This window comes from Aulonocara stuartgranti (assembly GCF_965226115.1).
Source record: "Aulonocara stuartgranti genome assembly, chromosome: 16".
NCBI lineage: Eukaryota > Metazoa > Chordata > Actinopteri > Cichliformes > Cichlidae > Aulonocara > Aulonocara stuartgranti.
The window spans coordinates 18,500,642-18,623,447 of NC_138952.1; the positions used below are offsets into that span (position 1 = coordinate 18,500,642).

The following is a 122,806-nucleotide window of genomic DNA, read 5'->3' on the forward strand; positions in this document are numbered from 1 at the left end:
TTGTTATTTCAGAACATTTAAAGATAAATACAAATGTTTTAGGCTGAGCTGCACAAAGAAAACATAAAACCAGCTCTAACTAACTAGTGACTATGCTAGCTTGCAGAATAGTGTCTGCAAACAGATTTGGTGCAGAGATGTAGGGAGTGTAGAAGTGATTCAATGTGACATGTGCATGCAACCCTGCAGCTGTAGGAGAGTCAGCCTCTTGTGCATAGTAGCTCACCAGATGTGAGTCTGTCACTTCAAATGTCGCCGCATTCAGCGGCACTATCCTCGTGGTAAATGCTTATAAACAGAAAGATTTCACTGTGGTGCCAGTTGTGACTTTAGCCCCACCAGCCCTATGTGACATAAGCAGAATAAATGAACAAGGTGAGGGTTTAGGCTACTATGATAACTGTAATCAAGCTAACTTGTGGTTACAAAATCATGTGCAACATCTGAGACAGGAAGTGAGAGGACTAAGTATAGAGTGAATGCCAGTTTGCATGTTTTTAAAGAGGGAGACAGAAGTTTTGCAGCACCAATAGTGGGATGTAAGCAGAGGAAGTGAGTGTTTTTGTTCAAGGGGCAAAAAAACACAACAAAAAGCAGCTCCTGGACAAGTTGTAGTCCAGATGTCTGCAGATGTGTGGCCCGTCATGGACCAGCTACTTGATAACACATAAAAAAGCAGAGTAAGTCCCCTGAGCTCCACATACCAACTTCTACGTCTTACACAGTAAATTAAGCTTCTGTAACTTACATTGTAGCTTTTTTAACTGGTGAGATTCGCATTTCTCTGAAATGGTTCAAAGTATGCTTCTGGAAACCTGCAAGGCACCTGTTATTTTGTGTCTGTGGTGACATTTGATACTGGCCAAGCAATCGCACTTTAGGTGGCAAAGAAAGATCACCATCGAAGACAGAAACGTCTTACCATACCCAAACTGTTAAATCTCCTTCGCATCCCACGTTGGGCAATTTATAGCTGTGTTAAAGTAGCTCAATTGTGAATTTGTCTGAGTTTCAAAGGTGTGTGACAGGATGTGGTTAAAGAGCTGCAGCACCAAACTGAAGAAGCAAAACTCCACAGTTGAGTTAACTGAGCTGATGGGCTTAAAGCATAAATACACTAATATAGTGTTGGAATAAAACATAAGCTTCAACTGACCTGATTCCTCTTTGCTGAACTTTGTAATTATTGTTTGTAAAACAGGTCAGTAGCTATAAAGTATTATAATTTTTAAAAATGTGCTTGTTTGCAACTTCGACATGGGCTGTGAACACTTCTGTTCTCTGTTCACACGAGGTTTAAGACAGAGGCATGTGCAGTGACTTAAAGCCATTTAAAGTGATGCCATCAGGATGTTTACTGTGTGCACTTCTATTTTATACTCTCTACCATGTCACAAACTGCCCCAAATGTCAGACAGTCATAAAACTATTATGTCCAGGTCAGTGGATCATACCAGGAAGTACAATGATCTGTGAAAAGTAAAGTCAAAGTTGATAACTCATTAGCAAAAGCTCAAATGTTTGGAAATTCAGACAGCATCTCTGAGGAATGTGCATAGTGTTCCTATAGCGGATGCACAGTAAAGTGGCTAAATGCCTGGATCGATATATTGATTTTTCAAAAAGCCTCACAGCTGTTTTAACATTTGTGACCATGTCATATACACACACAAACTCTCAGGAAGTTTAATGTATAAAGTACATATAAAGTACAGCTATGTAGAAGTTATAACAGCTTGTTGAGAAACAAGGCATCTGAGGCCATGGCATTCAGATTTGGTCTAGTTTAATCTCCCCTTAATTAATATGGATAAGCTCTGGTTGTGTGTGTGTGTGTGTGTGTGTGTGTGTGTGTGTGTGTGTGTGTGTGTGTGTGTGTGTGTGTGTGTGTGTGTGTGTGTTTTTGAGTGTACAGCTCAAAGTGGGTCTGAGGAAGCTGTCAAGACAAAGCAGGGTTTAAGTTTTTGCGCTGTAATTTCCGACCTCTGCTATTTATGACAATGTCTCTCTTCCTTTTTTCTCTGTTTCTAGTGGGCTGTTTCCACGTCACGCTGTGCACCCCTGCAGAGGAATCTGCATTTACATAGAGTAACATACAAGCCTCACCTCTTTCTGCACATATATCGAGCACTATTAAAACATTTACCACTTAAATGCTTAAACGGCTAAAAAAAAAAAAGGGAATGAATGAAGTCTGCATCAAATGAATGTGTGTAACAATTATATTATATACAAGCCCCCAAAACTATAATTATAAGTGTGCTTAAAAAAAAGAAAAGATCCATGACTGGATTTTTATTATCCCTGTCTTTTCTGCATACGTACAGCAACAGCTTTAGAGCTCATTCTAACCAGAAACAGGAAATGAAATCTGGTTGTTTTCATTTTCATAGACTTTTGCTGATAGCAACAAAAGTCTGTAATAACAGCACAGCCATTTTTAAGGTATTATCAGTGGCCCTACCATAGTGCAGGAACATTACAGCTTTTGTACAAAGACATAGCAGGAGGTAAAAGTGATACTGCAGCATGTCCTATCATGTTAGGCATGCAGTTTACATAATCACTACACCAAGGTGAGGCTGTTGTCTTCTTAGGGTACATAGTTGTGTAATTATATCCAGCACAAACCTCCACAGTTAAAAGGAATAAAGGAGAGCTTTAAACTCTGACCTTTAGGGTCAAATGATTTAACAGTAAATTAACTTCTTACTAGCTTCAAAGAATAATGCAAAAAATGGATATAGTACAAATCCGTATTATCTTGACAAGAGGTAACTATCATATTAACATGTGCCTTTGACTCCATATGTCTCATATTACAAAGAGAAAACAGCAAGTATGACCTAGTTTTGTCAATGGAGTAATGTTTAGGGATTTTTGCTTAGAAAAATCTGTTGTCAGGGGTATCACAAAAATAAATAAATAAACACAGCAAATGCATGAGTTATTTTAAAGTATCGAATTATTATTTTAGAAGGTTAGAAAAGGCAGTTTAAAACAGTGTTAAAATATAGTTACATGGCAGGAAGTGCAAGAGGAAAGTTCCCCATTAAGTAACCACAGATTTTGAAGAACAACTCAAAAGAACATAATGCAGCTTCTGCAGGCACAGTACAGGTACATACAGTTTTCATTCTAATGTTGTATGTGGAGTCGGCATCTGCCAAGGAGTGAGAAACACTGAGAAATGAATTTCCTACATGTCTGGCAATATGCAAAGCACCTCCATCAGGTCTGCAAAAGACTGTGGCAGACTTACTATTCCACTGCAATGTTCTGAACAGGCAAGCCCATTAATAAATTATGGTAAGTCGCACACACTGACCCTCTTGAGACATCTGGTGCTACCCATCAAGCCAGCCTGAGAGCATGGCACAGCTGCGTCTGCTCCTGCATTATCGCTAAAAGGAGAACAGGAGGTGTCCAGCTGAGGTCAATACTTGCATTTACCTCATCCTGCTAATCAAATTGAGGTGCATGAGTGAAAGTGTCTCCCAGACAGCTTGAATTCCCTAGGGTCTGTCTGTCTAGTTGTACTGGGTTCAAACTCCCTTAACATCAGTTCATTGTTTATTCTATATGCAGCCATCATTTTAGGGGGAACACCTGCACCTAAGATCTTCTGTCTGCAAGTAAAAGGAGATTTCTGTCAGGTCGCAAAACAAACAGTGCCATTAAATTACAGCTGCAGCAACAAAATATCAGAGGTGGAAGTTTCTTTGACTAAATGTTTGAGTTTCTTAAGCTACTAGTTGGAATGTGACCATCAGCAATACCTCCTAGATTTGTTGTATTAGGTTTCTACTCATGCAAGGTGATACTTTATGCACAAGCTCAGTATTAAGTTTCAAATTTATCACACTAGCCCTGCGAATAATAGGTTCTCTAATCAGAACTCTACACAGCCTGTCAAAATGATTTCTCAAGATCGCTTCGCTTACTGCAGGGGGAAGTAACAGTTCCCTTCCTGAACCGTGGCAGAACTTCACAAGTTATCAGATTTGATGAGTTTTAGAGAGACCACACTATAAAGTAAGCAGCTAATTAAGCTATTTTAAAAGGAAGCAAATGTTTGTTTTTAAACATGACTCATATATAGACTCTGGCCAAAATCTGGACAACAGCGCTCAAAGATGTATTACCTCAAACTACATTAGCGCTGTGGCAGCGGCCCATTTCTACAGCAGTTAGTATTGTCTGCAGTGCATTCATTGCTCATGGCATCTTCCACTCAAGGCAGGATGTGGTTGTGTACACACATCACTTTCAAAATAACTCTTCAACAGCCTTGTCTCTCCTTTTATAGTAAAGGCCGTGCTTATTGCACCATAGCCCACAGTGAGGGACTCACTGGATGAAATGTGCGTGCCCACATAGAAGCAGCTGATTTTCTCTAAAAGTGGCATGTATCTTACAGGCAGAGGGTCAAACAGGGGTTTGTTATGCCCTGTACTAACAGCACTAAAAACTTCTAATGAGAGGGGAGTGCTGGCCTGAGAGGTTTTTAGGAAGTTGGGAGGTGCACTTCCTGAAAATCACCGATGCTGAAACAAGGTTCTGCATTGCATGAAGCAAGATTACAGAACCACTTTTAAAACACTAAGAGACAAACACATAAACAAAGACAATATGTAAAAATAATTCAGGTCTTTATTTTCTGTGCATGATCTAACACATGCGTTTGAAATGATCAAATTAATGATATGCTGCAGAGATGGTCCTGTTATTAGTAAGAGGGAAAGATGAAACTCCTGATCAACCGATAACTGTCCCTTTTTTTTTAAACTGCCTTAACTTTGTATAATGCATCTTACTTCATTCCAAATCATATACAAACAGAGACTTTAGGTAATGGTTAAAAAACAAAGGAACACAGATAACGCATTTTAACTTTCTGATTACAACAGCAGACATAGGAACTTGTCATCTTTTTTCAGTTCCTGCTTCTTTATATTAGTAACTGGCTCCACCTTCTGGTAAAACCTGTGTACCTGAAGAAAGGTTTCAATTTTATATCCTATAAATAATATTGTCTATACTTGTAATTTTTTTAAAAAAGGAAAAAAAAATAGCCAGTGTTTGCAGGCCTTATAGTAGTTTAGTATAATTTCAATAGCATAAATGCGCTGTTATTATGTAACAGCGTGGTGTGTTTTATTTACCAAACACAAATGAAGCATTTTATGTGTTTTTGTTTTTTCTCTCTCTCCTGTGTTTTTCATGATAAATATATTCACATCCAGCTTTTCAGAGAAGTGTTTAAAATTTCAGCCCCTAAACTTCCACTAGATTAATTTGGTGTCTTGGGCTAAACTTCAGAGTTTTTGCCAAGACAGGTGAGGGCGCTGTTGTCACGGAAATGCCCGCTTTATCAAATTAAACACAGAGTCAACAGAACAGCACCAAAGAAATAGCGCTAATGTCCTGTATAGCACGCATGGCCTACATGCCTGACATGTGAGTCACATTTAGAGTCACATTTCACACTACAAATGAAAGGCAGTGTGTGTGTGAGAGTGTGTGTTATTGGACAAGGTCTAATCATTAACTACTGTATCCACTGGAGCAAACTGCCAGGTCTTCTACTCTAAGCAGTCAGTTCCAGATTGTAACTGATCATCCATCAAGCTTATTCATCATACTTGGACTGAACTTTGTGGAATTGATCACAATCAGGGGACGCCATCAGTGTGCCAAATTTCAAGCCTTTTTTTTCCCCCTATACAGCAATAAAGAAGAAGACTGTTGAAGAAGAAGAAGAAGAAGAAGAAGAATGATAAATGATGAGGAATGATGAAGAATATGTATGAAAAACTGTACTGGTTCCTATCCAGCATTGCTACTTGGCCTCTTGTTAATCTTGCGTATCCTCTACTCTGTAATGGATTGTTGTTTACATAGATATGTCTATGTTAAACAGCCACGCTTACCATGAATGTTTATTATTTTCATAATAAATCTATGCAACAACTGGAGAGTCCAGACTGAATTTATTTTACCCTTCTCTCTATGCAAGCTAAACGAGCTATAACATCTATTTAGCAAGCTGAAACGTTTCTCCCTCCTGACATGAGTACCAAATGTCTGGAAAAATAATCACAGGCTTCTATTGTTCGACCACAGTATTTAACTGCACACTTCCTTCTCATCTGAAAGCTATTTCCATTGCAATTTTCAAATCATGTTAAACCTCTTTCCCCGATGTGACTCTGAGCAAAAATCTAAAGTGTAAATAAAGCAGATTTTGGATTTACAAGAAAAACAAACCCCCTCAAATGAATTTCAACAACAAATGTAAACTAAAGCCTGAAGCTCCAAAAGGAACAAGACCTTTTCATTTCCAAGCAAGCAGACGAGCAGGACCAGATGTTAGAGCGTACCCTGAGAGTGTGCAAACTCATTAAACACTTTTATGGCTGAACTTGAAATAAACGTGTGTGAGAGAGCAAAGCTTTATGTGCTACCTGAGAGCAAGACACCAAAGGGTACAGAGCTGCTAAGCACAAGCCTGTGCATGTCTGAGTTTGACAGTTATTTGATACAGTTGATTATTAAATAAAACAGAATCATAAAAAGCAGCTAATGCACGTAAAATTCATCAAGGAAAAGAAAAATAAAGTTCATTTGATTTTCTTTTCTTTTTTTTCATTTGAGCTTCTGCAGGGTTTGAGTAAAGAAAGGATTACCCCTTAACATTTTCCCCACCCCCCTTACAAACCCACTCCTACCTCCAGAAGTCACCACCTCATCCGTCTCAGTCCAGTGTCATTTCACAGTGACAGCCAACCTCTGGAATTTCAGTGCAGAAGAAAGAGAAGCAAATCATGGGGCACAGAGTATAGCAACAGCATTGAAAAGAGTATGACAGAGATATTTTTTCCCTAGAGGAGATTTTGACTTTGCACTCTGGAAATACATGAAATCTGGTGTGTCTTGTGAAAAACTGAGACTTGTTTCTGTCTAGGCAATTTAATGAGCGTAATCCCCCTGGGAGGAATAGTCAGAACGCAGAGCAACCAAAGTCAGCCCCGTGGGAAACAAGGCGTTACGGCTGCTCACTGTGACAGACATGCAGCCACTTACTTTGGTCGGTGCTCTTTTTCTCCTGCTCCACATCTCTGCTGGTAGCACAGACGCCTATAGGTAAGTCAATCAAGTCGAGCAACAGGCCGTGTGATGTTGTATGGTGTGCTTCTACTCTGAAAAATCTGCAGCAGGTAAAAACTTTGCTAAGTCAAGATTCAAAAATAAGTTAAAGTATGATGTCAGACAGATGTTTACGTACCAAAGAATTCCAATCACATTTCAGGAAGGCTGAATGCCAAAAATAACACAGCAATGTTAATTATAGTATCGGATAATATACAATTCAACCTGCTTCCTCTTAAAAAAGGTGGAATCTCTAACAACTGGAATATTAGTTTCTCCACACACTGTTATTTTAAGTGGGGCTTAAGGAATAACACAAATCCCTCTATTTTGCAGTGTAGAATATACATAAACCTTTAACAGTCGAAACTGTTATTTTGAAAATATGTACACACAACCTTGCCCCTGCTAACAGAAGACTAAGAGAGTGCAACTTCTAAATATGGCACAGCAACTGTTAATAACTGAAGAGCACCTGTCTCTCTTAGGAGACCGTCTCCTGTGGGCTATTCTGGTTGATTTCTATAAAGACACGGATTCCTCTTGTCCTGCCTGGGATTTAAGCGTTTGGCTGTCAGCCTAAAAGCAAAGCTAACGATGCTGAAAGGTGCAGTCAGATTTGAATGCAAGATTCTGCTATTTTTGGAATCACTTGCTCAACTAAGTTATGGTAGAAATGTTAATCGAATTTACAAGTTAAAATGTACACATGCAATGTAATCTATATGTACCACAGGTTATTTTGAGCACACCGCTGACTCTTTAACCACAAGTCAGAATAACCTTCCAGTTGATATGCATCAGCCTCCAGAAACAAGACAAAGATCAAAGCCGATTTTTAAAAGGAGGAAATATAGTGTGAGGGTGCCAGTGTCTGATTAGTATGTTTTTCTCCATCTGTAGCCTACATCCTGTCAGCTGGCTGTTGCACCATGGGGAGCCCAGCTTCTAGTGCTAAGCAAGCCTTGTGAGGAGACACTTTATTTAGGTTGCTTGTTGTTTGGACCATAATTAAAAGTGGATGCCAGAATGCCTGCAATTGAGACATCTCAGTTAGTGTGTGTGGGCCTAATTAAACATGATTCTATAATAACCTAAATTCATAATCAGTGGGGGTTTTATTTTTCATTTTATTTTTTTGCTTCCTGACATGAGATTTTGTTTAAAGGCTTAATTTGCTTTATATATATATATATATATATATACACACATATACATATACATATATATATATATATATACACACATATACATATACATATATACATATATATACACATATATACATATATATACACACATATACATATATACATATATATACATATATACATATATATACACATATATATATATATATATATATATATATATATATATATATATATATATATATATATATATATATATATATATATATATGTGTGTATATGTGTATGTATATGTGTATATATATGTATATGTGTATATATACACACACATGTATACACACACACACAGTGGGGCAAAAAAGTATTTAGTCACCACCAGAGGTACACTTCAACTGTGAGAGACAGAATGTGAAAAATAAATCCATGAATCCACATGGTAGGATTTGTAAAGAATTTATTCGTAAATCAGGGTGGAAAATAAGTATTTGGTCAATAACAAAAATACAACTCAATACTTTGTAACATAACCTTTGTTGGCAATAACAGAGGTCAAACGTTTACTATAGGTCTTTACCAGGTTTGCACACACAGTAGCTGGTATTTTGGCCCATTCCTCCATGCAGATCTTCTCGAGAGCAGTGATGTTTTGGGGCTGTCGCCGAGCAACACGGACTTTCAACTCCCGCCACAGATTTTCTATGGGGTTGAGGTCTGGAGACTGGCTAGGCCACTCCAGGACTTTCAAATGCTTCTTACGGAGCCACTCCTTTGTTGCCCGGGCGGTGTGTTTTGGATCATTGTCATGTTGGAAGACCCAACTTTCATCTTCAAAGTTCTCACTGATGGAAGGAGGTTTTGGCTCAAAATCTCACGATACATGGCCCCATTCATTCTGTCCTTAACACGGATCAGTCGTCCTGTCCCCTTGGCAGAAAAACAGCCCCATAGCATGATGTTTCCACCCCCATGCTTCACAGTAGGTATGGTGTTCTCGGGATGCAACTCAGTATTCTTCGTCCTCCAAACACGACGAGTTGAGTTTATACCAAAAAGTTCTACTTTGGTTTCATCTGACCACATGACATTCTCCCAATCCTCTGCTGTATCATCCATGTGCTCTCTGGCAAACTTCAGACGGGCCTGGACATGCACTGGCTTCAGCAGCGGAACACGTCTGGCACTGCGGGATTTGATTCCCTGCCGTTGTAGTGTGTTACTGATGGTGACCTTTGTTACTTTGGTCCCAGCTCTCTGCAGGTCATTCACCAGGTCCCCCCGTGTGGTTCTGGGATCTTTGCTCACCGTTCTCATGATCATTTTGACCCCACGGGATGAGATCTTGCGTGGAGCCCCAGATCGAGGGAGATTATCAGTGGTCTTGTATGTCTTCCATTTTCTGATGATTGCTCCCACAGTTGATTTTTTCACACCATGCTGCTTGCCTATTGTAGATTCACTCTTCCCAGTCTGGTGCAGGTCTACAATACTTTTCCTGGTGTCCTTCGAAAGCTCTTTGGTCTTGGCCATGGCGGAGTTTGGAGTCTGACTGTTTGAGGCTGTGGACAGGTGTCTTTTATACAGATGATGAGTTCAAACAGGTGCCATTCATACAGGTAACGAGTGGGGGACAGAAAAGCGTCTTACAGAAGACGTTACAGGTCTGTGAGAGCCAGAGGTTTTCCTTGTTTGAGGTGACCAAATACTTATTTTCCACCCTGATTTACGAATAAATTCTTTACAAATCCTACCATGTGAATTCATGGATTTTTTTTTCACATTCTGTCTCTCACAGTTGAAGTGTACCTCTGGTGCAAATTACTGACCTCTGTCATCATTTTAAGTGGGGGAACTTGCACAATCGGTGGCTGACTAAATACTTTTTTGCCCCACTGTATATATCTTACCTTTGACTTCTCTTTTTCCTCTGCAAAGGCACTACAGGCAAGTCCTTACTGGAAACCAACCAGGTGTGTGTCGCTATGGTAGGAGACTGGAGTGTTGCTATGGCTGGAGGAAAAACAGTAAAGGGCAGTGTGAGGGTAAGAACAGTATGCATTCAAAGGCCAGTTTATAATCAGTAAGATAAAAATCATTAAGGCACTTAAAAAGCAAGCAGGCTGAGACATTTAAACTAACACGAAAAGCTTTCTCAATAAACAAATATTTAGAGAGAACAAGCTTTACTGCCAAAAAACTGTATCCTGACTATTGTTAGTCTTTTCATGGGGGATATTTTTCTAACCCCCAAAAATGTGGAGGAAATTACATTCTAGATTTAAAAACCTTGCCTGTACAATAGAAATTTGTGGTTTTGACTGCAATCCATCATTTTCCACCACTGATATTTCTGGTGGTATTTTCTTCATCTTAAATGTTTTACCAGCCCAGTGTGAGCACGGGTGCAAGCACGGAGAGTGCGTTGGCCCCAACAAATGCAAGTGTTTTCCAGGATACTCCGGAAAGACATGTAATCAAGGTGGGTATTTGAGGTCATTAAATAATGTCTGGAAAGCAAACCGGGTACACAGACTAATTTATGGAAGGATTCACTTTTCCAGAAAGAAAATGTTTATCTGCTCGATTGATTGCTTTACAAAAAGTAAAGATCTTTCTTATTCTTAGACCTGAATGAGTGCGGCCTGAAACCTCGTCCATGTGAGCATCGCTGCATGAACACCTATGGGAGTTACAAATGCTACTGTCTCAACGGATACACCTTAATGGCCGACGGATCCTGTGCCAGTGAGTCCCAATGTGGATACATACACTGAGTGGAAATGCAGAGAACAGCTGCATATCAGGATGCATATCTGATAATTTGTGTTATTTTGTGTTTGGACATGTAGATTCTAGGACCTGTGCACTTGCTCACTGTCAGTATGGCTGTGAGGAAGTACAAGGAGAGATTCAATGCCTCTGCCCATCTGCAGGGCTGCAACTGGGGCAGGATGGAAGAACTTGTGTAGGTGAGCGGTAACAGATCATACGTGCAGAAAAATGAATGTTTTAAGAAGTTAGTCTTATACAAACAATGTGTTATATGAGGCAACAGCCTTTATATGAAATAAGAAACACAGAGACTCTTTCTATGTCACACAGATTGAAGGTAACTGCATACTGGACACACTGTGTGAGGATTATATTACATGGTTTTGGCATGTTTTGCTTGTAAATCAACTGAATGCAATTTAGTTATATATCTTCCAACAAAACTGCTTGAGCTGTGGCTGCACCAGTCTGTCATGATCACACAGGGGAGGTCATATACAAGTTCAGCGGCATTAAATTTCACGACTGCCACGAATGCAACACATTCAGAAACAGATTTACAACAAAAACATACTTTCTATTCCAAAAGCAGCCAAATTCTATTTTTACCACATGTACTGTACAAAAAATGAATTCTGATGAGACACATTTATCCTGATTGTATTCAATGTGACATTCCATATACTTTATAGACCCCAACTGGCTTTAGGTCCACACTTTCAGTTGCTAACCACAAATATAGTAGAAACATTTTAAGCCGTAGCAGTAAAAGACAATCATTTGTCAAATGTAAGCAAAAGCAGAATAGAATTGCAAATAATTTGCAGAATGTCTATGCCCTATATTTGATTAAACATAGGGTATAAAAAATCTAATGTAAAACATTTTGCTTTTAGTTCAATTTTGCACACTTGCCTGAATTTTGGGGAATGAGGTTTTACATTAATTACTATTACAATTTAAAATAAAACCCTTCTTGTGCATATGTCCTGTTATGTTGAGCTGTTAATAATTATATGCTTATTCACCACAGACTGCTGCTTAGCTGCTTGCTGAGCTCCTAATCAAACACAATTCAGCAATGCTACAAGGCTTTGAGAGTTCCTATTTACGATTATCAAAATGATAAAGCCCCAAAAACAGTAACTAAATCTATAGAAATAACTGGTAACACACCCCTGGCAAAGCAAATAGCGAAGAGGGAGTGTTATTGACCAGAAGGTACTGGATATGACTGCATGTGAAAAGGTTTTCGAAGGACTCTATGCAGCTTTGAAAAACTAAGTATGCCCCATTATTAAGTGGCTTTTTTCGTATGATTTTAGCAATCTCTCACATCATTGTGGAGAAATTTGCTACTCTTCTTTGCAATGTTGCTTCTGTTTTTGCACTGATCTCTTAAGATCACTCAAAATTTCATGTAGATTGACTTTAAATGGGCCATTGCAACACGTTGATTCTTTTCTGTTTCAGACGTTTTGTTGTAGATTTGCTGCTGTGCTAAGGATCACTGTCCCGTTGCATGACCCAGTTTTAGCTAATCTTTAGCTGTCGGCAGATGCCCTCACCTTTGACTCTAGAATACTTTGGTATACAGTGGAGTTCATGGTCAACTCAATGATTGCCTTTTGCCCAGGGCAAATGATTGCAAAAAATCCCAAGTCATCACCCCTCCACCATTGTGCTTAGCAGTTGGTATGGAGTCTTTGAGCTTGTATGCTATGGTTAGGTTTCATGAAAAATAGCACTATGCATTATAACCAAATATGTTCACTTTTGTCTGATCTGTCCAAATAAGATTATTCCAGATGTCTTGTGGTTTGTTTTAAACCTAAACTGTGCTGCCATGTTCTTTTTAGAGAGAAGGTGTTTTTTCTTGGCAGCCATCCCAAACAAGCCATATCTATTTAGTCTTTTTCTCATTTTAATGTTATGAACTTTAACATTTAACATGCTCAGTGAGACCTGTAGCTCTTGGGTGTTTTGCAGTTTCTCCTACATTGAACCATCTGATCTTGGGGTAAATTTGCTTGAACATCCACTCTTAAGAAAACAGGGGCATTCTGTTAACACACACACCTGAATGGTCCAGACCAGCAAACTGCTAAACCATCTGCTTTTATATCAGTGGTCACATTTAGTGATGAACAATTAATTAAGTGCATTTGATTAACAGCCTTTGGCTGCTAGTTACCCTCTTGATTTTTATGGAATCGGTAAGGGTGTACTTAGTTTTTTCACAAGACTACAGAACTCTTGATAATTATAAAAAACATGGGCTCTTTATTTTTTCTCCTGCTTTGTTTCTCTTTAGATATTGATGAGTGTGTAACTGGGAAGAACCTCTGCCCATACAACAGACAATGTGTGAACACCTTTGGCAGCTACTACTGCAAGTGTCAGGAAGGCTACGATCTGAAATATGTCAACGGCAAATATGACTGTGTAGGTAAGGTATACATGATCATTAAGGGGAGTCATCTCCTCACTTCAATTCCTAAAGGTACAAATAGGCTTCTTCCAATTCCAGACCTTGATGAGTGTGCAGCCGGCACCCACAAGTGCAGCCACCACGCTGTCTGTGTGAACACTCAAGGATCCTACAGGTGCAGGTGCAAGTCTGGCTTCAGAGGCAATGGCTTTGAATGCTCTGGTGAGATCCGAGATTCGCTGCGGAGAATTACGAATAAAATAATTTTAGCAAAGCCTTTCATTTCTACTGAGATTTGTCAAATTAAGGCATTCACGCTTGATTTAAAAAACAGACGAGGGTAATCAGTCAGGTAGGTCAGGAGAAGTTTTACAGCCACATATTTCATTTGGACTCTTTAAACATCTGCAAACAGCAGTCCTGCCAAGGCTAGTTTCCTGCCTTCAGACTCCCCTCCTCTTCACAGATGTTAACACCAGAGAGGCACAGATTGAAAACACACCTGTGTAAATACGACACTGCATTGTAGCTAGCCAACTGAAAAAGGAGAAATAAAGATAGTGCTGTACTCTTTGAACCAGACCCAGATAATAACAGGTGAAATCTCATGCAGCCAAATAACAAAAAAGAGGTCAGGGCTTTCTGCGTAAATGAAAATGCCTTTATTTTCTGTAGTTAAGCCGTTTTATCAGAGTTCGTGGGATGGAGAAAAAGGCAGTGCAGATGATTCCCTGAATGGTGAGATTGTATAGAATCCAAGACTCTGTTTCTGCTATTCACTCCCTGCCCTGCAACCCCATTCACTCATCCCTTCCTCTTGTCTATATATAAGAGCACCTCCCCCACCTCTCTCCCCTGCTCATGGCTGAAAATGTATGTCCATAGCACCCGCAGTCTGAGACCTTAAATCCTCAGCATGGCCTTATACAGTAAATTGCTTGAGCATTTAAGAAACTAATTTAAGCTGTGCCCGCTTATGTCTTATCTGCATGCAGTAGGAGGATCTGTTGTCTTAGCATGTTAGTTTGTTACAGCTCTGCTCCTGTGGAAAGCATATTATCAATGGCCTGGTAAGTCACTGCAGGGAAATAATAAATAAGAACTGCATCTGCAAAATACATGACAAACAAGAAAGACATCTGAAGTCAAATACTATGTTTGTCAGTCATGATTGCAGAGCCATATGTCTATTCTGATTCCTCTTCCTGCCTGCAGCCATCCCAGACTCCCAGGTGAAGCCTAGGATTCTGGGAGGTAAACTGACTGACGAGGACATCAAAAATGTAATCCTCGAACCAGTCGCAACGCCACCTCCCAACATCCCCCTGCAACCTTTTGACTATGACGGGGAGGTCTATGTTGGCACTACGACTAAAGGAACGCAAGAGGAGGGATTTCCTGAGGAAGAAGAGGAAGAGGTGGAAGAGGAAGACAACCAGCTCAATCCAAGAGGAGACGTTTTCAGTAAGGGGCATATTGTTTGGCAGCGCTATGATAAATGAGTTCCACTATTCTGGGTGGTCTGCAAAGTAAGTAGTAACCATAAACAGACTAAACAAACTCAGTGTGATTCAAAAGAGACTGTCCCCTCATGTTTACATGACATCTGAATGTAATTATGGATTTTCAGCTGAAATAACTGTCTGAAAGGGCAGCTCTGGATTAAGGCCTTGACCAAAGAAGAAAAGGGGGTGTTGCTTCAGATCTGCTGTTAACCTCAAACCCAGAGTTATCCCAGTCTCACTGACTTATCTATAAAGGATCAAAGGCACTATGATGATTATACTGGTATAAATAAAATAAATTGTCAACCTAATTTTTTTTCTCAAAATCCTTGAATTCTTACTTACTCTGCTATATTAAACTATTGGTCACAACAGACTGAATGTAAATTCCCAATAATAACCCAACACTGTAAAATCAAGACTTACCAGCTTACATTTAAAACCTTCAAATCCCCATGAATGAGGTTGTCTTTCACTGATAATCTTGAATTTTATGGAAAGATCAGAGCCTGTGTAAGAACTCAGAAAGCAAGAGGAGACAGGCCCTAAGACATCCATCACCTCCAGGGAGGAATGTTAGTCTGCTGGCATGTGAGAGCCCAAGGATACAACTCATCCTGGGCCTGCTTCCCCATCCCTCAGGTGGAGGGGGAGGCGGGATGGGAATTTACAAAGCCCCTAAACCTTTTATTATGTTTTCCCCAAAACAGCTGTTGTGCAAACAGACTTGGCTCCTTGTAGGAAGGTCTGTCATCAGCACTCTAGACTTCTCTAAAACAGGCCTACTCTGACTGAGCAGCTTCAATAATCCCAGCTGTCACTCATCAGACTGTCTGTGGCTGCATTTCATGGGGGTGATTTTCTGCTAGAGCTTTAAATTGCTTGGAGGGGATATATGCTAAAGTTGTAGCTCCATTTTATGGTATGAGTGACAGCAGGGCAGGTCTTTACCTGTTGGTTAAAAACCCCTTTCTACCTGTCATCTTGAAAAATCTCTTTGCTGTATTATTTATGCATTAAGTTCTTTCCATTGCATATTTTTTAAGAGTAGTATCAGAGTTGTGTCAGTTTTTGCACTCATTATCTTAGTCTAGTTCGAGTCTAATACAAAATCCATCAGGAAATCACGCCATCAGCTAAAGTTGAAAGGTATAATCTAAATGAATTTAGGATTTAGAGCAAAACTTTTGAACCAATGAATACCAGTTTAACTTAGGCATGCCTAATAGCTGAAAGCTTAAATGTGTATATTAAGATGAATTCACTCCATTTTTTTTTTAAATTTAATCTCTAAACACAGTATCAGAGGACTTTGAGTCAGTGTTCGGACCAGCCACAGAAGTCGAAGAGATCCACATAGCGCCAGCTCAAGAAGGTAATCAAAAAGTGTGTTCATGTTTCATTGTTCCCAGGAAGTTGATTTTGTTCATCACATTGCGTTTTCATTGAGAGAAAAGTTTTGTCAATAATTCAAGTGACTTCTTTATTCTCAAGACCAAAGTCGTCCAGATGAACAGAATTAATTTTCTGGGATTTCCTTACCTGGATGATTTAGCATATATTAAGACGTGTTATTGTTGTATAATCGCTACTCAGCTAATTTAAAAATGTGTTCCTAACATTTACTTTCTAGAGTATTTCATGGATTGCAACTTTGACAAAGGGGCGTGCGAATGGATCCAAGACAAGTCTGATGACATGGACTGGAGTGTAGCATACCATGACAATGGTAACGACCTGATGAATGTTACTTTTTCAAAGGAGAGGTATTCATTTTTGTGCATTCAGATACTGTAACTTACATCAGCTACAAACCTTCTCAGGTGGTGAGTACTACATGGCTTTGAGCGGGCTTGTAGGGGAGCAAGAGGATGTGGCCAGGTTGAAACTGCTTCTTGGTGACCGGTCCCAGTATGGCAGCCTCTGCCTTACCTTTGACTACCGTGTGGTTGGCCCTGATGTGGGCACGCTCAGGGTACTGCTGGACAACAATGTTTACCCAGTATGGGAGCAGAGTCAGAGCAGGGAGCAGGGCTGGCAGACTGAGTTTCTCACAGTAACCTGGAAGGAGAAGGCCCCAGAGTCTGTAAGTCATTTACACACATTTTAGAACATTATATTTAAAATCTTCTTCAATACTTGTGGCTAGCTATGATGGGATCTTGGCCTAAAAAGTAAATTCCTTTGATGTTCTGAAAAGGCAGCCATCACATTACTAATTTACTACTCAGATCAACAACCTTAATGTACAACTGTATGTCGGTTTGTGTTTCAGGTTATCTTTGAAGTTCAGCGCGGGAAAGGTCTTGGAGGTGAGATTGGGCTGGACACTGTTGTGCTGACATCAGGAACGTGTCAAGAGGATCCAGTCTTTTAAGAACATATGCCTTGACATTTATCCATGTTATGGTGTGTTTCTTGTGGATTTTTTCCCATTATTCCCTCAGTGCAGACACACAGTCTACAGGGAACAATACATAAACTAAGTGCAGAGAAATTCATGTCATCACAAAGCTGCTACATAGAAGCACCCTGCTATAGTTTTTTTGTGATTTTCAAAATCATCTTTTATGGTACAGATAACTCAGATCTCAGGAAAAGGTGAAAATGCTAACTTTGTTAGTCTGGTCCAACAGTATTGTGCTTAAACCTTTGTTATGTTTGCAACAATGCATTTCTGAAGTTAATAGTTAAAAAGTTAATAGTCCACAATATGTAATGTGAATTGTTAGGTTAATTATATCTGCAATTTTAATTGATCAACGTTTTTGAAGGCTGTTTAGTTTAAACAATTAAAAAAAAACTATCAGTGCATACAATTGTGTAAGATTTGCTGTATTATTATACCATGTTATTACATTAAATGTTTTTTTCTAACTTCCTATCATTTATTTTTTTCCATGTACAGATTCCATAATGATGATTATTTTACAGTACCAAATGTTCAAAAGGTTTTGAGCTGCAACTAATTTCTTTACAGTTTGCTTCAGGCTCTGGCTACTTTTTTAAAACAAATTTTAAGTCCAGACCTTGTACCTAACCATTTTTAATCAGTTACAAAAACACATCATCTACTCCCATATATTTAGTTACATCTATGAAACGGACAACGCTAACACGGATTAACGAGCATACAATATAATTTTAACAAAGTTATTCCCAAAGAACTATTATCACAAAATCCGGCATAACCCAGCAGGGCATAACCCAGCAGGGTGTCCTTAAAAAAATGCACATTTTCCTAGTAAAATATAAAGAAACGAGAGCCCCAAACTCCTATTATCTACTGCAGGTTTCTACAAACTGGGTAAAAGTATTGTGTGGTAACAGATGACAGCTACATGTGGCCCTCTGTTGGTGTAGCTTAACTACTGCAAAGATGTTGCGGTTAACTACCGTAAAATAAAGCGATGTTACGGCTTACTAATCTCACTCAAATAAAGCAAAAACACGAATGACTTTAAAGTCTGTGATATTTTGAACATTAAGAGTCATGTGTACGCTGTGATAAAATATTAATGTACATGTTGTATAAGTAGTGGTGGCCTGAGAGCGTATCTCGGCGCTCGTTGGTTGTTTCGTCCTGACCAGATCACATGACCCGACGTTACCAGCTTGTTAGCAGCTAGCTACGTTAGCGCCAGACTTTACCAGGAAACGGAGAGCCCTGACGTTACCTCCAGACACGCCAAGGGAAGGAGCTGCCAAACAGATGTATTAAGATCATTTAAGTTATCTGGTGGCTTATTATTTTTATTCAACAGCTGCCTGGATCTAACTGTGAGGTACGTGACTTACACTCTTATCTGCATGAAAACCAGGCTAGCTGATCTGGTACCCTACATTAACCTAACTCCAGCTGTTATCTTGTTTTCCTTCTTCACGATAGCCAGCTCAGCTAACTGGCTAACTGGCCGGTAGTACCAACTTGGTGACTCTGTTATGTTACAGCACGTTAAAAATATGTTTCGTATTGTGTACCATGTAACTACAAGCTAAACTTTAATACCTTGTTTGCATCTTAATGTAACGTTATCGCATGTTTGGTGGCAGATAATACGTTATTGCAGTGTACCTGCTGTCCCGGGCCAACAGAAAAACTGAGCTCTTATCTCTGTATTACAGCTAGCTGAACGCTACCTGAATGGCCTGACTCTTCAACATTAAAGAAATGAGCATGTGACCAGGGACTGGGATTTAACAGCACATGATCCAGACCAGTGGATGAGCTCAAAATCAACCTAGGGTGAGAACAATATGTTTTCAATACCACACTTCTTCTTGCTGCAACTTTTTTTTTGTGTGTAATGGTGTACAAATACTAACAGTATCCATCACACACTCTTTCTACTAGGTAAACTATTTCAAAAGTGGTGGATTTGGGAGTAAATAGCCATGACAACAAAGACATCCTTGTTGAAAGTCATTCTGCTCGGTGACGGTGGTGTAGGAAAGAGTTCCATCATGAATCGCTACGTGACCAACAAGTTTGATGCACACCTTTTCCACACCATCGGGGTTGAGTTCCTCAACAAGGACCTGGAGGTAGATGGCCACCAGGTTACCCTCCAGATCTGGGACACAGCTGGCCAGGAGCGCTTCCGCAGCCTGAGGACTCCTTTCTATCGTGGCTCTGATTGCTGTCTGCTCACCTTCAGTGTTGATGATAACCAGAGTTTTCTGAACTTGGGCAACTGGAAGAAGGAGTTCATCTACTATGCGGATGTCAAGGAGCCAGAGAAGTTCCCGTTCGTAGTACTGGGCAACAAAGTGGATGTGACGGAGAGGCAGGTGTCTACCGAGGAGGCGCAGCAGTGGTGCAAGGAGAATGGTGACTACCCCTATTATGAGACCAGTGCCAAGGATGCCATCAATGTAGCAGTGGCCTTTGAGGAGGCAGTGCGTAGAGTGTTGGCAGTGGATGAAAGAACGGACCACCTCATCCCTACAGACACAGTCAAGCTTCACAGAAAGCCTCGCTCCACTGCCACTTGCTGTTCGTAACACCCAGGAGTTATCACCAACATGAATTCACTATTAGGCCCATTAAATGAGGATGTAGGTGTACAGTTCTGTAGTAACATCTTATTTAAACAAATTACGCTACTGTTATACTGTTGATGGTTTGATAATGCAAAGTGTTGGATTTGTTTGGGGGAGAAAAACAATGAAAAAACACTAAATTAATGCTAGTGGCATTACAAATACAATTAAAAGCACTTGACTCAACACTGCCAAAGGCCATTAAGTCAGGCTTACGGGAAAAAAAACAAAACATTTTGTGTTGACCCAAGACAACTTATAGTTATAAATTAGAGTATTTTTCAAAAGGTTAAATGATTCCATTTTTTTTTATTTGTTTAGATATGTGCAACCTGGAGAGTGCAATTACTGTAGGGCCTCTACACTCCACTCCCTAATATTGAAATGCAGAATGGTGACATGATAGTAATGAAATAACTGCAGAATTGAAATAACATATATCTACCAATAAACTTATTTCTGAAAATTATGAGGTAGCTAAGGAAATTCTTTGTATGACTAACAAATGGAAGCTTGTTATTAATGCACATTTAGGTCTTGTTTGTGCACATTCTGCATTGTGGATAGATTATGGCTGTGTGTTGAAAGCAATGAGGGATGAATTAATTCCCTGAAATATTAAAACAGATTTAACATGCATGGCATTTGGAATATTTCTGTTTCTGGAAACTTTTGTATTTTGTAAGCTCTTTTTATCATTGGAAAAAAACATGAATCTAACTATAAGCAGAATAAATAATGGAGTAGTGACATTTTTTTTCATTGATGGGATTATTTAGCTAATGAATGCACTTATTTTTTAAATATATTTTCAAGTTGAAAGTCTCCCCATAGTTATTTAAAACTGTGAACCATATGTTTAAGTGTCTTTTTTTTTTTCTTTCAAAGTTGTACTACTGGCATGCCAAGTGATGAATAAACCCCCTGAAAATTGCCTGTTATGCATGTTTTGTAGACTGGAATCTAGCTGATAAATCAGTTTAATATTTCCTGTGAACGTATTGGACTATGCTCTGCAGTAACTTACAGATATTTTCTTTCTGGATATTTTTGCAGTGCACATGAAATTTGAAGCCATAATGTTACACAAAGCAGCCACATCCACTCTATTAAAAAAACAAAACAAACACGCACAATGCAAAACACTGTTTATACAAATCCACTTTTGTTCTGAACACATTGAAGATTTTTAAAGAAGAACAGAAACAACTGTATTAACTATATACAACATAAAGACACTATTGAAATTTTTGTGTGAAGTGATTAACTCAGGAGATGCTTCTTCCCAAGGAACTGGACTTTCCTCTCAAAAGCAGTTGAGCGGATGGGCGCGTTGATTTCATAGAATGGATTCATTGCAAACTGAAAGACAGAGCAGGATAAGATTAAATGCTAAAAGCAAAATATACCAAATGTCACATCATGCTAAGATACTCTTATCACCTGGATAACGACTTACCTTGATGTATAAATCATAGACGTCGTTAAAAAAGTTTTTGATTCCATCTTCTTGTCGCATGTCGTGCAGCATGATGAATCTTATATGTGTTGCAAATAGTTAAAGAAAAGGAAGACATGCCCATACACTGAATCTGCCTGGAAACAATGATAACAAACTCATTAAGTCCCAAAATAATCACACTGGTGGCCCTGATTTCCATATTTATATTACATGTTAGATCATAGCTTTAAATCCCAATGATTTAAATGAATTAACATGTTTTTTAAGATGTAGATTAATAGAAGATTCAAAACTTGTGCTTGATTTTGGTTATTCAACTTGCTGTTTCGATTACAAATACTGTGTATAAACTACACCACTGAAATGAGATTATTTAACAAACTTACCCCTTTCATAAGTGTACAGCCCTTTGTTTTCAGCTGGGAGTTGTCTGAAGGTGCTATATAAATAAATTGCTTGCTCGCTTGCTATCAGTCTAAAAACAGTAATATCTTAATTAATGCTGAGCAAAGAAAAAATGTGTTTTCATCGGGCAACTGACACAGCATCAGGAAATAATTATCACATGAAACAGAACAAAAGGATATGTCCTGCAGTGACAAATGCAGAAACAAACCACTCGTTGAATTTGTCCACAGTTTTCAAGTACATATTGTTGGACAGCCACATATTTTCATCCACCAAATCCAGGGCTGCATGTGCAATGAACTGGTTTAGGTGACGATGATCATCCTGTAAGTATGATGTAAGTAAATGTAAGTAAGAACAGTTGTTTCATGATTTAATTAAGAGGGGGGCAATTATTTTTTTCCACATAGGGCCAGGTGGGTTTGATTAACTTTCTTTTTTCCCTTTAATAAACAAATTAATCGTTTAAAACTGCATTTTGAATTTACTCAGATTAGCTTTGTCTAACATTGAAACCTGTTTGATTATTTGAAATGTGTAAGTGTGTCAAATACACAAATAGAGACAAATACTGCGCTGTAGCTCAGTAATTGAGTGATTAAATTAAGCGAGGTTACCTTTGATTCGGGCTTCCCAGCTGGCAGGAACTCCATCTCAAACACAGGATTGTCATGATGACCAACCATGACAAAGTAAAAGCTTCCAGACATCGTCTTCTCCTCTCAGCAAAGATAAACTGATCTGAAATTAATCCCTCCACAACGAAATAAGCAAACTTATAAGTAGAAAATAATGACAGCGTAACCTAAAATGACTGTAAACCCTCTGGATAGCAAGTTAGCACTAACCGCGGAGCTCCACGGATGCTTAAAGAAACTACATGACTATTGTAAGACCAAGATAAGCATTATATGAATAGAAACAATAGAAAGGTATGTCATATATCTGTTTTTAAAGGAATAAAACCGGTGTTTGTTTACCTGTTAGTTGCGTTTCCTGGATCGCAAGAACAGCAGTCGCAAAATGATGACATAATAAAGTAGCGAAACTTTTTTGTACTAAATCTTTTAAATGATAATTATTTTCTAACGCACTTTTAGAAACAATGCTATATGAAACACTGAATGCATATAATTAAATTATAATAAATACATTTTTGGTTTTTCGACGTGACGTCATAATTATGCGCATGCACGGAACCAAGCTTTTCCGTTGACGGTGGATTTAAATGTTTCAAGAACAAGAAAAGAGACGCGAAGGTTTGTGGTCGTCAGGCAGGTGAGTATTCTTCTTCTTAAGATACACATGGTGCACATGTTGCGAAGATAGAGGAATACAATTTTGATAACAACCAATAATACTTGGGAAAGTTTTTGAAAGCGAAGGTTTTTATTCTCACACTCGTCGTCCAATTGTCTGCTTCTGTTTGTTTTATGTCAGGTCTCGCAAAGATCCCAGCTATGTCCTCCTCTAAGGAAGATGCGTTATCCCCTGACGAGCTGAGGAAAAGACTCTATCAGACTTTTAAAAGTAAAGGAGTTCTTGATACACTCAAGGTAAGCAATGTTAATAACGGTGCTGTTATTATTATACATTGCTGTGAAAAAGTATTTGCCTTTCTCGATTTCTTTCACATCACCATGGAGGACTTATAGTGCACTCTTATTTGCACAATTGTTAAATTCATCCACATTGAAAGGTTTTTAAGCATTTATGGACTGTTTACGGTTATGTCAAAGCAATTAGAATTTAACATTCATCTGGCATTATTTTGAGGCATCCAGAGGTGGACTTCCTGGCAGGTTTCTCATCATCGTCCTGCTGCATAACCCAGGTGTGCTTGAACTTCAGGGCATAAACTGATGGCCAGACATTTTCCTTCAGGACTTTCTAGATCATAGACCATTACACTACCACCACCATGTCTGTTGGTATGATGTTCTTTTTATGAAATGCTGTGTTAGTTTTTAGCCAGATGTAATGGGACTCAAACCTTCCAAAAAGTGAAACTTTCGTCTCATTATTCCGCTTTCTCCAAAAGTCTTGAGGATCATCAATACGTTTTTTTGGCAAATGTGAGCTGAGCCTTTTGCTCAGTGGTTTTCTCCTTGGAACTCAGTGACATCTTGAATGAGTTGTCATTTTGCTTTTAGAGTAATTCTGGTAGGCTGGGCATTCTTCAGAAAGGTCACCACTTTTTATAGCTCTAACAATTGGATAGTGAGACTGGCTTTAGTAGTGGTGATGTAACTCTTTCCACACTGATAGCGTGTTGCATGATGTGCTGCTTTTTGGGATCTTTTAGCTTACTTCACTTTGTGAGACAGCTTCTGTTTGAGTGATTACTTGATTCAACAGGTCTGCCAGTAATCAGCCAGGGTGTGGATAGTGAAATTGAGCTCGACTTTACAAAAAAAGGTGTTAAATTACAGTTAATCAAAGGGGCCAAATACTTTTTCACAGCACTGTAGCAATGTTCAGTGTTTGGTCTTCATCCTTCTCTTTGACTATTCGGATCTTATTTAGGCACAGCTGCGAAATCAGCTCATCCAGGAGTTAAAGTACCCAGCTTTGGCAGGCCAAGAACCAGTTCCCAGGCCAGCACATGTGAAACATGAACCCATTTTAGTTTCAGCCTGTAACAGCATAGTGGCAGATCATCTCCAGAACTCTGGGTATGAGTACACACTTTCTGTGTTCTATCCTGAAAGCGGATTATCTAAAGACAAGGTGTGTATGACTTTTTATGTACATGTAGCTTGAGGTGTCAAGAAGATGGAGATGAAGGTCTCTGATCTACTTTTACAGGTTTTTACAAAAGAAGACCTTCTTCAGCTTCTTAAAATACGCCCTGAATCAAACCTTTACAAGTCATTGGTATTTATAATTATTTTGAACCTCGAACATCTTTTTGATATAAGTATTAAGACATAGTGTAATTACTAATAAAAGCGCCATTATTATTTTCTTACAGTCTTCAAATAAAGAAAACCATGATAGGGGTATGTACAGTGTCCTGTTCCTTCTACTTCTAATAAAACTGCTTTTGTTCGAGAGTCTCTCCAGTGATTTATTATGTCTTTATTTACCAGGGTTCCTGATCAGCCTTCTAACACAGCTAACAGATCATTATACTCGGAACCTGTGCCACGATGCCGACACTCAGACAAGTTATGGAGAGTCTCTTGGTATGAACTGATGTCTGACGGTGACTGGCCTTTTTATATTCATGCCCTCCAACAAAGAGTTTTAATGTGTTCTCCCTGTCTTTCCATTCACAGTAGAGAAGATGAAAACAATAGATCGGGAATACGAGGGTTTGGGGTACAATGAGGACAAAGTGTTTCCATTACAGTCAAAACTGTCTGCGTATAGAAAAGACATTGAAGTGCAGATGGAAACAGAAATGAACTTAAAGGTACACACTCGTAACAAACATGGTTTATTTGGTCACATAGTTTTCCTCCAGGTTGGGTCGCCTCAATGTTGTCTTTTTTTCTTCATCTTCTTTTGTAGATAGAACATTTTAAAGAAGTTGAAATTGCCAAGGTGAGGATGGAAGAAAAATCCAAATTTCATAAAGAATTTGAAAGGCTGAAGCAGGAGCTGGAGAGGACTTATGAAATGAAGACAAAGGCCCTGATGGAGCGAGAGAAAAATGCTATTGATCGGTTGCAAAAACAGCAAGAGGTAAATGGCTGCTACAATGAGGTGCTCTTTTTCTCATATAAACCTTGAACATGTAATGTAAGATTTCAAAGGTCTGACACCCAGATGAATATTTTACTAATAATATCACCTTAAAGTTCTGGTGTCAGTTTGAGGATTCTGGCCTTCTTACCTAACTTTCTTTTACTGGCTATCACTTGATCTTTTTAAATTGTTCTCAGTCCTCAAACCTTGCTGCTCATTTCCTGAGCTGTATGTATGATTTGGCATCAGGCTTCTATATCCCACTGCAATTTGATTATGGGTGGTTCTGAGCATTACAGTTTACATTCAAATTATTTCTCCTTAAATTTAAGATAGACTAATTATCTCTTATTTCCACTTCGCTTCTCTATAGATTGAAGAAAAGAACTTATACATTGAGAGACAGTCAGCGCTGAAGGAAATTGAAACACTACGTAGCAGAGAAAATGAGCTGAGGATGAGAAGAGAAGCCTTCGAAAAGTAAGAATTTTTTATGACTATTTATCTGAGTGAAATGATGCTGCACTCTTCCATTGTGGTCACAGGTTCATAGTTATTGCTGTTGTCTTTTTATGGTAATAGGACTTGTCAAATCCATGAGGAGAAGATCAAGACAGCTGAAGAGCTGCTGAGGAGGAGAGAACTGGCTGTGAAAACCATGGAGGACACGTATGACCAGAAGCTGAAGAATGAACTTTCCAGGTACTTGCTGTCAGTACTGTGTGTATACTATACAGTATACATTATCATCATTATCTGTGACATAAAAATCAATACAGTAATCCTGTTGGTGAATTTCAAATATTTTCCTGCTAAATAAAGCAGTAAATATATCTCAATGACACTGAGTTAATTAATGTACCAACCTTTATTTAACTTAAGTGATTTTCTTTTTATCAAAAGAATAGAGCTATCAGCAGCAACAGCAATTAATAGAGTAACATACACAAGAGGACTTTACCATGTATTTGACAGAGGACAACATTGCTTTTGCAAATCTGTAGTTGATCACTAGGTCGAGTATTTGCTTTGTGTAATGTAGAAAGAACAACAAGTCACATTGTCTTGTACTGTTTAGTTTTAGTCCTGCTTTTAAATGTCTCATCTTGTCTTTAAATCAGGTATCAGCTTGAACTAAAGGAGGACTACATCAAGAGAACAGAAAAGCTCACAGAAAGTGAGAACAGAAACAAAGGCAAGTATGTCAGTCAGTGAAGGATTTATGACCAATTTTCTGTTGCCTGTGCTTTGTCTGCTTTCACATCTTTGTATTTTTCAGTGGAAACTGTCCGTATCCAAAAGGAGTCAGCTGCAATTAATGCCAAATTGGAGGACCACAGTAAAACGTGCTCGGAGCTGAAGCGGCTGCAGGTAAAGACCCAAATCCATCCATCCTTGTTAATTTCACCCTTTTCAGTGGACGTGAGGCAAAATGATAAATAATTATATTAGCATTCAGTTTAATTCTGTGATAAATGCATGCCATCCAGTGCGATTCGGTTCCCATGCTTTTAATATCCCTCGCGGGATTGTTTTTCCAGATCGAGTTAGACACAGCACAGCAGCAGATTTCTCTGCTGACTCAACAGAAGGAGCTGTTAAGGGAAAGAATGGAGAGCATGAGTGACTACCCCCGCTTAACAAAAGAGAAAGCAGAGCTGCAGGGGCAGCTGCAGCTGCTAAAGAAACAGCTGGAGGAGGCCCAAGAGGAGAAACGGCTTCTTCATGCAGGTAGAGAGTGGTGGTTGCTCTCGAGTGTCTACCAGGAGAGTGTCCCTATTCAGTTAAAAACATGAAAAACACAATCAGGCATACTCTGTTTATAATAATGCACATCTGATTATCTTATAGCCTGGGACTATATAACCAGATTTATTGTGTCTAAAATGCAATCCTAGTTTTGGTAAGTCTGAATATTTGCAGTCTTTGCCATAAGCGAGGTTCTTGAAGTTCCTGTGTTGCATTCAGAGTGCATGAGTATAGGCTCATTGTGAACTGTGTAAGGTGCAGTGTACTGTGAAGCATTTTTGGTAGTCTTATCCCACTGCCTCTGGCTGAGCTGAGTCTTCTTGAATGTGTCTCGCCTGCCAAAGTAGGGCCTCTGTGTCTTGTTTGTAGCTTTGCAGACAGCCAATGAGGAAAGGGGGATGAGTGAATGGGAGCAGAGACAGAGGTCCTTTTACCCATGGCAAAGAAAATCTTACCTCTCTCTGAGGCTTACAGTATTCATCTTGTCTAAAGATGGGGCAAAGGAGCAGTGGGCCTCTCTCCTCAATGCTAACAAAAGGCAGTGACATGATAATGGGCCCCATGTGCTGTAATGTCATGCTGGTCAAGAACTGCTCCATACAAAACCAGATGCTTTTTCATCTGACAGTTTTCCCACTGAAGACAAATGCATTGGGGGAAATGAGCTGTACTTTTATGTTATGTTTTAAGTCGTATATATCCTGTCTCAGATTTGGGCAAACCATCCAAAGAGCAACTATCCTTGCAGTTGGAGCTTCAGAGGCTACAGAGTGCTCGCAGATTGGATGCGGAAGAATTTGACAACCAGAAACAGGTGCTGCAGGCACAGCTCCAGAGTGAGGTCAGCTACATCACAGCTCCTTGCTGTGGGAAACAATTTTTCTTCACCTTGAAGAATTTGTGTTCGCAGTATGCCCTCAAATCTCTGGTTATCAAAAAATATACATGTCGTTCACTTTTGTGTCCATTTTTTTCTGCAGATGGAGCAATGTGCCCAGTTCAAAGCTCAGCTGATAGAGTGTAAAGAGAAATCCCAGTGGATGGCTAACCATGTTGAGGACATTAAAATGCAGCTTCACCAAACTCAGCAAGGTACACTTTGATGTGGCATCCCTGTTAATGTGGCTAATCACATCAGATGATCTTGCTTTAAGTACAGTTGACTTTATTTTTGCTTTTCATAAGCAGGCTTGCTTTCTTTTCTAGCTCATACAGTTCTGTACACAGTTACACATTGCACATATTGATTCATCCTTTTATTTGTATTTTTGATGGTCTTTATAGAAAACTGAGTAAAAGCAAGAAAGAAATCAACACTCTAGTCTTAACTGCCTATTTCTGGTGTAGCCCCATGTAATTATTTCTAATTAGCTTTGGGGGGGTTTTCTGATTTTTCATGGTGGATTGTATTCTGTAGTAGTACTCAACATTCATCGTGTTTGCCTTTCCCCTTTCTCTTCCTTTTGTGCGACTCATGTGATCCCGGCAGCTCTTGAAAATGAAGTGCTGCGTAATCCCAAACCATCTCTTGTTGATCGCTCTGTACTAGAGCTCGGCGCTGACAAGCTGGTTCCTCCTGACATCTATGTGGACAGAACTCTGCTGAGGGCCAGGGTGGGTTATGATGTTTGTGAAATAGATGGCAATCTGGGAGGAAGCAAATCGCCTTGGAGTGATGTACCAGATTCTGATTTGGAGTTGGTAGCTGAAGCTAAGACTCGGATCAAGGAGCTGCAGAGGGAGGCTGAGACTTTAGAGGAAGCTTACAGGAACTACCAGCAGAGGGCAGTGCGCTCCACCATCTCACACATGCTTCCCCCAAGACCTCTTTCCCCACAACAACCACATCCTTCTCATTTCCCTGACTCTCCTCTTAGAAAACACGACCCTCTCCGTTCACACAGTCACTTAGTCCACAAACCAAAGATCTCACACAGACCACTGTCTCCTCAGTCTATCCAATCCCCCTCCAATGGCACCAGAAAGACTTTACCATCTGCACAATCAAGAGTTACCTTCTCAGAAGATCATAACCAGCCACAGGCCACATGTTTTGTTGACCACAGTCTCTATTCGCTGACCGAGCCTTTGTTCCTAAAAAATGGAAACGCTCCAGATGAAAGCTTGGCTCTATCCAAGCACCCATCCCCTACAACACAATCTTCCTTCAAGAATAATCTTCAAAGAGAGCTTACAGAAGGTAATATGTCAAAAAACTGAATAATGATTTATGTTCTCAGTGCTTATATGCTGCACACATGCATGTAAACTGTATATTTTCTATGGAAATTATTTGAAAATTCAGGTCAGTCTGTCCAGATCTCTACACATCAGTCTCTGAGCACGTTTCTACCTCAGATGTGTTTTTTAATATTAAGTCCTTCCTTCTGTTAGGGCCAGTCGTGTCTGCAGTCCTGCTTCCACAGCTGTCGTCTGACAGGCAGCTCTCTCCTGCCCTCCACAATGAGGTGGTGACCTCAGAGGACTTGTCCTCCGAGCTCAGTCCACCTCGCAGTCCTCAGCTCAGGAGCACAGCACGCGACCATTCCAGGTATCATCTGGCATCACTTTCAAGGACAGTGCAGTGTTTCGCATACATTTTATGATGAGACAGTGAATACCAATGCCTATGTTGCCACTGTGTCCTTCAGTCCACCAAAGCTACAGCAAGTCTTCTCCAGCTCAGAGTCTTCCCCACAGCCTGAGAAGATAAGCCTTGAAGATCTCACTGGAGGATTATCAGGTACTCAGTGTTGTTCATTGTTGTTAGTTGATTTTTGTTTAGTATTTTCCCCTTATTGTTTAAAGCATAATCAAATAGAATGTGGTCATGTATTTCTGAAGCCAATGTTTGCAGTGTACGTGACTCATACAACCGACTTTGAGCTTCAGCAGTCTGGTCGCGTCATTGCTGTTGAGGAAGAGGTTCTGGGCCATAAATTGTGATCAAAGGGGAACTTTTAAACTGTTAGAACATAAAGTTCTTTTATAGTAGTGCTTCATGCTGTTTGACTAGCTACAAGACATTCAGTGGAGATGACAAGTTCCCTGGGGATCTATTGTAGAAGTATAGCTCTCCTCTTATACTGGAAAATCTTCACTGTATCCCAGGATAAACACTCATAGTTTATGTGCTGTTTATTTTAATTCCATGACTGCTGTGCATGATGCGAGTGCTGAAAAGTGTGCTGTGTGATTAATTTCTGTTTGCTCCATCTGTCACTAGAATATATTTCTAGAAAATGATTAACTATATGTTGATAGTGTTTAATCACTAATGTAACAAAATGTGTAATGTATCCAGTATGGAGGCCTAGAATTTTTGGATGGCTGTTTTTTAATGAGTGTGTGACTGGCCTTTCAGTGGCCCTGCACAATGGTGAAGATGAAGGACCGCTGATTATGTATTCTGTGCTGGTCCTCTGGCCCTGTTGCATTATGGTGGGGCATAAAAGATCTCTTTGTGCATGTCTCCCTCCAGAGCCCGGCCACATTCCAGAGCTTCTCCTGGACACTGCTGTCCCTCTCTCCGAGGAGGCCCCTGCTGGCCCCCACCCACAAGACCTCCCAAAAGACCTAATAGACTCACAGGGCCAAACGGGTGAGTCTTAGTTCTCTCATCAACGATTCATAATCTTTCTTGACTTCCAATGACAATACAAGCCTTTTTTTTACTGTACATCATAAGTCAAACTGTAAAAATCAGTTGGCTCATTTTGCCGCCAATTTTCAGTAAACTGCTCTTTAAACCCAAAGGATGACTCATGTTATTTCTAGAACTCCCACAAAGTTTGGTTGAATCTGAAAAGGAAGAAGATGAAGAACAAAGGTGGGAAAGAGAGCGGAAAGAAAGGGAAGAAAAAAGACAAAGGGAGCAGGAAGAAGCCAGAGAGAGAGAGCTGCAAGAACTTGAGCGACTAGAGAAAGAGATGGTAATGATTATCTTAGACCCACTTCCTGCAGAAATCCTTTTTATAAGCTAAACTATCTAAACTTCTCATAAAGGCGACCTTAAATGAATGTTTAATGTGATAACATCCCATTCTAATCAGCTTTTGCAAGAGGTGGAAAATCCAAAACAGGAAGAAGAAGAAGAAACCGGGGTTAAGAAAGGAGTAGATGAAGAAATCAGTGGAGAGAAATATAATGAGTCTAAAAGTGAAAATCCACTGGACAAATACATGAAGATGGTCTTGGAAGCAAGAGGGAAGCAACATGCACAGGTAAGTTGCATCCATGTTTGTCTGAGGCTTCTGTACAAATGAAACAGGAGACTCGATGCAGACTGGAGTTCTTTGGGATTGTTTTTTTCTACAGAGCTCTCGAAGAGAAGAGGCAGAATATGCAAGCCCAGAGGCCAAGAGTTTGACTGAGGATAAAGAAGACAGGTAAATTAAAACCGTTGACTTGGCTAGACAAACTATTTCCGCTTTCTAATTCAAAAGCTGTGCAGGACTTACATAAGCCTCTTTCAATAACATTTAATTGCTTTTGTGGTTTATCATGGTCGTACTTTATACTTGAGGGTTTTTTTTTTTTTTTGTTCTGGATTCATGTTGTTAATTTTAAACTGTTTTACTTTTTTTTTTTTTTTTTTTAACTCTGTCCCTCGAGGCTTTCACTAATAAACTCAATTTTGTCTCAGCATTGCAGCATATTCACACAAGGATGAAGATGATGATTTTTGGTGAGCTGACCATCAGTTTGTGGCATCATAATCTGAAGTGTATAAAAACAGATATTTCAAGAATTTGCTTATCAGTCCTACATGTTTTCTTTTTTGTATGAAATTCAAATAAATGCATTTTTTAAATCTGTATACCAATCAATTCTATCATGCAAAGAACAAAAGCACCACAATTGGAAGAACGTTTTTAAAAAAAACATTTTTATTTATTTTCATAAAAACAGTCAACAGGCCGGTGAAGTTGTTTCATAAAGGGGTTTCCAGTCAGACAGGATGGTTTTTGTTTGTTTTCTTTTAACTGATTACTGTCCTCCTGGTGATTGATAGATAGCCTTGTATTTACTTTTTTGGTTCATTTAACAGGAAACACAACATACAAAGACAAGATGTGGCGTACATTACCTTCATGTACATCTGTCATCTATCCGCTCGACCACACCTATTGCCAGTCCTACATAAAGCACTGTAGGGTCTGTACCACTGTATCAAACAGATACTGTTTAACACTGGCATTCATACTTTGGCTGAATTTACCATTTATAATTTTATACAACTGTTTAAAGGACTGTTGTTGTGGCTAATTGTTGCTTGACAGTTGGAAAGTTAAGTATCAGTTAATCATGAGGAAGCCCTTGACATACATAGAAAATACAGGCATACTATCAGGCAACAAAACAATAAAGTATACTTCTCAAGTGATTAAAAGAACCTAAAAAAAAGATCTATAACTAATGTGCTACATAGCTTTATATTCTGTTAGAAAAACAGGAAATGGGCAAACACTGCCAACTACTGAAGTCAGTGTACATAACTGTACATCACAGGTCACCACAGAAGTGGTCGTCTTTATACAACAAAGTAACATCTCGAATTATCCCTGTAACTCAGCTAATAAAGATTACAAGTTGTTATTTTAACATTGTGAAAATTGCACATTAATATACAATTATAGAAAATTGTGAAAAAAGGTAAGAAATGAAAAAATTTGACCTGTAATAAATTTAACTGAACTTCTTCAGTTCTGTTTTCAAATTGTAACAAACACATGTGACATAGTTATGCTTATCAATAGGATTTCCGTTAAATCAAGTCATTTTTGATCATATTGTGCATGTTGCAGATAATCACTGCTATATTATTAGCCATCACAACTCTTCATTGGCAATTACTGATGTTTTTGTTTTTTCCCTCCTATGTGCCTAAATGAATACGTACAGGTCAGAGTAAGTTTTTCTTGTAGCATTATCCAAAGTCTATAGTACTGTGAATCAGTTGAACTGTTGTGCATGTGTGGGGGTGTAGCTACACAAACCTATCTACTATATCTTTGAGACATCTTTTTACAACTGGAATTGGTTTATTTTACACCTTGCAATGGGAATTGTTTGTCCATAGGCTCTAGTGCTCACCTGAGGTAGAGGTAATGTAGGCTATGACTTAAGTAGCTGTACAGGAAAAATCCATAACTAATGAACAACATTCAGACAATCACCAACTGAGATGGAAATGCAAGTAAATTCATAATCATCAAGGATTATAGATTTATAGTGCATGTATTACCAACTATTTTAAAGAAGAATCTGGTTTACTTTCCCTAAAAAGGTCAGTATGGTGTGATGCACAACTCTGGATGTAAGGCTGTTCATTTGTATAATACATCTGCAAAACAACAAAAACCAAAATGTTTCATCTTCCTTAGCTGAAAACTAAAGAAGGATCGAGCAAGACTGTGAAACACTGGTGTGCTGTGTAGGAATAGTGCAATGTCACAAGCTTCACCAGCAAAAAATACAACAAAGGTTATAAAAACACACGAACATCAGAACTCAGATCACTCTTCCCTACAGAAAATGAAAAATAAAAATTAGCATGAATGAAACTTCACAGAGCAGTTGTGAAACAATTAGTGCAGAAAGCAACACTGATGCATTAGTCTGTTAGGAGCCTGGTTAGTACTGCACAGTGTCAGTTGGCATGTTATTTTAGCTGAGAGTCGCCTTGGTCCAGAGGGCCCACAGTGGTTGGCCACAGTGTCTGTTATTGTAAGTATGTGTGCTTATGTATGTGTGCGTGTGGATTGTAAGCTTGAAATATCCTTATGTGTAGGAATTGAGGCATTCCTTTGAGCGTGAGGTGATGTCCTGCAGCTCCCGCTCTTCCTTCATTTTGATGTCTTGGTAGGCATGCATATGACTGGCATCCTTAAGGTAGGCCCAGTTTGCTGAGAGAATCATGAGGAAGTGGATCTGGAAGAGAAGGGTGAGGTGGATGGCCGGTGAGCATGTCAAAGATGCAAAGCAAGCTACAGGAGTCAGAGCTACAGTACGTACATTACGGACATACACGAACGTAAAGTTATGCTTTTTTTTTTAACAAAAAAAGGACACTGTGGAAAAAGAAATGTTACGGGTATTGTAACAGTGCTGTTACAATCATTACTAATACTCGACGTTATTACCTCGCTACACACAATACTACAGAAATGACACTTAAAAGATGAGGTGATGAGTGGAGGAAGATAGCGAGAGGCTGTACATGCAAAATGAGCAGAGCTGTAAAAGCTTAGGTTAGTGCAAAGCACAAGATTCTGAAATTTGCAAATCTGAGCTGTAGGATATATAATAAATAGACCAGGTGGGGATTCTTTTTGTAAACAAAGATTGTTTATTTTATAAAGAAAGTAAAAGCTACAGTCTTTGAAAAACTTAGGAGAAATTTAAATATATGAAATATGGAGTATAAGTAACTATAAACAGATCAAAGTATCTGAAAACTGTAAGCATGCAGGCTCAGTGTTAAGATAAAAACAAATGGCTCTTTAATGGCACTTTGAGAAAGAATAAAGGAAAATGTATGAAACAAAACGCCAACTTCGTAGCTGGGGTAATATCAGGATCAGCTCTCATAGAAAAAAAAATACTGTACTCTAAAATAGGATCATTTCTCTTTTTATAAAATACATGGAATTAATCCGAGTAATAGGGCCTCATGCAGATCTATATGCACGGTACTGGCCTAACCCTTTATTTCTGCTACTTTCCATATGTGCAGTTACTTTGAATTCTACAATACACAGCTGGTTGTGGTAATACTCATCAGCATAACACATTGAATAAAACATTTTAGTTCAGTTTAGAATCTAACTCATGACCCAAAAAATTAATAATACTGAAGGTTTTCCGTGTTTCACACATCGGTTCTGAAAGATTTTAAGGCTAAGCAAATAAACCAAAGAAATACAAGGACAAGGCACTTTTGCCGCCATCACAGCTCATTTTACAGATTGTTTGTACTAAAATCCATCCACACCAAAATGCTAATCTGTCAATCAAAAAATATTAAGCCTGAGAACACCTTCAATATTCGTCATCAGATGCCCACGTGTTGTACGTCTATATGAGCCACGTGCAGTCTAGTGTATTTATCAGATCTCAGAATGGCAGCTTTTTTAAAACCTGCACACTTGTTTTACAAGTGTCTCAGGAGTTGAAGCTCGCCAGCTAATGGAAGGTGAATAACTGCATTCTTAATGCTGCGTGTGTGTCTTTTTTTTTTTAATCTAACTTACTCATGTGGTTTGTGCAGGCCAAAACCACCTTCACAAATTACAAATATAAATAACACTATTGTGGATTTCTAGCTGCGCACATTTCTATTTAAAAAAAAAAAAAAAAAAAAATTCTGCTGGTGACATATTTCAATAAGTAAGTATAAAGGAAAGCAGAACAAACCAGTCAACTAAACACCATCATCCCACTCTGAAGACAACTCTCATCAGGTGTCCTCAGACGAGCATTATCCCTGGATACCAAATGCTAAGAGAAGTATACAGTCAGCTATTTACATGTCTTGTGATTACTAATGGAGAGATGTTGATTTTTTTCTATTCTCAGATTTTGTTGTTTTTTTTTTTAGTTCAACTGTTGTCAGTGGCAACGGTGTCTACTCAGCACAGCCTTGAATGGTGCACTGTGTTCCTAAAACGGTTTAAAACTTAGTGCAGCAGTCTTCTCGACTCTTAAACTTCAAAACAGCAAAGTTATAAGTAGTAGCCATCATGTAGATCAGCTGGTGGAAGAGAACAGAAAAGGTGGTAAGAGTACATGCCAGTGACCTCCTCGTCACTAATATTGTGACAAGTTAGTAAAGTGGCCAGTAAGTTTGCAGCAGTAAAATGTTAAAGATCATGAAGTATAATTTTATAGAATTCTAACAGTTTTTTTTAAAGTGTCATTTCTAAAAAAGAATCCTAATCATGGCACAAAAAAGCAACTGTTCAAAATAGGGTCATGTCCATCTAAGCTGAGGGTAAACAGCAAAATGAAGTTGGAGCTTTGGAAAAGACTATGTTATCATCATTGGTTTGGCTACATTAACCATATGGGAATGAGAAGAAAAGCACTGGACACATGACCTGCTAATACAAACCATGTGAAGATGGACTAAAACGTGAGGATGGAGAGACCAAACGGAAGCTTACCAGAGCGATGACAGTGGCTCCTGCCCCGGCGCACGCTACGATGTACAGGTGATAAGACAGGTAGAACTGAAAAAAGACAGGCAGCGTTAACAGTGTTTAGTCTTCAATAAACAGAATCCTATGTCACCCTGCTCTGTGTGCCACTTCCGGGATGAGTGATGTTTGCACAAGCACGCCTTACCTCATTGGTGTTGCAGATGTCACCTAGCGTTGATCCACAGGCCTTGCCTGGTGTGGCATTCCACGGGATAATTCCTGTTGTCATAAAATTAAAAAGCACCTTTACACCTGCAACCAATAGTAGCCTTGTCTCATGCAAATCATGATCAAACCTAAGAAACACAACGCCGAGCTGCAGTACTACTAAGCTGATAACAATTCAGTGTTTCAGAGACATGCTCAACTTTAAACATGAGGATTTCCTCACCATCATAAGAACTGCAAAGACAGCAGTCATTAGGCTCAACTTGTGCACTTAACGTTATAATGGAAACATATTATAACCCTGGGGGTAACCTACCTAAAATTATATATAAATTATATAGTTATCATGTGCCATTTGAGAGTATGTATAAGTAGGCTATATTATTTTATGCATTTATTTGTCTATTAGTCTGAACTTTGTAGACTAAAACAAAAATAATAAATTTGGCTCATTTTTTATCAGTACTGTCCTCTTACCTTTTTCTTGTAAATAACTGCATAAATGAACCTTGTAGGACCTTTTAAATGATAATGAGGCCCCACACAGACCTGATTTTCTTATAAGGAGTAACAGTGGTGTGTATAATACGGTATTGGTCTGTATATTAACAGGAAGCTATTCACTGAGTATCTCAATGAAGAAAAACAGTACTGTTCTCTCACCATACTGACGGGCATCCACGCAGATGGAATCAATGTTTGTGAAGTTGGCCATTGGAGACTTCATGGCAGCACAGGTAGACCACATGTTGTAGAAGAGGAAGACGGGCACAGCAGAGAAGCCAAACACACCAAGCCATGCCACACCCAGGATGTATGTGAGGAACACAAACTAAAGACACAGGAATGTCACAGTGTCATTAAACCTTTTTTAAAGTGTGCTCTATTTAAAAAAAAAAAAAAAAAAAAAAAAGTGTGGTATTTACATACCATTCCACTGATGCATCGTCCACAGATGGTGGTCTTGAACTCGCTGTGCAGTTCCTTGACTGCGCTAGTTGTATAGAAACCCTCAGCAAGCAGAATGATCCCATAGAGGAAGAAAAATGAAGCAATGCCGTAGATGATATACTGCATCAGCTGTATTCTGTTAAAGGAAATATTACATATGAGTTTATTTGTGCCAATAAAGCTGGGATAAGTTTCAAAACGTTGGCCAAAACCGGCCTTTAAAAAAAAAGAAAAAAAAGAAAAGAAGCTAAAAATAGTTCCATACAATGCATATGCATGTATTCTATACAGAGAAGGTTCATCTTTATTGTTGTGACAGACAGTTTCTCAGTGTGGACAGACAATAAGCCCAAATGTGGAGACAACAGGTGATGCGTGTCTCTGCAAATCATCTACCAAGAGACAGACTGAGGACGTCTTAAATTAAACAGTGCACTCTAAATCCACCCAAACACAAAACATATGTGCAGTCCTGTTTTATGTTATTCGTCTTTTATTGTCAGGACTAATGGACTGCATTGTAAAAAAAAAGGGTCCATATTAGGACTGCTCTCATGGATAAGGTAAATGTGGGAGACAACGTCATCTAAAAATAGCCTACATAAAGTCAACCTCATTAAAAACGCTATCCATCTTATGGTTTGGACTTGTGTTTACTGCAATGCTTATGCAGAGACACTTTTACCAGTGAGCATGACGTACAATACATCTGATATTAAAGGGGAAATAATATTAAAAGAGAAAAAAAAAATCAGACTAACTGCCAAGTAAGTAATCCATCTGTCAGACTCTGGCAAACATTTGATGCAGCTATTTAGAGCACACAGAGTATGAGGCCACTTACATGTCAGTGAGCATGGCATTATCGCTGGTGACCTTGGAGAAGTGGTTTTCCAGGATGGTCACAGTGCCAGTGAGGGCCACATGGCCACATCCACAGAATAGGGCGACACCAGAGAAGCAGAGGATCGTAGCCACCAGAGATGCATAGGGCACGCCGCCTAAACATTTGATGCAGCACTCAAAGCAACCTGTGCAAAAAAAAAAAAAAAAAAAAAAAGAAAGAAAGAAAAGCGGGTGTTATTCAGCATCATGTTTTATTCCAAATCATTTCACTTTGAAAGGCAATGAAATGAATTAATGTCAGCATCAGACCCCACTTCCATAAAAGGGAGCGTGTTTCGCTTGTGGAATACGAATCAAAGAAAAATTAATTATGAGATGATTCGTTACATTAATCATCCATTCATCCATGAAGCCTATCCCAGGGCACATTACCCAAGAGGCAGCGCATACTCTGAACTTATTACTGGTCTGCCACAATCATTTTGTAATCAATTACAATTTAAATTTTCTAAATAACGATGTTTCATCGTCATTGCTACAAAAGGAAATGGTTCAGGCAGTCCCAGCACATCTGTTCAAAACAACTTTCAAAACATGTTCTTGTGGTTAATGCACTTCCTTCAAAAACAACTGCAATGCAAAGCACATGAGGAAAAGGAACAGTTTGCTCGGTGCCACTGAGGGGTTGTTTTTTTTTTAAAATCTGCACTGCTGTAACGTTTCAGTTGACAATTCATCACTTCACTCACAGGCCACTAATGGCTATCCAGCAGGTCAGGGCGATGCATGTGTATCAAGCTTTAAAGGAAATCAATGGCAGCTAAACATGAGGGAAATGAAGTGACCTAGATGAGTCTGTTTGATCCTATGTGCTCTTGTGCCTTGTGAAACGGAGCCCAGTCATCACAACACACTGTCTGTGGAAAAACGCAAACAAGCCGCAGCCTTTTTACAATCAGATCCACATGTGTATGACAGGATGTTGTACAGCCACAGGACATCCAGGTCACTGTCTGTTCATGTTTTGAATCCCACACCTGGGCCTATGCCTGATTTCCCATCTTTATTTAATACATTTAACGCTGTTAGAAAGAATGTTTTTACAGTACCGATCACTCATTGGGCATCAAGCAGCAGCAACTAACCAGATTAGTGACTTGCTGATGAAACCAGTAAAATATTTAGCAGCTAACCAGTCAAATTTTTCTGGACATCAAACCAGATGTAGAAGGAATTTTAGATTTATATGTCAGGTAACCACAGACACATGTCCATGTTGCTATGTGTCCAGTGTTAATAACAATAAGCAAACTGCACTGTCACAAAGTCCCCAAAACAACAATTCTGTATAAACTGTATTAACACTGTCTACATTTAGATGATTAATTATCTTCACAACAATGTCCATTAAAGAAATCAGGGCAACCATGTACCACACACAATATGGTGACACTATACCCAGTTTCCCCGAAGCATGTGTTGCATATATTGATACTGATACGTTCTAGGCAACATATGGTCTAAGACTGATGTATTTTTTGGAAGTTAATTATCCGCCAGTCCAATGCTACTGGTCAACTGATGTATTGGTATTATTTAAGCACTGTTTGCAGATCTATTTTTTTTTTTCAATATTAACATTTCAATCAAATTCATCAATTATACTGGCTAATCAGAAGGAAAAAACAAAAACAAATATGCCCTCTGCCCTACAATCATCAGATTTCAGTATTTCCATAGGGAGATAGATATGAACAGGATAATGGCATGATGGTAAAATGAATATTGTGCCCAGGCAGACAAATCTATCCACTGCTGCGAACACAACACCAGCTCTACAACGATCTACAAAAAACAAGCTAGCATAAAGCTATAACCTCACACCCAGAATGATGTTAAAGCTTAGCACATGGTGACCCCAGCCAAAAAACACAGTCTACTCGTACTCATTTCTGCAGTAGAATTGCAATTGTCACATTTTTCTGCAAAGTGTTCTTTGGGCTGGTTTTCACCAGTTAGCTTTCGTATTTAAGCTAATACTTATAAACGATAAGAAAGCTCTTATATGTGCATTCATTAGAATAGGGATTTATGCCAGTCTGTGAGTATCTGTTAACTGTAAACATCCAACAACAGAAAGGCAGCAGTAGATGAGGTGGCAGAATAGGTCAGCTGCCAGTGGGAAGGTCACTGGAGCAATCCCTGGCTTCTCCAGTCCATATGTCAAGATTCTGAACCCCGAGTTTCCCCCGATGCATCCATTGGCGTGTGTGAGAATATCAGAGAGAAAAGTAAGAAACGCTTTGAGTGCTCAACTTGAGTAAATAGGTGCTATATAGGAACCAGTCCATTTCCTTTTTTATCTTTTTCTTGAGGTAAGAGACCAAATGTCTATTGGGACACTGAAAGCTGATTTGTGTCCATGTGCTTTGCCTTCCTTGACAAAAGAAATTTACAGATATATGGCTGCTAGGTCAATACTTTTGCAGTCAGACTGTTTGTGTAGTACAGGGCGATTAAAAACATTTCTATCCCACAGTGAATGAATAGGAGTTGCCATGGCAGCATGTTAACCACAACTCAATGAGCATACCCCACAGCAGAGTCGCTAGCTTCCCCCATAGCCCACATTTCTGTAATGAAAATGTCAGGCAGGGAGAGTGGGTTGCTGGGAGTCAGATCACAAAGCTCGACAGGATATTGAGCCCAGCTGCAAAGTAAATACAGTCCACTTAAATAAAGAAGGAGAGGGTACTGTCAGGTAGCTCTGACACACTGGGAAATGTTGGCTAAAAATCAACTTCCCGAGCCCCAATCAAGACTACGTAAGTCTCTATTCACAACTATGCACCACCCTATTCTTTTGTAATGTTTACAGTTCTGTGGCATGCAGGTGTTTCCAAGTGCAAAACCAACTAAATACTAGAAACAAATTGACAAAAGTAGTAGTAAATGCCATATTGTGAACCTTTTTCTCCCCATATTAGATCAAGATCTGGCAACATACCACCAGATGCCATGGTATAATAGTTTTATTAATTGCCTTACTAGATCTGAAAATGAGAAGAAAGTCCAAACACATAAGGAAATCTGAAATTATAAAATGCAAAAAATCATATAGGCATATCATGGCAATCTTCAGTCAAATTAATATATGCAAAAGGTTCATATTAACCTGACATGGCCAAGGCAGGAATCTGCTTATCCAACTAAGTGCAATTAAAGAGAGAAAATCTACATTATACAGTCTGTTTAATCACTGTCCTTAAGCAGCTATCCAACAGAACTGACAATGTTGATATGTTTAAGCTATCACTTAAGTTATGCTTAATATGCGATCGTGGCTCAAGAGTTGGGAGTTCGCCTTGTAATCAGAAAGCTGCCAGTTCAAGCCCCGGCTTGGACAGTCTCGGTCGTTGTGTCCTTGGGCAAGACACTTCACCCGTTGCCTACTGGTGGTGGTCAGAGGGCCCGGTGGCGCCAGTGTCCGGCAGCCTCGCCTCTGTCAGTGCGCCCCAGGGTGGCTGTGGTTACAATCTAGCTTGCCATCACCAGTTTGTGAATGGGTGTGTGACTGGATGTGTAAAGCGCTTTGGGGTCCTTAGGGACTAGTAAAGCACTATATAAATACAGGCCATTTACCATTTACCATTTAATAACACAATGAATCATGGGTGGTATTTACACAGCTAAACTACTTAGGTTGTCATTTATGTTCTGTCTGACTGTTATAGTGCTCTATTTCTCTATTCACAAAGGCTTCTGTCAAAGCTTTACTTATTAGACAGAATCCTGAGATAGTCATTCCAGGTCAAACTGTATAACAGCCTGTTAGCATTGTTGACGCAGTAGCACAGCATCAGTTCAATAATGTATATACACTCACCGGCCACTTTGTTAGGTATACCAATGCACATTGATCCAAACATCTAATCAGTCAATCACAAGGCAGCACCATGTGGCCATAGATGACCTGCCGAACTTCAAACTGAGCATCAGAATAGGGGAAAAAAGGTGATTTAAACGGCTTTGAATGTCACGTGGTTAGTGACTGGTCTGAGTATTTCCCAAACTGCTGGGTTTTCCCAAAACCATCTCTAGTGTTTACAGAGAATTGTTTGGGGGGAAAAAAATCCCATGAGCAGCAGTTCTCTTGGCAAAAGTGTCCTTTAATGTCAGAGGTCAGAGGGGAATGGTAAGACTGCTTTGAGCTGATAAGGTAATAGTAACTTAAATAAACACTCTTTAAAACCAAGATATGCAAAAGAGCATCTCTAAATGCACAACAGGAAAGCATGGCTCTATCCTGCCTTTTGTCAAAGGTTCAGGCTGGTTTTAGTGGTGAAATATTGTTGGTGATATTTCTTTTATCTGAAAAATGCAAGCCAATGGCATGCAAGCAAGCATCCCTGTTCGTCATCACTGGAGATTTATGTAATCACTTGTTATTATACACCTAATTCATCCTGCAGAGTGGGTAAAAATGTGCTATGGAAATGTGAATTCATATTGTTTTATTTTGAGATAACTATGTGGAACTGCTGTGGAAAATAAAATATCTCGGTTAAAGGCTTGAAACTGAGTCTGCTTAAAGGACATTTATGCTGCTAAATATATAGTAAAATGCATTTTAAAATGTAACCACTTAATCTATTAAGAAGGCATTTCATGGTGGTTAATGTTAACAGCATTTCTAAAATATCTCTAAGGAAACAATGATACTGGAAAATCTATTATGAGCTTTCTCAAGAAGTAACAACCATTAAGTCGGGCAAAGTAAACAAGAGTCTCACTATTTTTAGATGTTAAACAAGTACTTGTTTTCCTTTTGTTTACTTTCACTAGTTAGTAACCAAGATTATGATGGAGATGCGTGTTGTGGTGTTCAAAGGTTTTGGTCAACTGTACAAACAATAGTTCTTGGCTGGGAGCAAGAAGCAGTACTTCTTCATAGCTACAACTCCTGTTTAATGTTATTGGACAGTTTAGAGGATCATTGCATCTAACTCCATGAAAGAAGTCCAAAGGCCAACAAACGAATCACACAAAACTTTACAGAGTTCTGTAATCTGTGTATCTTATTGTAAAATAGATTGTTATCTGAGAGTACAGTGCGGGATTACATTGAATACAGGATGTTACAGGATGTTGCAAATCCCTGTGTTAGCTAAAGTCCTCCTCCTCCACAGGGGGATAACAGTAGGAGCTGGTGACTCTCTAAACAACAAGCTTGTAATGAAGGGATCCCACTGGCTCTGGGTGGATGACTTTAAATGAAAATCACATTGGACCCTTTTCCTCTGATGACTTTCACATGCTCCTGCTCCCTGACTAATACTCCTAGTTAGGCATCCAACCACTTCCTCTCACTCTATTGTCCATCTCTTTGCGACAGCAGTAGTAGTCTGGCCTTACAACAGAAGCTATATTTGACACATTTGTATCACAAGGATACAGGGAGAAAAAGATGTTTGTGTGATTTTTCTTTTAAAGTGTCTGTGTGGGTGACATTGTGTGAGAGAAATAGAAAAAAAAACATGAAAAGAAAGAAAAAAGAAAGCGAGAGTCCAAGAAGGCTGGATACAAAGAGCCAGTGTGTGCAGCCCCAGACTGTCCATCACACTGGACTCTCAGGGGCCATTCAGAATAGCACTAAACCACGGCCTTGCTCTTCCGGCCCACAGGCTGCAGGCCCAGGACAAGCTCACCACTGAGCTCCATCCTGTGTGCCCCTCCAGCACTGTACACAGCGTAGTCACAATGGGCCACAGCAGCCGCTTCACACTCCAGGAGGATCCTGTTTGTCAAAGCATCTCAGATTGTCAGCGTGTGAATGAGATAGCGTTTTAAGACCAACATGAGTTGCAAAGCAAGCTGGAATCTGAAGTTCTAACACACCGAGACGAAGACAGACAGAGACATACGGCTAATGAGAGTAAAGTGTGGAACTGCTTCTGGGTCCAAGACCTCCAGGGGTCCAAAAGCACCACAATTTACTAGGTGTCAGTTTTGTTATTTTGTCTTTTTGCTTGGGCATTTTTTACTTCATTTTTTGAGCATTTCATTCCTTTGTTTGATAGCCAGCAGTAGCTCGAGACAATAAATGAGAAGAGAAAGAAAACTTGGGTGTCTCACTGGACTGGCAGATTCACAGATTACCCTTCAGGTTGATTCTTTATTTTTTTTATATTTTTTTCTTATTTCATATGTTTGTTTTTGTTTTTCTGGAGTTGGATAACAAATAATTTGATCACTTGTAAATTTTGTTAAGGGATTATAAAGGGCAAAATCTAGTTTCATCAAATTACCACATACCAGTAGGCATACAGGGAGTAATATCATTACCAGTCTTTCCTTTATTTATCTGTCCAATGAAGTTACCACACACTGCCCACTGAGATCTGAGTCATCACTAACCCCTTCAGCTAACCTTGCTGCATCACTGCCACCCTCAATCCCTCAGCCACAGTCATCAAGCCAACATAATCATAATCAAAATCTTTAGCTGGGATGCTTGGTAAATGTGGAATAATGCCTATTTTCTGCTTTAGCTGAACAGAGAAATGTGCACCACATGTGAGCGGTGTTTTGGAAGACTTTTCTTTTTTTTTGGTACATACCAGACACAAACACAGTTGCACCTATCCAAACAAAGAATAACACACAGCACAAGCATAAACAAGCACTGCATAATCATATGCACATAGAAAAGTATGCATATGATATACAAGCAAAACCCCCACAGAGATATAAACATACTTGGATACACACAATTTATAGTGAACAGTTTGCAAACCCTCAATTTCTTCCCAGTTCCCCAAACAACAAGCTGGCTTCCAGCTCCATTAAAAACACCATCCAGTTTCAATTAAAAAAAAGAAGAAAAAAAATCTAGGCTCATTGCTAACAGATGTGTTTGTTTACAGCTAATGCTAAGTATTGTTGTTTGTTGCTCCATTGGGGCAAACTGCCAAAACACCACTTATGAAAAAGAGTCTTATTTTTCCACACTCTCTGCTGAGTGGAGCGATAGTTAAAATTGCTCTAATGGCTATAATGGTAATTCTCAAGAGATGAGGGAGCATGGAAATTCGTTAGAGGTGGTCTCACTGTGCCGATTTCAGAAGAGAAACCTAAAGACTGATTGCAATTCCCCTGACTGCACATGCTAGGGGAGACTTACAAACATATAGGATGTGTTCATTAACGCTAACAGGCAGTGCTGACTGTAAAGGCTCATCATTTTTTATGTACATGTGGGGAGAAGGGAAATAAGGAATTCTGGGAAGCTCTGTCATCTAACTATAATGTCATTTGTAGTGTCATCAGTTTGAGTCTCTTTTTCTTCATTCTTTAACTGGGTTAAAATAGCTAAGCTATGCATCAACCAAAAATACTTTAAAAAAAATGCAAAGGCTAGTTCTTGTTTCTAAAAAAACATGATAATTTGAATCTGCTTGCAAAGCTACTGACCTCATCACATTGTCAGCAACCTGAGACATATGACTGTATTTTTTTTTTTTTTTAAATTGCTTGTCTTATTTCACAAAGCGCGACAGAAAATTCAAGGAGTCCTGTTGATTCCTACAAGAAGGTGATGAGCAAGTTAATGACCCGCTCTCTCTCCCCCTTTAGTGTACAAACTACTCAAGGCTATTGATGTAACACTGCTAATGTCAGGTTCATTTATCTTTGTCCTCGCCCCTCATCCGCCTCATTAATCATCAGTCCTCCCCGAAAACACAACTCAAACGCACCCTGTGACGCTAGCGCGATGATGACCTGCGGCAACACATTGTCCCTCCTGCTGCAGGAGTGGAGTCTGCTGAAAGCAGCCCACAGATTTAAACTAATTAGATCACACAACATGCACAGGCAATTTTGCAAATGAACTGAAAACTTTGGTTCAAACAAAACAGTGAAGCATGGATGTTGGTCTAAAATTTTAAAATCCCCCAAAGAGCAAAAGCTGAAACGAAACCAAGCATGCTGGAGAAGGTTAAAGCCCCAGCAAACACAGCAATGAAAAGAACTGAACTGGCTCTTTGTAAGTGCTCATTGGTACCTCTTTTGTCCTGCCTCTGGTCTTGGTTTTCGTCTGATTGAGTTTCCATGGTTGTTTTTCTTCTACCCAGCAAAAATGTTTTTTTTTTCTTCTTCTTCTTCTTTTTTCAGCAGATTCTCTCTTCCTTTCTCCCCCTGACAGTCTCGTTTCTCGTTCTCTTTCCTTCCTGCATGGCTCTGCCTTCTGTATCTCCGTCTCTCACTTGCCTTGCTGCTATGTTCCATCGTTTAATTGTGTCCTGCCTTGTTAAGGCAACTCTCCACAGTAAATCACAGCTTTTGTTTGAGATCTTGTCAGGTAAGCACTTTCTTGAGCTTACTACATGCCTTCCTTGACCAAAACTTTTATATATTCTCTTTGAATAAATCAACAGTTTCTTAACCGACAGTTAAATTAAAGTTTCCTCATAATGACACAGAAATCTTTGCCCATGCCATGAACACACTCCTCATTCTCCTCCTCTTGGGCATCTCTGTCTCAGAAAGAAAAGCAATGGGAGGAAATCTGGTGACAACAAGAAAGTGGAAGTCACTACTTTAGCTGTGGGTGAAAACTATAGCTTAGGCTGAAAGCATATATGCACACAGTCATCTTTGTCTATCTCCCATGTGACCAGAGTCCAAGAGAGGGCGAGAGTGCATGCTGTGTGGTTGTGTTGTGGTCAAGGGTAAACCCTTCATCTTCTGATTTGCACCATATGCCCTCTTTCCTGCAGCATACATTAGCAACCTCTGACCGGTCTCTTCCCTACATCTGGTGGTTTCTAAATCATAAAGAGGACACATGAAAGGAAGGCACGTCTACATTTCCTACACGGGGACGCAGAGCATCCTCTGGGCTGATAGAGACAACAGAGGAAACAGCATGTGAAAACTGAAGAAACAGAAAATCACAAAGAAAAAAAAAAAGACCTGTAAAAACTTAAAGAGGGAGAAATTAAAGCCAAGACGACGACACCATGAGAAACAACTCATGAAAATAACAGGGCCAGGCCAAAATGAATGATGAGAGATGACCAGAGGAGACAGTGAGGAAGATATTGGCTGTGTTTGTTTGGCAACAGCAGGCCGAGAAGCCCCAGGGGCATGCTAATGAGAGAAAGGCCTTTCAGCTGAGGAAGGGGGGGCTGGTGGAGTAGAGTTGGAGTGGGGTCTTCTCACGGATACCAGACCTCAGAGATGAGGGGGAACAACAGGGGAGGGGAGCCTCGGGGGTCAGGGAAGTGAACTTAGCAGGGATCCCACAACAACAAATGCTGCACTAATCTTCAAGCGTTTTTACCATCAGCCCCATTAAAGCAAGAAGAACCAACATGTTCCTTATGTTTGAAGTGTTTGATCTCTGCATATGTGCGTTAACAGCTGATTCAGTGGATTCCACACTTGTGATTCACATTAGGTATAACAGGAGCTCAAGTAAAGCATCCAGTGAGCCTGATTATGTGCAGGACTAAATGTACTGGAGTGGTCGACACTGGATGCTTCATGTTACTGAGAAAAAATTAAAAAGTCAAGATCAATCCAGTGATCCATCTGCAAACCTTTAAGAGTGTTTGGACAACAACATGTTTATATCATTTGTGTGAAAGGAAATTTAAAACATGTGATCAGAACAGGTCAAAATGTGCTTTAGGACTTATTTTAATAAATTCTCGATTTTAGTACCAAAAACATGTGCCTTTCATTAAAAACTCTGACTGTGAATAAACTTTTGTTTTGGCATAAAGATCATAGTTATCACAGCAAATGCATCCATTACTTGGGTGAAAAAGTGCTATCGGGCAAAAAGTAGTATAAATAGTATTTACTGACACATGTCTTTTGTAATGTTTGTTTGTTTTTTGTTTCTTTTATCTAAAGCAGGACGAAAAAAATGAAGCAAAGTGCTAAAAACTCCAGCAGAAATGAACATATCTAAATTCCATCTTTTTGAAAACTGTACTCACTCATTTAAATTTAATTATAGCTTAAAGTTATGTACTATTGGGGACATGGCCTCTTCAATAGGAGGATACCAAAACAGACAGTACGTGTGAAATCTAAGGAAGCATGCTAACCAAGCTTAGCTGATAACTTATCAAATTTGGTCACTTGTGGCTCCGAAATGGAGCCTAGATGTTAAAATAGAGGCTTGAAATACAAAGATGGTGTGCAAAGGTCTTGAGGTTCACCTCATACTTTTACATTTTGCTTCCAAGGAGCCAGACGTTGTCGTAATTTTTAAAGTGGTCTTGAGCCATAGTTCTTCAGGCCTTCTGAAGGCTTTTCTTTGGACATTGTCTGCACTTTTTTCACTCATTTTCAGTCCACTCCTTGTACCTGAGCATTTTCAGAATGTTGACAGAGAACAGAATAAATGACAACCAACATCCAAAGAAGACATTTGAATGTCCTTAAAGAAGCTGGGAGAACTGGGCGATGACCAGTGTTAAGGTGCCATAAGGTCATTTAGTTTGTCCACCAGATACCGGTACTGGAATTATGACATTACAAAGTGAGTGAGATACGATTAGTATTACTTAAATACTGCAGTTATCATCAGAAACGATATAGTGTCAATCCTTTGAATGTTGACTGGTGGTGCTTTTACAGCAATTAAATTTAATAAAAAAAAATGTCATACAAAGTAGAACTCAGTATATGAGCTGAACCAAATGAATAAAGCCCAGAAGAAAGGCTGCACTCAGCTTTACCTAAAATACTAGCAGGCTGTGAGAATAATCATGTGAAAGCCTGAGTGCTGCAAGCTCAGATTCAGTGTGGACACAGCGCCACGCCCCTACTTGAGGACACAATCTGAATGATGATGAAGCTCATACAAATGTGGGAGGCTTCATTGTGGGTCAACCTTTCATGGTGTGAGACTCGGATCGTGAATGCTCGCCAGTGTTCAGTCACCCATGAAGACCTGCACCCCTGCTTGGCTCACACTATGGAAGGAGTTCTCATGGAACCAGGTCTGTGCCCAGGCTCAAGCACTACTTACACCCATCAAAGGCCTGAGAAAGCAGGCTCACCACACGAGAACAGAGGAAGACAGTTTAAACCAAATGGGCATGTGGCATCAACTATGTCAGAAATAACTAACTGTGAAGGTTAACATCTGTTGTAAAGGTGAAGAAAAGCAAAACCAAATGGCGAGCTGGTATTTTGTGGTGCTCATGGAAAAAACTTCAACAATCAACATCTTTAAGCTTGAGATTCTTGTGAACTTTGTTTTGGTCATTTGTTGTAGTCAGTGAGTTTCTCTTTTCTAGTGGCATTAGTGACCTAGTTTTAACCGCAGTCCCTCTTCGTATCTCAATCTGGTTTGTATGTGTGCCTTTATGTATGGCATGAATCCAGGTTATTGATTGGTACAGAAGCATGGCACAGCAAACCCATTATGCAGATCCATTCATTTGTTTACTGACCCATTTTCATCTGCTCTGGGAGTCTACAGAGAAACAAAAGCCATACAAATTCTCTGACATTTACTGAACAATCAAACATATGATTTATTTGAAAATCCAAAGTTTTGTATCTAAAAGTACATCTGCTCCTGCCATATTATGATTACATGAGACAATTCAATCTATATAAGGCTCTGAGTTGTTTTACTACTACTACTTCTACAAAAAAAAAAAAAAAAAAAAACCTCAGTGGAAAAAATGATTTTAACCAAAACTCATTATAGAAAGACATGCTCTCCACAAAACAGGGAAACCACAGTGTTTTTTTTTTTTACTTCCTCTTGGCTTTTTTGAACAAATGAAAATCAATTTTTTCCCCCCTAATAAATTCAGTGTTTGAGCGGGTTCAAATTTGAAAGTTATCAAATTCTTTAATGGTGCAATTCTTAAATAACATCTTGGTCTTGGATGTTTTCTGTCATTCCAAATGTCTGTAGTAATTAGTAAGATCCAAAGACAACTTGTGTCTAGGGCTTTGTATCAATTAATCCTTTGATAATAATCCAAATCCTGGGGTTTTTAAATGTCAGAAATGGCACCAATCCATAGGTTCCTTTAAACACAATGACTGATAAACAAAGATACTCTGCAATCTCATTTAAACAGCGTTTAAGATGATATTCTTACCAGATGTTGTTGAAGTTGAGCCTTAATTTGTTGACCTTATGAACACAAGACTTCGTTTCTGTAACCAACCATTACCCAACCTCAAAAATAAGGTCTTAAAACCAATCCCTGCATTCATTGGTGGTTTAAAAATACCATCCCATGGATCAATGCATTGTTCCTCACGCAGGAATTCCACCACAAGAATACAGCTGTTCATATTTTGTGCAGCACGGTAGCAAAAACTCAACCATGCCATTCAATTTATAACACTGTCAGAGACATACTTAATATCTTGGTATAAATGCCATCGTACAGATTCCAGATTTATTTTTTTCTCTCTGTATTTATTGCAAGCAAACAATGTCCATTGGTCTTTGACTCAGCACTTCTCTAATTGCATGTTTGTGTTACTATCGTGTCAGGGCTGGATATGGAGCAGCACTCACTCAGAGAAGCCTGGCAGCCATGTTTTTCCTCTAAAAGTGACTACACAACCCTGACTCTCTGGCACCTCCGTAGCCTATGTGGTTTTGGCCTAAGTGTTGGAGGTAGAGTAAAAGACACAGATTCTTTGTATTATCCAGGCTTTCTAGCGTACAGTACTTTGGCTACCGTTATCTTGGCAGTATCAAATCCTTAAGAATTTTATAATTTCAGTCTGGAGTCAAAACAGTAAATCAGTGCCAGGAACCTTAAACCAATGATAAAATGATACAGAAACACATACACATCATATTTTAACGATATGTGCTGGCATTACTGTTTGTTCTTCTTTCAGCGTGCACTAAAACTTTTAATGATATCTGTGGTCTGGAAGAGGCTTTGCTATCTTTGTGTTCTGCCTCAATCAAGTTATGAACCCAGTCAACCAACAAGAGGTATGTCCAGTCTCAACTCCAACCTCCATTATCTAGTTTCCTAGACGGATATTCCAGGGAGTAATGAGAACACCAAGAGTTCCCCAGAACATTTTTATATGACAAAAAAGTTTTAAAAAGCTGTTGAGGTTTTCCATGTTTTCAAATGATACAATAACAACACCATTAAGCAATTTGCTTTGACACTAAAGTAACATTTTGTTTAGTGCATGCCTCTCATTACCTGACTCCTCGGGAGGAGGTGAAACAAGCTGTTGTGATTTAAGAAATAATCATTTTAATAGTTAAATTCAACTCAATGTAATCTCAATGACATAAATTGATGTTAGCATTAGCATTAGCATTATAACATGGTTGAAGGGTGTTTTTCCCAGTCTGTCTTTACTTCTTTTTTTAAATGTCAATTTATTGGCTACTCTAAATGCCGGTATTAACAGATTAGCAAATAAGTAAATCTGTCAGGCTCTAATTCGAAGTGCTTTATATACGCAAAAATCTGAACTATTCAGAAACTAAAAATTACAAGAGGAAATTACCATAGAAATCAAGACAAAATAAAACAAATAGAAAAAGTTAGTTGAGGACCAAGAGCAGTTGGTAGTAGTAGTTCAAGATGCCCCAGTAAAAAATAAAATAATGATTCTAATCACAATATTTGATCTACTTTTCAAACTAATTTTGATTTCTGCCAAACCTTAAGTAAAAATGTCTACATGTTTAGTTGTTAGCTACTCCTAATCAAGTCTTCCAGGCAATCTTTTGCTGCCATTTGCTGAAAATGGCAGTATGCTAGGGCAGAAAACCACAACCAAAATCACTGAGCTCATCACTTAGGCTTGAGCAGCAGCTTCTTTAAGATTCTCCTTATAGACTAAATGCAGTTATGGCTCCAAAGGTGTATACTACTAATCTTATCGAACCAAGCTAGTTGAAAGGTCCATTAAACTGCGCTAAGATTAAAAATAAATCCCACAGGACTTCTCTTAGGGGTGTTAATCCTTTAAATACAATGCCTATCACTGTAAGCATGTTTATATTTAGCCTAGAATAAAAACTACTAAGATGCTTTCTTTGTTACTTAAGTGACTAGACAGCAGTTAAGTTTAATTATAAGGAAATTAATATGGTAGTGAAATTCTGGAACAATTCTGCTGATGACTGATGATACTGATGATACTTCTTCTGTTTGTTTATTTTGTATTTGCTGTCATCTGCATGTGTCTTTGTACCAGGAAATAATGAAATCCCCGTTATAAAAAACCCCCAAAACGTTTCATTTCTGACCATTTAGTCAGTACACAAAACATGCAAGACATAAATATTAGCCAGACATTGGCAAATATCATTTTATTTGTAATATGTAATATAATATAATTACAAGTAGTATAATTGAATTATATGAATTACATTAAAATAAATGAAATTATTTTTCCTGAAAATGAACAAGCAGCTACAGTTATTTTAGTTATTGACGATCAGATGCATGACTAAACTGACAAAGGCATATCTTTTGAGATTAATGGAAAATGCTGATGCACACAAAATTTAGAGTATTACTTCAAAGGATATTTGTCAGGAAAATCAAGCCCATCTTGTAAGGATGTCTAGAAGCAGCAATAGATTTTCCCTTTTGATGTTTCACGGTCCATATGTCCCTCTTAAACTGGTGAGGACCTGACAACACAAACGTTCTCACACTTCAGCTGCTGTGATGCAAATAGCACCGTGGCTGGAGACTTTCGTATTCCTACTTGTTGCATAGAGCATACGCATATGAACACACGCACATGGACACAATAGAGACATAAAGAAACACGAAGACAGCAGACGAGACTCTACAGCTATTTCTGGGGTTGCCTCCTGTGCACAGTTCCTACCCTCCTCCGTGTCTCCCCCGGCGGCTGGGACCTCTTGCTTTGCATCACTCCCACCAATCCTATTGTCCTCCGCCTCATGCTGCCAACCTCCAACCCCTGACCCAAGACTTTACCCTTTTCAAACTCTCTTGCTTCGCCCCCTCCAACCCTTATTAGATGGAACCTTCTTCTTTCAGCTCATTCAGACCCCTTCATGTCAGGATTCACTGTGAGCACTATGACAACAGAGAAGCCAGAACACATACTACTTTAATACCATTGTTACATGAGGCTCCTCCACTGTCTCAAAGTCCCACATCCTAGGCTGAATCCTGGAAGGATGTGAAAGTTGGTTGCAACCTGAATCTGATACTTCCAGCCCCGCAGAGATGCGTTCTTCCTTATGTGGGCTAAGTGCTTAACAATATGCAGTAAGTACAGAGTATCACAGGAAAGGAAGAGAAGTTAATCTCTCTAGTAACTGTATACACTCCATTCTTGCTGACCTCTGTGAGCAAGGGTCAGTCCATTACTTTATTGCTTTAAGCACTAATTAGCAGTTTTCCACCAGCATCCTGCAACATCCTGTTGATCCAACTGGACATTACAATGCGTCTCAGCATATTATCTATGGCACCATTTGTGACGCTATCTTATTATCTGTGAGTAAACACTAACCATTTCCAATGTTTTATCCCATGATTATGTTTTGCTCTATGCAAACCAATAATGCATAATGCTTTGGTAATTGATCATTAAACATATTGCGCTTTTCATTTCTATAACTTTGCATTATTTTAGAGATTAATAACTGTCTAAAGTGCTTTTCTTGTACTTTTTTGGCACCTTGTTTTTGGAGATATGAGAGCTCTCAGTGCAGCAGGAAACCAGACGAGTTACTCACATGTTATTGAACACATTCAAGTCAAATTACAACAATAAAAGCAGAAATATTGGCTATGAAAATGCAACACATATAAATGTGATCCATGTGACTAGGGGGTCTAGTTCCAAATATGAGGCATGTTAAGCATACACCAAGTATTTCATAAACTTTTCACACATAAACACATGAGATCTCATAGGTTCAGTTGCTTAAAGTTTACTCTGTACATTAAATAGGATTTTTTTCCAACATTATTTCCACTTTCTGCTGCTCTATGGTTACACTACTGTTTTCCCATACGGTAGAGGCCAAAAGCTAAGATGACTTATGAGACCTCTCAGTGGTGTAGCTATAATATTCATACAGCGAACTGATCTCTCCTCTGGTCTGCGTGTGGTTATAAGGTCAAGCTGTTTTTCAGACAGAAACATCTGGGATTTCCTCTACCCCAAAGCTGCTGTTCTCTATTGTTTTTCCACATATAGTAAAGCTACGACTGGCTTCTTGAAAAACAATGAAATGTGCACATGGTAAAAGACTCAAGTTGTGTAGTTCAAGTTAAATTAATGTCAAATCTAAACTTCAGTAATTTAGTCAAATTGAAATCCATCTTTTCAAACCTTCAATCAGTCTGAGTGTGAAAAGAAAAAGCCTTCCCCGACATTCTCCCCGAGCTACTGGGTTTCCTGCAGCTGTCGCTTCATAAAAGATCAGCCATAGCTGATTTTCATTTGCTTGGCAGAAGTGCCTCTTCCCATCTATCATGCCTTTCTCTGGAGGATAATAAGCAGACAATGCAAACTCTCACTTGGAAATCTTTCACTTGGTCAGGAAAATGATTCCTGGCAGTAAAGAATGACTCCTCTTATCACATGTGGCACCCAATCAAAACAACATTAGCAAAGAGGAGTCATGTGCATCTCCTGCATCTTACATGAAAGCAACAAGCTTTGATAATCAGCTTGAACAAGATTTTCTTCTGCAACAGCAGCACGATGGAAAAATCTTAATACCGGTATATTAAATATGACTTTACACATAATTCTAAAAGGCCAATAAAAAGTCATAAAGGATTGCATGAGTGTTCATTTAAATTCCTGCTTAATTCATCCCAAGCGCAGCACTTGGCTGCATCCCAGTGGTCCCAGGCTGTCTGGCAAGGCTCTTCATATGGTGAGCATTTCTCATTGGTGTGCTGGGGTACCCCAGATGCTTTTGTCTTACGGTTGTTTAGCAGCTGCGTAAAAGCACTGAGGACAAAGGCCTATCTGTGGAGGGTTGAATACACTCAGTGGGCACACAGCCAACAGCTCAACCCTATAGGCTCCCACAGTTGAAAAGCGGACTAATATATTCAACTCTCACTCCTGACAGATGATCTTACGGTGAAATTAGCTGGAGGCACCTTTATTTCTTTTCAATTCATCTAAGTAGTTTTACATTTAAACCGTGGCCCACAAAAGCCTATTCCCAATTGCTTTCCAAGTTTAAGAGAAGTAAAAACACTGAAAAATGTAACCAATGTCATACCTCTTCACTAAGTTCCACAAAATTTGGTTTGCTAGTTTTGGCACAATCTAGGCAAGCAAATAGCACTAAAACCATACATTGGCTTTTCCCCCAAGTGATAACCTCTGTAGGTTGAAAATCAAACCTAACGCAGTTCCTCTAATGACCACAACACTGGCTCAAAAAGTCAACAAATGCAGACTTCAAATGTTAAAATGGCCAAAGTTACAGCATTTAAAAGCAGTCAATAACTTGAGTTTTTCATGAGTTAATTTCTAGTATTTTATTAGTTGTTATTTAGGATTAAAATTATCAGGTATGTGTGCCTGTGCATGGCATCCATATGGTTTATGGAAACAGCTCACCAACCAAGCTCACTAGCTAAATGATAACTTCACCCACTCCTTCAAATATGGTAACTTCTGGCTCCAAGACAGCAACTGTGAGGGTTTTAATTACAGAATCACTAACTAATGGGTGTTTTATAGTGATCGCTCCTTGGAGAGAACATAGAAAAGGAACTTGCACTTAAGTGTCCTTAACTGGTACACTTTCTAACACTTGCTAACTCAAATCTTTTATACACTCAAGATATAGATCTATCTATATATATAGATATATATATCTATATATATCTATATATATAGATCTGAAGTTCAGTCCCCCACTGCCACCTTTCAGTTAATTGTACTGGTTTGGACAAATGGAATGGAAATAGTATTCCAAAGCTACAGCAGGCTAAGACACTTGTGATCAACCAAACATGTCTACATAGTCCAAATATCTTATTAAACAAGATAAATTTGTTTAAACCACAAACTCAGTGAGCCTGGAAAAATCCAACATCTCTCAAAGGTGGAGTGCTCAAAGTAGCTATGGCACCTGAAAGCAAACTGTTTCTAGCCGTTCCAAATTTCCACGAGCAATGTTTGGGTGAGAAGTCACACTTTAGAGACAAGACAAGAAGTATGGGTTTCACATGCTGTTTGGAAAATGTTCATGCCTGAAACATTAGTTAAGACAAAAAAATAGCCCTCTGTCAAAACAACTCAAGACAACCGTGTTTTGCACGCACGAGCCCTCCGTTTTGTATGTTTGGCATCTCCATATTTAACTGCCAATACAGCTTCTAAAGCACAGACTGAATTTGTCCTTTGAGTTCATGTCCTGCTCTAAAATTTCATTTTAGTGATCAACCCATGGCTCCAAACACCGAGCTCATTGGTCACCGTTCAGAGCTAGCGTAGATATCTAGGCTTAGTCATACTATTCTGTGTAAAGTAATCAGTCACCATTCCACCTCACTTGCATTACAATCAATTCACTTTTTTACCCATAACTCGCATTGATAATTGATTATTCTGGGAAAGCATTGTTGACTATTTCAATTCCCTGCTCATGTGACACATAGAAAGTGTATCAAACCACATGCAATGAGTGTTTTTGTTTTTAATGTGCTGTGGAAAATGTGGCCATCTAGAGCAGTATGGTGTGGTTTACTGTAGATAGCAGAAAATGCTGCACTGGGGCCAAATGCCTACTGGATCAATGAGTAAATGTTCATCAGCTGCAGCGTCTCTTTGCTTTCCCCGAGCCATTATCTCCCAAAGGCCTTCTGGAACAGTCATCTGACTCTGAACAAAACACTGATACAGATTGCTACTCCACTGGCAAATATCTCCTCTACACTCTGCATACATGCACTAATGCCAGCATAATGCATTTCCAGTTTAACTTTGTTAATCATGGGTGTCTTTCTGAAGTCTAGCAGAATAGATAAAGGCCAGATTGTATCCTTGGCATATTTTGTTTCCAACACTGTTGCTTGTGCATATCTTAAAAGCTGTTTCCCCCCCTGCACATAGAGAGTATTTTCAATGCCATAGAGTTTTTAAAGCATATGGCAGAATGACACACACATACACTTGCCTTCCCCTTCTGTTTTACTGTGAATAGGCTTTTAGTAAAAAGTGGCGAGGGACATGCTTGAACAAGGATCCCCACTCATGAACGTCTATTCTTAACATCTAGTGTCACAATAGTCAATGGCTCTCTTTGTAGTCGAAGGACTTATTAGCGCAACAAATTAACATGAGTGCCTGGGCTAACCTGGCTGTCAGGAAGCAAACTAAAAGCAACTAAAAAGGGACATAAATGGGTTGAAGATGAGAAGAACTGGAGATATCAGAGGGCACAAATTAAACCAGGAAAAGGGGACAACAGATGGAGTCTTGGTTGCACTAAAAAGGCATCTTTTGTGAGCTTCATGGGCCTCAACCGCTGTACAATTACCAAAGATGCTCAGTCACATGCGTCGCCAAATGGAAAGCAGCCCAGAAATCATGTAACTATGACAGCAACTGCCTCATTATGCAGGGTATTCACAGTAATTAAAGATTGAAAGCTGAAGACAAAGGGATATTTAATTTCTGATGGTGATATAAAATGTGGGATTAGTTGTAATGTTTGAGCAACAAACTTTATATAGACTGAGCTGCACTTCAGACAGTGAAAATCTATGGGAATTAACAGCAGAATGCTTTGGCTTACACAAGCAAACACAAAACAGCAAAGTTCAAATTTGCTCTTAGCACTCTTTGAACATCTTTGCGGTGACTCATTCTCACAGTCCTCTGGGGGTTTTTTTTTTGGGGGGGGGGGGGGGGGGGTGTTTTCTGTGCATATCTTGGGAATAGAAGGATGTGTATATGACCACCACCACGACCGTGACTCAACTAAAATTAGGGGCAAAATAGAAATCTAACTTTCTGTTATTGCTCAACCATCAGTTGACAAGTTTCTGGTTCAGAAAGTGCAAAAAAACATCTCTGCTGGCACGGGATTAGTAGTTTAAGGGTCTTTTCCCTCCTCAGACTCCGGACGCAAGGTCACAGCGCACACAGTTCACCACATGGGTTTGTGACAGTATGTGTGACACTGCTGATGTGTAATTAGACACTTTCCAAACAGCATCCTAGGTCTGATGTAGACAGAGCACACACAAGTCACACCCAGCTCCCGTGTTTTTGGGTCATCAAAACACAGGATCGATTCTGTTTAAGCCTGGAAACTTCCTGAAAGCGTTAAATGTTCATGTGAGTCAGTGCAAACTGAGCCATGAAAGTACAGCAAAGAATTTAACTAAAGACACATTTAAAACTGTCTGCTATGATTATCTCTTCTTTTCTTGAATTTCTCAATAACAATGACGTAACATTTGGATCTGTTTAGCGACCAGCCTTGATGAACTTTTCCACAAGGCCTCCACAGTGAAAACAGGACACGGAGACTAGAAGCTTCACAAGTTTCCACAAGAAGGAAAAAAAAAAAAAGTTGCTTTCTTTTTTTTTTTTTTGCTATCAGGATCAGGCTCCAAGAAGAACAGACACTGTGTTATGTTAATCAAATAAACTGCAAACGCGAAAATGTTTTTCCAAACATGTCTTAAATCCGACCAGTAAATTTAGTGAAAAATAAAAATAATCTTTGCTTGACATACTTGTTCACAATAGCTCAAGGCCTACAATCTGCATTAAAGAAAGTTTACCGGACATTTATGCATGACATGCTTTTCTTGCTAAAAACAAGTGCGTGTTCATCACATGCGTGATAGACGTCTGTCATCTTCATGCCAGCACTCTTCTTTTAGATGTTTGGCTCAATGATAAATAATCAGCAGAGCCAACACTACAGTTTCTTCCTGTTTAGTTATCAAGGGAGCTAATAGCAGCCAACTACTGCTCGCTGGGGTAATAGTCACAGAACTAACACCAAGAACTTATCAAGTTATTTGCGGAAAATGTCTTCCTGTCTTCCTCTGAATAGAGCTGGAGGAAAGCCAAGTCATCCTCCCACAGTCTTCACACAACCCAGTTCACTGTTAAAATCATTCGGGGGCAAGGACAGAGGAGGATCTCTCTGAAAAACTTGTCAGGTGGAGTTCACCAGAAAAACCAAATTAGACATTTAGTTACACAACCACTCTATGACCGCTACACTCCGTAGTCTTACACACATTCGGTTCATGATATCTATTCGAGGCTTTTTACATGTGATCCTTTTTGTGTTTGCAATTCTTCTTGACACGAAACAAAGCAAATCACTGAGAGGAGCACAAAGCACTTCTCTGATTCAACCAAAGGGGACTTTTTACAGCATCTAACAAGTCTCCAAATCAATCTCCTCATGCGCACAACAGGCTGTCGTGTATTTTCTGAAAGGGCCACAGAGCATATTTGAATATAAAATGAGAGCTTTAGCTAGTGGACAATGCATAAAGGTTGATTGCCATGCAGAGTAATGTCCTCTGTGAGACACTGAATAAGGGTCTGTGGGGAATTAGTTCACAGGGCATCCGCTAGGCAACTTGCAATTCAGTGAACTTCTCTCTCTACATTAAGAGCCACTGAAGTCGCACAAAGGAGCAGCTCCAAATTAGGAGCACAAAGGCGCTTCTGTGATAGCTTCATAGCGAATTAATGAGCACTGATACACATTCTCACACAGTGTCCTTCCCTGGCCTCAGCTGCACTGTGACAAACAACACATGGTATTAAATGTTACACAGACCCAATCCAGCAGCTCAAAATGGCATTAATGGCCACAATTATTTAGCTGTTTAATATCCAGCGCAGTGCAAGCTGAGAACATTTCATAACTAACATTTAATTGTTTTGGATGTGTTGCCAATTTATCACAGTTTTAACGTTATTAAACATCCATGGCATGAGCCCCTCATTCCTCCCTGGAGCCCCGCACCCCCAGGTTGCGAGCACAGATGGCAAACACTTGGTACCGTCTCAGCTCAGCCCTTCAGATAGCAATTACAAGCTCTGGCACAACACAACAGCCGATCATGGAGCGTCTGACAAATGCAATATGCTGCTTCGAGTACATTTTAATCAAGCTTTGCCAGTAAAACACGCTGAGCTGTTTGGATGGGAGACGGGACAACAATGACAACCTTTCACCTCAATCAGCGCAACGTGATCAATCACCGCTGACCAATGTGATAATCGAGGACTGATAATGAAGGGCGTGGCCAAGTGAAAACTTTTAATCAAACGTTTTCCCCAAACAGTTCAGCCTCTGTGGCCCTTTTTTAAAAAAAAAGTTAAAAGAGAAACAGTGAAGGCAGAAAACTGAACTGGACTTAACACCTCCGCAGACTCGCTCAGAGTTGACTGCAGGAATCCTGACAGTCCTAATCTGTCTAATCGCTTTCCACAAGTTGCTTCAGCAGGCTGCTCTAATGCCGATTCTCATGCAACCGGGTCAGGTAAACAACGTCCTTCTGTGGCACTAGTAGCAATAGTAAAATTTCACTTATGCGTACTTTTAAACAATCCGTGCACCTCGAAAGTTAGAGCCAAGTGTGATCTATGCTGTCATCACAAAAACAAAAACAAAAAAAAAAACAACAGGCGTTCATTACATCCGTCGCGAACATCTGTTGGTAAAACTTACCCATTTTTCCAAGTTTTCCTTGGTTGTCTGAAGTTTCGCTATCAGCTGAAAGTTGAGCCCCAGCTACACTGATGTTGCGTCCTGGGATGCACACACTGACCGCCTGGCTGCTCCAAAACTCAAGGCTGTCCCTCTGGAGACAGCCCGGCTTACGTCACCACAGAGGGGATTACTGATGGGAGGACGGAGTTCACTCAGCCTGCCCCCTCCCTCATCTCTCCCCAGTGCAGAGCATTAAAAAAAAGTTAGCTCTTTACTCTCGGTGAGCAATTTTATCTTGACGTATTTGTGCGCATAAAGCCCCATATTGCGCATAGTGGATGGGTTATCGCCAACGCTGTCGATTAACTGATTAAATAAATAATTCAATCATGATAACAACCTACTCTTGAGCCCCAAAATACAGAATAACGAGCTATTAGGACGCATGAGTCAAAATGAGAGGCCAGAGGTCACCAGAGGGGAGTGATTTCCTCTCCCGTACCCTGTTACATGGCTAATCGCTTGCTTTACAGACAAGGGTACTTGTAAGGTTCTTGAAGTATACCCCTACGAAATCTAGAGAACCCATGGTCTCTTTAAAGCTAATGGGTAGTTATTTATATCTTTATTTGGGGGAGAAGATAAAAAAAGAATTATGATTAGCTCACTGACGTAAATCAAATTGTTCTAAATGAATGTTTTGTGCATCTTTCAAGCCAGCCCTGTGACACAAAAGCATTTCCGACTTACCCCAACACCTCTACTAAAAGACAAGAAACACCCTAATTTAGTTCATCTATGGCCAAATGCATATAAAGCCTGCATGAAGAATTAAACATTGTATTTGTTTTGCAACTACGCTTGGTTGCGTGAGACTTCTGATTTTAAAGACACAGGGTCGGCTCAACATCAGTTCTGTGGATGGAGATAAACGGTGGCCTCTCAAAAAGACAGGGCCTTTAAAAGAAACAAAACCATCACCATCACTCCAGCAGACTGGCATCCGGTTTCCAAGGAGGTCTGAGCAGCCCCTAATCCAATCCAGTCTTTTCATTGGTGGCCAAGTGGGCAATTCTCAATGGTTTGTTTCATGGTAAACAGGGCATCTTCCCATCAAGGAAAACAGAAAAGGAGCCGAAAGGCAAATATTTAACTGGTCAGCTTCACATCTACAAGGAAAATATCATCCTTCTTTTCTCACTTAATATAATTTATATTCAATTCACCATCCACTTTCTTTTTCTAAAGTGCACATTTACTGAAAAGCTCCACTAACCTTTAAATTTTTTTCTTTATGCGTGCACAGTTATGGTGAGTAGTTCTTCAGCTCTACACAAAACATTTTTGGCTGATATGACATGAGTTTATTGTCATTAATCTGCATCATCATAAACGACTAAAGTGCCCCGATCACTTTGTGTGTGTATGGGTGGTGTGTTTGTGTGTTTATCTGTGTGTACATGGGCTGCACGTCAGTGAATAGGTGATCTGCATGGGAAACTTCCAGCACTGTGCTGGCTGTTACAGCAGGCACAGCAGCTGGCAGACAGTATGCCGGCAACTGTTATTAGGGCTGACTGTATAAAAACAAAGCACACACACACAATGCCCTTTTATTTGACATTACAGCCATGCCACTAACAAAGTGATCCACACACCATATAAAATTTGACTTTGTAGGTGGATGATGTAATCTTCAGAAACCCTTACTGTTTATTGGGTTGTTTAACATCTCCTATTTCTGAGGGGGTTGTTTCGTGAATACTAACTTGGGCTAAGCACATTTTAATTTGAAGTTACATTCTGAAAATACTTTGAAAGGTAATTTGGACATGAAGTAGGTTTTTCTGTTCAGCACCAATGACCTGGATGTGTGACAATAATACCTCAGATATATGTTACAGACAAAACACTAAGGTTTTTCTAACCAGCAAGGCAATGTAAGGAATTACAGCCCAAAACCCAAACATTTCTTAAATCTTGAAGCAATTTTCTCTGCTCTAATTTATGTTTTGTTCCTAATTAAGGATAAGCACAGTGAAACAGGGCTGATAGCAGTCAGCAGAGGCAAATTGAGGTAATCCTCGAGCGTCTAATTGCAAATAAAGAAAAGCTGCTGAAGCGCTGTACCAAACACAACAGCCACCATGGTTACAAACCGCAGATAAAATGGCAGACACTGTGAATGAGCTCAAAATGAGAGGCGGTTTAAAGTGCTCCGAGAGTGAAGCTGGCATCAGATCGCCGGTTACATGACTTGGTTGAACAATCTGGGTCTGCAAGGCGTTCCTTAATGTGTTGAATAGCACAACTTGAATGGCAAAACTCCCTGCTCAAATTTTCAAAGGATTACAAAGTTTCCCCTCTGTGGAGAAAGACAGTCTGGTAATGAATGTTTGGTTAAGACAGTTTAATTGATTACGTCAGTTTTTCCAAATTCTTTTCTGAAGTTATTCAGCTGGTGAGTAAGCTTTAAACATTCAATTCCAGCATACACTAAAAAAAAAAAGGCTCAATAACATTAGTGCACAAAAACTTGTTCCAGCTGCAGAGTTTTGTGGACTAATCTGCAGTATATGGACACACCTGAGTCTTTTCCCAGAATAGTCACGCTTCAGCGAGCAGATGACATTTAAGCATTTTGAAAGTTACACAGGATCTGTTTTTCAGCATGTTCACTTTAAAATGGTTTGAATGTCTGCACCATTAAAGTGCAAAGTATCAACTCCAATTTGGATTGGTTTATGTCAGTGCTGAAAGAACCGTGTGTGAGACATAATCTATTTAACACACTAAACGTTTTACTGTTAGTTCATGTATAAAAGACGGAGAAGGGTTTGCATGTCACATGCTGAAGACTAAACTGAACACAGAGACCGACAGCATTGTTGTCCAGTTACTCTTTGAAATTTGGGCGCTGTGTGTCATACACAGTCCTTTCAGTGCTGACACAGACTGAAGCGAAGACTTGGCTCTTGACACAAAGTGTCTTTGAGCCTTAAAATAAAGACTGTTTCAGCTGTTGATAATGTTGACTGAACTCTCTCTCTCTTGTGTACTCTATGTAGCTGTGCACTTGGAGTTCATGTTTTGGAATAAACGGAAAGATTTGTTACTCTGGTGAGAAATCCAAAGATTCTCCTTCCAGCTGTGTGAATGATGTTAAAGCTCTGTTTGCTTTAGAAAGTAGATACTCACAAACTCTAGTGCTGTTCCTCAGACTTTAACCTGGAACTGTAGTGAACAACATATGAGGTTTTAGTGTGGAGTCAACATCTGGTTTAGTATTTGGAAAGCAGTGGAAAATAATGTTCCATTGCCATCTGAGGGAAAATACGGAGGAAGAATGTTGTTTACCTCTACTCGCAAAATGCTTTCAAGAGAATCTAATCTATTCAGCTTGCCTATAAAACTAAATCCCACTTGCAAGTTGGAAGCATGCGCACTTAGAGAGAAAGCATGGTTCCAGCAAATATGCCCATGCGGGCCCACAGTGGGGACAATCCCGTTTGTTTGTTTTGCTTTTTAAGTGTCCCAGTGGGTAAAACTACTGTGGGGCCTGCATGGCCTAACCCACAGGTGGAGCAGTGAGGTACTCATGTAGGCTAACCCATGTGGGACCCATAAGAATTTTGCTCTTTTGGGTCGTCATGAGTGTTTTCATTATAGGCTTGCCCACAGAAAAGCCATATAAGGGGGCTAAAAGGCAACACTTCTGTGGGCCTTGTATGGGTGATGAGCCTGGGTTTTCCCTGTCCACACAGCCCCACAGTTCAGCCACACCTACCTACTGTGGGCTCACATAGGCATGTTTGCTGGCAAATTATTTAAAACAAGGAAACATGATACAGAGACACGTGACTTATGTGTTTTAGTATACGTACAAAAATTTGAGGGTGATAGAGGTTAACTGATTCAACAAACAAATCTCTTGGGTTGTCAGGAAGAGTATGTGTTATAAAAATCCGTCAAATCAAGTAGGGCAGCCTACGCCTCGAGGTTGCTGATGGACATCCAATATAAAAAATCTGTCATATGAAATATGCTGAGCTACCTGCTGTAGTGAACCCTTGAGAATAAGAGGGCAACCAGAAGTAGCTTTAATAGGGCCCACAGTGATCCCACGTGTGCCCCAAGGGGTGAATGTTTGATGGATTTTTATCCAGTGTTTTTATTTTAAACCACAGTCCCACGTGACCAGACACTTTCTGATTATATCTTGATCAAGTTTAACAAAATAAAGGTCTTGTCTTGGGAGTGTTTTCTAAGCATATCAGTCTCTGCAGGAGGCTCTGCAAACACAATGCATCACCAGTGCTTATGAGCCAAAATAGACAATGGCGGTGACCGACCCCAGCAGGCTGACGGGAGTGAAGAACATGTAAGCAGCAGTGAGCTCATGTAATTTATCGCTCCCGAGGCCCCAAGCCTGAGGGTAGCCACAAAAACAGCTGGGAGTAGAGCAGGAAGTTAAACCCAGGCTAGTTTCGCTCTAAGCCCGTGTGTGGAAGGAGAGAATTAAGAAACAGGCAGGACAAACTGTGTTGCATCTGCTGTCCTTGATTTGTGGTGGTGTTAGAGGGTGAGAGGAGTGGCTAGATTTAGTAGACAGCTTTAACTCAGGGAATGGAAAAACCAAAGCAATACACACACCCTCGTGGCTCTGCCTCCAGAGATAATTGGGTCACTGTGGCTCAACAGCATTCCTCATAAATTAACTACCAGCTGTATTTTCTGATGTTCAAAGCTTTTTTTAAAAAAAAGATTGCTGCACATATGAAATAGAGATAGCACAATTATGCCAGGTAAGAAGCGCAGACAAGCATAAAATATGAGACCTATTGATTCTGACATGCAAACAGGACCTTAATACTGATGGAAACTGTCGCTGAATTTCTCCACCGCTCACATCCTTTCTTGGCAGTAATGGCCATGGACAGGAGCAATATCACAGCATATTTTTGTGAGCTTTAGACCACATGTTACATGCTATTTGAAGCTCTTTAAAAAAGAAGATTTGTATAGGTAAACCTTTGGATTTCTTGGTAGCTGGGTTGATGGCGACATAGACGACAGCTTAACCCAAGTCTATACAATGCTGCCATCTAGTGCGTTATTTTATGGTGACTCAGAGACACAAAGTACAGAAGAAGAAGCCAAAACATAATGTAGAATTTCTCCTAAATCTTGACATGTCCATTCTCCTTGTTGTGATAAAAATCCTCATTTGTATAAACTCAGCAGTTTATGGGCTGCCCCTTTTATTTATTTATTATAACTGCTTCAAAAAAGGCATGAACCACAGAGAAGACATCCGATTTCTTAAGTTTCACATTAAAGTCTGTTGTTTACAAAAATGTCACACTTGACAACAAATCTGTCCCCTGTCTGCTGACTCATTTACTGTGAAAGTCTCTCACAGTGAGCTTGAGTTTCGGGGTCCCGGTTCTGTGCGTGCTTGTCACTGTCCCACTGATTTCCTGCAGAGAGGAAAGTGCTTTTATTTCTGTTGCACGATCAAAACTGTCTGGTGAATTTTATGCTGCAGCTTCACACCGGGATAAGTAAATAAATAGTCTGGTTCACCGTTTAACTGTGTCATTGCTCAGTGTCTGATGTTGTTGGAGTGCATGTTTTATACACCGAAGTCAAGGCAGCTTGACAAGTAGGAGATTATCTAGATAACAACGTGGCTTTAGATGTCACTTATTAAGAAAATAATAAAGCACAGACAAATAAGAGTTAGCAAGAGTTAAACCTCATTAATTTCAGTGTTTAACTCCAACAGTGTTCCTCATTAGTTTGATTGTATAATAGAAGCAGACAGCTGCCTTTAGAAATCACACATATACAGCCCTACTGGCCATTTATCATTCGTTTATTAGGCATTTTCAATTAACACATTACATTAATAAGATTTCTTTTTCCCATCACAAATATTGAAAGTGAAATTTCTCCAGAGGACTCCTGTTATGTTACTTGACAGATTAAGTTGAGTGCTCGAGTTTACCTGAGGGAAATTATCAACTCATTGGATAACAGGCGCCTTATGCTACTTGAATTGTATCACCTCCAAGCAGCCGCTCTCCTGTTGTCTCCCCTGAGTCTGGAATGAAAGCATGTACTTTTGTGCGGGCAAGAGTGCGTGCTTCACATCTCTGTCCTGCTCTTGAACTCTTCCAAAATAGATTAAAAATAATAATAGCAATAATAATACAAATCCATGGAATAAGAAGCTGAAACTGGATTGTGAAATGCCAGCATTTAGTTTTACGTAAAATATTAATTTATATGTAAAGAAAATACCCAAAAAATACACAGGAAAATAACAGGTGATAGACTATTCAAAAGAAAGTTATATCCAACCAAATGTGTAAAATGCAATCAATAAATAAAGGAAGAAAAAAAATGGGTATTGGATGTGATCATTTTTCTCACACTTGGATGATTCAAACAGTGTCATCTGCTACATTTGATCAAAGCCCATCTGCTGCCAAATTGTTTCAACTTCTTTCTTTTTAAATAATTGATTGCTTTTGTGATTACGTTTACATCTTTTATGATCACTGCAGATTATATATATACAATTTTCCTCCTTCCTCATTCGAATAAACGGCCCGTGGTGTATCTTTGAAACTATTGCTGTTCCCAAAGGCAATCATGCCAGAACTCAATTGCAGCGTCTTTCGAGATTTATATTAAAATAATGCCTCATAACACCCTGCTGTATTCAACAAACACAATGCCACTCCTAATTAGAGATAAATAGGTCTACATTTTCTCATATGTTATTCATCTGCAGGTTTGGTGACCTTCAAATGGCAATGTGTCACTCTGGTTTTGTATTTACCTCAACAAACGAGACACGATTCTCAGAAAAGCCATCAGTGCTGTGATTACTTCTTTGCCAAACGGATTTTCATCTGAAAGGTCTCCGTGACGTTACCGCAGCGTTTATTCTTTGGTTTGGTTGGGGAAATCAATCAATAATCTATTACATTAGAAAATACTTCTTCTCCTTTATTATTACAGTAAATCAATATGCCAGTGTTTGCATGAATTTGATTTGCATACTCTGTAAATTTGCCACAGTATGTTGTTTATGTTGGTGTTTCTGGGGGTTTTGTATTCTTTCCAGCAGCTCATCTTTACCATGGGAACTTCAGGTTTCATATGATGGACACAATAACACAGAAGATTGTGTGTATTATATATCTGACTTATTAGTAAGGAGCTGAAGCTTTTGAATGTAGCTCTCTGGCATGCTTGAGCATTTTGACCCAAATTCCTTTGATTTAAATATGGTAATTTGTTATAGGAAGTGTAAAGAGTAAATTATCTAATCTTACTTATCACGCCTAATGCATGCATTTATTTTGCTGCCTAAAGGGCTTTTTTTCAGGATGTTTGTGCTCCTGAATCATTAACTATTATATAACTACTCTAGAGAGGGAACATAGCGAGCCTCTGCTCAGTGACAGAGGCCAGTAGAGTGTCATTACTTTCCCTGGAGGCCCTGTTTCATTAGAAAACAGACCCATCAGACTGCCAGCGGGGAGCGAGTTCATCACTGAGCCTCTCCCACATTGATCCACACTCAATACGGCCACAGAATGAGAAATGTACGCTTCTAAGATGTGTCAAACCTTTTTAGACAATTTTTAGGAAAAAGGTGTCATGCTTTATCTGTGCTTTAACTTATTTTATGTCACTGATGAACATTCAGAACAGTTTGTCATTGTTTCGGCTCACCTCTACACCTGTACACCTTAATCGGCATGCTGTTGATGAAGCTGTGGCATTCTCCGAGCTTTGTAGGAGAAAAACAAAAAAGATGTTTTGGGGTCAGTGCTCGTGTATTTTCTGTGCAACACTTTTAGGACAACAGCCACAGAGGGAAGATGTGCTGCTGTCAGGCAAAGCGGCTCTCATGACACCATCACTCGCACTGTTATCAGGAGGTTCTCTCCAAATGTCCTCTTAACAGCTGAGACTCAGGTTATTACCTTAGAAGACATAGCACAGAATGTAACTGTAAGCTCTTCATATAAAATATTCTGTGTGTACAATATTAAATATATGGAGAAGAGTACTGGTCAAGTAAAACAAATCATTTAATAAACACTATTTTAATATTTCTATAGATTTATGCATGAATTATTTAAAAAAATATCTATCATTAATTTCTTGTGTGTTTATTTTACTTTGTCAAATAACCCAAAGTATTTATTTATTTATCACATTTTACCCCTACTCACTTCATTAAATGTAATTATTTTTATATTTTATTTTAATGTTCATAGATTTTTATTCTAGTATGCAAATGAGGAGGCTCTCATGAGGTCAACTTTTTAAATTTTATAACATGAATTGAAATGGACTGCCTCCAGTCCAGAGATTGTTAACAAAGTAATCACTCAGATAAAATAAATGACATGTGAATAAATAAATGTGCACATGAAGACATAAATATCAATGTCATAAGTGTCTGATAAAAACAAAAATGCCTAAACATGTTATTTAGAATAATGTTTTAGGTTTTTAATGGCATATTTATGTATTCACTACAAGATATTAGCTATTTTTGATGGGCAGTTTTGATCCTCCATAGAGCTTCTCCTGAAATGTAAAATACTCTTTATTGTTTCATTAAAGTTATATATTTATACATTATTAAAAAGGGCTGGAAAGTTTTCTCCTGGGAAAAAAAAGAACAATAATCAAATACTGATCAACTCAGTACAAGATGTCTTCAAGATAAAGAGAAAACTATCATTTTGCAAAGTGAAGGTCAAACATTGTAGGGTGACAGTAAACAATAGGTATGTTTAATTCTGTGGCGCATCCTCCCACAAAGTGGGCAATATAATCAAATTATTCCTGCTAACATTTGCACGATCATTGTACTCAGTACTCACTTAAAACAATTCATAATGTGATTTCTGGGCAGGTTACTATTTTAAAAACACGCCTGACCTTTCCGTCTTCTCCTCCATCTGGTAAAGACAATTGACTGATGCCAAATTAAACTGTGCTTCATTGTCTCTCCCCAGCTTAATGAGTGCAGCTACAGCAGATCAATATATCATTTGTAAAGTAAAATCTAATTGGAAATTGTTTCCCATTTGCTCCGAGACACAGAAACCAGACCCGCTGGCTGGATTTTGGTGAGACGAGGCAGGCAGAGCCAGAGGGTGCTTTTGGCAAAACCAGATAAGAATAATTTGTTATCTTCCTCATAACGACAAATCAAACAGATTCCTCTGCTTATGTGGTTCCCTCTTCCCCAGTATACGGGCTACTGTTTAATTGTGTTTGCCAGCTGAAACCCTCTCAGCTTTTGAGGTTTCATTCGTCATCAGAGAAATACAGCTGCTCCAATCCGCTTATCAATGTGTGTCTCACTGATGTTTCCATGGAAACTGTGTTTACTGCCTCACAGTGTGCTAAAAATGGTTCCAAAGTGATAACGGTGCCAGAGTAGTGAAAGCGGTGTAAAGACGTTATGAACAATGACAGTCATAGACGTTGTGGCATTATAAATGTATACGTGTAAGCCATTGTTTATTGTTTAAACACGATCAGGGAAAAAACCTCTTCTATCGTGTTCTGAATTTCAAAAATGTCTCATCTGCCAATTTTAATCCTACTGATTATTTCAAGATTTGATAAAATGGGAAAATGCAAAAATATCCTTTTTCCTTTCTTCCTCTTCATCACTGTCTCCCTTTTCCTCTTCACAAATCTCACTGGCAGCTCTGTGGAGGTGCTAAATATCTCAGCCAATAAGTACAATTTAGACATAGAAATTACAAGTTGAAATTGAGTTTGACCTTGTGGCAGTCCAAACCGAGTGTGAAGTCCAAATAGGGGAATTACAGAGCCTAACTAATGTCATTATTTTCCCTTTCTTCTAATAATAATATGGATTTTTTTCTCTGGCACGTTACCAAAAACCTGATCTTTTGTGAGCCAGATTATGTTTTGGTTTCTGCAGCTGTGGCTCTCATTTCATCCTTATGATTATTCTCCACAAGTGACTGACATGACTACAATTTTCCAAGCTTTGCCTTTTCAAAATGTAGTGCAATTTAAATATATATATATATATATATATATATATATATATATATAAAGAAAATCCAACAAACAACTTTTATCCTCGTAATTATTTGAATCTAATTTTCTCTAAAACATCACTGTAGCGGTTTCCCCCACATGCACGCACAAACACTGTGAATGCTGTAAGATTGCTTTTGAAGAAGACAATAGTCATGTGTTGTAGATAGAAGAGACAGTTGGAGCACTGTTCCCATGGCAATGGGTTTAGAGGAAATAACTTTGCATTCATCAAGTTTAAAGTATTTTTTTTCCTTTTTTCTGAAAAACTGAAGAGAAGCCGACTTTCTGCAAAGCTTTATGATTTCATTTTTTTTTTCTTAAAATTTGTCTTTTCCCTTTTATATTTCTTCTGATTCCATCAAACTTCTGCTTGCTAAGATCCATTTTCACTTTTCACTCTTTTTTAACCATGAACAGAACAGATAACATTTAATTTGTTATTTAGAGCAGGATCTGGAAGAATGTAACTCTGGGGTTATGTTTCACATGTGATTAATGGTTGGGAATGAATTAAAGTGTAGGTAAAGATGGCACTGATAAATTTCAGACCATATTATGAATCTTCTCTCACCGGCTTATGTAACACTTCCAGATCAGGCCCATCACTTAAACTAGTATCATCTTTTATTCCATTAGAAATAAACGTCATAGATTGTGACACTTAAAGTACATTCTCTTAATAATTTCTAACTAATGACTTGATTACAAAGTGAATATCTTCCACTTAACCATTTCAGGACCTGGAGTGTATCCTGGCGGTAATCGGGCAGAGGCTTACATTCATGCCAATTTAGAATCACCAGTTAACCTAGCGTGCATGTCTTTGGACAGATGGAGGAAGTTAGAGTATCCAGAGAGCAATCGCCAGGACAAAATGCAAACTCCACACAGAAATGCTCCAGCCAGGATTCAAACCCAGGCTCTTCTTGCTGTGAAACAACAGTGCTAACCACTGCACCACGTTGCGTTTAAATTACTTATAAACTGTAGAGCAGTTTTAAATAAAAGAAGGTGCACCATATAAAGCTTTTATTGAGTGTGATTTATTAGAAGGCATTCACAAAGCATCAAGAATAGATGAGTTCAATTTGGAATAATAAAGCATACCTGTCCTATCATTTCATTTAGTAACAACAGAAATACATTTGCAGTGACAGCTTCATGTGGGACTTAATGCTCTTTATAGATTACTATTAACACAGTAATAGGATAGGCTGTGTAATGCTTTATATGCCAGATATGACGGTGAGTGAAGAACAAATGAGATTAAATAAAGAAGAAAACTACAAAATGTGGATGATGTAATGAACTCAACATAAAGGTTTCTTCTGCATCTTTACATCCTTTATAAAGTAGATCAGCCGTAGTTTGTTTGAATACATTGTTAGTGTGCATATTCTGTCATGGATTTTAAAGCAGCTTTCGGGTTTTGGAACATGTGAGAAAATTCTTTAAAAAGTGTGAGGAATTGGCTGTTAACCAAACCCCGTCCCTAGATTAGTCAGGACCTTGATGATTGTTAGCAGGCTTTGTCATTGATTTATAGAAGCTGCATTATTTATTTCCCACTGTTTTCCTGAGTTACTTGCGGTTTGTTCCAGTCCTTCAGAGGAGGCTGAATCTACGGTGGAGTTGGTTTAAACACAGAGGTCACCCAAATGGACTAAACCATCTGCTGCAACAGCATAGGGGAGAATTATGTTTCTGTTGTTGTTTTTCTTTGATATAGCCATTGTCCCCACTTTGCCTTTGAAATGTTTTCTCCACTAGAATACAAAATATTTGTTTAGGAGAGCCTTATTTTTGAGTAGGTTTGTTTAGTTTACCGGCTTATTTCTTAAACAAGTACAGAAATAAATAACTATTTTTATGGTTATGTATGTTGATATTATTATTAATCTTTTTGGGGTATAATACAACCCACATTTTGAAAGTTATACTTGTGCCTGGATATTGATTGTCCTTAGAACGGACATTTTTAACATTACTACCAAGAAAGCTCTGATTCCCTTTAATAGTGTGTTTATCTGAAATATAGTAGTAAAGGGTGAGCTATAATGTAACCAATCACATTAAAGCATCTGCTAAAAATGTTAGTGCTTAATAAAGAAAAAGAAACAACCGATATAGGAAAGGTTTGGGAAGTGTGGACGTGAACTCGAGCATGAAGACATGCTGGGCAGTCGTCAGATTTGGGGACCGCTTTGAAAGAAAATTCCAAGGTAAATTCAGATGTGGCCCAGCTGTGACAGAGTAAACCTTTCTGGTAGTTTTACATCAAGACACACATGATGAGAATGAGACGAGACGTGACACTGGTTCAGTCAGAAAGACACTGATGCTTGATAATGGCAAACAATGTTACTGTGGGCTGTCAGCAGTCTTTTGCCTCTTTGTATTTCTTCAACATTAAGCAGTATTTAAATTTAAAATTCCCGACTGGGGCAGGAAACATCACAGACAAACCTCTCCGGAACAGTATGCTGCTCAAATTGATTCTGAATGTGACAAGCAAGTCATCTTTAATGCATTCTTCCATTTGACAGGCTGCATGCTAATCATTTTAATATTTGTGCGAGCACATCAAATCTTGTATTCTGCCAGTGAGCTTTTAACTGTATACCTTTACACACACCACTAAATGGCACATGTCATAATGACACTATCTCTGCCACAGAAGTTTTCCCACTGAGAGAATACTGAGAATACTCAGTAGAGCACTCATCGGTTTTCTCCATAAATATCTTTTTTTAAAGGCAGTGAAAAGGAAAATTTGATTGAAACCAGTTAAGCAACTGAAATTGCATTCAGTCTTCAATTTATTCTTGCATCATTTTGACAGCAGCACAACCAGTGTGACAACTCTCGGCGAGACAAGCCTACAAGCCAGAAATAGATAAATTATGAGTTTGTGTCAACATGGAGCAGACATTGGCCAAGAAAAAAGTACATGTAGATGAGCTGTTTGATGCTCGGGTGACTGCACAGAAACTGGAACTCAGGGGAGATGTCCCGACATGTAGATCTAAGTAAAACACGATGGAGTCACTGTTGCTTAAAAAGTAATTGCTTAAGAAACTGAGCAGCGCATTCGATAAGATGCGTACATCCTGTAGAAACATTGTGGCATTTTATTGTTTCTTTTAATCTCTTTAAATGTGTAGACATGGAGTGACTGTGGAGGATGGATGGGGGTCTAGACTGTGGATCAGTGGGTCTTCAGTGCTCAGTGATGGAGAAAGGCTCTCTGGCTGTCAGTGTGCTCCTACTGATGAAGCAACGCTGTGATTGACAGATGAGTCTTAGTGAAGACCACCACTGCTCTCTTCACTCAGCTTGAGGGATAACACACCCTATAAGGAGGTGCATCCTTATGAGAATTTAGGCTTTTTATTGGCTTGGGGTTCATATGAATCCATAGCTGTAATACCTAGAGAAGAGTAAACATTGTTTCATGTGACCGCGTTGCAGACAAACTGTTTGCACTGTATAATCTAAATGACTTTATCATTCTCTTGTGTGGAATGTAGGAACCTCAAAATAGCTTCATTTCGCTGTGAGAGAGAGCTTATGATAATTGTGTTGGGTGTTTTGGCACTAGAGAATTCTCAAATCCTTGCTTGTCTTCAAGAATCCCCTCATTAAATCCTTTGCATTCTTCCTCCGGCATGTTGTCTCTCTAAAACAGCTCCAGCCACAAGTTACCTCTCCGTATCCCTGCTAGGCCCCGAGATCAGCTCCATGAGTTGAATTATAGAGCAGAAAAGTCATTAAGTGGGATAAAGATACAAAGAATCGATGAGGCAATGGATACTCCGAAGCTCCCACTTGTCTTCAGTCCAGTGCACATGAGCATCAGGGTGGTGTAAAGTCTGCTTGTTGTTTCCAGGTGAGCTCTCCAGTCAGTCTACAACTCCGCAGTTACTGATGAGGATCAATAATGACCACCTACCCAGACAACACAGAACTTGTTCTTCCTAAATAAATAGTTGTATGGACAATAATAAATGTAAACAAGTAAACAAGCATTAGTTTTGGCTGCAATTCTATAGGAGAGAGATTATAAAGTTGAAGCCCCTTCGTTTAATTTCATAGTTATAAATTGTGCAGCAAATCCTTATGGACATCACAATAAAGCTGATGATGTAAAACCTCTAATTCCCCAAAGAATAACAGGCAGCAGCAACCAGTCTTTGTTGTTGTGGGTGGGAAGCTTTAAAATAGCGCCTGTCCCGAGCCTGTAATTTTTAATAGCTATGTGAAAACTGCTGGATAAATGAGACCGACAGGCATTTCTTGTCTAAAGGATTGTCCTGTTTTATTCACAGAGAAAGGCCCACATCTCTCTCTGTCTCACACACACACTCTCTCGCCTCAGTGACAAGCAGATCTGACTTGTTCTCCTTTAATTATGTGACCCACCTGGGCTGAAGTCTTTCCTTATGGAAACTAATGGCCAATTGAAGCTCTGGTTTGGTGTCATTACACAGACATGCCAAGTGCACCTGTCTCAAAGATGGGAAATAAAGGGCGTGAGTGCAAAGACGATTTTGGCTCTTACCAGAGAGAAATGTATTCATTAGAGAAAATACCGGGTTTTATAGGTGTTATTGCCTTGAACCAGACACGCTCACAAGTGGAGTTATCCACATAAATGGTTGACACAAGACAAGACAAACTTTGTTTTTTTGTTTTTGTTTTTAACTTGAAAGTATTTATGAAAAACAGTACATGTGCCAGTTGTTCAATAATTCATGCAATCATTCAGTATTTATAATACTTCAGAACAAGCCATACGCAAGACCTCTGTTGATACATCAATGTTAAATCTGCAGACTATGGCAAGCCATGCCTTCCTGAGCATAAGATACAAAGTGACACTTTTATGACAGCATTAAAGGGGTTGGCGGTGGGGTGGGGTGAGGGGAGTGACGGCTTGACCTGAGAAGGGCTAAGATGATCTGTTAACTGGTTAGTAGCCAAGTGTCGGGCTAAAGTGCAATAAGCGTGTGATGTGCTGGCAGTAATCCTACAACAGGAGTCCTGCACTTGGCTTGAAGTGAATGAAATATTTTCTTTTCTCACTAAGTTTAGCTGCTTCCTCCTCACCACATGCCTGTGCGTTCATGTGGAATGAGTCATTCATGCCTGTGGTCCATAAAGCCTCACAGCCCACTCACATCCTCAAACTGCCAGGTCCCTATCCACTCTCTGCATCACCACCAGCAGCTTATATACATATATATTGAACAGTTATCACCCAAATCTGTGTGGCGGCCTTCTAAACCTCAGTTCCTCCACCCTCAGGCTACAGCCACCCTGTAGTAGCCTTTATTTCCTGCTGTCTCCGTCTGTGTTTGTCAGTCAGCTTCTCTTCGGTCTCGCTCTGGGAGGCCAACCTTTCAGCATTTCCAATGATGTGCCTTGGAAATCTGTTTCCAGGGCAACCGGGGTACCAAATACTCTCCCAGCAGCATCTCGCTGGTGCGTCCTCCTTTGTTTACACTCTTGATATCTGTGAGGACGTAGGTTGCTCTAAACACATTTGGGTGGGAACAAAAAAAAAACAACAACACTGCAAATATATAGACAGAAACGGAGTGAGAGTCACACAGTCAGTTTTATGTTATACACCCACAATATGTAATATGATAATGGCAGCCCTGAAGAATAGATCTGCTTTGTAATAAATCAGATCCTAAGTAGATGTCGATTTAACTAGAAGCCCACACCACCGTTCAGCTTAAACGCCGTGCATCATCTCTAGAAAACACAAGAAATGTTCTAAAACCAGTTGATTCTTACGCGCAGCTGCGCGCTCCCAGAGTTCCCCCATTAAGCCGATCTCGTGAGGTAAATGCTATCATTTAAAAGCGTCGTCATTTAAAGACAATGGAGACAATGTCTGAGTGTCTTTCAAGTGATTACCTTCCTCGTTTATTTGACTTATTGAAAACCAACTCACGTCCGCCACTTTTAAGCCTTGCGCTTGCGCGTAACTCAACCGGGAGCTGTCCAAGTGCTGAAATGAGAAAAAGGCGTTCCTCTCTCATTCCTTGACGTTCCCCCCACCTGAGAAAGATCTCACTTCATGAGTGACAACGCAAGCCAACGGGCTGTTCTTCTCAAAGCCCGCTCTTACATCTCAGCCAGCGCCACCGAAGCAGAGCTTCCAGCTGATGCGTCTTGGAGTTTCAGCTTCTCTACGTCTGGCCACTGGACTGATGTCTCTTCACACCTACGCTTCGACAAATCTGTTTTCGGGAGTTTCATGAAACCGCGTTGAGGAATGTCTCCTGTATATTCCTGTGACAAAAGAAGACCCAAACGCCCACGACTTAGTCCGGAAAAAAGCGGGGTCCCTATCTGGATTATGTGTTTGACTAATGTAAACATATGGAAGAAATAGAAAAGTGAGCACATGGGGAAACCACCAGGAATGAATCGCTCCCTTATTAAGGTTTTAGCAGCTTTATTCATATATGTGATGGAGACAAACAACTTCAGGTAGGCGAGTCTATTTATCAAACACGTTTGATTCAATATCCGTGAAACACTTTGTCTCTTCCAAGTAAAGTTTGGAAATTTAGATGTTAGAAGTTTTCGATGTTAGGTAAACGACATGAAAGCAGTGAAGAAATTTCTGAACAAAGTTGGTAATTGAATATGATGTGCTTTTATTTTCAAAACTCTTTCTTGATTAAGATTTTAATCATCGATTGTTTTGTCGAGATTATTCTCTAACTAAAATATTATTAATACAAATAATATTCGTATTGGGAAATTTGGTTTGTACTTAAATGGTGACAGAGACGTTTACGCGTGTGATGGTATTTTCCCTTCCCCTCTGGCAACTCAACATTGCGTTAAAACATGGCTACAGCGTGGTGTGGTATCTGTGCGTGAATCTTTATCAACAGAATAACCCTTTCTTAGAGGAGAAGCCCACGACGTCGAAATCCCATCCGATACGTTTGTGCGCATTAACGCATTTTTTCTGGTTTCGCTCTGCGTGCCCACCACTGCGAGGCAGCTGCTAGGGGAAAGATAAGGTTTAACTCCCGATTCTGAGCTCTGACTTGTGTGATCCAGTGATTTTTCTCACCATGTGTGCGTTCCAGAGTTGTGGACGCCAAGGAGCACGATTCCAGATCATCCTCCAACCTGTCTCCATCAGACTTTCTGGACTCACTCATGGGTCGCACGTCTGGGTATGATGCGCGAATAAGACCGAATTTTAAAGGTTTGTTTGTCACGATCTTTATGTTTTAACATAATCTCCACACGCCCCACAAATTTCTAGAAACACAGCAAGTTGGGCATCTTTACTTATATGATTCACTAAAATGACTCAGAACACACAATCACTTCAGTCATCAGTAACATGATTGTTCCGGCTTGAATGAAACCACAAATTAATTCCTCACTATAACATTGCGTGCATGTTTTCATTTCCTGAAAATGTGTAAAGCAGAATCCCCATCAGGATAACATCATTTAAAAGGGATGCTTGTAAATATCTCCGTCACAAAGAAACAAATTGGTTCTTGCAGTAGACAAGGATGCCACCATGACAGGCCAAATGATGGATGGTGCCCCCGTGGCAAGGCTGCAGGCTACTGACTTCCTCTGTTGTTGTTGCTGCTGTGATGCTGAGGACAGACACAGCATCACAGCACTGGAACAGAGCTGAGTGAGAAGATGCTAGCCCAGCGGCGTTCAGGCCCACTCCAGGCTGGGTCAGGTGGACAGGGACTTGTTGGATAGCTGAAGCAGTCAGACAGTACACCACAGGAGCTAATCAGACTCAGAGACACATGGCCCAGATCTTTCCTTCCCATTTGAGGCAAAGGGAAAAAAATGTTTATTGCTGAGATGGACTCAAGATAAGAGGAAGATAGCCCGCTTAATACCAGCTGGCATTTTTTTTTTCTTTTTTTTGCCGAGGGATGATGCATCACTTCTAGCCTTCAAAAAGAAAAAAAGCCTGATTTTATGTTTCCGGTTATTCTTTATTCTGATCACACACACACACACACACACACACACACACACACACACAGTTCTGAATGCACACGCATACATTTTCTGGCAAGAACCCTCCCCCCCAACATTTGCATGAGCTCACTTCATCGTAAATAGATGATTTTGCTTCTGAACCTGCTAGTCACACTTTGAAGAGTGTTGAACTCATTTTCTGAAGGTTGCCCTAGATTTCCTTTGCATGAGTTTTGTTGTCAGCAGCAGGTACTGCCATATTTTTCTGCTTCCACTGTTAAATGTAGCAAGCTAACGACAAACTGAGGCAAATATTAATACCAAGCTCCATGCAATATTGATGAAGAAAACACAGGGGAAGGGCACTAGGAAGGGCTTACAGCTCCACTTATCAGAGAGAAAAAGAGAGAGAGAGAGCGAAAAAAGATTTGCTTTGACTTTAAATGGCACATAACCTGCCAAGCCTCGCAAAGAGATTTCAGCTCAACCTCTTCTATACAGAAAAAGATGACACTATTCATCAAAGCATGCCGGGCACTTCTTACTCACAGTGTTGGAGAGAAACTGCTCAGATTTGATACAAAGAAGAAAAGATTGTTGTAGAACTGCAACCAGAGAGTGTTTTCACTTTAAAAAAAAATACTCTAGATGACTTTCCCAGTTGATTAGAAATTAATTGTTTAGTAAAAAGAAAGGGAATGTCAGTGACAATCCCAGCTTCATCATCCAAATCAAAATTCGTCACATAAAATAATCACATTTCTGAAGCCAAAACCAGTTATTTTGCGATTTTGTTTATACTGAAACAACTCTTAGTTAATAGAGTACTTAACATTACATTTTGTGGGGATTTCTAATTGATTATTCAGCCAAAGGTACTTTTGTGTTTGTGTGCATGCTCCTATCTGCATGTGCATGTCTCCTCTTGTGTTGTGTAGACACAAGAAAAATGTGTTTACAGCACGACAACCTTGAAAGATTGCCTACATTACCCTACAAGACATCACTGCATCATTATAACATTAAGCTGACACAGTGATGCCTTTACTAATTAATAGATTTTTCCTGCCCCGAAGCTCCCTCAAAAACAAAAGTTCAAAACACCGTTTGTTCTGTGAATGCATATTTTCCGTTTTCCTGTCAAAATATCTTCCCCACCTGAAACCCAGTCATCCTTTATAATACGTATGGTTTAAGGCTTTTTCCTGTCATGTCATTGTCATTCCATTTCACAGGTCCCCCTGTAAACGTTACATGCAATATTTTTATCAACAGTTTCGGCTCTGTCACAGAGACAACTATGGTGAGTTCCTCTGGTATTTGGTTGATTTTTGTCCTGTACAATGTGTCAATATGTTATCTATTCCTCAACCTGCAGGTCCACCAGTTAATGTTACCTGCAACATATTTATCAACAGCTTTGGTTCTATAGCAGAAACTACAATGGTGAGTTGAGCGTTGTGTTTGGACATGTTTTAAAGCCCTGACCTCTCCTATGGAGATACGACTGAATCATCCTGTTTTTACTTAGCCTTGCTGACCTTTTTTAAAACATCCTTCCATGCCATGTCTTCCTATTCATTAAATAAGATTTAGTTCTTTGCCATCAAAAAGTTTATTGGCGGGCTATCCAGTCAAATATTGGTTTCTGCTCCCATGAGTCTGGTTTTACTATTTCATACAACAAATCCTGACAAGTCACTTAAGCAGAGCCAATAATTAACAGTGGGGGGCTGGGGCTTTCAAACAAACTGATGTGCAATGCATGAGGTGTGAAGGCATCCAGCCCCTGAAGGGTAAAAATATAAAACCTGCAGGGTTGCACTGAAACTAATCAGGATCAAATCGTAATGAGTGATAATAACTACTTAGATCATAAATGGAAAATGATAATTTGCGCAGGAGGTGGAACATGTACGGTTGCCAGGAAATTACACAGTATTAAGACGGGCATGCAGATATTTGGAACCGCCAATATGCTGATAAAATGTCAAGCAACATAAGGGCTTCTCATCATCGTGACATATCAATTACATTGAGCTGTGTGACACTCAGTCTACTGCTAACTGTGCTGTCAGATGCCTCCTCTTCAGGCTCTGCATCTGATAAACACCTCATTTAGCTTCTCTTGCATAATTTTGAATAAGAAAGGTTATGGTGAGGTCAGTGGCTTGTGAATGCAGCTTGCAACAATACGTAGTCATGAAAGTTGCCATGAGAACAAATGTATGATAATTAAGATTAATTTTGATGGTATTGCTGAATGATATAAATTTTGCACATTTGTCACTCATTTTCCTTTTATTACTTTTCATGGATTATTACTGATGTTACAGGATTGCTTTCGATCCTTCTGCATTGCAATAAAAGTTTTAAAAAATGATCATCAAAACACACTGGAAGCACCAAAAACATTCATTACTGTCTGGTCTAAAGATGCATTTCATTTATGATTTGTGTATTAGAAAATAAATACAAAATTTCCTGTATTTACCTTGTCAAAAAGAAGGTTATGTAATATTAAAAACTGATACCAGTGATTGACATTTTTCCATCAGCATGCATTCTCATAACCCGAATCGCTGCGCTGCAAAATATGCAAAGCCGCCTGTCATCTCCGCAGGATTACAGAGTGAACATCTTCCTGCGGCAGAAGTGGAATGACCCTCGGCTGGCGTACAGTAAATACCCAGATTCCTCCCTTGACCTGGACCCATCTATGCTGGACTCCATATGGAAGCCTGACCTCTTCTTCGCCAACGAGAAAGGAGCCAACTTCCATGATGTCACCACAGACAACAAGCTGCTGAGGATCTTCAAGGATGGGACTGTCCTCTACAGCATCAGGTGTAGTACTTCACAGGTTTTTAAAGACAATTTTAAAAGGCTGAAGAACTGCACTAGAGCATCATTATTTGAAAATGTTTTAATAATTATTATTTTTTTGATATTGGGACAAAAAAGTTTCTGGACATTTTTTCACCACCAATGTTCTCTAAAGGGACAAAATGAGGAAAATAACTGGTAGATTAGGAAGCGGCAATAATAACTTGCCTTTTACACAGTTTGATATTAGTGTAGCTGAAGCAGAAATCTCTGCTGAATGCTCAGATTACCGCAGGACATGTTCACTTACTGCCTTTCTTACACTTTCTCTTAAACATCAAAGACTGTCAATCTGCAGCATGCAATTTGAAACAGATTTTTATCTCACTGTGATCATTTCTTTGAAACTGTATAATTTTCTGAACCGCAGCACATTCCCATGTGCAATACGACTGCAAGAGGACAAGTAAATCTCAGGGGCGCTGGTGAAAATCTAAAGTAAAGCCCAAACTTAGAGCTGAGAAGGAAGGGGGTATTTTTCTCCATGCTGGTCTTCTATTAAATATGAAAAGATGTTTGAAAACTTAGGATCCATACCACCACAAGTACAGGCCAAAAAGGGAAAAAAAAACTTGTAAAATGTGTTGCATTTTATTACAATACAAAAGCCACATGCAACATCCAATTTTCTCTGCAGCGATGCGATATAAAGCAGATCAATTCTGAGTCCATTTAGAAAGCGGCTCAACTCTGAGTGGTGCTCAGGTGTTAAGGTATCGCGGGCCAAGAAGAAAAATGAAAGGTGGTTAGCTGCAGTCTCCATTCATGAGAGAAATGACAGAGTGAGCAGACTGTGGACCACAATGCATCACAGAAACAATAAGTTGCAGTAATGAAAGTGTAATAGGAACCTGCTGAAGGGTATCCTACATGATATGTTGGAGGTTATGACACAGGAGAAAGAGCAGCCAATACCTGATACAACTAAAAAAAAGTACCAACTGTAATCTAATTTTTCAAGATTTTTTTCAATACGCATGTCGAGCTGCTAGTTTGAGTGTTAATAAGCCTTCTTTTGACATCAAATAACACTGTTGTTTGTTACATTTTACATTGTGACCTTGTGTCATGTTACAGGTTGACTCTCATTCTATCGTGCCCGATGGATCTGAAGAACTTTCCAATGGACGTCCAAACTTGTACGATGCAACTGGAAAGTTGTAAGTGCTGATCTTTTTATATTCCAGATTTTTGCTACACTTTCTAAAATGAGAATCTACTTACTAAATTCACCCGTTCTTCTCTGGCTCTAGTTGGATACACCATGAATGACTTGGTGTTTGAGTGGCTGGAGAACGGTGCAGTACAGGTGTCGGAGGGACTCACCCTGCCTCAGTTTATCATGAGGGATGAGAAGGAGTTGGGCTACTGTACCAAACACTACAACACCGGTCAGCATTTATGTCTATGTTTCAAACAGCTGACATTTCTCCCAGGTTGATGGCTGAATTGCATTTTTAAATATGTTTTCTTGTTGATGAACAGGGAAGTTTACCTGTATTGAAGTTAAATTCCACCTGGAGCGCCAAATGGGCTACTACCTGATCCAGATGTACATTCCTTCTCTCCTCATTGTCATCCTCTCATGGGTGTCTTTTTGGATTAATATGGATGCTGCTCCAGCCAGAGTGGCGCTGGGAATCACCACTGTGCTTACCATGACCACCCAAAGCTCTGGGTCCAGGGCTTCTCTTCCAAAGGTAAAACCTTTGTTTGTTTTCCTCCAGCAGATAAGCACAAGCCTTGTATGTGGCAAAAACATATGAAGCTTGAGTCCTAGGTTTTGTTAGATATTTCTCATAAGCGTCTCACGTTGAACCATGTTCCCACAGATGTCTTTGCTGTTTATAGTAATTTGTACAACTCACCTGATCTGGTCTGAAAAGACTTGTGATTAGCCAAAGTGTTTCATGTCATATCACAGGGTAAATTTTCTAAAGCAAGAATGGAGAGCACACAGGAAGTAACCTAAGAGATTAATATTTCTTTTAAAAGTGAAAGTTTGTTATGGATATGCAAGTTAAATATATGTCTGCTGGCAAGATTGTCTCCAGGTGCTCCGACTTTTTCCCACAGTCCAAAGACATGCTTATTAAGTTAATTGGATGTATGTCTCTCTGGGTGAGCCCTGTGATAGACTCGAGGCCCTCCCTCTGACTCTATGACAGCCTGGACAGGTTTCAGCCGCTCAGCTAGGAGAGCGGAGGATGGACAATGCAGTCAGTATGAAGTCAAATAGCAGTTTAAATATTAAATATCAAATGTTGTTATTTAAGACTGATCGCTGGTACATAAATCCACTTCTGAGTTTTTACATTTTTTGTACGTTTACATCCATTATGTAATTATATTGTTTGAGTGGTTGTCATAAATATTTATCATTTGAATTAATGCAATCAAGGAAAAAATAGATTTTATAACCATAACTGTAATTGGCATTTGAATAAATTCTGTCTGACACTGCTAGAAAGCATTCATGGTTTATTAAAAAGATAGTAGGTCCCTGCAGTTTTAATGTAGCTGTAGGCACCTAGAATCCCAGCTGTACCTTGAAACAAAAGCAACCAGTGGATCAAACAGATTTTACTATTTCTTCTTTAGGCAGTCAGTGCAATGAGCTGAAAATGGGTGCTGCTCCTTTAGTGTGAGACTCAGGCATCAACATTTCACACAGAGGATGGATTTATAACTCAAAAATAAACACTGAACCAATTGAGAGAACAAACAAAGCAAATCAAAGCGTTCTCCACAGTGGACTGTTTAAACTACAGCTCAGAGCTGTTGTGAAAGCCACTGTAATACATCAGAGAATAAGATACTCTATTTTTGTGTTTTTGTAGAAGCACAGCTGGGCCTGATACAGTTCACAACATGTAACATTTTTTTCATAAACTGTGGTCATTTCGAGGCGTAACAAAAAAAAATTGGATCAAGTGTTAAAGGTACTGCAGAAACAACACGAGTCAGATGATGATCAGTCACACATCAGTCTGCACATGAGCACTAAAAGGCCTCAGCCTCGTCAGAGATTCTCATATGAAAGACACGTATGCTGATGAATATTTAAAGGCAAGCCTTTGACAGCCTCAGTGCACGGACAACAATTCAATATGCCTTAAGTGCCCTCTAGAACCAGAGATGTTTCTCCACATGCTAATCAGCTGTCATGAAAGGATGGGGTCACACTGATGAGCAGAAAAAGGTTTCAGCCTCATCTTCACTTTCTCAAAAGAACCAGATCAAAGTCAGGGAACTACAGGTACAAAGTAATGCCACAGTTCTCTTTCTTTTAGCGGTTGAGACATTAATTATTTGCTACTGTTAAAGCCACGCAATCACTGACACTGCTGGCAGCTCTGACACACTTGTTAGCAAACATTATCTGTAATTACAGCTATTTAGAGGTCACAATTAACTGAAGGAGCAAAATAAAAGGAAAAACACAGAAAGTGGCTGTGGAACAACTGATAGACAACAACACATAGGACTCAAGTTTAATATTAATAAAAGAGAAATACAAAAATTAAATAGCGTTCCCAGCTAAAGGCTACATTCACACTTTATTTTAACTGTTAGCCAATGCTGTCAGCTTGAAGAATCTAACAAAAAACATCTGTTTTCTCTCCCAGGTCTCCTATGTGAAAGCCATTGATATCTGGATGGCTGTGTGTCTGCTCTTTGTATTTGCTGCATTGCTCGAATATGCTGGGGTTAATTTTGTCTCCAGGCAACAGAAAGAGTTCCTTCGCCTGAGGCGAAGACAAAGAAGGAATCACAAGGTAGGCTTTCGAAGTCTTCACATGGTTGCTCTTCAAACTTTTTAGCCACATTAGCAGCTTGTCTCTGGGAACCCAGTGACAGGTGGGGCCCACAAGCCATTGAACTCCTAGTGCCGTTCCCAAGATGGGATAAATAGGAAGGGTTGTGTTAGGAAAGGCATCTGATGTAAAACCTTTGCCAAATCAAACATGCTGATTATCATAGCTAAGATGGTTTGGACGTGGGCAGAGGAGGGATAGTGGATATATTGGGCAAAAGGTGTTGAATATGGGGCTGTCAGGCAGGAGGAAAAAATGATGACTACAGGGAAGACTGATGGATGTAGTGGTGTGAGAGGTGCCAGTGATATGGTGAGATGAAGGCGGATGATCTGCTGTGGCAACCCCTAAAGGAAGAAACCAGAACAAGAACAAGAAGATGAAGAAGAAGTAGTGTGTCTCTGAGGATGAGCATCAATAATACCTCTTTGGTCTGAAACAAAATTTCTCATTAACTATTGGATGGATTGCTTTAAATTTTGTAAAACATTTGTATGGCTCAGAGCATGAATCACAGTAGATCAGGTATGTAAAGTCTCACGCCCTTTTTTTGTTTAAGATGCCAAAAGTCAAAATTTTCACTCATATTTCAAAATTTACCAAGTGAATTACTTTAGAATTTGGTATAAAGCTCATGAGTCCAGAAAGATGCAGCCTAACTATAATGTGCTCGAACCAAGGGCAGACTCCAATGCAGGAATCGGACAGAGCTCTGGATAAAAGTCTATAAATCTTGTTTTAATGGGCAGAGCAGGGGTCATACACAGGCAGACTGTCCATGAGAAAGGGGGCAGGCAGTAGGCTCAGTCGGAAAAATAGTCCCAGAATAAAATCAGCCAAACTCCAGGGATTTAACACTCATGGTGATCGGCAGGCAGGAAGCATGAGGTCATATAAAGTCAGTCAATAAAACACTGGTTTTATTTGGACTGTATGACAAAAAGGGAAAAAACTTCAAAAGGAAAGGAGAAATGATATTTCAGAGTCTATGTAGGTCATCATACTGTTGACTGTGGCCACCGTGATACTGGCCTTTGTGATTTCAGATGTGATGGATGAATTTCTACCAAATTTTGTCCAAAGAGCTGGATGAATTGTCAGTGTGAGTCAGTTTAGTTTTACATCACAAAAAGCACATATTCTAACTACAAGTATGTGGCAATTACCATCTTTCAGCTGTTGATTTGAATGACAATCTTTTAAATGGAGAAAAAGGAAGTCTCATGTGCAACCCAGGAGGAACTGCTATAGTTCCTCCAGAATAAAAGAATACAACATAATAATAATGGTCTTGTTTTGTTATCCCAGTACCTGCAAAACTGCTGACTTCCTATTAGCTCTAACTCTATTTGCTATCATAGCCATAGAAACTTGTCAGGGGCGCTGAACACATGCACCTTTATTGCTGTTTGTCTGAATTAAGATTCACCCCCCTGTGACCCTGTATTGAATAAGCAGAAGGAAATAAATGGATGGATGGATTAAGATTCATCTCCCGAAGCAATCTCTGTAAATGTTTTTTCGCCACTGTGCATCAGGTTATCTTGGGAGTTTATTTTAAATTAATTTGAAAGTGCAATATCTCATGATTAATGTTCATGTTCATGTGGGTTTGTTGAAAAACCTTCAGTCATTACAAAGTAAAGCCTAACATCTGAGCTGCAGGCTTTTAAAAAGCTCTAGCAAACTCATCCACATGTGCATGTCACTTTTCAGGATGACGATCTGCGTGAAGGCCGCTTTAATTTTGCCGGCTACAACATGAGCCAATGTCTGCCAACAAAGGATGGCTCAGCTGTTAAAAATGCTGTTCCAGCTCCCAACCCTCAACAATCAGCCTCAAAGGACATAGACACCATGAGGAAAAAGTTTGTGGACAGAGCCAAGAGGATCGACACGATCTCACGGGCCGCTTTTCCTCTGGCTTTCCTCATCTTCAATGTCTTCTACTGGGTTACCTACAAGATCATCCGGCATGAGGACATCCATAAAAAGTAAAGACTTTGCCGTCAGCTGAGAACATATATTTTACATTTCTCAGATTGAGAAATGCTTAGAAAGCACAGGGAGATGAGAGGGTAAACTGTGCATTGAGAGGCACCATTGTGGTAATGGTGGTGTTCTTTCAGGGATAACGTACAATATTTATGAATCGTACAGTAATGTTCATGATTTGATAATGTGAACAGTTGTTCAGACACAGATGCTTTATTTGTTCTTGTACTGCTGCAAAATATTTTCTGAAGATTATAGAGAAAAGGTCTTAGCTCAAGACTCACTAACATGCTGGAGAAGATGGACCAAAATGATTTTGAATTGATTCAGCCTTGAGGTCTACAACCAAGAAACAGAGGAACATTCCATGAATCCGTAACTCTAAGGTAACTCTAAGGTAGCTCTGTCAAGCCCTCAAGACGTTTTGCAAATTTTCTTACCGAGGTAGCATAGGACTGTTTTATAATGGACTTCTGTCATAGAACTTCCACCCTATTTATACAAAACATAGCTCTCACATAGCATTACATAACTTTTGGGGCCAGGGACCTCTAAAAAATATGTTTCAAGAAGCCCTTAACAATCGTAACACCACATTAGCTGATGTGGTAGAATCGCTGGATGATGTTGAATAACTCAGTTTCTTAATGCTTGTCTGCTACTTAGATGGCTAACAAGCCAAGCTAAACAGCACCCCGTCCTTTTTTTACACAGTTGTCACACTTACATGTTTCAGATCAATATTATTAGACAAAGACAATATGAATAAATACACAATGTATTTTTCAAATGCTGATTTCATTTATTAAGGAAAAATAGCTACTCAAAACTTTGCGATGATAGCCAAAACCTGATGACTGGTTGTTCCAGCCTTGGCAGTAAGAACTACAGTCAAGAGTTTGAGATAATTATTTGAGCCATTCAGATTTTAGACATGCTGGTGTGTTTCAAATCATTGTTCTGCTGCATAACCTGCTGAAAATGATGGCTGGGCATTCTCCTTTAGGATATTCTGGTACAGAATTCATGGTTCCATTAATTACAATGAGTCATCCAGATCCTAAAACAGCAAAGGAGCCTCAGACCATGACACTACCACCACCATGCTTGACCGTGGGGATAATGTTGTTTTTATGAAATGCTGTGTTAATTTTATGTCAATATGTAACACAACAAAAAACCCTTCAATGAGTAAATAACTTGGTTTTTTGTTGTGTTACATATTGACATAAAACTAACACAGCATTTCATAAAAACAACATTATCCCAACGGTCAAGCATGGTGGTGGTAGTGTCATGGTCTGAGGCTCCTTTGCTGTTTTAGGATCTGGATGACTCATTGTAATTAATGGAACCATGAATTGGTTTCTCATCCGTTTCTTTATATTGTGGCATGAGTGTCAAGTAGTCAACTTCACCTGGTCAGGCGAAGTTGACTAGTTAATGGGATTTATTGATTCTGCAGGTCTCACAGTAATTAGGCCTGAGTGTAGCCAACTAAACTGAACTTCAGTCATTACATCTCTTATATTAGTCCATGTTTTATCCTTTGAATCCCCTCTTGGATTTGCCATTAAATTGGAAAAGGAGACACAACAGTGTCAGAATGAGGCTCTCTGTGTTGTTTTCCAAAAATATGTGGTTAATCACAGTTAATTCATGATTTAACATGGGGGACAATTACTTTTTCACACAGGGATAAGTACGTTTGGTGAGCTTTTTTTCCCTTAACAAATGAAATAATCATTTAAAAATAAAATTTTGTGTTTTCTCAGGTTATTGTTTTCTAACACTAACATTTTATTTGATGATCTGAAATATTCAAGTGTGACAAATATGCAAATAAAGAAATAAATAAGGAGTAAGAAATCAGAAAGGGGACTTTCTCACAGCACTGTAAGTGGTTTCACATAAGATTGATATCATCTGTCATAATCATTCCAGAGTTTCTATTGGCCCAAATATAACATGGGGTGCACCCAATTTAGTGCTGCAAATGATTCCAATCCCTTTTAAATGATAGAAAACAATCTATCTGTCTTTAGCTCATAATTTCGCCCTTGTGGATCCCCTGGCTTTACTTTGAGAACCACTGTTTCGAACTATACGAGCAGAGCACCAAACTAAGCAGCAGTAAATGTCTCAGGCATAGGTATGAATAAATCAGATGAAAATCTGGAATCAGGAATTGGGTTCTGCATTTTTACTAAATCCTGAGGCCTTAGATGTCAACAATTTGGTCGGATAAAGTGCTACGCTTCTGTTTTCCCCTTTTGGGCGGTCTATCACAGCTGAACGCAGCCTTTGAGCTTTTCTACCAGTGGCCAGACATCCAAAGGTACTTAACAATGTTTCCTTTTTCTCTAAGTGAATTATAAATATTCGGAAATGATGTCACCTTTTTGTTGATGTCTTTAACTTTGCTTTTCATTCTTGTGCAGTTTATTTAGCAAAATATCATATATCTCACATGAAAAAGGTATAATGGCTTATTTTGAGCAAGTGTATAGGTAAGCCCACAAACTGTGAACATGCACTATGTTGCTAAATGTTATCACACGCCCGTATTCACGTGAATTATTTTAAATTCCAGGGTTAATACCCCCAGGTATGTAAGGTATAGTTTTAGAATTTGAGCTATGTTTTTGTAGATTTAGACAAATAAAATATTTATTGTAATGGGAAAAAGTTATGTTTGTTATAAAATAATATCTTTCTGTATACTTCCACTGTGGACTGTTTCCCTTCACTTGTTTGTTGCTGGCTGATGATATTTGTTTGTAGATGGACTGAAAAGTGAAGGACAGATCTGCATAACAGTAATGGTACAAAGCAGCTAATGACCCTTGCACTCCTTATATACTGTGGTGACAAACTCTTTTCTTGAATGCTATTCATGAAAAAAGGTTATTTATTGGTCTGTACATCAATAAAATTGACCGTGCACCATATTTACTTTATTTCTGCGTCTCCTGTCATTTATAAATAAGTGACCAGTCCTCTGAATTGACATTTTCATCCATTTGTTGATGAGAGTATAGTTTGCATTGCTTTCTTCTACAACAATAAAAGATGGATGCCTTAAAAAAAAAACGGCACAAACACGCAAAAATACTTTTTTGTGCTCGGTTGCAGATCTAAGAAAATGAAAACACTGCCACTTCTCTTTGCCAAGCTGATAAGTCAGGGTGATGACACATGGCATGGATCACTGGGTGGCCTGAGGTGACATAGATATGATCTGACAGTAGGTTTCCATTAATGCATGATAATGGACTTCACACTGTAATACAGAGATTCCATCAGCTGGTGCGTGCCTACTAGCTGAAGGGAAAATACTGGCACGGCTCCAGAGGCATAAAACGGCAATTATATACCTAAATGTATTTATTGTTTACAAACAAATATGTCCGTTAGATGGTTTACACCTGTTGTTACAGCATTTGTGCTCAAACAAATGCAACCACTACCCTAGTCCTATATGTACAGATGGATATACAGTCGTGAAGGTTTTGTGTATCAGGACAAAAAAAAATGAAAAAAACCCAACTATCTTGTATTTCCCAGGTTTAAGATTATTAAAACACCACCTCAGATAAGCACTGCGATTATTTATTTTAAAAAAACTGAGAGAAAATGGAGAAGCACTGGGGTTCAGGAGGTTATAGAACCCTTTTCAGCAGCAACTCGAAGTATTAATTTGGGGAAATTTTGGTTTACTCTTTTTTACAAAATTGCTTCAGTTCATTGAGGTTTGTGGCCACTAAATTATGCACTACGCTCTTAATGTGCTGCCACAGCATTTCAATCATGTTGAGGTCTGGGCTTAGACTGGGCCATTGTGGCACATTGATTCTTTTTCATTTAGGCATTCTTTTGTTGGTTTGCCGCCATGCTCAGGATTATTCTCCTATTGTATGACGCAGCTTCAGCCAAGCTGTACCTGTCAAACAGATGGCCTCATTTTGACTCTAGAATACTTTGCTACATAGAGGAGTTCATAGTGGACACACTGATCCAGGTGCTGTGGCTATAAACCAGCCGAAATTAGCACTTTTCCACCACTGTGCTTTACAGCTGGTATGAGGTGTTTCTGCTGATATGCTGTGTTTGGTTATCGCCAAACTTGGCACTGTGCATTATTGTCTGAGATGCAGCTCTTGTGTTTGTTGCAATCTCTCTCTCATTGTATGATCTGACCTTGCAGTTAGCTGGGATGTCCACTCCTGCGATGATTGGCAACTTTCCACTTTCGCGCAATAGAATAACAGACAGAATAACAGACATAAATTGCCTAGAAAATGTTTCATAAACCTCCTCCGATTGATGGGCAGCATCAACTCTTTCTCTAGGTTCATTGCTCGTGTTCCTCCTCATTGGCATTGGTATCTTTCTTCCATGTTAACACACATCTAAATGTTCCAGACCAGCAAACTGCCAAAAAATCTGCTTTTATAGATGTGCTCACACTTACTGATGATCAGTCTGCTACTTACCCTCTTAAATTCAATGGAACAGTAAGCATGTACTGTAATTTTTCACACAGTTTCTGGATTTTGTCTTAAGTTTTATTAAATAAAAAAAGACAGTATGATATGACATGTTGTTATTCATCTGATGTTGTGGTTACTGTGGTTATTTAAAAAATATGCTCTGTTATGCAAAACTTTACAAGTAAAAATGTGTGCACACTCTTTTTCACAAGAGCATACTAATATATTAGGTGTCCAATAATGTTAGTAATTGCCATTCTGTTGACAGCGCTAGCATCCATTCAACCCTGTTTTTTATTTAGTGCAGAATACATGGGCTGTGGTGGGTTTATTGAGAAGGTCACATGAATCATCCAACTGCTTTTTAGTGCTTAAAACACAGGGATTATAAACTAATCAGCGATACTAATCCGCACTTGGAAACACCAGCCATTACACTGCCAGAGCTCTACACCACTGCCCAGTGTTACTGCTGTTTGAATATGCAAGGATGAAACAGCCCTCGTGCGATCAAGTTCAGTAGAACGATTTATGAAAGAAAAATTATTTGAAGCTTATAATTTATAAGAGGAAAGAACTTTCCATCATCCGCAAGGTTTACTGAGGCTGGTTTGTGAGGTCTGAGAGGCATTACATGAAGGTTGCCATAGTAACTGCACCGGTGTTGATATGGCCACTTAGAGGAAAGCAGGAAATTAATGAACTTAAGAACACTTGTGCCTGGTTTCACCAATGGTGCCTCTTAAGCCTGGATATAAATACTGCATTAAATCACAAACACAATTTCTACTATATTCTGGTAAGGCGGAATGAGTTTCAGGGTTTCTTCAGAGGATTATGCTTACATGATGCTCAGATTACACTTAAACTACAAACAGGGATGGTTTTGCGAAGACTTTGTTGCATATGCGGTGTCCACTATTTTAAATGCGAAATTGGATCAATGGGAGATGTGACAAACTGCTATTGATCTGTAGTCTTTTCTCTCCAGTGTGTATGAACTGACACTGCAAACTGTTTCTATAAAAAAATAATAACATGACATCAACTATATTCCTTTCAATTGCTTATCTTAGGGAAACATAGTATTGAACAAAAAGCTAACAAAAAGTGGCCAGATGATGTTCACATGATATAAATTCAGTATTATTCCTCTCTTTAGCATCATTTAATGTTTTTATGCAGAAAGAGATATAAGAAAGAGACGAAAAGGAAAATCTACAGCATTGTGACTATGTTTATTTAATCAGTTTTATTACTGTAAACTGGCCATGATAGTCACCCCTGGTGGACCATTCTAAAGCATGAAAACCCTATAAAGACTGTAATATTAGGCCTAAGGGCTTAACAACAATGGGCCTGCTATGTCAGCAATTTGTATGCAAAAGGTGCAACCTCAACAAATACTGTTAACTGCAACTGGTTTTAGAAATCTCTAATTATCTGTGGTGAGATGTTCCAAAAAAAGACTGTTTGTAGGTTAAATATTTTAAATATGGAAACAATAAATGCAAATGTTGCTAACTCATGAGAATTCTCCCTCTTTGAAATTGAGTGTCATTTCACATGGGAGCTCACTGGATACAGAATGATATAGCCTGTCTGTGTGTGTGTGTGTGTGTGTGTGTGTGTGTGTGTGTGTGTGTGTGTGTGTGTGTGTGTGTGTGTGTGTGTGTGTGTGTGTGTGTGTGTGTGTGTGTGCACGATGCATTATGTTGTAGATAATCAATGCCCTTCCATACCGTTTGGCTGATCAAGTGAGTTCCAGAATCTACCAGAGAAAAAGCCCTGTGACCCCGGATCAATAAGTCGACTGCAAACATAAAATCAGTGCCTTCGTCTCAGAGGGCCAGTATAAGCATGGTTAAAAGCATCATTCATCATGGGGATCACGTCAGCTGTAATTCAGATGTAAACAAATGGCATATCCTTATTTGTTATATATAGTTGTGGCAGATATAAACTCACCTGAGCTTAATAATGCTTTCCAGTGCAACGGTATCTTTATGTTATTGCTTATTATTATCCACAAAAATACTTTCAAAATTCAGATTTTAAAAAAATGTGCTGACTTTGAGCGCAGAGTGTAAAACATTTAAATAGGATTACAAAGATTAGATATGGAATCAAGCATGAAAATTATTCTAATTAGATAGCAAAATGATGGCATTTCAATTCCAAGTAACGTTCAAAAAAAAAAAAAAAAAAGAAAGAAAAAGGTTAATTTTCTTAATTCATTTTGGTAGAAACTGGCTTCCACGCTAAAATCGCTGTAGGTGGGAGGCGTCGGCACAGGTGTCAGATAATGTAGGAATCTGTTCATTATCAATTTGTCTGCAAATTGCCTCAAGATGGGTCGCATACATTTTGTTTTCCCCTTGCCTGATAAGTTTGATAACAGCAGAAAATTTTCTGATTAAGGTGAGGAGGAGGAGGAGGCCAGAAACCCTGCAGAGGTCCTGTACCACTCACAGTAAATAGAATTTAACAGGAAATAATAGGACGACAAACCATGTTTTTTATTTGTGTGGCAGCACTCAGGGCTCTAAGGGAATACCAAAACAATTGAATTTTCCTTTCCACATGTGGATCCGTTTCCCTCCAGCCATTTACTGGTGTTATTTACTGTAGAGGATTCAAAGTTTTTCTTCGGGGCTAGAAGTGACAGAGGTGTTTATATCACAGACAAAAGGGGATGGGCTTCCTTCTGTATGTGAGAGACTACGTGCCGGTGTGTATGATCAGCCTGCATAGCAGCTGAAGTTCGAGGATTATTTTGTACCATAAAATAACAAAATAAAGGATTTTCAATTAACAATTCATTAGCTCACAGCAGTCTTACCATCAAATGGTAGGACATAAAGAATCCCTCATAATCTGAATCTTTTAAATGTGATACATTATGCTTGTCCTTATTTTCTGTATACTGTGCTTACAGTGGTTAAACCTTTTTAAAAAGCTAAACGCTCAGACTCTTTTCTCTCTCTCTCTCTGTATGATGTTAAAGATAGAGGGAAGCTCTTAATATTATAATTTAAGGCACAAGCTCACATAATGGCTTGAAGGGGAGAGTTGCCTTATAAAGAAATGTCCAGTATAAGACAGTTTAACTCCTCTCTGGAGGGGAGAGGGAGGGGAAACAGGAAACAGGAGGACAAAGGAGGGGGGAACAACTAAGCTGTAGTGCCTCTTCACCTCACTGTACAATACCTTGTGCAATACTTTTTGTAAATAGTCAACAGTGCAATAGACTCAATACTTGAAATGTGCAATTCACTTGTATTTTTATTTTTTATTCCTATTTATTCTATTTATCCCCTTTGTATATTTTATTTATATTTGTCTCTGTATTATATATATGTGTGTGTGTGTGTGTGTGTGTGTGTGTGTGTGTGTGTGTGTGTGTGTGTGTGTGTGTGTATATATATATATATATATAACAATTCTGTAACTGTAACTTTGGTCGTTGCTGTGCTTTTTTTTGGAAGTCGAATTTCCCAGAGGAACCCACCCGAGGGATTAATAAAGTTCTATCTTATCTTATCTTATCTTATCTTATCTTATCTTATCTTAAACAAGCATTATTGCGAACTGTGAATCCTGCCAATCTCGTCTGGTTACAAAAATGTTCACAATAGGCCCACTTTAAGTAATTATGTTCCCATTCTGTGACAATGAATCCTGCGGTAGCATTTAACGCGATGAAGCAGAGAAAATAAAGGTGTAAAAAAAAAAAAAAAGTACTACATACAGATGGAGTAGCTCCCAGAACAAACTAAATTAAATTCCACTGGGAGGAAATAACCTCTTGCCCTCCCTTTTAGCCAACGCTACTATTCAAGCTGTCACAAGCCTTAAGTATCGAGCCGTTTTGAGTACGATTTGATGTTTACTTGAATGAATGGCATCGTAACTACAGCACTGACAGGCTGTGCAGCATCGCAGCAGAAACATCTTCCAAGGACTTCTTTTTCTTTACATCCTTACGCATCAAAAATAACCGAACCATGAGGGGAAAGTACCACTAAAAGCTTTCAGTCAACTATGTGAGGAGAAACAGTGAGGAGAAGCATAAAGCGTCGCAAAACCATCATGTGGTGTCTTTATTCATAACACAAACTGTTTCTGACTCCTGGATGAAAGTGATCTCTGTCTAGCATGTGGCTGCAGGCAGCAACAGACATAAAAGGGCATTTTTGAACACATTAGTCTAAAAGGACATAAATAGAAAAATAAATTAAACAGAGGGCTGCATCATAAAGGTGTCATTTTAAGAATCCCACATGGTCCAATTGAAATGGGCTGAGGCTTTTATCAATAGACACTAGAAAGGCATAAATACAAAGAGGCTGTGCAGAGCGGCTAGGTTCTCATTTGTGGTAAAATGTATCTTTTTAGTCATTACACCAGACACAATAAAGAAATAAAGAGCTACTTAGAGGTGGGATTTTTAACCATGAAAACCACTGCAGCACATTAGTGGAGAAAACTGAATGTCTAAGAGTGCTGCCAAATCCCCATTAAGTTGGATTTTCGACATGCTTTGGATCAGCCTACGATACTGCCCCACATCCACCAGGGGGCTCAACTTCATATTGCTCCTCTCCAAGTCCCTCTGGCACATTGCTCTACACTTCTGGAGCCCCTCTACAGAACCTGCATCAGGGGTTTCTTTATATCCAAAGCACTTCTCCTTTAGCTTCTCTTCATCTTCTTCGCAGAGTAGTAATGAGGCATACTCTCTGAGAGACACCAGCTCTTTTTCCAGCGCTAAGGCAAACATTTTAGATGCACCCTTACCTCCAGCACCTTTGAGAGGCTGGATGGAACAGGACTCGGGGAGGTACGCCTGCAGAGAGTCCAAGAACTGGAACATCTGTAACTGGCTGCATGTGAACAAAAAAAAAAAAAGGTGACATTTCACAAGTTATTACATAATTCATGTCACAATACATTTAAAGAAGTTAAGTTTGTTGAAATCTTTTTTTGTCATTTGTCAGCTGATTCACAACCAGCTGCTAGTTCAGAGTTTATTTTGGGGATTTGTAATTTTAAGTGCTCTGCTCTCCAGAGAATCTTAATCTCTTTGATATTCAGTGGTATATCCTGCTGACATACATCTTAGTCAACTTCAAAGCTATTTCAGCTTTGAATCTGTTAATATAAATTGAGCAGTGGAGGCTTCTACTCGTAGAACTATGCTTTCTTTTTCTTTAAATAAAATTTAATACATCACGACAATCCCTAGTAGAAGTGGCTCAGTGCACTGAGCAGTGATATTACAGGTTGTAATATCTAGCTTTGGATAACTAGAAAAGAAAATATAAGGAATAGCAGAATAGAAAGACTAAATGTAATAGCATAGGACAGATCCTTGTGGGTAACAGATGTTCTTTCTTCTTGTTTGTTTATTTGGTCCATGCGGTACCCTTAAATTCTAAGATTTACAAGAAATACTCCTTTCAATCTCCAAATTGATAATTCAATTGTAACTATACATCTCAGAAGTCAGAAATACAGCCTTACTGGTATCAGCCATCAGAAACTTATTTACCTGGAATGGACATGCAGCTCTCCCTGGAAAGGGGTTATCTGATGCCAGTTCAGCAGCATGAGAGCAGATGGTCCTGAAGAATTTAATAGTAGATACTGAGGGCTCACTTCTATCTTCTTACAACCCACTCTTTTTTGAATCCAGCCATTTATGTCACCTAAGCTGTATTCAGGAGAGTCTATATGGAAGACCCAGTGATCCAGCACAGTTAAAAGACTCAGGAAGTCCTCTCTAACCTCATCTGGAGAAAATAACAAAACAATTGTTAACATCTACATGTCAGGAGTAAAATCACAAGTCGCACACCTTTGTGCTTTTACCTGCTATGAGTTGGGGAGTTTTAAGCAGCTCGGTGTGCAAATTGTTCTGAATGTCTAAAGCAACTTGGCCACAGTGCAACACAACTGGTCTTTGGTTGCTCATGAAGGAAAAAGCATCTGGTGTCTGGATGTAATGGAGCATGACATGGCACTTGACACGGCCAGAGTTCAACAGAGGTGTCAGCTTGGTCACCGCAGTCACAGCCACTCTGCATGCGTTGAGATCATTGGTGCTGATGGCGTTGTGCTGCTTGCTTTTTTTGGCTGGGGGCTCTGGGAATGTGGAGGCAGAGAAGGAAGAGGAGGAGGATGATGATGGCGAGGAGCAGGCCGCAGGGAGCCAGAACACTTGGCTCTGGGTCTGGATGACTGCGGGCCTTGAGCACTGGCCCGTGTCTGTCAGGATGGATAAGCTCACATTGGTCACTGGTCTGGAACAAAAATAGCACATCACTAACAATCAGATATCACACAGATAGTGGCTATTCAGAGTGGAAATTGATATAACAGTAAAGACGATGTGTGCGTGTGTCTGTGAATTGAATGTGCGACTGCTTGTGAATTGATTATTTCCAGGCAGTGAAATTACATCAGCTGTACAAGTACACCAATCAAAACAGCAATGTGTGGGACTTAAATGGCACCTGAGACCGTCATGAAAGTAGCTTTCCTTCACATGTTCTCAAATGAAAAATCGGTAACAGGTGGATGGAGGAATCTGATAGCTTTTTGTTCCCACATAAGGAGGTTGGAAAGATATTAAAAACTTGTTGCCATGGTGACCACCTAGTCACCCTGTATCTGCCTTGTAGTGAGGGGCAATCAAAGAGGCAAAAAAAGGATCTCTATCCAGTTAGTGCTGATTATGTTTAGAGTTTCTTACTGATTTAATCGAGCGCAAAGTAATGTGATTTATTCCACATTATTTCACAGCAAACAGCAACTGTTTAAGTTCAGATAAATCTAATCAGACAGCAATGATACCGTCTGACAGCTGGACTGTGGTTCTTGTCACTTGATTAAAGCACAGAATGCCATGTTGTTTGTTGTTGCCTCTGTCTTCACCCTACACTCATGGATCCACTCAACCACACGAACAGATTATGAGTGACAAGGTATCAAGCAGATTAAGATTTCAGAGGCGTCACTACTAAATGTTTAGATAATGCGTTTCAGAACCTTGGACCTTTGTCCATCAAATAATTTTTAAAAATGTAACAAAGAAATCATGTTTACGCTGATCTGTCAGTAGTTAGTATCACTCCCACAACCATTCGGCCCTCAGTGGTGCGATGCCACAGCTTGTCAATTCGAGGTTTTGAAGACACCGCTGGGATGTCGTGAATCTTGTCATCCAAGGCCTCGTTCTTTGACTCATCATCAGAGTCCCACAGAGCAATAAGCCCTTCCTAGACGGAAAGTGCAAAGACTATAATCAGCAATGACAAGTGTGTGACAGCACTGACAGCAATAGCACTTTATGTCAGACGTTTCAATTTGAACAACAGGCATTTAGGCACAGACACAGTGGACTTTATGAATGTTATTTAAAAAGCAGACTTCAGATGCAATGATGCAGGTAAAAGAAAAAAAAAGGATGTAAAGTATTTGAAAATTTTCTTTGAAAAACATTTATTTTGGGGAATACACTGCATTTGTTGTGGGTGTTTGTTCGATTTAAGAGGCCAACAGTTTGTTCACTTCAACTTCCTGGAGATCATATTAAAAGAGAGGGGGAGAGAGAGGGAGAGAAAGGGAGAGCGAGAGACAGATTTTGTGTTATAAGCTTCATGTTATGGACACACAGTGTGAGCACTCAGGTCGCATCAGAGCATCGGGCCGTATAATGTGGGACCCTGCATCGTGACCTACAAACTTCTAACCCCTGCGATTCAATCGTACAGTTTGAGCAGGAGCTGAATAACGTGACTGAAAAAAATTGCACAGTGTATGCCGAGCTTAAGTTTAACAATTTACTCTCTCAATACACTTCAACAAAGCATGCATGATGTGTTATTACTGTAGTACCTGCTCATGCTGTGTGAGAACAGGCTCTCTTTCTGAGACCACATCAGTAAGGGCTTTGACCGACTGCCGTAGAACGCTTTCCTTCACTGTCACTTCTCTCTGAAGCTCTTGAAGCACAGTCAATCCACTCTAAATTACAAATCATATCTGATTGACAGGGCACATTATAAATTTAACACACAGTGAGTAACTTAAATTAGGTTCACGAGGGGTCAACATCTCATACAAATACCATCATCAGGTCTTTAATTATGCAGCAAATGTGACTGCCAGTATGGATTAAATCAAATTAGCATCACAATAAACTGTGTGTAAAAAATATTTTTCTAATTTTGATATACAAAGGACGACAAATTAAAGGAAAACCCTGAACCCTTGACCCCTACAGTGACGAGATCTTGCTGCTCTGTTTTGCTATAAGGGCATTTTGCTGACACAGCTTGAGTCCAATAGTCCCTTTGGAGGGAAAGACTGCTGAAAATCAATACAATCAGTACAAAGTGGGAGTGGTCACTTCCAGGGTGACAAGACCTCCATCCACAGGGCCTGAGGGTTCACTGAACAGTTCATTAATAATGAAAAATGATCTGAATCATATGACATGGCTCTTGCAAACACAGTGGGATTAGCATGTGAAATAGCACTCTGAACCGCCATTATGAAAGTCACCAATTCATTTTTAAAGAATGGTATGTATATGCCTTCAGTAAAGTTTCAGAGAATTGAAGAATCAATGCATTGGTGCAATGCAGCTGTTCTGATGGCAGATGAACCTAACCCCTTATTAAGAGGCTTTATGTTGATTTTTTTCCTTTAATTTGTCACTGCTACTTTGCTAGATAACAAATGCATATAGAAATACATCCAAGTGTTACAAACCATTAGACAACACTGACTTATCACACAACACATCAGAAGTAACTCAGATGAAAAAAAATAAAATAGAATGCTGTAACCATCATTCTCGTATGGTTAAACTAAAACATAAAGTCTTCCATTCATCAATTTGCTCATTTTCTTAAACAGTTATCCAATTCAGTTATGTATTGCTGGAGCCTATCCGAACTGTCACTGGGTGTGAAGACAGATAGATCAGCAGTCCATCACAGGGCTAACACATGATAGAGACAGACAACCATTCTCACTAGGATTCACACAAACATCTAATTTAGAATCACCAATTGACCTACAATGCATGTCACTGGCCTTGAGAGGACCCATGCAGGCACAGTGAGAACAAGCAGACTCTATACATAAAGGCGGGAGCCAGCAACTGGTTTCAAACCCAGGATTTTCTTGCTGTGAAGCGCCATTGTTAGTCACTGCACCACTGTGTGACCCCTGAAGGCAATCTATTACATACATAAACCATATGGAAAAAAGTACTGGGCCATCTACACATTACACCTACAGGAGCTGCTCGGTCTTTGAAACCCATGCCATGAAGCTCCCGGTGCACAGCGTTTATACTGGTGTTAATGCCAGAGGAGGTGTAGAGCTCTGAAGTTTTTGAGTCAGCAAATTTTAGCAATAGGCGACCCCACTAAATGTTTCCACGTTGCAATACATTTTGCAATACAGTTAGCTCTTATAGCTTATTGTAGAATATCTACTAGGGAAGAGATTTCACAAATTGACCTATTGCAATGGTGGTATCCTATAACAGTACCCTGCTCACATTCTATGAGGCCTTTAGAACCACCCCTTATTCACCCACATGTTTGTAAAGGGAGACTGCATGGCTGAGTTCTTGATTTCATACACAAGTGAAATCAGTTGCAATGAAAAACCCTGAATTCAAAAATTAAGAGGCCAATTTGACCCAATACTTTGGACCATATAATGTATGACCATTAGCACAAAAAAAATATTACTGCAGTGCTTCTACACCTACTCTATTAATGTGTTATAAAGACTCACCTGCAGTCTTGATTCCAAAGCTTTAAGTGTAAGGAGATAGTTCTCTGGTGGAGGAGGGGATGTCTTTGGTGCTTCAGTGTCCTGGCCATGCTGAAACATGTATTTTCAGTTAGACATACTTAAAAAAAATCCTAAAACTCCTAAACTAAAAACTCCTGTAAACTAAAACATTAAGTCTTCCATTCATTCATTACATTTTTTAAACGCTTATCCAATCAAAAGTTGTGTGTTGCTGGTGCCTATCCATCACAGATAGATCGGCTTGTCACATTTGCCCCCCACGCCCCCGAAAGGGAAATTGGTGGAAATAGGAAGAAGAACATCACTCATAAGAAGAAAAATATGCTTACAGAAAATGAAACACCACAAAGGTCAGTGATGAGGAATTCTTCCAATGCTATAACTCGATCCTTAAAAACCAGCAGCATCTGGTCTGTTCCACACCCCAGGAAGTCATCCACATGGATGGAGGTGACACTTGACCAGAGGGCAGCTATCTGGAGAAGATGGTTTAACAAAGTAGACTTTATTAAAACTTTTAAAGCACAATGAGGGGTAGACAAGAGACTTGGACTGTAAAAAGATCATGAAACCTACCTGAAAAGTTTCCTTCCATATGGTGCAAACATGCCCCTCACAAAAGGATACAGCAAACAGAGAACCATATCTTCCTGTGTTAACTACCTGAATATTTTCAGGTTGCTCAAAGGGTAACTGACAAACATCTTTTACTACTCCATTCTCAAAATAAACAAGTTGCCGATTAGATGTTGCTGCAACTACATCACATTTAAGCACACCATCCACTCTGTCAGCCGCAACCACCAAGATGCACTGTGTGATGCTAATGTATAGATGAGGTAAAATCACACTGCCATCAAACACTTGTCCATCTTCAACAAAATAGCCAAGGGTTTGGCTAGTGGACTCTTCTGGAAGCTTTTGCAGTCCGAGAACAAACACCTGTCCTTTATGGAGAGGGAGTTCACCTACAACACAGTGGGAGAAATGAATGGGAACCTGTCTCACTCCTTCTGCCTGCGGGGATGTATAAAGGACACCACCTTCATGCCTCCACAACACAGTTGGACCCTGGAGAATATACACAGCCCCCTTCATTTGATAAGGGAGTTTAAACTCCACACAGGGCTCCAGTCGGTTTGAAGAGCTCAGTGTGAGAAGACTGTACTGAAAACTGCTTCTTTTCTCACTCTTCTTTATCACTAAAACACATGGCGCCGTGGCTCTCTTCTGAGCGTCCGTGACGCTTTTACATTTCACAATATCCACATGAGCTAATCTTTTCCTGCTGATGACAGCCGCTCCGTCAGCTGCCTTCAGAAACGTGTTCCCTTCCCGTTCAAATGAAAGACTGCAGAATATTAACTCGCTTCCTTCGTTGTCATTTGTGCCCGGAGCCCGTTTGCAGTTAAATGAGATAGTCTTTCCACAGTGGGAGAGCCGATGGGGATTTCGATACAAATCTTCCGAGAGCACACTCTCCATCATGCAGCAGAGAAGGGTCCGTTTCCGCCTTCTGAGACCTTTAGTCTACGTTAATGTAAACTTCGAAACTGTCACTTTCATTACGGTGGTGTTACAAGTTTAAATACACGCTAATTTTACTTGTGTCAACTTTTGTTTACACCGAGGTCACACTCGAAGTAGCGCGCCAACGGTCTCTGAACGCTTCCTGTCAGACGAAATGCATTGTGGGTGAGAGTTGTAAGCGAAACAGCCATGCACCGACACGGAAGTTGAAATGTGTCGCTACCTGGAACATTTATCTAAACAGACTTGTTGTAGGAGTAGTTAGGCTTTTAACAGGTCTTAGACACAATTCAACACTCCCTCGGTTACGAACAAAGAGCCACGCGAAGAGGTGTGGCTAAACCGGTAGAGCCAACATGGCAACGACAGGGCGTCAGTTTCCCAGTTAGTTCGCACTGATTCATACAAACAACAGTCAGCTAACTCGCTTTCAGTACACGGAACTGCCAAAGACCAGTGGACAGCTCAACATGGCTGAAGTTGAGCCACACGAAGGAGAGCAGGTATCGCTGATAACCGTTATTTATTTATTTATTTATTTTTGATCACTTATTGTCATAAATGACTATACGATTAAAGCCAAAGACGACTCTAACCTGAACCAACTCTGTTTTGACAGGACCTTGAAAAGAAAATCGAAGAGACAAGGCAGAGATTCAACAATGAGTTGCTCCAAGGTAGCACAGTTATTGCGGGCAAGCTGACAATAACATATCTTGCTTTTGAATGCATTTTGGTTGCTGTCATCTAGCTTGCATACATTCAGATATTGTACATTAAATAGTTAACTGTTACTTTACGCCCTGTTGCTTAAACGTTGACCCGAATACCCAGAGCCCAGATAAGCGTTAGCTCTTTACTGCCCCGAGTAGCAGTTTAGTTTTTAGACTAATTTTAGGCTAAGCCGTCACACCATGGCCTCCTGGGGGCTTTATTTGAGTTTGCGGCACAATGTGGACATTGTGGGTCTATGAGAATTTTAAATGGGAAAGTTTAAGTCTTTGAAATTGAAACCGATTTTGAAGTTGTCATGTGATTCAGTCTGCGTGTAAATGTTTGCAGATTCAACAGAGAAGTATGACCCCAGGGACGTGGAAAGGCTTCAGACAGATGACAGTCTGGTGGAGGGCTACCTGACATGGAGGATCTATAATGTTGATGATGCCTTGAAAATGATTGATGAAAGTCTTCATTGGAGAAAAGAGTATGGGGTAAATGGTAAGGTGCTGATATGATATGCAATATGTCACAGTATAACAATGTAACCTCACTGTTGTTAATGCTTACAATTTATAGTTTCAATACTAGGAAAATATTCGATTCCCAGTGCTACATGCATATTATATTTGAGCCCCAAAAATCATAAGCCCTTCCTAAAAGTGAAAATATTGACATTACCATTTTGAGATGTCTATAAGCCCGCAGTACAAACCGCTGCTTGTCTTTGTGCTTCCCTGGCATTAGTTCAGACAGAACATCATTGTTTGGGAAACGCCAGTTTCTCCACACACCCAAGAACAATCCCCACTGTTTCTTGTGAGGAACTTTTCAGAGTAACTGTCTGTTTTTTAAATAGCAAATTCTATTTGTCAACAGTTGTTTTTAGAAAGTTTCCTTCAGTAAAGTCTACAAGGTATTCAAGGACTTCGCCTTTTTTTTTTTTTAAGGGGGGGCTGGGGTGAATTTATATCCATTAACAGAAAATTTGCTATTTTCCATCAATTTTGGAAGTTTTAGAAAGACCTACTTTTGGGAATCTAGGTCCCTTAATAGCAAGACTTCATAATACTCTTAAAATGTGGCAAATTAGTGACCTTCTTTAAAGGACCATGCAGTGATTCAGAAATTTAGCACAGTATATTTCATACACTTTATGCTGTTTTATTTGTTAATAACTAGGGTAACACAAAATAATCAAATTAAAGATTTTCTGCGCCTTGAGGCAAAGAAATTAAAGGCAGCAGTAGTCTAAAAGATACAAGACAGATTCTTCCCTTTGCCTAAAATGTCATGTTGCATATTGTTATTCTTTGAATGAGAGCACTGGATAACAATGTAATGAGTGTCCTCATGTGTGTTTCAGACATTAATGAGAGCACTATTCCCAGATGGATGTTCGAAACTGGGGCTGTCTACCTCCATGGCTACGACAAAGAGGGCAACAAACTCTGTATGCACTTGCTCTATTAAAAGAGATTCTTCAGCTCAGCCTTTATTTGTTAGAAACTTTATCTTTCCCACTAAAAATGTTTGATCCCAATTTGAGAAAAAAAAATACAAATGAAATATGATAACTTAAAATTTGTTTCCTGTGTTTTAGTCTGGTTTAAGGTAAAGCTGCATGTCAAGGATTCAAAGACTGTCATAGACAAGAAAAAGTATGTTGCCTTTTGGCTGGAGAGGTATGCAAAGAAGGAACCTGGGATGCCTCTAACCGTTGTGTTTGACATGACGGACTCTGGCCTCAGCAATGTAGTAAGTCCATAAAGTTATTTTTAAGAGGAAGTCTTTTGTGTTTAAATAATTTACAGTTCGTGCTCTAGTCTAATCCAGGTCTTCAAAACTCACATTATGTTTTCAGTCTTTTCCTCTAAGGTATAAGTCTGTTGCTTTCCTGTTACTGTCACTGCAATGTTGTTTACCTTCCTCATACTTCTTGCTTCTTGAGCTGTGGACTTGCAGGGGCTGATACTCCTCAATGGTATTACACGTTAGAGATTAAAGTAACCTTTAAATCCTGATGGTCAGCTCGAGCGGGCCGTCTAATCCTTAGGCTCGCTGTGTCACAGGCATTGGCTCCTTGATGGAGGGCTCTGTCAGCGAGTTTATTTCATTGGCTTGGCTCTCTCCTAGAAAAATTGCTCAATTAAAGACAAATAAACCAACACAAACAAGGCAAAAAGAATATATAGCTATGCAGCTCCTGTATAAAATGAGTAGATTAGATGATCAGTTTGGAAAGCAGCTTTATTGAGGCCCGTTGAACCACAGTATGAGCCAGCGCAAAGCTAGCCAGTATGATCTCATTATGGGTTGGGAGTGAATTTCCTGCATAGCAATGAGGCTTCTAGCCAATTGTAAAGCTGAGCCGCGATATAGGGGTTATTACTATTGACGTATTTGCTGTTTGTCTGATAATTTAAATTATCATAAAACAATGAGGTTAAGATTTTTCATATTTATCTAAAATTGTTTAAAACGTGACTGAACATTTGACTTGGAGATTAAAATTTGTGCCTGTCTAAGGGGCTTTAATCAGAAGCCCTTTTATTATTTATGTTGAGAAAATGCACTGTAATCTGAGCCATTTGGGAGCTCTTTTTACGTAACTTGATTTTAGCAGGATTGCAGGATTGTGTAATTAAGGCATTGTGTAATGATAAAAGTTGAGGGTTAAATGTGCGTGTTACCATTAAGTAATGGCAAAATGGCATAAAAAAGCTAGATGGAAAAGATTCAATTTTTGTGAAAAAAAATATTGCCGTTCAGAAATGGAGAAAAAACGTGCTTAAGACTTTCTCTGACAATGGTTGACAGAGGCTGAGCAGGGGATCACTCAGAAGGGGAGCATGCAATGAATTTCCATATAATATTAAGTGGGTCGCTTCAGATGTAGAGGCTGTTAAGAGAGGGAAAAAAAATTTCCCCAGCAAAAGGGGTTTGTTGATGCATATTTTATTTTTTAAGCCTTTTGTGTGGTATTAATCACAAATTTCTTTCTTCCACTTTGTGTTTCAGGACATGGAGTTTGTGAAGTACATCATTAATTGCTTCAAAGTATATTATCCAAAGTTTTTATGTAAGTTACAAAAGTCATGTAAGTCATCTGGATCTTTTGAAACATTATTCTTACTAACTTGTTCCTTTTTTTTTTAATCATTTCAGCCAAAATGATAATAGTGGATATGCCTTGGATTCTGAATGGTAAGAATTTCAAATTTCCAATTTCCAAATTTCAAGCAGTCCTTACTAGTTTTTACGATTCTGACGTCTCAACAATAAAACATTTGTGTCTGCTACAGCTGCGTGGAAGATTGTGAAGTCGTGGTTGGGTCCAGAGGCAATCAGCAAACTTAGGTTTGCATCCAAATCTGAGGTCCAGACATACATAGGCCCCGAGTACTTGCCACCTCACATGGGTGGAACGGTATGTTATGGCTTTTTAAAATGGTTTTAAACTATGCGTTAATTAGTTTAACAAAAGATGCATTAGCAATGGAATGGTCAATACTCCAGTGGGATTATAGTGTGATAAATATTAAAAACTGGGGTAGGCCACATGGTTTGGGTGTGATTTAGCAAAAGAAAATCCATAATAATCTTTCAGCAGGTTGTAATTCAAGTCGTCTGAGAGGGAATTAGAGTCTTCTACCCCCTCTGGGCTCTGATTTTAGGCTTTAGAAAATCTAACATGTGATGGGAAACTTCACGAGTCACAAGTCCTTTTCAGAGCAGATCAGATGAATGCTACCATTTTGTATAGAATCTAAAAAGACCTATTAGAAAGTAACAGGGGAACATGTTAAGTGGACCATGATGTAGAAGATTAGGATTCAAATGCAGTGTGAAGTGTTAAGGTCAACACTGGGTTAAATGTTGTTTTTTTTCCCTTCTGTATCTGCATTCGTTTTCTTGCCAGTGATGAAGAAATCTAACTTTTTTAAATATTAAACACAAGTTTAGTTACTTTGCTTCTTTGTTTACATAACCAAAATCATATTTACTGATTAATCTGTTAGAAAAAGTGTTACTCTTTAATAACCATGCATGTGGTGACCTAACCTATTTGGCTATGTTCTAGGATTCCTTCAAGTATAGTTACCCACCTCTTCCTGACGATGACTTCCAAACACCCATCTGTGACAACGGGCCCATTGTTAGTGATGATGACAGGGAGAGCAAAGAAGGTGACTTGGATGTTAAAGATGCCCTTGAGTCCAGCTTCACTTCAGATGTTGTAGTAAAGCCCAAAAAGGTACATTTTCTTTCCATTTTAGTTATTAATATACTTTTTTTAACAAAGGAAAAAAAATAGTGGATAAAAATAATTTCAACTTTGTACACAATTTAATTACACAACAGTATAAAGTAAAACTGCTCCCTGGGTGTTGTGCAAGTCTGTACTTTGGCACTCAACACTTAGTATATGTGTAGTTAGTTTGATCGCATCTGATTGCCTATAAATAAATGTGATCTTTAATGCTGATGCTAATATAATTGGCAGGATTAGTGTTTCTGTTGTTATTAGAGTAGCTGCTCTCAAGTTCAATTCAATTGAATTTTATTTACAGTGCCAAATCCCAACAACAGTCGCCTCAAGGTGCTTTATATTGTAAGATAGCCCCTACAATAATACGTACGCGATGTCAGCTGAGACTGAGTTCTGAACATTTTTTAGATTTGGGTAGTGAAGCATTCTGCTTCTAGGGAGATTAGGTGAGGTTTGGTCACTGATTATTTCATCCTGTGCCTTCTTTCACTCAGTTTCTTTAAACTGCACACAAGGTAACAACATGTAATTGGGTTCCTTTCCAGCAGGTAATGGTTCTGATTTTTGTAAACATTGAGCTGCTACCTATTGCCTCTGTGAAGGTGACTTGTAATGTAATTGGCAGCAGGCATATCCAAAGCTCTTGCATCACAGATGGACCACTCAAACTCAAACTCAGCAGTCTTTGTCAACCACACAAGGAACTAAAAGATTGTTGAGTTTGTTGCTTAAGCCACTCCATGCTGGAACTGGATTCCTTCTCCCTGGCAGGATGGAGCACCATCGCTGAAATGCCCCAAAGACTGAATGTGTTGGAGCCCTCATCACCTCCCTCTCCCTCTTGTACAGCACCTTTTGCAAATGAGTGTTAAGTCCACCCTTCCAAGTCAACCTTGCTTATTTTCAAGTGAGCAGCATGCAAAAAGTGCCTGGCTGGAAGAAGATGGGATGTTATCAAAGGGATTACTTTAGCATATACTCATTATCTGAAAGCGCCTGTTAAAGAAAGTTGCACTTACATTGTATTAGTGTGTTTTAATAAATACCACACTGGTTTAGATTTTCAGAGCTGGGATATACACATCAGACAGTCATTTCCAGTCACAAGTTTGATGCTTTTTAATGTCCTTAGTGTAACAAGTGAGATCACCTCAAACTCTCAGCCATTGTTTTGACTAGAGATGCCTAAACTTCACATAATCAAAACGTGCACAGATCCCATGAATTGCGTAATGTTATTTCCCAAACGTTGGTATTGTACTGCAGGCCTCTGAGGTGGCCGGTTTCATATCAAAACATTTGCGTCAGCTCTGTGGAAAAGTTGAAGATATTTTTGAGGCTTGCCTGACAAAGTAAAGTTACACAATCACTCTGAGATGACACTTTACACACACGGAGGAAATATCTGAATATGGCTTCTTAGGTGTTGTGAATATTCAGGGTGAGAGAGTAGTGGTTCCACTTTGACAGGTAATTTGTTGTAATGGTAATTAAAAATTCATGTAAGCTGTTGTTAAGCATAATTTTGACACTCGCCTAAGGTTGCAGACCCCATTAGAAATTAAGTCTGCAAACGTTATTCACCATCACTCCCTTTTGAGCCTCGGGCATCTTTATTCAAGGTTTGCATATTATCCACAGCACCTGCATAATAACCACTTAGCACTTATTTTTGTGTTGCTTTATTATCCTGTTGGAAAAAGACCAAATTGGGTAGATAAAGGAAGCACAATAGAATAAAAGCAAAGCACTTGAATGGGATCAGAAGTGGACAATGTTAAGATGAGAGCTTGTGCATCAGCAGGTTGCTCAGTAGGGTTCATCATGTTTTCAATTCTGCTACACCTGATTTCTGGTAGTCCATACTATGAGTGAATCACTGTGTTTTTACAGTTGGAAACTCTTGGAATTTCAAGCCCGTCTGAGCGCATTCCTTAGTGCTTGTGCAGACGTTTCTGCTCCTCAACCATCTTGTGTCACTATACAAGACTGTTCCTCCATCAGCACCATGCACCTCAACCTGCATTCTTCTGGATACCAGTAATCACTAGCACAACTTTTTGGCCTCAGAAAGCTAATTGAGTTTCTTTCTGTTTTGAAACAAGGGCTGGATGTGGTAAGGAAGTGTAGGATTTCGCCTACACAAGGAGCTCAATGTCCGGAAGATTTCTGCAGGCTGGAAAGGCAGGTGTACTCACGTGGGTCGAATTATTGTGAGTGCACCTCCCTCACAGTCTCCTGATGTCATCACCACCCCTGGACATGTTCATCCCTTGACCTGTCCTGGACCTTACATTTCGATTTGACCCTCCGTTTGAAAGCATAACATTTCTGACCTTGTTATCAAGGCATGTCAGCTTAATAATGAGAAGCTTATCATTTGCACTATGTCCTGTAAACGCCGAACCAAGTGGGACAGTCATTTCACAGTTTAATTAGCTGTGGAGAAAGCGTAGCACACTCACTGCTGATCATTAGCAGTTTCACATTATTTGTATCTTCTCAGTTGAAAAAACTGCCAAGGTAATTACTGTTATATTACAGTAGACCAACTTATTAACCCATAGCACTAAATCTTTAATCCTGCCTGCCTTTGAGGCAGCTTTTCACAAAAGCCGTCTGTGTCTTGTCCTCTAACACTATCTCTTTTTAAGTTTGTTATTTAGCATTGCTAATCACACAGAGAATCTTATTTTGTGCCTTGATATGAACTGTTTCACCAAAAAACACTCCGATCAGCTCTTACTTTATTATATTTGTCAGTCCCTTCTGTGCCTTACAAAATGTGTAGAAATCACATATTTCTGTAATTTTAGTTTAATTCCTTGTACCCAGCTATGGCAGTGTATTCCTTTTAAATGTAATTTTCAAAATTAATTACCTTTTGTTTCTTTTTAACAAGTAATGAGATTTTGTATGAGTATGGATCTAGTAGAAATAATGCCAATGATATTATCACTAAAATAACTGTTAAACACTATCTGTATGAGACAGTAAAACATTTCACTTTTTAATTCAAACTTGATTATGTTTTACATTTTTCTACTCGCATTTCATTTTGTTAAGCTTGCTCTTTAAATGGATAAATAAATTGAGACATTTCATCAGCGGTTGATGTCTTCATTCTGGCAGTTGCATGATGGTCAGCCATGAAATTAAGCTCCCTTCCTCTCTGAGTCACAGAAAATACTGTCACGTGTAGAGTCTGCTCACTTTTGCCCCTGCCCACCTTCCTTTCCCCCCTCGATTCCTCACCTGCTGTGCTTGCTGCACAAACTGTTTTACACACCATGAAGCATCCATTTCCCGAACTGACCTACTTTAAAATAACTACCATTTATGCAGCCATTTTGAAACGTCTATCCTGTCAGCTGGTGTGTGGTCTTGAGATTTGTGTGAATAATTTGGGTCGAAGTTTAAGCAATTTGCTGACGTTATGAGCTGTATATGAGTCATCTTGTGACTCCTCAGTTACTTTCGTTTGTTTTGTTTTGTCAGAAGTCACAAGTTTGTGGATCACTTTTGGTTCCTCATCTTCATGGACATGCTAATTGTGGTTGTGTGTTCCCTCTGGAGGCTAAGTGGAACGACGGTCAGGGATCATCATAGGAATTTCCCATGCAAAATTATATGGAGCATTTAAAAAAAACTATTCATCAATGCCAGTACATGAATCCAATGACGGCTTTCTCTGTATGAATGCCAAAGGTCACATATTTCATTTTTAGGGGAAAAAAAACAGATAATGGTCACATGACAAAAATTGTGTGTCTCTCTAATCAAATGCTTTTTGTTCTTTCAGGTAAATTTTCTGGAACAAAGTTTGAGGTCAGAGGACAACGATAAAGGAGATGCAAGCGCCAGGACCAAAGGTGCCAGGAAGCCGCTGACCACCTTCAAAGGTTCTCTGTTAGATGTTAGGTAGGTTATAGCTCATCAAGATTGCATTAGTTTGGACACCTAAATTTAAGGTGGTGGTGGTCAGAGGGCCCGGTGGCGCCAGTGTCCGGCAGCCTCGCCTCTGTCAGTGCGCCCCAGGGCAGCTGTGGCTACAATGTAGCTTGCCATCGCCAGTGTGTGAATGTGTGTGTGAATCGGTGAATGACTGAATGTAGTGTAAAGCGCTTTGGGGTCCTTAGGGACTAGAAAAGCGTTATACAAATGCAGGCCATTTACCATTTAAGAGTTCCCATAACTTTGTCACAGGCAGGCGACATCTGCTGTTTTTTCCCTTTGTATTCTAATACTACACTGTTCAAGACCATACAACATGTGAGATAAAACCCCAACAAGACGACCCCTTATGAGCAGCCACTTGGCTTTTGCGCTTATACTACAACTGCCATGCTCTGCTGCTGCTTTTCGTCCCTCACTCTCCCTCTGCGTGATGCGCACATGATCACTGGTGCGCTCATTTGGGTGCGCTTGGTTCTTGCCTCTAGACATCATGAGGCCGAGTCAGCAGGGAATTTGCACAACGCCCATCTCTCTTTGCGAAGAACCAACAGAAGTCACCCATCATGCTTGTATTCAGGTTTCCATGATATTGTTCGTTCAAAATGTTTTCACACGCTCAAAGCCAAATTTGGTAGAAAAAAGTCGATATGAACATGTAGAAAGTGTATTTTCAGTGGCAATATAGCACCTGCTTTCAGATTAGGAATCACCAAATAAAATTCGTTAAAATACAGGTAACAGAATCCCAGTAGCTAAGTGCTTGCTGAGCAGTGTAATAGTAATGACAGAACAATTGCAGCCATTTAGTTGTAGATCATTTCATGTTCAAACTAGCTTTTTGCAAACACACCTTAAGGGAGTAACCATGAAGTCTTGCAGACTGACAAGTAACTGATGGGTTGGAAAGCTTTTTGAATGTCACTCTGCATCATCAGTGTTGTGGACTACATGGCGAGATCATATTCAGGGAACAGCCATCGGGTCATGCAGCACTGTAATGCTTTTTATGTGTTTACATTTACTGAATGTATCACACAAAGCTCATGGGAAAAACCTAACATAGAACTAATATTCTATGTTCTAATATTTTTATTAAAAAATGATGTGCCTCAGCAGCTCCTCCTTTCTTTGGTACCCTAATGAAGATCACCTGTCAGACAGGCCTTTAGAGCCCTGCAGCGCTTCCTTTTTCTCTTTTGATGAATAATACCATAATTATTGGTATTATGTCTTGGAGGGGGTTACTACTATGGGAATTCCACTATCAGCTACTTTTAAATGGACCTAATGAACTACTAAATTTCATTGAGTAGGATACTGTCCAGCAATGGAGCATCCCCACATTCATGTGCTAATAGGCATTCCTGTTTCCATGGTTAACATTTCTGCAGAAATACAGTCCCGATCAAAAGTTTAAGACCACTTGAAAAATGGCAAGAAATCATGTTTTGCATGGATCTTAAGTAGCGCTTCAAAATGCAACAACAGTGTTGTCCTGTTGAAAAACCCAGTTGTTACCACACAGATGAGGGCCCTCAGTCATGAGGGATGCTCTCTGCAAAATCTGTGCATAGCCAGCGGCCGTTTGACGCCCCTGCACCTCCTGAAGCTCTATCCATTATGGCGTCCACTCCACTGTGGCACGCAGAAAAAAATCTCAGGTGGGATCTGCTGATCAGTAACTGCTGATCAGTAACGTTGGAAGCCATCAGGACCATCAAGGTACATTATTGCCAATTGGGTCCTCCGGCTCAGTCCTAGTGAAATTTTTTGGGGTCTTCCTGACTTTTTTTGTTCCATAACTCTCAGGATCATTAAAGAAATTCCAAATGACTGTTTTACTGCATCCCACCTCAGCAGCGGTGGCGCACTGCGAGAGACCCTGCTTATGCAGTTCAGCAGCCCGACCTGTTCAAAAAGGGAATGAGTTTTTGCTTTTGCCATCAGAACGTCATGACAGTGTGACTACCCGACAGAAAATGACAATGAATCCACATTTTTGCACAGATTTGGCCTTTTAAAGGCATGTGGTCCTAAACTTAAGTGTTGTTTTCAATAAATTGGATGCTCAAAAAATGTTTTGTCTCACTCATATTTCTTCTGGTTGCATGTTGAAGCTCTACTTGGAACCTTGTTCAGATCCAACCATGCAAAATAGCATTTTTTTTGTCATTTTTCAAGTGGTCTTAAATGTGATCAGGACTATATATATACATATACATATATTGCTTTTGCAGATTCCTTCCCTTTGTTACGGTAATACTAGATATATTTTTTGTAATTTTGTAAATCATGCTAAATTCCCACCTCTGCTATCACAAACTCCACACCACACCAGAGTATACCAATATGGACCAATATTAATTCTATTTGTTTACTCTGGACCACGATTCAATTGCAGTTTCACACAAGCTAAACTAAAAATATACTAGCTTTAGAAATGAACCTCACCCTAAACAAACACGTAAAACATTCTTGGGGTCTGATCTGCACCTAGCATACTCTGCTTCTCTGCAGGTGCACCCAGCCTAGTTGTTTAAGCTGCTTCAGAATTTGCTTGGCCTTCTTCCCTGCAGCCTGAAAAAAAAACTGCACTAACCGGGCAAACATGCCAGAATCAGTTTTAACTGCAAACAGCAAAGGTTGGCTGTGAATGCATCAGTCTAGCTGATGTGGACCTGGGTTGAATACACAGACCAGCCAGCTTCTTTGTTCTGCAACGACAACTCTATTGTGTTTGGGAGACCTAAAGCCAGAAGTGTTATCTGGTCACCAAAAGGTAACTGGTTTGATGTTCTACACAGTTTACATGGGTTCATCTATGAGTCTGTCCCATGTTTCCAATATTTCTGCCAATTCCCTTTGGGTAAGACATGCCAAAGCTTGTTCAGGACCCTTACATCAAGGAAGATTTGCTGTAATATACGTGTAACTAGGTATAACCAGTTGACTCGCACGTCTATGTCTTGAAGAGCCATATGCAAAAAGATTAACTGCATCTGAAGTCATTATTGATGTTTTGTACCTTTATAGCTCAACTGATCTGTTCAAACAGAGGCAGGAATTAAGGATGCTGACAGTCAATTGCTCATTGACTAGAGATGAATTGGTGTTATGCTAATTAGTATGCTAATTAGTAAGAAACAATTATCTTCAAGAAAGGTGTGCTAGTCCCCCTCCTACACATTGTCAAACAGAACATATATTTTAATTGAACCTTCATTAAATTGCAAATTGATTGCTGAGTTCAGAAGATATGCATTTCAGTATGGAGTACAACAATCCCATAATGATCTGGTTGTTTCGTGGGTAAATATTTTGCGTATATAATGTGTACTCTTCATGTACTCTTCATTTTCATGAATAATGTCTGTTGATTTCTGTGTTTACAAAGCTAAAGCTTTGATGTGAGGATTTTGACAGCTCTGGGCTGTGAATTATACTGATAAACAGATTAAAATGAGCCTTAAATGCAATTATGTTTGGGAGTTGTGTTAGCCTTCATTCGAGACTGGGGGCTTTAGGAGAGAGTAGGGGTCTTTGATCTTGTGTTTGCCAGAGGTTTGCAGAGCCCAAAGACTCACTTTGAGATCAAGCATGCTTTACTCTTTTTTTTTTTCTCTTTTTTTTTTCTTTTTCCCTACCATAAGGGACATGGAAAAGGAAAAAAAGGGAAAAAAATCTTTGTTCTTAGCGGTCTTAGTTCATAAAACAGCCAAGCTGCATCATTGAGAAGCTTTATACATGCATAGCAGATAATATGATCCCGCTGTAATAAGTATGCAATGTGCACCAAGGCCAAATTCATCAAATCGCATGCTGCATGTATATATATATATATCACCAAGTTAGACTGTGTGAGCTAACGACAAGCAAAGCATACGTGACCCCTTACAGGTTTCCTATGGCTCGTTCCTTCCTTTGCAACGTTATACAAATCTCACTAAATCAAATGCTAGAAGGGATTCATTTTATTTCATATTTTTTAATCCAAGTCATAATATCAGGAGGTCTCCCTCTAGTAAGATGGACAGCTTGATTCCGGATACTAAGTTAGATTGCTTTATTTTAAATATATTTTCCTGTAGCAGTAACATCAGTGTTCTTGATTTTGTAGCTTGCCATCACCAGTGTGTGAATGTGTGTGTGAATGGGTGGATGACAGGTTGTGTAAAGCGCTTTGGGGTCCTTAGGGACTAGAAAAAAGCGCTATACAAATACAGGCCATTTACCATTTGATATTCTGGTACACAACAGACTTTGGAAAAACAACCCATGCTGAAGTCTCCTCCTTATAACTTACAAAACAGCCGGATTTTGCCCTGCAGCTAAGCTTGTTGAACAAGTCATAAAACTTTCAAAAGGGCTGTAGCAGAGCGCCGGTAACATAACTTGTTTAGGTTGGCTAAAGAGGACAGTAAACAAGTAAAGGTTGGTTTAGATGTACCATGCTCGTTCAGTACCACAGTGTTCTGTTATTATGTTTCCTTTTTTAATTCAATGATAAAATTGTTAACAATTAATTACAGTGAATTAAAGAAGCAGATTCTTCATTCAGTTAAATAAAATCCTGGAAAAGGTAATTTGTTAGAGGTTTCCATTGTCAAAACATTTGGCTACATTTTTAATAAAAAAGAATAAAATTGTGTCTCAGGTTTCCACCTATGTAGCAGTCTAATGTAGTTCCTGCTACACTCTGAGGTTTTTTTTACTCTTTATCTCTCTGTTCAGCCCTGCAGAGGAGCTCAGCTTTGGTTCTGGAGAGACTGAAAAGAAAAGCTTAATTATCCTGAACAATGTGGTCAAAAATCAGGTGGCCTTTAAGGTGAGTCTGAAAGCGTGTGGCACTTGCTACAGTTAATTCATGCACCAGTTCCCTTTGATCTCACAGTTCACAGACTAACTATTGCGTTTATGTATTCAATAAATTGAGGAGACAGAAAAAAAAGCATTGTTAAATGTTCCTCTAATGTCTTCACAGGTGCGGACCACGGCGCCCGACAAGTATAGAGTGAAGCCGAGCAGCAGCTGCTGTGAGCCAGGAGCTTCAGTAGACATAGTTGTGTCACTGCATGGAGGTATTGCACTTAAGCTCTGCACTCTTCTCACAGCAGATGTTTCTAAATGCTGAACCTCAGAATAATCAAGAGGTTCAGTGTATTACCTTCCTAAAGTGCAGGCAGCCACTTTCTCCTGCCTGACATGCATATTTCAAGACTGATAAAAGAATCATCTCTACAAAACAAACCATCAGACAACTGACAGTGCTGCGTGAGTTGAAACAGCTTGTGCCCTTCAAGCACCGAAATGTCAGCTGTAGGTTATGATGTGCTGAACATAGCTCGCTCAGAGGAACCAGTGCAGCTTATTTTGGGTTACTTTTTTTCCCAGCTTTTATGCTGTGGTGGGGGGGGGGGGTTTCTTCTCCCCAAAACTGTCACATCTAACACTGGCTTCTGTGAACATAGTCCTTCTGTTTCTGTGTCTGAACCAAATCAGTCAGCTGCACTAGTTTTGTTGTTGATTTTAAGAGCAATTTAAATTTTTTTTTTTGCATTTTCTGAAACAAAAATCAAATTATTCAGTTTTCAACAGCTGTCTCGGTGAGTTGTGCTTACGTTAATGTTTTTGTTTTTTTGTTTTTCTCTGCCTGATTTTGTGCAGGTTCTCAGGCCTCTCCACAGGACAGGTTTCTGATTATGGCTGCAGAGATGGAAAATGCTGGATCACAAGATCTTTCACAGTTCTGGAAAGAAGTACCGAAAACCAAAATCATGGAACACAGGTCTGCAGTGACGTGTTGGCCACACGTAATGCCAAGCTTTTACTTTGGCATGCCTCCCAAGTATATTTGGCAGCTTATTTTAGATTCTGTGCTCGTTTAATTCGCTGAGAGAAAGAAGAAATCCTTGTCTGACTTATTTTTTTCTAGTTAATTCACAACTAACCTGCTAGTCCCAGCCCTTCCTGTCTCATTTTCACTACCAGCTGTTTCACTTGCCAGTTTGCTAATGTAACAGCCTCAATATCATTCAGCTGCTTCCCTAAAGTGGATCCTATCCCAAAGGTGGTGGAAGTGGAACTCCACCTACTTACACTGCAGCTGGATATCAGCTTTGAGCTGTAGGGCCAGTTAAGTTGAAAACTAGTTTGTGTGCTATTGTGACGAGCTCAAAAAGGGTATAGCGCAGAACAAGGATTACAGCTGCTAACTGAAGTCTAAAATGATGGAAATAAATGAAGATGGACTATGTTTCTGCCACACAGTACTCCTGTGGACCAATGATTGCATCCTCCTGATATCCTACACTAATTAGATTGTCTTTCCTACAGATTGCGCTGTCATGTTCTGGAGAGTGCTAAATCAGCAATTAAATCTTTTAAGGATAACCCAATGGAGACGATGCCAATCGAGCAGCAGGAGTTAAATATAGCGGTGAGTTTTGGTGTAAAAAATAAATAAATACAGAAATCTTGGTCAGTTTTTAGATTTTTCAGACTCTGGCTCCATTGGTAACCATCTAATGAATATACATCCCTGTCACATGGCAATCAACAGTATCTTTCAAGTTTAACGTGGGAACAGTTAACTGTTAGTTTGCTAACAGTGCCTGTATTTTGTTGGCATTTCTTGGTCTTTGGTCGCCACATGTCTACCTGTGTGTACACCACTTAAGCAACAGACACTCATCCATCCATCCATTTATTCAGTTCAGCACAGACTGGAGTAGGATGAAAAGTTGGGTAAATCCACTACAGGTCTCCAGTTCATCACACAAATGACTAACACAGAGAGACAGACAACTATTCATGCTACATTCATACCTACAGCAAATTTAGAATCACCCTTAACATGCATGCTCTTGGACTATGGGAGGAAGTTGGAATCCCCACATAGACACATGGAGAACATGCTGACTTCATTTTCTAAAATTTTTCTGTCAGCAAAGAGAGGTTCTTACCGTAACAGTTAGCTGTTCCTGTTTTCCCTGCACACATGTTTCCACGACCTGTTTGAAAAACACTTTAGAAGCATAAACGAGGTCATTCAACCAGTTTTTGTCTCACCAGCTAATGCGAGTCACAGCCTGCACCTCACGGCTGGAGCAGAAGCTGGACAACACCCTGTGGTTGCAGAAGGTTCTCATTGTGTTGGTGGTAGTCCTCGTGATGCTAAACCTGCTGTGTCTCCACCTGCTGGGAACAGCTCAGCAGCCATCTTGATGTGCAACGGCACCCCATCAGCTGTTTCTGTAAATTCCTGATACACAGTTCCAGCGGGGCCGCGTTTGAACTTCCTGATTGGCGGTCATCTGATGTTTTCCCGCCCTTTCCACAAGCTGCTATCATGGAGAGTCAGCAGGGCTGACTTTAGGACATGTGAGTTGTTGTGGAGTAAGACTAAATGAAGAGATTCTCTTTTTCTGACACAGTCAGATTCAATGATGTGACATCAGTTCCTTGGTGTTTTTTTGTTGGTTTTTTTTGTTTTTGCTTTTTAATATTGCTCATGGAAAAATGTAATTTACTCAAATTAATTGCAACAGTCACAATATGTAGAAAGTATTAGTTATTTTTTCAAACACGTTGTATAATTTTTTACATGATATAAATATAAACAAAATAAACACCTTTGGTCACCTTATCTAATTTCATTTGACATCAAAAGGCTTTTGTCTTTGTGATCAGTTCAGGTAAAAATAAGAGGAAAAAAATGAACTTGTGGAGTTCAAAACGCCAGCATTTGATCAAATATAGATGTTTTGGCTACTTAGCAGCCTTGTTTTGCATAAATATTCAAGCTCCCGAGCACCCTCATTAGTTCAGAGGTGCTTAATTGAAAACATCGCAACATATGACCTCACTAAACTTCTCCACACTCCGAGCAAGGAGCCACAAGAGATCTCTGTCTACACTATCTCCTCAATTTGTTTTAATTACCTCAACACTGAACTAAACTAAAATTACCAAAGCAATTACTGGCGAGTGCAAGGACACTGCACAACCCACTTGTAGCTTAGTGGGAAGCGCTGATATCTATAACAAGATCCAGCTCGGAGCAATCAGGATGTGAGCCGCGGCGCGAGGAGTGATCGCGGTTTGCTTATTAGATGTGTGCACATAAGGGCTGCCTGGCTTTAACAACTTGCAGTTTGTTCACAGTCAGTGGTAGCTGCTTACATTTTAGGGGTGATTAGAATTCTTCATGCATTAATGAGTAAACTAATCCTGCTTTCATTATGAACACTGGGCAGCTTTCACATGCCACAAAATATTTATTTATTTATTTTGTTTCCCTGCACATGGCATCGTGTTTTGTCATCTCTAGCTTTTAATATTTTAGAGGTAACTCTAAATATGCTGTCTTTCTTTAAGTGAAAGCTTCGTGTATGCGCTTTCTAGAAGGTATAGGATAGCTTTAAGTGAATGTGCATTGGATGTAAAACTTGCATCCTTGCTAGGAAGTGCATTCTGCACTATTTGGGTAAAAAGTGCCAATGCACTTTAAAAAAAAATGGATAGAGGTTAATGGAGTGTGCGCCTCTAGAGGGGAAAAAAGTAAAAGCTTTGGTATCACACATAGCTTGGTTGATTTTTGGAGTGCATCTGAGTGCCATGCAGCACGTGACTGAACTCTGAAATATTTCAGAAGAATAGCAGAGAGTCCAAAAACAGCCAGGATGACTGGAGTGGGAAATTATTCAAGTGGTCATATGACGGTGATTCCCAGACAGACTTGCCTCATCTGATTTTCGAGATATCACTAATTGCAAGCTGTGGATATTGTACGTCTTTTTTTTCCAGCAGCTGCAGAAGACAGAAACTCCTCCGTAGCATTGATTTCACATTAAAGATCAGGTAAATCGAAACTCGGTGTGCGTGCGTGTGTTCCTGGCCCCGGGCGCTAATGCAGTGTTTGAGGGGGTGACGATTTAGTTCGGGCGCCGTATTGGAACAGAGGGATCAATGGGGAGTTAACGAGTGCCGCATTCAACAAGAAGGCTGTGGGTGAATTGAATAAAATCATGTTGATGTCCAGAGGTGAAGGAGCAGCACATTCTGCTCCTTCATCATCTGTAAATGACCTGTTGAAATCAATGATTTTGATACAGTGGCATTACTCATTTCCAATAAAAATGACAGATGCATAAAATGCATCCATATCCCAGTCATATTGTCTGCTTTAGTCATTTCTTGCTTTTTACTTCTAGTATAAGCCTCTTTTCTGCTCTGGCTCCTGTTCTGTTGTATGTATTGATTAAATATGGGTCAAGGGTCAGTGAGTGCTTACTTGGTAGGTTGTTGACAAGCTTACAGGCTGCTAGGACTAAGCATTACAAAGTAATGCCTTGCTCAAAGTTCCTGGTTATAGGACATTCTTGAATAAAACTATGGGCGTTTCTGCATTGGAACAAATGTTTACTGTGAAACCAGCAGCTTATTGTCAATACTGGATTTGGGGAATGGAGATAAGTTCATCTTCTTTTTTCCCTTCTTTCAGTTCCTCCCTTTAGGGGTCTCCACAGCAGGTCATTTGCCTCCATCTCACCCTATCTTCCCCCGTCACACCAACTCTGCATGTCTTCTCTCACCACATCTATGAATCTTCTTTATGCTGTTTTTTCCCCTCCTGCCTTCCAGCTCCATCTTCAGCACCCTTTTTTCAGTATATCTATTTCCCCTCCTGTCTAATTCCAAACTGAGCTGTTCCTTTGATATAACCCTGTCCCTCTGGGTTACTCCCAATCAAAATCTTCAGCTCTGCTACCTCCTGTCTTTTTGTCAGCACCACTATCTCCAAACCATACATCATAGCAGGTCTCACTACCATCTTGTAAATGTTCACTTTCACTCTTGCTGCTTCCTTTCTGTCACAAATCACCCTTGACACTCGTCTCCACCCACTCCACCCTCCCTGCAGTCTCTTTTTCACCACACTC

General features: G+C 39.4%; 8 protein-coding genes across 16 annotated transcripts; 5 read left to right on the forward strand and 3 right to left on the reverse strand.

The window, feature by feature from the left end:
* The first annotated feature begins 6,739 nt into the window (after positions 1-6,739).
* egfl6 (EGF-like-domain, multiple 6) lies at positions 6,740-17,944 on the forward strand. 2 transcript variants are annotated; one of them, XM_082508891.1, is made up of 14 exons: positions 6,740-6,862; positions 6,968-7,146; positions 10,236-10,342; positions 10,687-10,779; positions 10,926-11,045; positions 11,150-11,269; positions 13,387-13,521; positions 13,603-13,725; positions 14,179-14,241; positions 14,719-14,967; positions 16,309-16,383; positions 16,642-16,737; positions 16,832-17,094; positions 17,284-17,944. In XM_082508891.1, exons 2-14 carry the CDS (start codon positions 7,073-7,075, stop codon positions 17,383-17,385), a joined length of 1,620 nt encoding a protein of 539 aa, XP_082365017.1. In that variant the 5' UTR covers positions 6,740-6,862; positions 6,968-7,072; the 3' UTR covers positions 17,386-17,944. The 2 variants fall into 2 exon arrangements, with proteins under 2 accessions (XP_082365017.1, XP_082365018.1); XM_082508892.1 differs by lacking the exon at positions 14,179-14,241 and having other exon boundaries at positions 6,753-7,146.
* A 624-nt stretch (positions 17,945-18,568) lies between these two features.
* On the forward strand, positions 18,569-20,985 carry rab9a (RAB9A, member RAS oncogene family). Its single transcript, XM_082508405.1, has 3 exons — positions 18,569-18,793; positions 19,134-19,254; positions 19,363-20,985. Exon 3 carries the CDS (start codon positions 19,404-19,406, stop codon positions 20,010-20,012), a length of 609 nt encoding a protein of 202 aa, XP_082364531.1. The 5' UTR covers positions 18,569-18,793; positions 19,134-19,254; positions 19,363-19,403; the 3' UTR covers positions 20,013-20,985.
* Positions 20,986-21,182: 197 nt separating this feature from the next.
* On the reverse strand, positions 21,183-22,991 carry trappc2 (trafficking protein particle complex subunit 2). The gene is made up of 5 exons (XM_082508406.1): positions 22,902-22,991; positions 22,539-22,675; positions 22,097-22,245; positions 21,511-21,592; positions 21,183-21,413 (listed from the first exon to the last, which is right to left on the reverse strand). Exons 2-5 carry the CDS (start codon positions 22,629-22,631, stop codon positions 21,315-21,317), a joined length of 423 nt encoding a protein of 140 aa, XP_082364532.1. The 5' UTR covers positions 22,632-22,675; positions 22,902-22,991; the 3' UTR covers positions 21,183-21,314.
* ofd1 (OFD1 centriole and centriolar satellite protein) lies at positions 22,682-47,336 on the forward strand. 3 transcript variants are annotated; one of them, XM_082508393.1, is made up of 25 exons: positions 22,682-22,853; positions 23,126-23,195; positions 23,362-23,477; positions 24,448-24,651; positions 24,730-24,798; positions 24,896-24,923; positions 25,014-25,109; positions 25,203-25,339; positions 25,438-25,611; positions 25,988-26,094; positions 26,197-26,316; positions 26,736-26,809; positions 26,894-26,985; positions 27,156-27,345; positions 28,074-28,204; positions 28,344-28,455; positions 28,853-29,563; positions 29,758-29,914; positions 30,015-30,106; positions 30,845-30,964; positions 31,141-31,295; positions 31,416-31,586; positions 31,681-31,751; positions 32,009-32,050; positions 47,312-47,336. In XM_082508393.1, exons 2-25 carry the CDS (start codon positions 23,150-23,152, stop codon positions 47,319-47,321), a joined length of 3,225 nt encoding a protein of 1,074 aa, XP_082364519.1. In that variant the 5' UTR covers positions 22,682-22,853; positions 23,126-23,149; the 3' UTR covers positions 47,322-47,336. The 3 variants fall into 3 exon arrangements, with proteins under 3 accessions (XP_082364519.1, XP_082364520.1, XP_082364521.1); XM_082508394.1 differs by lacking the exon at positions 47,312-47,336 and having other exon boundaries at positions 32,009-32,182; XM_082508395.1 differs by lacking the exon at positions 22,682-22,853 and having other exon boundaries at positions 23,127-23,199.
* gpm6bb (glycoprotein M6Bb) lies at positions 32,231-61,414 on the reverse strand. 3 transcript variants are annotated; one of them, XM_082508403.1, is made up of 7 exons: positions 61,252-61,414; positions 38,530-38,716; positions 37,665-37,821; positions 37,398-37,566; positions 36,712-36,785; positions 36,531-36,596; positions 32,231-34,296 (listed from the first exon to the last, which is right to left on the reverse strand). In XM_082508403.1, exons 1-7 carry the CDS (start codon positions 61,253-61,255, stop codon positions 34,147-34,149), a joined length of 807 nt encoding a protein of 268 aa, XP_082364529.1. In that variant the 5' UTR covers positions 61,256-61,414; the 3' UTR covers positions 32,231-34,146. The 3 variants fall into 3 exon arrangements, with proteins under 3 accessions (XP_082364529.1, XP_082364528.1, XP_082364530.1); XM_082508402.1 differs by lacking the exon at positions 61,252-61,414 and adding an exon at positions 46,597-46,749; XM_082508404.1 differs by lacking the exons at positions 32,231-34,296; positions 61,252-61,414 and adding exons at positions 35,712-36,118; positions 46,597-46,746.
* A 14,730-nt stretch (positions 61,415-76,144) lies between these two features.
* On the forward strand, positions 76,145-89,243 carry glra2 (glycine receptor, alpha 2). 3 transcript variants are annotated; one of them, XM_082508400.1, is made up of 9 exons: positions 76,145-77,862; positions 78,477-78,598; positions 80,589-80,656; positions 81,977-82,200; positions 83,317-83,399; positions 83,493-83,630; positions 83,725-83,939; positions 85,869-86,018; positions 87,774-89,243. In XM_082508400.1, the coding sequence occupies exons 1-9, from the start codon at positions 77,777-77,779 to the stop codon at positions 88,053-88,055; spliced, it is 1,368 nt and encodes a 455-aa protein (XP_082364526.1). In that variant the 5' UTR covers positions 76,145-77,776; the 3' UTR covers positions 88,056-89,243. The 3 variants fall into 3 exon arrangements, with proteins under 3 accessions (XP_082364526.1, XP_082364525.1, XP_082364527.1); XM_082508399.1 differs by lacking the exon at positions 80,589-80,656 and adding an exon at positions 80,732-80,799; XM_082508401.1 differs by lacking the exons at positions 76,145-77,862; positions 78,477-78,598 and adding an exon at positions 80,732-80,799 and having other exon boundaries at positions 80,160-80,656.
* fancb (FA complementation group B) lies at positions 86,069-103,918 on the reverse strand. Of its 2 annotated transcripts, XM_082508397.1 has the most exons (9): positions 102,965-103,918; positions 102,718-102,864; positions 102,368-102,457; positions 100,448-100,576; positions 99,656-99,828; positions 98,420-98,850; positions 98,100-98,340; positions 97,346-97,431; positions 86,069-86,404 (listed from the first exon to the last, which is right to left on the reverse strand). In XM_082508397.1, the coding sequence occupies exons 1-9, from the start codon at positions 103,874-103,876 to the stop codon at positions 86,202-86,204; spliced, it is 2,412 nt and encodes an 803-aa protein (XP_082364523.1). In that variant the 5' UTR covers positions 103,877-103,918; the 3' UTR covers positions 86,069-86,201. The 2 variants fall into 2 exon arrangements, with proteins under 2 accessions (XP_082364523.1, XP_082364522.1); XM_082508396.1 differs by lacking the exon at positions 86,069-86,404 and having other exon boundaries at positions 96,514-97,431.
* A 171-nt stretch (positions 103,919-104,089) lies between these two features.
* mospd2 (motile sperm domain containing 2) lies at positions 104,090-122,038 on the forward strand. The gene is made up of 15 exons (XM_082508398.1): positions 104,090-104,421; positions 104,538-104,595; positions 104,981-105,136; positions 106,002-106,088; positions 106,239-106,393; positions 107,657-107,717; positions 107,804-107,842; positions 107,941-108,065; positions 108,720-108,893; positions 112,711-112,829; positions 117,597-117,690; positions 117,847-117,943; positions 118,530-118,650; positions 119,199-119,301; positions 119,937-122,038. Exons 1-15 carry the CDS (start codon positions 104,389-104,391, stop codon positions 120,087-120,089), a joined length of 1,575 nt encoding a protein of 524 aa, XP_082364524.1. The 5' UTR covers positions 104,090-104,388; the 3' UTR covers positions 120,090-122,038.
* The last annotated feature ends 768 nt before the right edge of the window (positions 122,039-122,806 follow it).

Coding starts and splice junctions, on each gene's coding strand:
- egfl6 (XM_082508891.1), top strand. CDS start 7,073: ATGCAGCCACTTACTTTGGTCGGTGCTCTTTTTCTCCTGCTCCACATC. Junction 7,147..10,235: donor GGTAGCACAGACGCCTATAG/GTAAGTCAATCA, acceptor TCCTCTGCAAAG/GCACTACAGGCAAGTCCTTA. Junction 10,780..10,925: donor CGGAAAGACATGTAATCAAG/GTGGGTATTTGA, acceptor TCTTATTCTTAG/ACCTGAATGAGTGCGGCCTG.
- rab9a (XM_082508405.1), top strand. CDS start 19,404: ATGACAACAAAGACATCCTTGTTGAAAGTCATTCTGCTCGGTGACGGT.
- trappc2 (XM_082508406.1), bottom strand. CDS start 22,631: ATGTCTGGAAGCTTTTACTTTGTCATGGTTGGTCATCATGACAATCCT. Junction 22,246..22,538: donor CTGGGAAGCCCGAATCAAAG/GTAACCTCGCTT, acceptor TCATACTTACAG/GATGATCATCGTCACCTAAA. Junction 21,593..22,096: donor TTTGTCACTGCAGGACATAT/CCTTTTGTTCTG, acceptor TGCAACACATAT/AAGATTCATCATGCTGCACG.
- ofd1 (XM_082508393.1), top strand. CDS start 23,150: ATGTTTCAAGAACAAGAAAAGAGACGCGAAGGTTTGTGGTCGTCAG. Junction 24,799..24,895: donor CAAACCTTTACAAGTCATTG/GTATTTATAATT, acceptor ATTTTCTTACAG/TCTTCAAATAAAGAAAACCA. Junction 26,317..26,735: donor CTGAAGAATGAACTTTCCAG/GTACTTGCTGTC, acceptor TCTTTAAATCAG/GTATCAGCTTGAACTAAAGG.
- gpm6bb (XM_082508402.1), bottom strand. CDS start 46,645: ATGGAAACTCAATCAGACGAAAACCAAGACCAGAGGCAGGACAAAAGA. Junction 37,567..37,664: donor GACGATGCATCAGTGGAATG/GTATGTAAATAC, acceptor CTGTGTCTTTAG/TTTGTGTTCCTCACATACAT. Junction 34,297..36,530: donor GAGCCACTGTCATCGCTCTG/GTAAGCTTCCGT, acceptor CTTCTCTTCCAG/ATCCACTTCCTCATGATTCT.
- glra2 (XM_082508400.1), top strand. CDS start 77,777: ATGGGGAAACCACCAGGAATGAATCGCTCCCTTATTAAGGTTTTAGCA. Junction 80,657..81,976: donor CTGTCACAGAGACAACTATG/GTGAGTTCCTCT, acceptor TCATCTCCGCAG/GATTACAGAGTGAACATCTT. Junction 86,019..87,773: donor GACAAAGAAGGAATCACAAG/GTAGGCTTTCGA, acceptor GTCACTTTTCAG/GATGACGATCTGCGTGAAGG.
- fancb (XM_082508396.1), bottom strand. CDS start 103,876: ATGATGGAGAGTGTGCTCTCGGAAGATTTGTATCGAAATCCCCATCGG. Junction 102,458..102,717: donor TTTGTGGTGTTTCATTTTCT/GTAAGCATATTT, acceptor TACATGTTTCAG/CATGGCCAGGACACTGAAGC. Junction 100,577..102,367: donor CTTTGGAATCAAGACTGCAG/GTGAGTCTTTAT, acceptor TTTGTAATTTAG/AGTGGATTGACTGTGCTTCA.
- mospd2 (XM_082508398.1), top strand. CDS start 104,389: ATGGCTGAAGTTGAGCCACACGAAGGAGAGCAG. Junction 108,066..108,719: donor CACCTCACATGGGTGGAACG/GTATGTTATGGC, acceptor GCTATGTTCTAG/GATTCCTTCAAGTATAGTTA. Junction 112,830..117,596: donor GGTTCTCTGTTAGATGTTAG/GTAGGTTATAGC, acceptor CTCTCTGTTCAG/CCCTGCAGAGGAGCTCAGCT.